At 39.5% G+C, this 121993-nt stretch overlaps 13 protein-coding genes and 1 long non-coding RNA gene across 21 annotated transcripts; 8 read left to right on the plus strand and 6 right to left on the minus strand.

Annotated features, from left to right (window-relative positions):
- Positions 1-9588: 9588 nt before the first annotated feature.
- LOC108262906 (G-protein coupled receptor 151 protein) lies at positions 9589-10542 on the plus strand. The gene has a single exon (XM_017463258.2). The coding sequence runs from the start codon at positions 9589-9591 to the stop codon at positions 10540-10542; it is 954 nt and encodes a 317-aa protein (XP_017318747.2).
- A 4974-nt stretch (positions 10543-15516) lies between these two features.
- Positions 15517-18935, minus strand: LOC128632720 (uncharacterized). The gene is made up of 4 exons (XR_008396283.1): positions 18506-18935; positions 17126-18420; positions 16447-16690; positions 15517-16023 (listed from the first exon to the last, which is right to left on the minus strand). It is a non-coding gene; the product is annotated as an uncharacterized LOC128632720 (long non-coding RNA).
- mavs (mitochondrial antiviral signaling protein) lies at positions 18557-27009 on the plus strand. The gene is made up of 6 exons (XM_017463862.3): positions 18557-18676; positions 20795-20885; positions 20971-21100; positions 21246-21426; positions 21634-22550; positions 24134-27009. The coding sequence occupies exons 3-6, from the start codon at positions 20978-20980 to the stop codon at positions 25022-25024; spliced, it is 2112 nt and encodes a 703-aa protein (XP_017319351.1). The 5' UTR covers positions 18557-18676; positions 20795-20885; positions 20971-20977; the 3' UTR covers positions 25025-27009.
- Positions 27010-27826: 817 nt separating this feature from the next.
- On the plus strand, positions 27827-33108 carry pank2 (pantothenate kinase 2). The gene is made up of 7 exons (XM_017463864.3): positions 27827-28210; positions 28690-29042; positions 29658-29911; positions 30088-30264; positions 30461-30584; positions 30830-30955; positions 31057-33108. Exons 1-7 carry the CDS (start codon positions 27994-27996, stop codon positions 31105-31107), a joined length of 1302 nt encoding a protein of 433 aa, XP_017319353.1. The 5' UTR covers positions 27827-27993; the 3' UTR covers positions 31108-33108.
- A 40-nt stretch (positions 33109-33148) lies between these two features.
- On the plus strand, positions 33149-52575 carry loxl3b (lysyl oxidase-like 3b). 5 transcript variants are annotated; one of them, XM_017463861.3, is made up of 17 exons: positions 33286-33589; positions 36410-36736; positions 36859-37022; positions 37449-37660; positions 39804-39860; positions 42469-42543; positions 42867-43074; positions 43161-43341; positions 43482-43636; positions 45448-45618; positions 45888-46043; positions 46735-46894; positions 47389-47632; positions 47795-47910; positions 48351-48487; positions 49265-49376; positions 50719-52575. In XM_017463861.3, the coding sequence occupies exons 2-17, from the start codon at positions 36418-36420 to the stop codon at positions 50790-50792; spliced, it is 2541 nt and encodes an 846-aa protein (XP_017319350.1). In that variant the 5' UTR covers positions 33286-33589; positions 36410-36417; the 3' UTR covers positions 50793-52575. The 5 variants fall into 5 exon arrangements, with proteins under 5 accessions (XP_053535615.1, XP_017319350.1, XP_053535614.1 ...); XM_053679640.1 differs by lacking the exons at positions 33286-33589; positions 45888-46043 and adding an exon at positions 33149-33228; XM_053679639.1 differs by lacking the exon at positions 45888-46043 and having other exon boundaries at positions 33294-33589.
- LOC108263241 (serine protease HTRA2, mitochondrial) lies at positions 51474-57674 on the minus strand. The gene is made up of 8 exons (XM_017463863.3): positions 57014-57674; positions 54165-54369; positions 53827-54021; positions 53680-53712; positions 53459-53567; positions 53310-53379; positions 53105-53200; positions 51474-52951 (listed from the first exon to the last, which is right to left on the minus strand). The coding sequence occupies exons 1-8, from the start codon at positions 57466-57468 to the stop codon at positions 52786-52788; spliced, it is 1329 nt and encodes a 442-aa protein (XP_017319352.1). The 5' UTR covers positions 57469-57674; the 3' UTR covers positions 51474-52785.
- A 2332-nt stretch (positions 57675-60006) lies between these two features.
- mrps26 (mitochondrial ribosomal protein S26) lies at positions 60007-62555 on the minus strand. The gene is made up of 4 exons (XM_017464029.2): positions 62162-62555; positions 60574-60720; positions 60358-60481; positions 60007-60277 (listed from the first exon to the last, which is right to left on the minus strand). The coding sequence occupies exons 1-4, from the start codon at positions 62380-62382 to the stop codon at positions 60146-60148; spliced, it is 624 nt and encodes a 207-aa protein (XP_017319518.1). The 5' UTR covers positions 62383-62555; the 3' UTR covers positions 60007-60145.
- Positions 62556-64054: 1499 nt separating this feature from the next.
- si:dkey-33c12.3 (uncharacterized protein LOC335380 homolog) lies at positions 64055-67192 on the minus strand. Its single transcript, XM_017464028.3, has 3 exons — positions 66104-67192; positions 65472-65596; positions 64055-65220 (listed from the first exon to the last, which is right to left on the minus strand). Exons 1-3 carry the CDS (start codon positions 67058-67060, stop codon positions 65160-65162), a joined length of 1143 nt encoding a protein of 380 aa, XP_017319517.1. The 5' UTR covers positions 67061-67192; the 3' UTR covers positions 64055-65159.
- Positions 67193-69779: 2587 nt separating this feature from the next.
- Positions 69780-78252, minus strand: si:dkey-33c12.4 (uncharacterized protein LOC560112 homolog). The gene is made up of 18 exons (XM_017464026.3): positions 78069-78252; positions 77522-77565; positions 77266-77347; positions 75880-76061; positions 75714-75797; positions 75538-75606; positions 75172-75366; positions 74915-75067; positions 73722-73791; positions 73523-73613; positions 73274-73415; positions 73045-73149; positions 72116-72206; positions 71845-71977; positions 71647-71721; positions 71281-71383; positions 70572-70675; positions 69780-70355 (listed from the first exon to the last, which is right to left on the minus strand). Exons 1-18 carry the CDS (start codon positions 78094-78096, stop codon positions 70244-70246), a joined length of 1863 nt encoding a protein of 620 aa, XP_017319515.1. The 5' UTR covers positions 78097-78252; the 3' UTR covers positions 69780-70243.
- Positions 78253-79960: 1708 nt separating this feature from the next.
- On the plus strand, positions 79961-97769 carry alms1 (ALMS1 centrosome and basal body associated protein). 2 transcript variants are annotated; one of them, XM_017464025.3, is made up of 18 exons: positions 79961-80096; positions 83506-83689; positions 83826-83940; positions 84024-86061; positions 86179-86338; positions 86754-87749; positions 87854-87972; positions 88234-89122; positions 89220-89339; positions 90400-90525; positions 90657-91585; positions 91820-91937; positions 93700-93921; positions 94012-94259; positions 94919-95078; positions 95183-95252; positions 95607-95706; positions 97418-97769. In XM_017464025.3, exons 1-18 carry the CDS (start codon positions 80094-80096, stop codon positions 97460-97462), a joined length of 6642 nt encoding a protein of 2213 aa, XP_017319514.1. In that variant the 5' UTR covers positions 79961-80093; the 3' UTR covers positions 97463-97769. The 2 variants fall into 2 exon arrangements, with proteins under 2 accessions (XP_017319514.1, XP_017319513.1); XM_017464024.3 differs by lacking the exon at positions 79961-80096 and adding an exon at positions 80185-80292.
- A 2380-nt stretch (positions 97770-100149) lies between these two features.
- On the plus strand, positions 100150-102135 carry zgc:123321 (YIPF7 protein). The gene is given in 6 exon segments (NM_001200943.1): positions 100150-100226; positions 100347-100466; positions 100577-100716; positions 101132-101277; positions 101433-101614; positions 101897-102135. Coding segments are annotated over 5 exon segments (750 nt in total). The 5' UTR covers positions 100150-100226; position 100347; the 3' UTR covers positions 102060-102135.
- Positions 102136-102923: 788 nt separating this feature from the next.
- grxcr1b (glutaredoxin and cysteine rich domain containing 1 b) lies at positions 102924-106241 on the minus strand. 2 transcript variants are annotated; one of them, XM_017464635.3, is made up of 3 exons: positions 105410-106241; positions 104529-104586; positions 102924-103904 (listed from the first exon to the last, which is right to left on the minus strand). In XM_017464635.3, the coding sequence occupies exons 1-2, from the start codon at positions 105812-105814 to the stop codon at positions 104530-104532; spliced, it is 462 nt and encodes a 153-aa protein (XP_017320124.1). In that variant the 5' UTR covers positions 105815-106241; the 3' UTR covers positions 102924-103904; position 104529. The 2 variants fall into 2 exon arrangements, with proteins under 2 accessions (XP_017320124.1, XP_017320125.1); XM_017464636.3 differs by lacking the exon at positions 104529-104586.
- Positions 106242-106347: 106 nt separating this feature from the next.
- pomk (protein O-mannose kinase) lies at positions 106348-109511 on the plus strand. 2 transcript variants are annotated; one of them, XM_017464633.3, is made up of 3 exons: positions 106348-106490; positions 108150-108430; positions 108562-109511. In XM_017464633.3, the coding sequence occupies exons 2-3, from the start codon at positions 108164-108166 to the stop codon at positions 109327-109329; spliced, it is 1035 nt and encodes a 344-aa protein (XP_017320122.1). In that variant the 5' UTR covers positions 106348-106490; positions 108150-108163; the 3' UTR covers positions 109330-109511. The 2 variants fall into 2 exon arrangements, with proteins under 2 accessions (XP_017320122.1, XP_053535620.1); XM_053679645.1 differs by having other exon boundaries at positions 106355-106490; positions 108130-108430.
- Positions 109512-110030: 519 nt separating this feature from the next.
- On the plus strand, positions 110031-120108 carry wdr32 (WD repeat domain 32). Its single transcript, XM_017464632.3, has 7 exons — positions 110031-111131; positions 111212-111325; positions 115426-115623; positions 115702-115904; positions 116665-116739; positions 117206-117351; positions 119533-120108. The coding sequence occupies exons 1-7, from the start codon at positions 110710-110712 to the stop codon at positions 119902-119904; spliced, it is 1530 nt and encodes a 509-aa protein (XP_017320121.1). The 5' UTR covers positions 110031-110709; the 3' UTR covers positions 119905-120108.
- The last annotated feature ends 1885 nt before the right edge of the window (positions 120109-121993 follow it).

The raw sequence follows: 121993 nt of genomic DNA on the forward strand, positions 1-121993 counted from the left end.
GATTTGTGTTCAAACACGTACATCGCCGTGACCCAGAGTGCTCTTTGCATGTCAAACGTGTCATTAACTCCAGTGCTGTTTCCATCTTAACAGCGCGTAATCCGCAGACTATATGGGAAAAGATGGAAACAGTTCAGGAATAACAGTGTCTACCACAAATGGCACCCTTTATGATACACTTACTGAGCATTTTACTAGGAACACTGTACTAATACTGGGTAGCACCTCTCATTGCTCTCAAAACAGCCTCAATTCTTCATGGCATGGATTCCACAAGATGTTGGAAACAATCCTTTGAGATTCTGGTCCATGTTGACATGATCTCATAACACAATTCCTGCAGATATTACAGGTGCGCATTCATGCTGTGTGTTTCCCGTTCTACCACATCCCAAATGTGTTCTACTGGAGCCATTGACTGGGAAGGCCACTGAAGAAAATGAACTCATTGTCATGTTCATGAACTCAGTTTGGATTAACTTTTGTTTTGTGTCATGGTGCATGATCATGCTGGAAGTAGCCATTAGAAGATGGATAAATTGTGGCCATGTGGCCGTGCACATGGTCAGCAACAACATTCAAATAGGCTGTGACATGCAAATGATGATTGATTGGTATTAACGGGCCCAAAGTGTATCAACAAAACATTCCTCACACCATTACACCACTTTCACGATTTGTGTGCCTCAACAGAAATTAAGATTCATCAGAGCAGGCCATGTTGTTCCAGTCTTCAACTGTCCCGATTTGGTGAGGGTGTACCCACTGCAGCCTCAGCTTTCTGTTCTTGGCTGACAGAAGTGGAACTCGACTTGGTGTTCTGCTGTTGTAGCTCATCCACCTCAAGTTTTGATGTATATTCTGATATGCTTTCCTGCTCACCACAATTGTACAGAGTGGTTATCTGAGTTACTGTAGCCTTTCTTTCAGCTCGAACCAGTTTGACTATTCTCTATTCATCTCTCTCATCAACAAGGCGTTTCCTTACGCAGAACTGCCATTAACTACATGTTTTTTTTCTTTATTGTACCACTCTGAGTAAACTTTAAAGGACCGTTGTGTGTAAAAAATCCCAGGAGATCAGCAGTTATAGAAACACTAAAACCAGCTGGTTTGGCACCAACATCATGCCACAGTTAAAATCACTGAGATTACATTTTCCCCCATTCTGATGGTTGATGTGAACATTACCCGAAGCTGCTGTCCCGTATCTGCATGATTTTATGCATTGCACTGCTGCCACATAATTGGGTGATTAGATAATTACATGATTGAATACGTGTACACGTGTTCCTAATAAAGTGCTCGGCGAGTGTATTTTACAGTTAGGTGGCATCAGAGGCGTTTCTAGTGAGAAGTCATGCAGTTGCTTGGGACCCCGCATACTGTGAGGGCCCCTGAGGGCTGGTCATTTAAATGATCAGAAATTTTCATCTTAAAATAATTTGCAGCATCATAGCAGCAACCCCCTTAAAACAGGGCTCCTTTGTGGGACGCTATTTCGTTTGAGCACTTGTTTATGATCCTGGTCCATCCCTCCACACTCGAGCTTTAATTCCTGAAAATGAATCTGAAAATGAACCTATCTGGCAGCCAGAAGCATAAGGAAAAACAGGAGGAGGAGGAAAAGAGGAAACAGCAGTTGTAAGTAATGGAGAGAATGACGAATGAATAATTAAAGACAAAGAAACCCACATCTAGTTGTCCAATTTTAGTTTTATTTTACCTTATTATAACATGAATTCCTAACAATAGTTAGCTAGGGTTAGCATGTTTTGAGTAGTGTTAGCAGTTCTTAATGTGGGCTGAAATTCAGTAGGTACTGGGAATGATGTGCACAATACCAGCAGTACCACTTGGCAAGTACCGGTACCATGTCTCTTGCTCCCATGACTCAAAACGTTACATTAGTTAATATGTTAGCTTCTCCCAGGGATGTAACCTGGCCTGGGCATTCAGGGCTGTAGCCCCAAATATTTTTTTTTCCAGTCCCGAATAATTCTCCACTTGCAGTGGTTTGTCACTAAATAACTGAACGTCAGTAAAGGAAGATGGCAGTATTGTAATTTATTATCTTCAGTGAATGGAGGTGAGACCAGTCAGACAGAGTTTACAGGAAAATACGTGGAAATACTCATGTCTTATTGGCTAACAGCTCTCAATTCTACCAGAAGCTAGCTTACTGACAGTTAGTGTGAGGGAAAAATGGATATACGCTTTTTTGTTTTTTGTTTTTAACCAGTAAAGGGATTGTAAACGGTGTGATTGTAAAGGTATTTAAATGCCTATGTTAGTTCCAAGTTACGTGAACATGATAAGAACAGAGTATAAGAACAGATAATGTATTTTGCATGGCACTGTAGCAGCTAAACACATACAGTGATAGCTTAGTTGTGCCTCCTCTTGACTAGCGACACAAACTAGCTTAGTCTCATGTTATATAGCCAAAAAGGTTTTATATTTTATCGGTCTGGTCATCCTGCAAACAGTGAGAACACCTGAGGCAAGGTTTTATGATAAATCCAACCATTTGACCAGTTTTCACATTTTTGAAGCAATTAGGCAGCATTTTTAAGCAATTATGCAGTAGTTTCAGGTTCCTTCCTGTATTTACAGGCTCTTAAATGTTACCTACTTTTATTATTCCTGTAAAGCAAATTGATTTGCTGATAGCTAGCGTAGCCTATATAAAATGCTACCATCATTCCTGTGTGAAGTTAAAACCAGTGCATGAAATCTCTCACTACCCTTTAAAGTTGATAATAATAATAATAATAATAATAATAATAATAATAATAATAATAATAATAATAATAGAGTCCCACTGGGGCCATGTGTGTGCGGAGTTTGCATGTTCTCCCCGTGCTGCGGGGGTTTCCTCCGGGTACACCGGTTTCCTCCTCCAGTCCAAAGACATGCATGGTAGGCTGATTGCCATGTCTAAAGTGTCCATAGTGTATGAATGGGTGTGTGAGTGTGTATGTGATTGTGCCCTGTGATGGAGTGGCACCCTGTCCAGGGTGTACCCCGCCTTGTGCCCGATGCTCCCTGGGATTGGCTCCAGGTTCCTCGTGACCCTGAAAAGGGGTAAGCAGTAGAAGATGAATGGATGGATAATAATAATAATAATAATAATAATAATAATAATAATAATAATATGGAGCAACTAATGTTGCTCCACACATATCTACATTTGCTGCAGCTCAACATACCACTGAATTGGAATATTGGGGGGTTCAGAATTATTTTTAAGCCTAATGACATTTTGGTGAGCGCAAAAAAAAAAAAAAACCCTTTTAAGGGGCAATCCTTCCTCTCTGGGGTTGTAAGTGAGTCAGTTACAGTGTGCGTAGGTGGATGGACTATAGAGCCTTATCACCCATTCCCAATACTGGTCCTGGCTGCCTCCTGAGACACGTTAGCTATATCGATTTCAGTATAATTTAACATTCTGTTTTTTCCTCTTCGTGCTAAATGATATTCATTTAAGCTACAGGTTCCCAACCCTGGTAAAGCAGGTAAATCTCTTAAATGTACAGGACTGAGGCTACACCAGGGCAAGGTTTTATGATGAATCCAACCATTTGACCAATTTTCACATTTCTGAAGCATTTACGCAGTAGTTTCAGGTGCCTTCCTGTATTTACAGGCTCTTAAATGTTACCTACTGACAGGGACCTGTCATTTAGGCTATTGAAAGAACTAGGTCTAGAGCCTACACTGGTGTGTCTGTGATATCTTAAGCATCACTTCAAACTTTCCTAATGCACACCTCATTGTCATTATTCCCACACAAACGGCAGCAGAATCATAAACAAATGCGAATATGTTGGTGGTCCGAAGTCAGCATTCAAAATGGACAATGTTTGAGAACTTCCGGTTAACGCTGAAGGGCTGAAACCATAAGGAAATGGGATTTAAGCCTACATAGTGGAGCGTAGGGGGGGAAATGACATTTAACTTGTTAATATTTTCTATCGTCGGATCAACAATAAGTTGTCCATTATTTTCCCTTTAAAGAAAAAGATAAGAGCGGGGTTGGCCCAGGGGCTGCGCTCTGCTCCTATATGCAAAGTGACAACCAATTATAAACGCTGAGTGAGGGTAACGACGCCGTGCCTTTCAGCGCCTAGATTAGCGTAATGACTTTCCAGCGCATCCACTGATTGAAATGTAACTGCCTTGTCCGCGGGCATAGCGCAAGAAATGGAGCTAACAGCCTCAAAGACAATCAGTAGTTATAAGACAAAGCATATGCACCCACACCTTCTCATCCTAACCCATCACCTCTATTCTCGCTGTACATAGAACCTGTTACCTATGCAAGCCTTTATAAAGTGGAAAGATATGCATACACTGATGAAAAAATTATTAAATCAAGAACCGCTTCCAGCCAACATAAATTAGCATATTCAGGGTAAATATGCAGACCATTTACGATAATAAGGGGAGGATTATTCAATTCAATGAATGTTAAATAGATGGGGAAATTGTGTGTGCGTTATCTGCAATGACTTCTATTTATTTTCATCTCTCGCAAATTGGACTCTTCATATAGACTGTTTTGTAATTTTTTTCCTCCCTGCTTTCTTTTTGCGGTCTACCTGTGCAGTACTCCGCACGCGCTCAGGTGCCTTCAGTCTTATAGGTCTATAGTGGCGCTGCGCCCTGCGGGATAAACGCTTTTCATTATACACCACCCGAGATTACTTCCCAGATTAACGCGTCCAATATGCATAATAACAAAATAAGATAATACAGTTTAGATTAAATAAAGATGGCCTCTGCGTAAAAAAACAAAAAACAAAACGTTCTCTCCATATCCACATGCCCCTTCTTCCTGCGGTCTCACAGAAGTTTTTAATTTAACGGCTTCAAATTTGAAGACACAATTTGGTCTACTTCAGTTTTGATTAGAGATACTTTTCAATTTCAGGGGTTTTTTTTTTCAGTTTAAGTGGTTTTTAATCCAAACCTTCCAAAGACATATTCCTTTCTGCCGAACAATGAACCCTAACAGCACAAATAGCCTAATTGACCTTTTTCTCTGTGGTTTAGTCTACTTAGAATGTCTACAGAAAGCCCTAGGTTACGGGGAAGCATAGGATACTGAATACCAGAAATCTGTCACTGTTTTTTATTTAAAAGTCTTATATAATAACTACATTTCGCTCTACAAATATATACAAATCGCCTTTATATCGCGACACATATTATGCAATATAAATTAGGTCTTAGTTTTCGGCCTGTACAATAGGCTGTGCTGCCATCTGCTGGATATCTTATGCACTGCACATAAACTAAGGACATTCAAATCATATGTGAATAAACTGGCCTCTTTTGTGGTGGATTTCACATTTCCTCTTTCCTCCTCTGTGTGATTGCATATTTAGATGTTTTTTAAAAAATTTTATTACAGTAAATCCTGCTACACCATAAAATATTTTTTTGCAAGAATGACTACTATGGTGACAACTAACCACAACACCCCCCCCCCCCCCCCCCCACACACACACACACACACACACACACACACATACACCTTTTATTTATTTATTTATTTATTTTTTAATTCAGCAAATCACAGGCCGTCATATTATCCACTAATTTAACCATTCTCTGAACATCAGGGTGATGAAGTCGGCCTAAGAAGAAAAAAAAGCAGTCATAACCACTAGGTGGCAGATTGTGCACTGTGTGTGATAAAGAACCTGAATAAATGAATAAATAAATCCAGATGCTTCTAGACAGGTTACCTATGGTTTAAAATTAAGCAGTTGACATTATATCCTGCTCTATGGTATGTTTAAAATGTTGAGCAGACAAGTTAACAGCACACCGACTAGGAACAGTGATTCAAGTAACATCTGTATTTACATCCCTGGGAAAAACTTGGGTACATTTGAGTAAATTCAGTTGTGGCTGAATGCATGTTTTCAATGACTGTGAAGCTCATTATGTAAGGAAAACAGAAGAGCAACTGTTCTTCAGGTGATTGAGAATGACAGTGCAGGAAGTTAGCCAACTCACAGCAAGAACAAGACTTCAGTAACTACAGAGAAAGAGATAGTACTAGATTTGTAGTGCAGAAACTTCTGATTAAACATGCAAAACACCTTTGAGAGTTCAATGGTGCAAAATACACAAGCATTGGTCTACTGACATGTGGTAAAAAGTGATATGGTGAGATGAGTCTTCCTTCACCATGAGTGCATGTGCAAATCATATGTTATAACCTACACAGCTACCAGATCTCAACCAGTGGAAGATTTTGGACTCAAGTGTTTGATAGCACTCTCCACCACCATCATAAAAAAAACTTGCCCTACCAAAATAGCTTAGGATATAGCTCTTTCAGAAGAATTGTGCTCCATCCCTCCCCTACAGTTCCAATATTTGTAGAATCTATGCCAAGGGATCTTGAAGCTGACCTGGTAAGGTGGCAACACCCTTCAATTAGTTACCTATCTGTAGATTTTATTTCAGTCTTCATGCACATTTAGTGACAATTTTCTACACATATGTAATGCAGTTTGTAAAAACGATTTGCTACACTATTGCCTTATCTTCATGGTTTAATAAAGTAATACATTTTCAAATGGCAATTTTATTCCTTTAATCAGGCGCTAATAATGCCTGCCAGCCAGTGCCAATATCTTCATATTTGTTAAAAATTTTCAAGCCATTGACAGTTGGGAACTAAACAAGCCCAGCTGGGCCCCAGACTAAGTGCTGCCCTCACCACATGGACCAGCTTGTAGCGTTTTACACTTCTATAACTTTGTATTTCTTTCTCAAACTCTACTATGAGGGCAAGAAGTTGGGTCATGGACACGTTACTTCATTCGAAATAATCTCCGGGTATGAGGTTTTTATTGTCAACTGGAATTATGCTTGTGCTTTACTGCTGCCTTAAAAGCCTTCGAGGAAAATTTTTAGTGACACATGAAGCTCTTGAAAGATGTTATAGTTTAAATTAAGTGTGTCTGTTGGGAGCGGGTGGGCGGGGGGGGGGGGGGGGGGGGGGGGGGGCGGTGGGATCGGAGGAGTTACACCCTGAAGTAAAATTCAATTTCCTTTTACTAGTGACCTGAATTTCCCAAAAAGACCATTAATCTAATGGTTCAGCCAGTTCTGTGTAGAAAAAAATTAAGATGGTAGATAGTACTGTGTGCATTAAGAGACAACAGATTCAAAGCCTTGGGCATGGTGTAACAAAGAGAGAGATGGAGGCAGGCAAACACACAGACACCCACATTTATTTATAAATAAGGATTCGTTTTAATTGTATTGCTATATAGATAACATGTCCAGATTAGATATTGCCCAAATCTTGGTTTTTGAGTTCAATAGCCAATCCCTGTTTGAACAGTGAAAGTTTAAAAAAAAAAAAGAATAAGAAACCACAGAGAAAAACAAGACTAAAATGAAAAAGAGAAAAGACACTATATTAATCAGCATGCAATATAATAACAACAACAACAATAGACAAACATGAAACCATGATGGTCCAAGCGAGTTTATGCTGGTTAGTGCTGTCTGGTGTTGGTTAGCTTGCATTGTGGTGAGTAGTAAAACATTACTGCTAAATATAGCTTGCTGCAACCAGGGTGAGAGTAAGAAGCCGGAACAGGTGATAGGGTTCAAACCGAGTTTATTATCTAAATCATGATTCAGAGTCAAGGGCCAATTGCCAATTGCCAGTACAATGCAAGGTAAGTGAAACATAGGAAATCATAATTCAATGACAAAGTTCACTAAAAAAAATTAAACAGTAAAAAAAAAGACCATATGTAGCAGCAAGTTGCCAGGATTGTGGTGGATACAGAGCCAATTCTGGGAACACCTGGTACATGGTGGGAGAATTAATTCTGAATCGGACACAAGTTCATCACAGAACAACATGCATACACACACACACACACACACACACACACACACACACACACACACACACACAAACGCACACACACACAATCACCCCTAAGGGCAATGTGTAACTATCAGCTTGTGTTTTTAGTCGGTGGGAGGAAACCCAAAATACCTGGAGAAACCCACATGAACATGGGGAGAACATGCCTGTGAAGTGGAAACCCTTGATCACCCAGGATCTATGGTAATGCAAAAAGCAAAACAGCTGAGTATAATGAGACTAATGGCTACAAAACACATAAAATAAACTAATGAAACACATTATTATTAAGATAAATAAAACATATTAAGTAATCAAAGCATGTAAATGGAAAGAAATTAAATGGCAATACATGGCACAATAATATACTAATGGATGCTATGTAAGATGGTAACTGCAAATGTTCCGAGTATAAACATAAAAGCCTGCTTCATCACTTTCCTTCTTCACTCTTAAAATGCTCAGTAATCCAGCACCTTCATTCATTTGTTCATCTTCAGTAACCACTTTATCCTGGTTAGTGTCTTGGTGGCTTTCCTAGAGGTTCTCCGTTTTCATCCTACCTCCCAAAAACATTCTGGTAGGTGGACTGGGTACTTTCAATTGCCCCTAGGTGAATGAGTGAGTGCACAATTCCCTGGTCTGGCATCCCATCTAGGGTGCGTTCCATCAAATGCCCCAGACCAGCACTAAAAAATCTTACCCAAAGCCTCATAATAATTTACTCAAAAAATATCCATGAACATTTGAACAAATAATTAAAATAATAACAAAAAGACTTAGAAGAATAAACAATCCATACATCAAGATAACTATATCCACAATTAAATAAATACAAAAATGACAACAGAAGATGCTATTACAGTCTCTATCATGGTGCATAATACAAATAATGTACTGGTGTTACATTCACAAACACATACTGAGAATTTAATAACTGTAATGTAAACTGAGGGAGAGAGAATGATGTTCTTTAGAAATCATCTAGTTTCCAGAAACCTTTCCAAGACAATGTTCATACTTATTGCAGCCCCTAAATCTTTTCACCAACTAAATTTTAAATCTAAACCTAAATATTCCAGATAATTTAGTGTACCTATGTTGGTTCGCAGACATGACCTAGTTTTTGAACATGACTTAGCTCCAGATGTGGTATAGTTATGGACTGTACTATATATTATATGGTATACCTATTATATGGTAATATAATCCTAAGTGAGGTGGAAATATTTGATTTGTGGACACAAATCACAAACTCTGTAGTCCATTTTCAGCCTGCTTGAAGCAGTAGGCTGAAATGAACGGACAGAGAATTTGCCACTTTGTGTGATGATGCCCTGCAGCCACAGCGCGCACTTATGCGCATGCAAGATGTGCTATTGTCGGCAGTAACTGGCGCATCTTACTTATAATAACTCAAGCAAAACAGCAGCACAACAGTGTTCAGAAGCGCGGAGGTCTAAATAAATAGTAAATAAATAGTTAGACGCTGACTAATCCACGCGCTCATGGAGCCTGGAAGGGCGCTGAACGCGTGCTTTGTGGTGTTTGGTGGAGGGATTCAGCAGCTGAGAGGCGATTACAATGCAGTTATTTTACCTGCCGTTTTTGGATCGATCTGCGCGGTAGGAATAGTAGGAAATGTTTTGGTCCTTTTCGTACTGATACACAATATAATGGTTAAGAAAAGTGCTTATGGGATTGTCGTCATGCTGGCTAATCTCAGTGGAACAGACTTGTTGATCCTTGCAGTGTGCAGTTCTACCCGGGCGGTCACTTATCACAATCGGACATGGACACTTGGACGTTTCGTCTGCCGGACAGCAGAGTGGTTCCAGCACGGCTGTTTGGCAGCAAAATCTCTCACACTGGCAACCATGAGCCGAGCGCGATATCAGTTTGATTGTGATTCTCACCTCAAGCTAAAGAGAGTTCTCATTTCTGTTGGCTGTGTATGGGTTTTTGCGTTGGCGCTACCAGTCTTCGAGGTGGTTTTTTCTAAGTTGCAGGTGAAGGGCAACTTCAGTCTGTGCGTCACCGAGTTACCGAGTCACTCCTCTGACTTCATGCACGTGTACAGTAAAATATACGCTCTGGTGGTCTACGCCTTCCCGATCATGTTTTCCGCCGTGTGCCATGTGCGTGCCATCTTTCGAATCACACGTGGGCACGGGGCGCGCGCGGCGGGCAGGACTGAAAGCCGCCTGGCGCTGCTGAGTGTCACTGCAGTTAACGCGATTCTGCTGCTGCCCGAGTGGACAATATGGCTCTTCGTGCGCCACCGTCCCCGCGAGACCTGCGAGCCCCCACCCGCACTGCTCATCCTCGCTCAGGCGTGCACGTACCTGACCAGCGCATCGTCTCCTGCCATCCTCCTCACCATGCTTGTGCCTCTCAGAGACAGCCTGAGCTGGCTGATGTGTCGGGGAGCATCATGGGAAGGGAAAACGGAGCGGAGCGCAATGGCTGTCGGTGCGCTGGACGATGGCATGATGATACACACTGACGCGCTCGGCAGACCTCTGCCTGATGTCGAGCATTTTTGGACCAGTCGGCGGAACACTGTAGTTCCAGACAACACCAACCCGTTTCCCTGGGAAGGACTGGAGCACTGCCATGCTGAGCTCTGACAAGCATCAATGTAATAAAAAATATATGTATATTAATGATAAGACTGGTATTACATGTACAATATTGATAAGACTGGTATTACATGTACAATACATATGTATATTAATGATAAGACTGGTATTACATGTAAAGCATAAGCCCAGTAGCCTAATAGAATAAATGAGAATTATAATAAAATACATAAAAGAAGAATAAATGCATACGTGTAAACTATTTGATATTCTGTCTGTTAGTATACTTAACACGTTTAATTAAAACTATGTAAATAACATTGAAGTATAATGGTGATTAAGTTCCACTGGTGTTTGTTACTGTGTCTAATCTGATAGGGTGTATCTGTAATGTAATGTTTAAAATCTTTGCGACTGTCAGATAGTGACTTGAAAAATGGCATATTTGAAACACAATATGAAAATGTTCATAGATCTTGTTTATGCTTACTGTCTTCTGTACATGTGGTGTAGTAATGAGTAATTTTTGTTTGGTAAATTTGCCTTCTAGAATATGTAATTACATATTATCAGGTGTTGTTATTATTATTATTATTATTATTATTATTATTATTATTATTATTATTATTCAAGAATTATATGTTATTTTATAAATAAATCAACATTTTAGTAAAAAAAAAAATGTAATAACTATTTTCTACAATTTTAGAATATTCCTCATGACATTTTGAACACTTTTGGCATCTTCACCACCAGATTCTTGAGGGGAAAAGTAAACTGGTATCAGACATTTGACCGCCCCAAAGGTTGAAGAGGGAGACAAACCTGATAATATTTAGAGATGCCCATTTCCAGCTCTAAGAAATATTTTACTATAGTTTATAGCTTAATAATACATACAAGAATAATAAACATTAACTGCATTAAAATGTAGATATATTAATCAAAGTAGATACATTTAGGAACAACTCTCACACGACATACATGAATTTAACATCACAAGCCATGCCAGTGTTGAGTATTAACTGTTTATAACCTATTTAAGATACACAACATAAACGTCATTTTCAAATCAACAATACTGGTGGGGGGGGGGGGGGGCAATGAAAAACTGAGGTCTAGGTAAAAACAAGTATCTGCTTTTAGATCATGAATGAGTGATGATCTCCACTGTTCACTTTTTCTTTTCTATAACCTTCTTCAGGAGGTTCAGTGACATGGCTATGGTATAAAGGCAAGCAAGTAAACACCAGCCCAAGCAGCATGATTAAACCAATGGCCAGCAAGAAACAAATAGAAGTTAGAGTTAATGATTTAGGTCCTGAAAGTGGGTGAACACATCCTGGAGGCACTGCCACAGTGCAGAAACCTTTATGCATTTCATGAATTTTCTTCAATGAAGCCAATGTGCATTTACAGTTCCATCATTTAGCAGACAACCTTATCCAGAGGAACTTATAGAAGGGCTTTGCAGTCTTTATCAAAAAAACCTCTCCTCATGTTAATTCACAAGGGCACAGAAGTATATCATCAAGCTAAAAATCCTTTTGGGGGATATGCAGTATAAATAGAAGACAAGAGTTGTTTTGTGTTGTTGATGTTTACTTAGATTAACTAAGTGCTAATTCAAGTGATTTTGTGGATTTTTAATCTTCGTTTGAAGCCAGCCTTTGCTTGTCCTAAGATGTCTTTGTTTGATTCAGCTGTCCAACTGGCCATGGTAGGTTCGTTCCATCACCTGGTTGCCAGGACAGAGACATGTCTTCAGTGTACCTTGAGGGATGGTGGTGCTAGCTGAGGTGTGCAAGAGGTTGAAGGGAGCATGGTGCAAAGTGGGGTGTGATAAATGATTTAAGATCAAGGAGGCTGAGGGCTGATAACATTTGGCTGATCTAAATGCATGAAGCATCTCAGTATTAGCCATGAATTTCTATGGATGCACACAGAAACACACACACATACACACACACACAGAGAGAGAGAGAGAGAGAGAGAGAGAGAGAGAGAGAGAGAGAGAGAGAGAGAGAGAGAGAGAGAGAGAGAGAGAGAGAGAGAGAGAGAGAGAGAGAGAGAGAGAGAGAGAGAGAGAGTCTTGTTTTTGCTATACACTGAGGACATTTGGGTTCGAGATCAAAAGATGAATATGAGACAATAAATCAGAATTTCAGTTTTTCATTTCCGGCAACATTTTGAGAGCTGTCAATAAAACCCCAAAAAAACAACAGTTAGTGACATCACCAATAACCTCCACAGGCGTTATCACGATCTGCTCATGATCCAAAACATACAAGCTTATCAGTCAAGCCTGGTGGAGGTAGTGTAATGGCTTGGGCTTGCATGGCTGCTTCTGGAACAGGTTCACTAATCTTTATTGATGATATATCTCATGATGGTAGCAGGAGAATCAATTCAGAACTTTACAGAAACATTCTGTCTGCCAGTTTACAGAGAAATGCATTCAATTTAATTTGGAGGAACTTCATCATGCAGCAAGACAATGTTCCAAAACACACTGCCAACAACAACAAAGGACTTCATCAGGGGGAAAAAGTGGTTTCAGACTGGTCAAGTCAAACACCAGACTTTAACCCAGTTGAGCATGCATTACACATTCATTTTCATGAAGAGTGACACTAATTCTGCAACTGACTGTAAATCTCAAAATAAAAGAGGAGACTGAAGGGAGAAAGTCCCCAAAACAAACAACAGCAGAAAGACAACTGTGTCATCCACACACAGGATGTTTTTTGTAATTCACACCATTCTGTATAAGCCTTGGAGACTACTGTGTATGAAATTCTCAGTAGATCCGCAGTTTCTGATATACCAGTCATTCTGGTGTTAATATGCATGTCATGATTAAAGCAGAAAAGCATCTCAGAATGCACAACACATCAAACATTGAGGTGGATGAGCTACAACAGCAGAGGACCACATCAGACTCCACTCCTGTCAGCCAAGAACTGGATTCTGATGCTATCATGGGCACAGACTCACTGAAACTGGACAGCTAAAGACTCGAAAAAGAGATCATAATAATGAGGTGACCTCATTTTATCCAGTCTCATACCAGTCATCACTAATATTTAATTTAAAACTCTTGTGCATGTTTATTTTTTAATAAATTCTGAATGAACTAATACTATGATTCTATCGCCCCCTAGTGGACATGACCAAGTTTGACAGTTTTTTGTGTTTGACAGTTTAGTGTTACCCTAGTGCAGGGTGTCCAAATTTGTTTCAAAAAGGGTCAGATTAGACCTCATCAAAATACGCAAGGGCCGGTCATATAGGTATAACATAGTATATTGGAGTTTAAATTAAATAATCAATATGAAAAGTGCAGACTTTCATCTTTAATTTGCTGGTATTTTCAAATCAGTTTAGGAATTACAACATTTTGTATAAACATTTTAGGGACCAAAAGTAACTGGACAATCTAATATAATCATAAATTAAATAGGAATTTTTAATAATTTGTGGTAAACTCGCTTTAGTTAACGAAAGAGTTCAAGAACTGTTGAAAAGTTTCCCATGCTTAGTAATTCCCAGCTCTTTTGTAACTGCCCCTTCTCACGGTTAACTTTATGATTTTTGTCTGTAGCCATGACTAAATATCATTCTGTAAATTAATTTGGCTCTTGTATTTTAAGGTTGTTAACACAATCTGCTGCCACAATCAGGTGAAAGGAAAACTTGCAAAGTGTTGAGCAGTGGGCCATGCATCATACGTTGTAAGGGAGAAGCTGTGGACCAGTTATCATCTTTCCATGAGCCACATTTGGCCCTGGGGCTGGACTTTGGACACCTCTTCCCTAGTGGATATCTGACTGACCTATTCATTCAGATGGACATCATCATGTTGCTCAAACAGATCATCAGTATTGTGTTTGAGTTTCCAGGCCAATAAGTCAGAATTTTAAACTCTTAATCTATATATTTTTTTAAATGTGTCTTTCTGCAGGGAAAGGGTACCAGTGAATTGTCTATATTCTAAAATATGTGAATTCATATTTATGCATTTTGCATTTACACACTTTATTTATGCCTGTATATTACATCTTTAAAATCATTAGACATGTGCTGATATTCATTTGTAATTATATTTGTACCTGACTCACTGAGCAAACATTTAAACAAAAGTGAAACCAAAATGGAAACAAACAGTATTCAGGTTTTGGTGTTATCCTACACCGTAATATTTAGCACACTGCAATGTGACAATAATTTATTTACAATCACTACATAGCTTAAATCACAGATTTTAACCAATAGGTTTAGCTCCTGTATTAAAGAAAACTAAATCAGCAACAAGAAAAACAAAAAACATGCAGTCCCTTTCAGCTAGCAAACAATAACTAAAGTAAATAACTAAATAAATAAAGCCGTAACATGTTTACAACTCTGGGAAATAAGTAAACACAAATAAGTAAATAAATATTAGCTAAAATCATTTTTAGCATTTGCTCCAAACTTTCATTGCTCAGCAAAGACAAATAAAAACAACAACATTTCTTTGATGCTTCATTCAAATTACGCTGAAACAAAATATTCAACAGAACAATCCTATTTTAAACACTTTCCCCCTCTTTTCTTACATCTTACCTCTTTTGTCTTTTCTTACATCTGTCACTCCATCAATCACAATGTACCTGTCTAGAGGCACACAATTTCCTGGACAAGTTCAAGACGCTACCTGAGTCACCACTAAGGCAAAACCAGAAGCAAAACTAAAGGTTTGTTACTCTGGTTAATAAATATGAAATCTAAAGGCAATGAACTTTACATTTATCCTTTTTTTAACAAAAGACTTGCCACTCCACTGTGCTATACACTTGTGTCTTTTCTTACTTCTTTTTCTGTCTCCATTATGGGGTACCTGAAATGAGGCAAACAGGTTTTGCTCATCTACGCTAAACAGATCATGATTGACTGAAGCCCCTGCTTTAGTTTCAATCATGATATACCTGTGGTGTGGATAAAAATGGCATGAAATAAACACGAGGGAGACTAAGTATGATTAACATGTAAGTTTATTGAGGTTCACAAAATAAGTATGAACACCATGTAATTTTATTGAAAATTCACAGGACTGGTGGGGGTATAATCCTGAGGGGAGCGGTAGGGAGAAAACGGGTGATAAAAGGGGGTGCGTCCTGGGGACATGGGATAACAACATGGGACAGCAAGGGTGAAATAAGGAGAATACTGAGAGTACGGCGGACTGACCGGTGAGAAGAGGGAAGAATGGTCAGAGCCCAGATCAGAGAAGGCGATATCATCCTCAGACTGAAAGCTGGAGGGAAGGTCAGGCAGAGGGTCTGTCTGTGTAGAGGCGTCAATACACACATTCACGGGGCGGATTCTGTATCTGAGAGGTGGGGGGAACCCCGCATTTCCATTTCCAGAGGGAGTGTGAAGAACGTCAAGTAACACAGCGATGTCAGCTGTGAGACGCGCAATCTGATAGAGTGTTCAGATCCAAATCCAGCCCCTCCAATAAAGGAAAGAAGGAAAAATGACGGGCACCTAGACACACAGAAGCGGTATTAGGCGGATATTGATGAATTGGATTCACATTTTAAGATTAACACACTATGGTTTATTAGTCACAGAGAAAGAGAGTTAAGGAAACGCACACACATAGCTAACACACACACACTCTCTCTGTCTCTCCCTCTCTCTCACACACACACACCCAAAGGCCCCAACGCACACACATAACATTATAACTTTATAAGAATAATAAAAAGGAGTATTAAGATATTATAAGGATAATATAAGGAGTAGTAGGATATGTAGGATATTAGAAGGATAATATAATGATATTATGAAGTAGGGAGTACAGTAAACCACTTGCAAGCAGTATAACCATATATAAAATAGAGATATAGAGCAAATATGAAAGTAAATTATAAACCAGAAATACAGAAAAATGTAAATGAAACTTACTCATAATTCAGATGGTGAAGATTCTTGTCTCCCAAGGAAGGGTCAGGCGTGGTGTAGACGAGGGCCTTAATTTTAAGAGAGAACCATGAAGAGCCAATTATAAGGGTAGCTGAGTCAAGTTGCCCTAACCGCGAGATAATAGTGTTGTGGATAAAAAATGTCATAAAATAAACATAAGGGAGGTCCAGATCCAGATCCAGGTCCAGTAACGGAGAGAGAAGGGACTGACGACGGGCACCGGCACCTAGACATACAGAAGCGGTTTTAGTCAGAAGTGGATAAATTGGTAAAACACTTTAAAGATCTTTATGGGTTATTAGTCGAAATAGTCGAAAGAAGTGTATGAGCTGAGGAGTGCTAAAACACACACACACACACACACACACACACGCTCGTACAGTCAAGGGCGGGCAAGTAGACACAACATACGCACACACTCTCTCTTTCTCATACACACACATGAATAACTTTAATAATATCTTATAGTAATAGAGAAACTCTATAAAAAACAGAATAGTAGGATATGCAGGACAGTAAAACTGTAATGATATTAAGAAGTTGGAAGTACAGTAAACCGCTTTTCAAGTAGTATAAATATATATAAGATAAGAAATATAGTGCAAATATGAAAATAAATTATAAACGAGAAATACAGGAAAAAAAGGAAAATATAACTTACTCATGATTCAGATGGTGAAGATTCTCGTCTCGCAAGGAAAGCCTTAATTTTTAGAGAACCATGAAGAGAGCCAGTTATAAGGGTGGCTGGGTCAAACTGCCCCCCCTCGAGATAACGATAAGACCAAGGTCCCTCCCGGTTGTTTAGTCGTCTTGTCTACGTCATTTTTTTTACCTAGGGAATTGAGAATCCTGGTTTCTGACTACCTAGGTAAATGAAAGTCCTGGTTTTTGACCCCCTAGGTAAATGAGAATCCTGGTTTTTGACAACCTAGGTAACTAGAAACTCTGGGTTTTTGTTTCCTGGGTTTTTGGAAATGCCTGGGTTCTGATTTTATGTGTAAATTAAAACCCCTGGTTTCAATTCTATGGGTAAGTGAAATAGGCCTTTTCTGGAAACCTATGGGTTATCTAGTGTGTAAATACAGTATAAATACTGGAGCTTAAGCTCAGGGTATTGGGATCACTTCTGAGAATTCTCATCGGTGTGGATCTCGTGTGGTGGAATGGAACAATAAAGCTGGACCCTTGCTTCTTCTCACTCACGGCTGGTGTATTTTTTCTATCTCAGAGGTAGATGTGAGTATTGGCTTCTAAGTTGAATTTTAAATGTTTTTGGGTAATAGGCTAAATTCGAGCCAACAATAGTGAGACCAAGGTCTCTCTAAATTGTTTTCTCTCTCTCCCACTTTCAATCCTAATGGTAGTCAGAAAGTCCTCTTTCAAAACATCATGGTAAATTTGATAAGCCTTTTTTTAAACATCATGGTAATGTAGATGAGCTCTTTTTAACCCTATTGGTATTGATATCATAGTCTTTCCCAAATATATTGGTTATTTACTGTGTAAATACAGTATAAATACTGGAGCTTGAGCTCCAGGTGTCAGATCACTTCTGAGAATTCTCATCGGTGTGGGTCTCGTGTGGTGGAACAGAACCAATAAATCTGGAACCTTGCTTCTTCTCACTCACGGCTGGTGTCTTATTTTTCTATCTCCAACTGGGTTTGCAGATGTGAGTATTTGCTTCTATGTTTAAGTGTCTTCAGGTAATAGGCTAAATTTGAGCCAGCACCTGTCTGGAGGCATACAAACTCTTGTAAGGTAAGGAGTCTACTTCAGTCATCAATACTACAGAAAAACTAAACTTTAGTCAATCGGGTAAATAAAAAGGAAATGCATGTGAACTTCTTTTTATTGTTGTTTTTTTTTTTTATTGAAAAAACAGAAGTCATGCTGCTCCAGTATACTTAACTGTTGTGCCTTATCTCTTTTGTGAGCTCCATTATGAGGTACCTGTGTTGATATAAACAAGTTATTTTACAAATTAATGACTTAAAGATGATGGCAATAGTCTCAAGGCCATAGTATTTTGGCCTACCCAGTACTGTTCCTAATAAAGTGTCCAGTGAGCGTGTATCAGTGAGCTCCAATGAGAACGCGGTAGCGCTGTAGGTGGGGTTTTAACTTCCAGTTGCGGAAGACAAGAAAAGTCACGAATTGAAAGTCAAGTCCGATTTGGACAGAAGTTCCTGCACGTCTCGATTGGAAGGTATGTTAAAGCTTATCTTCCTTTACACTAGCGACATTCCTTCTTTGCCTCCTATTAATAGTAACAGGGTGTATGTACGTCTCAGTTCTAAAGCCACGGGCACTGCCTCGAATGAAGACATTTGCTTTACAGGAATAATTATCTACAGCAAGACAAAACACACCTGACGTCTCGTGTGGAGACTTTTATATAAACGTGGCCCAAATAACATGACGTTTAGCTCGTGTTTGGATTGCCTCCATGTTCAGCCTCCATGTTCTTCCTGCTCTGTGATCTGTGACATGCGCGGTGTTTGGCAATACAATCATGCAGCTGTGCTCCACACTACACTCAGGATAAAGCCTGTACGCGACGACGACATACTATTGATTTTGTCCTTTCGACTTCGCTCGGCTTTTAAAGTACACTCTAAAGAAGATAAGTGGTGACCTAGGTGTTTAGAGGGCGCGTCTTACAGGTCGTTGGCCATATTTGCCCTTGACGTTTCCTCCAAGTCTGAACAACATGCCTCTCTGTCATGTTTCTCCGTAATACATTAATGAACGTGTGTGTGGATGGTCTGCATTTGAAGCCAGCTAATAAGAGAGGTGTAGGGTAGTGGACAAGGCTTGTTGTATATTCCAAACTGCCTACACTCATAGTAAACAATGTCAAAATAGACTGCAACTTCCTGTTGTTAGTACATGTACATGGGCTGAATTTGAGATGACAATCTTTTGGAAATACAATGCCTTATATATGTTCAGGAAAACGTTGTCATATTCGATGTAGTGCACTTATATAGAGAAAAGAGAATCTTTTGGGATTCAATCAGTGTTATTAAAGAGATTGCTGTTTGGTGTCTAACGTCAGACTTACTGTAATATGCAGAATGCTTGTGAGAGTGTGAATGATAGTCAAAACAGAATATGAATGTTTGGAGCGTGAAGGGCGGCACGGAGACCTTCATCAGGCAGTCCTGAACTGTCTCGAGGGGGAATCTGTTTCATCTGACAGACTGTTACAACAGATTATACTAGGTTAACTGTGTAAATATGTACCCATAAATAGGTGAGAATCTCCAAACTCTTGAAGAAAACATACATGTGTAATTGTGTTTGGAAATGTTGATGGTGACAGAGTATAATAATCCACAATTAATCCCATTAATTACAGTGTAATCAATGGTTGCTTTTGTATGTTGATATAAATCTATAACACAAGAGTGTTTAAAAACTTGTCAGTGTTTACAGTAGGTCTTTGCTGGAGTCTGGAGATCATTAATTGGTCACCTGCTGGATGATGTCCAGGTCCTTATAGCTCCAATCATGTGTAGAAAAACTGAGACATGTTTAAATGCCAAAGATCATTGCTCCCTTTCAAGGTCATTATATTTCGCTGCCTTTTTACATTTTTGTTGGTACAGTTTGTAACAGGATCAGTATTGTTTGGCCACAGTCCTTGGCTATGCACTCCAATTAACTGAATGCTTAACGTGTAAATAATACAATTTTAAAACAAACTTTTAAATGTGGTGCACAGTTGCTACATTGTGTAGGTGCAGTGTTTGTAGGGGTTAATCAAATATGGTCTAAGTATCAAAAGTAGGGCAGCTTAAACCGAGAGGGTAATATCTATGGACTGTAAGATATAACTGTGTCATATCCTAAGTTGAGTAAAGTGAAACATGTATTAAGTCACTTATTTACAGTTCCTTCCAAAGAGTTCATACATTTTTAAAGACACCTTGAAGCATGGGGATTTTTCTGGGGATTCCTGGTGACCTAGATAGTTATGTTGAGACGTTCCCTCATTGAAGAAAGTTTCCTTCTTTGGAAACATTTTTTTTTTATTTACTTGCACATTAAGTGGTTTTTATGAATACTGCTTAGCGGTTACATTTCATGTTACTTTCATAAGAAATCTGACCAGAAAATCTTGGTTTTCCCAAAGACTTACATATGTAGCATCTCCATTTTCACTTTCACTTTCTAGCACATTTCCTGTGTGTGAACAGTATTGACTACAGTGCATCATACCAGCAAACCAATCTAGTTAGATTATTATAGTATTGTTGTAGAGCAAGAGCTGGATATTTATGGAAAATTTCTCACATGAACATTCTGCTTTTCTTTCCAGTGCTGTGTTTTGATTTTTGGACCTAGGTTCGAGGAGAGTTCAAGTAAAAGGCATTTACTTTCACCTTAAAAAATCTGACAAACTGAAGCAGGTACTACATTTACTGGAAATGTGTAGACTTAATAATTTCCATCAGCATTAGCTCACCAAGTACACATTTCCTCCTTTTCTGACAGTGTGAAGATGGCATATGCAGGTGACCGACTGTATAAAGAGGTTATCAGGAAAATGATGGGTGATTTGGCCACAAAAGTCAGAGTGAGAGAAATCATAGCTTACTTGCCCTGCCTCACACTTTCTGATCGGGTAATATATGCATAACACATATTATACATACACATTGAACAAAAATCGCTTTCAAACTTTATGTTCTAAATTGTTGTTTAAAGATTTTATAATAAAATTATTATTATTATTATTATTTTTACAATTATCCTGATTGGTGATGCAGGAGGAGATAGAAGCTAAAAGAGAAACCCACGGAAACTACAATGCTATGATGGTACTGCTTGATAACCTACAGAGACGAGAGAACTGGCCTGATCAGTTTATCTCAGCACTTCGGACATGCGAACAGTCGGCTCTGGCTAATAAGATCAGTGAAGAATATGACAAAATAAGGGGAATCCACAGTAAGTTAATTTTTATAATTAATGCACAACAAAGGATATTCAACCCTCTTCTAACCAACAAAACTGAAGATTTGAAGATAACCAACAAAAAGATTTATTAAATTTTTTATTTGCTACAATTGTTTTCATTGTGTTTTATGTAGATAACATGTTCCATCATTTCTTCTATAAACTTGTGTTATTAATTTCTCTGTTTTCTGTCTTCAGCCCAGAGAAGAGCCGCTGCTGCTGCTTCGGCTCCTGTCCTTCCTGCTGTTGCATCCGTCAGTCCTGCAGCACCTCCTGCTCCTGCGCCTGCCCCAGCTGCGGCTGTACCCAGTCCAGCCCTAGCTCCAGCAGAAGCTTCAGCAACAGTGACCACAGCGACAATCCACAGTGTCCCGCGCTCCACCCCACCCTTGCTCACAACTTCAGTGGAAGCCTCAGCTCAGCCAGCTACTCCACTTATAAATTCTCGCCCAGAGCCCTATTCCACCATAGCTGCTCCAGCCTCGACTGAAGCCCCTGCTTTAGTTTCAGCCCCAGATGCCCTAGTACGTGCTCCTCCTGAATCAGCCCAACCTGCTGAACCCCCATTGTCGGTCTTGGCTTCAGATGCAAGGCCCCCTTCTCCAGTCTCTGCTCCTACGTTGACCGCCTCTATTGGGCAAAGTGAAGTCCCAGGTACTTCTGCCCCTATAAATTCTTCCCCAGAGTCCTGTTCTAACATTGCTTCTCCAGCCATGACTGAAGCCCCTGCCTTAGTTTCAGCCCTAGAGAATTCAGTACAGCCTCATCGTAAACCAGCCCACCCCGCAGAACCCCCACTGTTAGTGTTAGTGCCACATGCAATTCCCCCTTCTCCAGTCTCTGCTCCTGAGGTAACCCCCTCTGTTGGGCAACGTGAAGTCCCAGTCGACGCTAGAAAAACACCCACACTGGATATCTCAGGTGGCCTCACTAATACTGCCCTTTCTGGACCATCTTCAATTACTGCATGTACCCTTTCAACTTCACCTCAAAAGAGCAATGTTCCAGTGGCAGTCGTAGAGAGCTCCAGTTATGTGAAACACCCCATCCAAGACACAAGTCCTCATGGGACTGTCTTAGGACAGGACTCACAGAACAACCCAACAATCACTCAGGTAATATATAGAAGAGGTCTTGATGTATTGTTAGGGGTGTAACGATGCATCGTGACCCAATGCATCACAATGCAAAAATGTGACAATGTGCAGAATGAAAATATGTGATTCACATTGTGGAAATCAGCATTCTATTAAATGCATGTAATGCAGTTGCACTGTAAAAACACTAAGGGTCCCAATCTGCACAACCCATAGAGATCAGCTGGTCACCTGACCATGTTCTTTCGTGAAGAGCCTGCGAGATCTGCACTTGTGAAGTCTAATAGTCAGTATGGTTACATGACCACATTATAACACCAAATTACAGACTTTGGTGCGTTGTTTCTGCTATGGAACTCATACCGAACAAAATGTATGAGAGAATTTATGAATGTATTTATTTCTTTTTAAGATAGGCTCAGTGGTTAACACGTTTGCCTCGCACCTCCAGGGTTGGAGGTTCAATTCCCGCCGCCACCCTGTGTATGCACTAGTTTGCATGCTCTCCCTGTGCTTCAGGGGTTTCCTCCGGATTCTCCGGTTTCCTCCCCCAGTACAAAGACATGAGTTGTAGGCTGATTGGCATGTCCAAATTGTTTGTAGAGTGTGAATGGGTGTGTGAATGCATGTGTGATTATGCCATGTGATAGGTTGACCCTGAGTCCTCTGGGATAGGCTCCAGGTTCCACCACTTCCCTGTGTAGGATAAGCGGTACAGAAAATGGATGGATATTTTTAAGATATGGTGAACTTATGATACATTTTTGTTTACAATATTAAACCTCTCTACAATTTTTTAAATGCACATTGTTTTGGATTCAGAAATAACAATTGAATCTTTTCAGTCATAATTTTGCTTCATTGATATTTTGCTCAAAATATTGTGAGAATCTAATTAAACTGATATCATGAATCGAATTATGACCAGAGTGTATCGTTACATCCCTGTGTATTATTTATTTTTTATTATGGCATAGGGTGTAGTTTAGACTAATGCCAACAACAAATAATTTCTTGTAGCCACATGCTACAGTTGGTCTATAGAAAATTTATTTACACTAATCCTGTACAAGGACTTTTCTAGAAGCTATTTACTACTGAGTGAAGTTCCTATTTATTAGAGCAGAAGTAAAAAAATTTTTACCATGTGCAATGCACTGTAGACCCATTAAACCCATAGTATAAAATGTTCCACCCAAGCTTCTTCCTGTCATGTTTCCCTTGCTACTACATTTGAACTGTCACTCAGGGCCAAGTAGTTACCTTCTAGTGCCTTCATGTGTGATGTAGGATTTCCAAATATACAGTGTTCAATACTTTTTTTCTGTGTCATTCCACTTTATTACACATAACTTTATTTATTGACTTTAATGTTGTGAATTCTTTATATTTCCGGATTTCTTGAGTTAATACTGATGTCTGGTGAAAATTTCATGTGAATAACTTAATTGGAAATATATTTACTGAAAAAAAATGTTGACGTGTCCAATACTTATTTCCCCCCTGTATACATGTAGAAACCTGTGGCTTGTACCTAAGGTGTTTATGTCCTGCATTCTATGGTGTATTGCATATTAACACATTTTTCATTTTCCCTGCAGGTTGTACACACTGCAGTGTCGCCAAACTGCCAGACTCAGGAAACATCCCAGAGAACAGCACAGGCCACACCTTCAGCATCTACAGATGCCGTTGCTGGTGGCTTGTCCAACTTAGCAGCAGAAAATGAAGAGAATTTTAGCAAGCCTGATGTCCTAAGAGGAGAGGAACCCTTCTCAGTCAGTTCTGACCGTCTGCAGATCAGCCATATGACCATGGAACGCTCACCATTCCAACCTCAAGCCATGCCAAACACCTACAGGGCTGAAGAACCTGTTGATGAGTCTGTGTCAGTCACTACTGATGATCTGATGTTCAGCTCTTCTACCACAGCTGTTCTGTCACAGCATGTTTCTGATCCTGTAGTCCCTGTTCAAAACTCTGCTCCTAGGCCACTGGAAAATGGCTTTCAAGAAGTTCCCTGTCCCAATCAGCCAGTGGAGGACCACTATGAGTCCATCTGTCAAAGTTTGCAGACAAGAGTGCACATTGTTAAGGTTTCTGAAGGGCGATCAGTCCAAAATCTCAGTGGTCAGCCTCCAAGCATGGTTAGACCAACTACAGCAAGATTAAACGACAATGGTGAAACTAAGAGTATTGTTCAGTCTATTTCTAAAGATCAACCTAGCTGTCACATCCAGGACACCTCACAGTGCATACAGGAAAATAATGCCAGTGAGCAGGCTAGTCCTTCTGCAGGTTTAACAACCTATGCATACACGGGTACCGTACAAAAGTCAGAATTAAAAGCTTCAGGCCAGATTAATGTCCCTCACTCAGAGCAGAGAGAAGAGTCCCAAGGAGTGCTTCAGCGATTTCAGTCTAACTCGCACCTTATTGTAGCTGCAGCTGTTTGCATGGCTGCTGTTTTTGTGGCCTGGAGGCTCAAGTAATAATATCGGAGCTGCTATGTGCCACCACTGGTGCCTTAAAACATGACCAAGTTGTCTTAGCATACCGCAGGATTGCTCTGGCCATGTTTTTTATTTATTACATTTACACTATATTATGTCCTGTAACTGACCAGGATTCACTGACCAAGGAACTAACCAGCCCTGTGCTTGTGATGATCATGTGGAGATTTAAATCAGTGATTAAACAAGTAAACCTATTATTTACCACTTTGATTTCAAACTTACTAACTGCTAGTTAACTCAGCTGCATGTGAATCATGTAATCAATTAAAGCTAGTACTTGTGTGATCTATGCAATTACACATTTTATTTAATTCAAGCCATTTCAGTCAGCCAGTCTGTGTTAATATTAAGTATACTGCCTCACAAAACATTCATTTCCTGTGGCTCCTTCTGCAATATACTGCATTCTAATGTTGACTGTCTTACAGACATCATCTAGAATACAAGTATGTGTATAGTAGAAATCATTGAATGTGTTGTCATTGCATCTAGTGCAAGGTTACTTATGCTACAAGCTCAATAAACTTAACAAACCTTCCCAGTAGAATCCTATACTGTCCTTACAGGGGACCCATTGAAAACCTCTGAAGGTTATTTTGGGAAATAATCAGACATTATCACCTCCAAACTGATCCTTATACAAAAAGCATAAATTTTCTTGTAGTATAACTATATTTTAATGTGGGGATTTGCTCTGTGCACTAAAGCTTAAAAACTGAGTACAATCTTAACTAAATTTGACTGTGAATGCAGGGCTTTTTTTCAAAGCCCTATGGTTATACAAGTGAATAACGAAAGTTGAGTTATTTAACTTATATTGCCACATCATATACAGGGTGGCCAAATTTGTACAGCTATATCAGCTATGCTATTTCAAATCAACATCAAGTATGATTCCATATCCTAATTCACCTTAATATAGTTTATGTGTAGACTCATGCTCAATTACAAAAGGTCATTATAAATTTGCAGCCTTGTTCGGTATTTTAAAGTTTTCACCAAAAAACACTGTGTAGAGGTACATATGATATATTTATAGCATCTAGACCATTGCACATGCATTTGCCAACCATGTAAAATTAATGCCTGTCTCTCTATGTAATGTGATGCTGATAAGTATCACCTTAGTTTGCAAATTCACTAGGATATATAAGCCTTTCCTGGTTGCACTCTATTAATGAAATTGAGATTGTATACACTGAGTTTTCATTTTATTTATGTACACCTTGAATTTTGTGGCTACTTTTTAGGAATAAAATTAAAAGCTGTTCATATGCACTGTTCATATGCACTGTCAGCTACCCTCTGACCTGTCCAGGAATGGACAGAGCACCACTGAGCAGACATTAAGTGGGTGATGGGGCAAATTCAGCATGTAATTTTAGGGTTTGAGACATTACTGGAATTATTAAACACCTGAGGGATTAAGAATAGACCACTAACACAAAGATCTAGCCAGTAGCAGCCCTGTGTTCAGAATCCGAACTGATGAAGGGCAAGAGGACAATCAACACAGTGAATGGAAAAAAGACCTAATCTCTAGCTGTAGACATAGTAGGACTTTCTAGAAGCCAGTAAGTGTACACTGTGTTTCTCACATTTAATGTTGCACCACACAAATAATATCTGCTCATTGGTGGTTCTGTAATGGTCTGTTTTTATTAATGGATGGGTTAGAGGTTAACTGACAAACTGCCTAGCAACAGACGGGCTACAGTCAGTAATTTTATACCTACAAAGTGCATATGCTGCATGGGCATGAATAAACAGCCAGTAATTGTAGTTACAAAGCAGGTATACCAATAAAGTAACAATTTGATAGGTGTAGCTATAAAGTAGCAACTTAGTTTATGTTCTTTATGTGTTTTTTGTTTGTTTGTTTGTTTTGCTCTAAATTCAGATATAAATAAACATGTTTGTGGGAATTAATGGGAATTAAATAAAATGGTACCTGCGGAAAACATTGACTGTGACTGCTCGATCAACAAGAACACAATACAACAGATTGTTTTGTTAGGCTACATTATATGCACCCTGTACTTGAGTATACTTTCCGCAGTGCACAAGAGGAAACTGTGAACTTGATATCTTGAGTTACCAGCTAGCACACTGTAGCAGCTTTGAGCACAGAAGCAATTTGTTGATTATTTCACTGAATCCAGACTGTAGAATGAGTAAAAGAGGAGGTTGACAAGGTCTACGCTCTTGCCTGAGGTTGAACTGGAATGTTTAACTTTAACTGTTAGCCCCTGAACCACCTTCTTAGGTGTTTAAAAAAAAAAAAAAAAAAAAAAAAAAAAAAAAAAAAGGGGGGGGGGGGGGGGGGGGGTATTCAGACCCATTTTATCAAGAGGTCCCAGAGTAATCAGTTCCACCATTCCCCCATATGACAGTCCTGCTAACTGGTCACCAGTACTTTTTGTTTACTATTGAGGTAGATGTTACAGTCTGATGCCAGTCAATTAAATTAAGCTGCCAAATCTTACTACCTTTTCAAAAACGCACCCATAAACTGATTTTTGAGTGTAGACTTTGAGTGAACGCTGGTTAGTAGGTTATGACTCAAGAATCAAGTCCTACCGGTGTTGTTGTTTGTTTTAATCTTAATTATTAAAGCTATCAGTTTTTACATCGATGCAGCCCGCCAATTAAGACCGTGATTACTGTTGGATCAAATAAAGAAGATCCCCTTTCTTTCTTAACCTCAATTCTGGATCTCTCTGGAGATGATTGGTCCGTCGCAGTTTCATTTGGCATGACGCACCCTTCTTGTGACCAATCACATGGCTAATGCTTGTGTTCTAAACACAGAGATGAGAATTCGGCTGGAGAATTCGCGAATAATAATGTTTAGATTAGTTACGGGAGGATGTGTCCGATTTTAACGCTCTGGTTGTAACTTTAAAAGCTTTCCAAGAAAAAGAAAAGGTGGGCGCACCTCTGTCATGGAGCTGAATGGTTACCACTGTGACAGTGAGCTCAAAGATGAGGACACGATGGAGACACAGCTTCTCCGCTCTAGGGCCGAAGCGCCTTGTGGCTTCGTCGGTACAGCGGAACTGGAGCGCAGTCCTGCCGGGGGAGGCGCCCACCCAGAGCGGCTGGTGTCGAACTCGAGCTCGGGGAGACAGAGGATCGACTCGCTGAAGAAAAACAGGCCGCGTATGTGGCGCTAACGTTAGCTAGCTACACAGCTTAAGCGATGTTAATTCCCACAATAAACACAAAGCTGAAGGAACCGGCTTATTATAAAATGGCGACAGCTTGAGAAAACAATAAATTATTTTGTGAAAACCTTTTTAAAAATATGTATACATGAAATAGCGTTTTCCGGAGTGTAATAGCGTCACGCCCACAATGTACGCTAATGTTTAACGGTGAAATACTGCTGATAACGAGTTAGTTACAGGTAGTTTATAACGAGCACTAAATGAATACAGGTGTGTTATTGTAAATAATCTACACTGGAAAGTAATTTTCGTCGAATTGTATATCACTATCAAAATATTTTTGCTTCATTGTATTATCCTTAAACCTATAGGGCGCATAGGTTAAACACTGGAAGTGTTTTTTTTTTCTTTTCTTCAGTTTTGTCTACCATACGTAGTTGTGTAATATTTTGTTTGTTATTGGTCTCACAGCTTTCCCATGGTTTGGCATGGATATAGGTGGTACTTTGGTCAAGCTGGTTTACTTTGAGCCCAAAGACATCACCGCAGAAGAAGAGCAGGAGGAGGTGGAAAGTCTGAAAAGTATCCGCCATTACCTCACTTCACACACAGCCTATGGTAAAACGGGCATCCGAGACGTGCACCTGGAGCTGACTGACCTGACTCTGTGGGGGCGCAGGGGCAGCCTACACTTCATCCGCTTTCCCACACAAGAGCTCCCAGCTTTTCTGCAGATGGGCCGAGACAAGCATTTCTCCAGCCTGCATACCACTCTCTGTGCCACTGGTGGTGGTGCGTACAAGTTTGAGGCTGATTTCCGCACGGTGTGTACCTGCCTGATTCATTTAAAGTGCAATGATTATGGTTTTTCAAACATTACCTTTCATGTAGTTTGTTATATCTTGTTTGTGAATGTAAAAAGTTTTTAAAAATCAAAGTGCACAACAAACTGAGTTATTGACTCCCAAAAGAAGGAACAGATTCTGAACAGCTTAAATGAGTCGTTAGTAATTCCAGACTTACTTCCTGCATAAACCTAAGTTGGTTTGGGACAAAAAGCCCCGCTTCTGGTCTCTGTTGGCTGCTCGCTGACCATGGTTGACCAATCACAACAGACTGGGACATCTGACCAATCAGAGCAGAGTACGCTCTCTGAAATAAGGCGTTTAGAATGGATCTTTTAGAACGGATCATTTAACGAGTCGTTTTTGACACTGGGGGGAAAAAAGGTAATGCTGCAATTTAAATTATGAGCATATGAAAGTGTTTTTGACCTTGGATACATGTAAATCTATTGTATAAGACCTCTAAAACAAAATTAGGCATGTTTCAAAACCTTCATAGGTATGCTTCAACTCAAATGCCTACACACTTAGATTGTAGTGTTGAGATTTGTGTGACAGTGTAGTATTTTTCATTAAATGGTTCTTCTTTCTAAGACGGCAGACCTGCAGCTTCTGAAGCTGGACGAGTTAGACTGTCTGATTAAGGGTGTCCTTTACATCGACTCGGTGGTCTCAAATGGTCCCCCTGAGTGTTACTACTATGAGAACCCCACAGACCCGGAGCACTGCGAACAGAAAGCCTACAATCTGGAGAACCCTTACCCTCTGCTCCTGGTCAACATCGGATCCGGTGTCAGCATACTGGCCGTCTACTCCAAAGACAACTACAAACGAGTAACTGGTACCAGGTCAGTCAGGGCTTAAAAAAGAAGCACAGTTCATTAAATATCTAATAAGACATCATTGTTATTTAATTAGTACGTATCATAAAGTCAGTCGATGTGATAAGTAGAATGAGTTTGTAAGGTACCTGGGAGACACTGGAGTAGAATCAGTTTGCTAATTTATTTGTCTCTTTTCATAGTTTGGGTGGTGGTACTTTCCTCGGGCTGTGTTGCTTGCTCACTGGCTGCTCTACCTTTGAAGAGGCGCTGGAAATGGCTTCGATGGGAGAAAGCACTCGTGTGGATAAACTGGTCAGAGACATTTACGGGGGTGACTATGAGAGATTTGGCTTGCCAGGATGGGCTGTTGCTTCTAGGTGTGTACGAACTACAGCTCGTCCCAAGCACAAAGCCATAACTCCAAATTAGAAGTTTGGTAGTTGTATAAACTGAAATAACTCATGATGAAATATGGCATTTCACTTGTGTTCGAGTCATGATGTTCTATAAATGGTAAATATGCAATATATGAATGGTTGTTGTAGGTGTATAATTTTATGTGTATATTTTTAGTTTTGGGAGCATGATTTGCAAAGAAAAGCGAGATTCCGTCTCAAAAGAGGATTTGGCTAGAGCCACACTTGTCACCATCACAAACAACATTGGTTCAATCACACGCATGTGTGCACTAAATGAGGTATGACCTACACACTGCCACATGCTAATATGTTTTTCTGCTTTGTGTCTTTAGTCCAGTTTGTCTTTGCCCTTGTCTCTCAGCCTCTTTACGGTGCTGCCTTGTGGAATCTGGATCAAGCAGCATTGTACAGGGCTATGAGTGGCCAGGGTCCATGCAGCACATGTTGTTGTCCATGTTCTTTCATTGTGGGATTGTGAGGAAGTCTGTTCAGAGGATGTGTTTGATAAACGTGTCTTATTTAGAGCATCGAGAGAGTGGTGTTTGTTGGGAACTTCTTGCGGGTGAACACATTATCCATGAAGTTACTGGCATATGCTATGGACTACTGGAGTAAAGGACAACTCAAAGCTCTGTTCCTCAGACATGAGGTGTGTGTGGGTGTGTTGTGGGACAAAACATAAAGAAACACTAAAAGAAGAAATTGCTTCTAAGGATGAGTGACCTTTCTTTATGTGCGTTATTTCCAAAGGGCTACTTTGGTGCTGTTGGAGCGCTGTTGGAACTGATGAACTCCTCTTGATCACTGCTGTCTCCTCAAAATTCTCAGTAACTCTGGAGGTTCACCACAGATGCCTTCAATGTCTGGCTGTTATCCCATGAGAAAAAGTAATGATACATGTATTATTAATGGACATTAGTAGTTGTGTATAATGTCATCCCTTAGCTGTACTATAGTTCTGGTGCCTAGGTATTGACTCAGGTAAACCTTTTAGCTTTTGGCCAATTCTTTTGGATCTGTACAGCCAACTGTCCCCATTGTCTTCTTGGTCATGAACTCTTGCTAAGAAGATCTCCATGGTAATCTTTTAGCCAAGGACAGTTTTTACTGCCAGTTACACTATTGCATTATTTTGGTATAGTGCTAAAGGCATAAGCCATGATATATAAGGCACTTCAATTAAATGTGAATAGGAGAAATGCACTTTCCATATTTCACAAGTCAGGCCAGTCAGTACTTTCCTTTTGAATTAAGGATCATAAGTGAGGCATCGTTTTTATCGGTTCAGAAGACATTCATTATTAAAACGTTTATTATCTTGAAATCATTCACTTTTTTTTTTAAACAATGATGTACATACATTTCAAGAGTTGTTAAATATATAGTTAGAGAGTTAAAGACACATTTGAATGCACCAATGATAAAACGATCAGAGTCACATTGTGCTTCAATTCCAGAATTTGAATTTAGAAGTTCAAAACCTTCTTATGTCATAATAGTTGAGAACAGAGAAAATCTTGATATGTTCACTAGACCCATTCATAGTCTTTATGAAGACACCAAAAGTTATCAGCCATTATTGTTTACGTTGTGTTAATTGAAGCATGAAAAAATGCTTGCGTAGACTCTGATCTTTCTTTCGTGTATTCACAGTAATACAGTGATGAACTTATACTAATTTATTCAACTGAGCATCATGAACATCACTTAAATACTGAAAATTCACAGAATATACATTATACACCAATCTTAACTTGAATATTATCCACAATTCTGTCATTTACAGGGAGTTCTTTTTCTGCCTTACTTCCATGTATCTGTCTCTTCTTTGGTTTATCAGTCTGTTGAGGATACTCATCCTTGTTGTTTGATCTAGTACTGAAGTTTGCTGAGAGCAATTACTAATGAGATATGTTGAAGAAATTTGACAGTAAGTTAACGGTGAAATTCACTCAGCTGGGTGTCCGCCATTACTCAAAGCCTATTGGCTGATTTCAGTCATGTGACTGGACTGTGAACATTTCCTCACAGTAGGCTATGGACTCTGATCATTTTTCCATAGCATGGCTTTATTTTAAATTGAAAATTCTGTGACCCTGATCTTTCTATCAGCCAAGTACATTCATGAGATCATTCTTCAATGCTCAATCAACAGCCGTGGATGCACAACTCCAAAAATACAGTTTTGTGACTTTGATCGTTTTTTCATTGTGGTCTTCATTTATTGTTGCTGTAAATTTTTTAATATGGCATACGCAGAATGACCATTTGAATTGTCCGAATTGTATTGTATATTAATGTTATTTTACAAAAGAAACGTCTGCAGTGTTGGGCCTGCAGACAGTAAAAATGTTATGGGGAAAACATGGGCCATCAGCTTTCAATTACCTTGCCCGCAAATGTAGATAGATGTACCTTGCCTCCTGGCGAGCATATTTTCATGCATTTCTTTTAGTGTCTGTATGAATTTCATAATAGCTCTATGGAAGTCTGGACCTTCAGCTATACTAGGGACTAACCAAAGACATGGAAGTTACAGGGATTGTGGTCCAACAGTTCTGCTTTTACCTCACAGTAAAATTGTAACTTTCTTCCCTAAGCTTTTTGGTACATTTAAGTTTTAAATAATGAATACATATTAAGCAGTTACAGCCTAGTGTGCTGTATGACATGAGAAGTGCCTAAATAAAAGACAATCATGTGACGAAGCTGCTTCAAATGACAGGTGAAATGTGGCTTACAAGGAATGTATTGAGACCCAGCTTTGTACTTTTTGTTTTATAATAAAAAATATTTAAATTATGTTCTTCACTCCGTAGTATTTACTCAGTACTTAGAACATGGACACGTGACTAGCTCGAACGCCATTGTTTTATGCTGCATGCAGAGACGCACGAGTCTGTAAAGACACGTTACTTCTTGGTGAGTTAAGCAGACGAAAACATGGAAAAATGCTCCTTAATGGTGAAAGGGCCAGTGTGTGTTTTCTGAGAAACTCTTGCCCGCAGTCTCAACTCCTCCTCCTCTCTCTCTCTCTCTCTCTTTCTTTCTTTTCCATCTGGCACGTTTTTTTTTCAGGTCGCACTCATTATCTGGTTATTAGGAGTAGCAGTGCTGTTAATAAACAGGATAAACGTCGCTCTTTACAGCAGCCATGTCAAGTCTTCAGCGGTCTGAGGCATTTTCATAACTTTTTGCCACTAAAATAAATAAATAAAAAAGTCTTCAGGGAATCGAGCAAAACTGAAAAGGATCGATAAGCTTTTAAAAAAAAAAAAAAAAGGTAGGAGCCGCTGTTGTTTTCTTTCATTTGCTCGTTCTTTTGCTGCTCTGGTCAAAATGTGTTGTTGAATAACGGTTTCGGTATTGGGAGTAGACTGTGATAAGAAGATCAGGGCTGGTCGACACGTAGACTTCTACATGAACGCCTCATTCCACCTATTCAGTGCCCTCAATTTTTTTCTTCAGTGGCTTTTTTATTTTATTTCATAAAATATATATATATATTTTTTTAATTTTTTTTTAAACATCGTTTGATTTCATTCGCAATGTTTTATTTAGGCCCACCTTTCCTGGATCGAGCACACTAAAGATAATAATGAGTAAATAAATCAACACTAAGCATGTTAATCGACCCCAACAGCCAGTCTGTAAGGTATTAGTTTAACAATAGTAAATTGATTATGCTGTGATCATTCCTTCTCATTTCATTCCTGGAATTTAATCTTCAGTTATATTTCATCAATATTAGTTCCATATCATTAACCACTGTCTTCAACATCCTTCATCATGCAAATGCAGTTTATTTGGAATAACAGACAATAAGCTAAATATAAGCATTCAGTTTTGTGTTTGCTGTGCTGGATTTCAGTTTTGCTGATTTCTCATATGCTACTATTGGCTGTCTTAAGGACAGCTTCCAAATGAGCTGTTGTGCCAAACATCCCATAAATCCCACTTCATCAAATGTATGCAAACATGAGTAGACCTAGTACCAGCCCATCATGTTAGCCTTATGACCCCTGTAATGCTTGTTTGCTGGAGTAACATGCACTATAGTTCTGTCCTCATGAACGGCTATAATTATCTGGTGTCAAGTGGGTGAGTGCAAAGAAATTACAGAAATGTACAGTGCACAGGATTTGAAATCCACTCATATAAAACATAGCTGTGTTAATATTGTGACAACCCATCCCAAAGCCGTATAACTGGTGGTATCCGCAGACTCTTGTTTTGACTTTAGTAATTGCACCGCTAGGCCCATGGTGCCCCTCCAGTCAGTCAATCTTATAACCTACTGCCTGTCAGAGAAGATCCACACTGGCAAACCACATTTCTGTCAAATATTCTCATGAAATGCAAACCTCTGTGCCTGCTTCTGTTGAGATGTAGCAATTTTGAGAGAGAGAAAAAAGCACGACCGTACTGAGACAGAGGATATTTATGATTTTGATGTATGATAGACAGATAAAAGGTCTGTAGCATGAGTCTTTCAATCAGAGCTATTTTATATGCTTTTATACTAATAGGGCTCCATGTAACATTGTTAAAGATACCATATGCATTTTTGTGTACATTCAGATGTATGCAGAATTTGTATTAAAGTGGTCTGTGGATCAGTGATGTGTGTTAGATATGGTCATTTGAATTGAGACCTTTTATCCACAATCTACCTTATGTTAGCTAGCAGTTTTGTAGAAGTAACTGTGGTCATATGTAATACAAAGCTCAGAGAAGCACTTGCAGTTTATTTGGAATAGTAGTATCATAAGCTGGAGATTAAGTTTGCATAGTACCTATTGAAGACAATTATAGCCTCAATTATAGCCAAAGCACCAGAAAGGAAGGCAGTCAATATGTTATGATGTCCACTGGCCACAGCCGTCAGAGCTTCAGAACCACTAAGTATTGGTTTGTCCCTACTAGTGGTGCACTAAAACAGGAGGCAATGTTTCCTATATAAGTCACTCAGTATAGTGACATAATATTCTCAAAGCGAACATTATATACTTTGTCATTGTTTCTTTTCAAATCCAGAGCCACAGTACAGAGCCAAAAAATGTGCTATTATACTAGTTATTTACAGGCTGCAATTTATACTGTGATGCAGTCTAATCTTTTTCTATGAAATTTCCTGCTGGAGTTCACTATGAATTTCTATGGACTTTTTTTTTTATCCAACACACACCAAAGTGAAGATCCAGTAATAAGTTATACAGTAAATAGTAACAATTTAGATCGCAGTGTCTAACTACTGTCAAAAATATTTATAATTGTTATAATCATTATTTAATTATCACTGAAGTGATCACCTGAATAGCATGGGTTCAATCTAAAGTTCAGTAACTGTAATGTATGTAAAGCAACTTGATGTTAACTGCTACTTTCATACTAGAAAACATGCTGTTAACATAAAATATTCCAAATGTACATTTTAATCCAATGGTCTGAGTTCTGTAGGAAGGTTCAGAAATACAGGATTCTAATGGTGTCAGTATACTGTATATGATGGTGTATCTTTGCCTGTTGTTGGATTATATTTGTTAAGTAAATAATTTTTAGTGTATAAACTTGGGGTTTTACAATAAAGGGGAACCCTGACTGCTAGCTTTGGTAGCTTTGGAGTGTTGACACAGTTATCTCTCTTTTTTTCTTTTTTTTTTTTAAGGAATGGTTATTATAATTCATCACTTTGTGTGTATGTCTGATTTATGTGCAAATATGCATGGGGTGTCCTGTGTGGGTATTCTCACAACATTGCTGGACTAGTTGTTTCAGGCTCAGACTAGTGAACTCAAGATCAAAGGGTAGAGATTATTTCCAAATGGACGTGGAAAATGAGGTCTTCGTGAGATGCTGAATCTGACTAATTTACTCAAACAAATGGTCATGAAGACACACATACAGTATACACAGTATGTGTATGTTAGTTACACAGTGCTAGTGGCTCATCCCTTTGGCCACCCTGTTTGCTTTTCTAAACTCTAGACAGCTGGTTCACATCATTCCTTCATGCAGACTCACAGACAGGCATGCTCAGTATCCATGCTTCTGTTCAGTATTCAATCAAAGAGTTCTTCTCTTTCACGTTCCCTCTCTACAGATCTAGCTATGGAGCACTCTCAGTGGTGGAGACACGTAGTCTTCCTCTTTTTTGGCATTTGGGTTCCATCATGCTTCGCTCAGATGGCATCCACTGTGCACCCAAGTCCCACCCCAACAGCCAAGTCACCTGAGTATCTGAAGTTTCGACTAGCTGGTCATCCGCGAAAGCACAATGAGGGCCGAATCGAGGTTTTCTATAAGGGCGAATGGGGAACCATCTGTGACGATGACTTCTCACTGGCCAATGCTCATGTGCTCTGTCGCCAGCTCGGGTTTGTCTCTGCTACAGGCTGGGCCCACAGCGCCAAATACGGAAAGGGCACAGGTAACAATAATAACACACGGCAAGCTAATTTTACCTTTTAAAGATCACACTCAGAGCACATGTTTTTCAACTGCGTCTACTGAATGCATTCTGGATGGGTTGTGTGTATGTGTGTGTTTCAGGTAAGATCTGGTTAGATAACGTGCAGTGCAGTGGCAGTGAGAGGAGTATATCAGTGTGTAAGTCACGGGGATGGGGCAGCAGTGACTGTACTCATGATGAAGATGCTGGGGTGATCTGTAAGGATGAGAGGCTGCCAGGATTTGTTGACTCCAACATCATAGAGGTACAGTCTATACCAAACTGCCTCATCTACTGTACCTACACAAGCCACTTCTCAATAACACATCTATATTTGTATGTATGTATGAATGAATGAGTGAAACCTAAAACTTAAAAACTTGGTTAATGACATTTTTTCTGTAAAAAGATATACATATTACAATCCTTGAATTTATTCACTTTACAAATGGATATCATATCCACAACCTGCACCAGGTTTTTCTGATTATCTGATGTCTGCTACTGACTTTTTCCATTTACCCCTCATTGACTGACATTTGACAATTAACTTAATTAAATTGACCTTGCTCTGAATGACTCTTCACACTCTCTGTCTCTTTCTGATATTTTACCGCCTTCCGTTTGTCTTGCTAAGATTTTGTCTCACTGGCCTTCCTTCATATTTGGTTGCTTTGTGTCTGTCTCTTAGGTGCAGATGGATGAAAGGCATGTGGAGGAGGTGCGTCTCCGGCCTGTGGTATCCAGCAAAAGGCTGCCAGTGATAGAGGGAGTGGTGGAAGTAAAGTATAAAGACAGATGGGCCCAAATCTGTGATAACGGCTGGACACCTAAAAATTCAAGGGTTGTCTGTGGCATGATGGGTTTCCCCCATGAGAGGAAGGTCAACAAGAACTTCTACAAGTGAGTGTCCATGGAAATAAATAGTTTTATGTGATCACTTTGGAGGCAGTGTTTTTTTTTGTTTTGTTTTGTTTTCTTTTAGGTAAATTTAGCTTCCCAAATAACAAACTCTGCCCACACATACACATGCTGAGAAATGGAAATAATGAGTCATATTCTCCTGTGTGTTAGCTGGCCAAGACAGGCCTGTGTTTGATACACACATACATACTGTACATACTTACATACACACAGACAAGTAAACATAATGTACAGACAGCATATATAGCTAAATAGAATGCTTTACATTCCTATACCATACATAGACAGTACTGGAACTTGTAGACGTGTAATTCTGCTTGGTGCTTGCCCTGAAACACAGAGAGCAGTATGTTAGTGCACCAGTTTAACACTGAAATGACTGTTGTATCAATAGTCCACTATGTTGTTTGTGGGGAAAAAATCTCTGGAAAAGAGTATACATTAACACAACCTACCATAATCATCGTGCTTGTGTCTTTGGAAGTGAGTGAGATTAGATTCTGCCTTATTAAGAGGATGCTTTGTGGAAAGTATTATTTGCATTATCCTTGAATTTATATAAGATTGGGAAAAGAATGTTTCTGCTTGTGTGGCAAAGAGTCAGCAGACAGTATACAGGATGGGGTGCCTGCTTAAAACAGAATGTTAGAGGAATGTCACACTTTCAGGAATGGCTGCTTCACCAAAGTTCATTCTGTCAATCACCAAGCAACCCCCCTTTCCCCACACACACTCGCAAACAAATACACCATCCAACAAAAAATACACCACCACCACCGCCAATACTTTACAGGGATACACACACACACACAGGCAAACAAGTTTATTTGCATGAGTTTACATGAAGCAGTTTATTAAGGGAAACCTGTGAATTGAGTGTAACCTTAAAAAAACCTCCACAGTTTTCCAATAATCCACCACGTCTTTAAAACTGCATGTGCAAATTTCACATTCCACAGCTCTAGAAATGTTGTTCATGAAAAACATTTTTGCGGTTAGTTAATTAAAGCCTACACTGAAAATATTGACTGAAAACTAGAAATTCTTGAACCTTGAACAAAATGTAACTGGATCATGTTTCTATTTAAATTTTAAGTTCAGCCGCATGTGTAGGAACCCTTAATTAGTCATCCATGAGTTCCTGTTTCACTGGGGTAGACATATGAGGTAACACAGAGGCCACATTCCTTCAGTCATTCATCAACATGGGGAGGAATAGAGGATAGTACAAATGATGTGCTGTTCTTCGCAGAACACCACAAAAACAATTTCCATAAACTTTTTTAAAAACCCATCTTTACCAAGTGGGCCAATCATTCTGGAGCTGGTTGTATGTGAAGTGTACATATGTAATATTAATGGTAGTGGTGGATTGAGGTTAAAAATCAACTCATGGTTTTCCCTTAATGAACTTCATCGTGCAAATAGACTTGAAATGCTGAACATTTTTAACCAAGGGGGTCAATAATTATGGAACCTACTGTACACTAAACCCTCTTGTGTGGCATCTGATAGGATTTCCACTTCCCCGCAGAAGCTTTTACAGTTCCTAGGATGGTTTTGGAAACTGTAAATGGAACTCTGTTAGGACTGTGGAATGTCTGATTTTGGAGAAATGTGCAAAGCACGCTGGTCTGGCACCTAAAACACACTGCTTCATTCTTGGCATTAAAAGCAAATCAGATCCGTTTCTTTCAGACACAGTAGTTTGCAACTATCACTCTCTTGGAAAATGTGAAGATTTTAATAGTAATGATTAACGAATTAAGATATTATGATATTAAAATGTCTTAAACCATATTATAATTAATAATTTAAACTGGTCATTTTAATAACCAGTTTATATTTAATATTAATTTAATATTAACAACATTTAATATTAATACATTTATAATAAGTCTAACTCTTATAACTTTCCTTACATTCATTGTATCAGAAGAAGTGGGATACAGAGTTATTCCTATTTCAGACCACTGCATAAGTGAGGTATTACACATCCCTGTCCCTCTACAGAATTAGTGTCAGTGTCTGTATATGTCTTTGTGTCTTTCTGTGTGTGTCTGTGTACATGTGCCAATCCCTGCATAAAAGAGATTCTTATTTCATTCCTTATCTCCTGCAGGCATCTCAGAAAGAGATCCACTGTGCCAAAAGTCAAAATTAGAGTAAAAGCAGACAGGTATCATCTAAGGGGGAGAACCTGGTAGTGCTCTTCCCCTAGAGAACTATGGTGCATTGTGTCTTGTAGAGACTCATCTTTAGTGGTGGTAGTCACTTTCTAACTAACAACTAACTTTGCTTCGGGGTAAACATTGTTTTCAGTGAATTGCTTAATTATCTGATGAATAATTGAGGCTAATTCATGTGCTTTTGTTTTGTTGTTGTTTTAAAGAGAAAATATTTGTCCATTGTTAAGCATGCCTGATTGCCTTTTACAGCCTCATACAGCATTAACACAGTTGTCTCTAGAGTCACATTTTGTGGTATAATCACCCTTTCACGGTTCATCGTAAAAGTGAAGAACTACAACCACTTTGATGGTGGTTGTTTCTGGCACTTGTTTAAGGTCACTTTTAGTTGAGTTTAATTGATTTGTCTTAAAGATTAGCAGGAAAGGTGACAATAATAGTAGGTGTTATCAAATAAACAGAGACGAGCACTTAAATTCCCGTTTATAGCAGGATACATTGCAAAATTATATACCTACATAGACCTATCTATGGATAACAAATAAGCTATTAAGCCGGTGACCTTATAGTTCCTCAGGAAGAGACACTATGAGGTTCTTGACACTATGAGGACAAGGAGCTTATTTTGCACCCATTTTGTAAGGAACATAGATGGAATAATAGTTTTATTTAGAATTTTCTGTGGTGGTAATCCCAGTAATTCTGATATCAGATCTCTCTTATAGCATTATCGAGTGCTGGCTGAAGTATGAACATCATAGGCTTTGACAACTATTTGTTTTATGTCTTTAATTTTCTCCTCTTTATACATAAAGGGTCATGGGTAATACTGGGTATGCCACAGCCAAGAGGCATTATAAAAATAAATTGGTATCTTTTGATTAAGAAAAAAAAAATTCAATCAGGGTGGGAATTCCCTGGGATTTTATGACTTATTTGCCTAATGTATTTTGAGGGGAAAAATGCTACATAACATACATATAAAATAAATATTAAACAGTAGTTTTATGCTGGAATGATCATTTTAATGACATTCTTCAGGTTTTAAAATGAGGTTATAAAGTATTAAGGTTTAAATGTGTACCTCGCCTTTCTGTTATTCCTCACACTTTTGGCTTTTAAGAATATACCCAAATGAAAATGCAAAAAATGCAACAAATAATTTTTGATTTCTGCTACATAACTGGCAAAATAACATGAAACAATAAGTTGTGAACAGTATTGTGTAATGTGTAGCTCAATATGTTTAATATAGTCTAGAGATTAAAGACCGTATGAACGCATTCAACCATTTGTAATACCAATATATAAAGTATAGTCATTTGTAGTAAAATTAGAATTATATAAGTAACAAACTAAAATATCAAAATGAGAAAAAAATATATATTATATTTCGTTTTTGTCATTTTGTTCTTTTTTATTTTTGCTCATTTTGCTTTTGTCCAAAGTGACTTACAACAGAGGCAGGATACAACTGAGGTTTAAGACTGGATCGAAGGGATAAAGAGAAAAACTCATACTGTGCACACTTTATAAAGGAAAACAGAAAAAGTCATTTGGGCCAGGAAGGGCGGGGGGAGAGAAATAGAGGAGAATGACAGAGTAGGAATGGAGAGAATGACACAGGGATCATGACCCATGTGGAACTCTTTCACATCTGTTTGTTCTATTAACCTAATTCAAAACTATACCTCTGTCTGAGTAAAAAAACTAATGGACACTGAGAGAGATGCAGAAAGAGGTCATTCTGCGTTACTCATGACATCATCATAAAGCAATTCACTTATTATTACTACTAACTAACAATTCTAATAACACTTTCTACTAATAATAGTATATACCACCGTTACTCACAATCCATGGATCTATGAATCCATGAAGTGTCTTTAACTGTTTTTTTTTTTTCCTAACATAAGAATATGAGCAGTGGGAAAGGTGGATAAGCAAAAAGATCATTATGTACTAAGTATTTATCTGTAAGATATTACATACTATGATGGTACATTTAACTGATACTAGCATGCATACTATCCCATGTTCACCTAATAATACACTATATGACCAAAAGTATGTGGACACCTGACCATCACACCCATGTGTTTGCCTCCCGCAAACTGTTTCCGCAAAGTTTGAAGCACACAGAGACGAGAACTTAAAGTGTCCTGCACTCGAGTGTCCTGCACCTCAACCCCACTGATCACTTTTGGGGTGAACTGGAACTCTGACTCCGGCCAGGACCTCCTCATCCGACATCAACATCAGACCTCACTAATGCTCTTGTTGCTGAATGGATGCATCTCCGCAGCCACGCTCCAAATTCTAATGGAAATCCTTCCTGAAGAGTTAAGAGAGGTTATTAGAACAGCAAAGTAGCGACTAAATCTGGAACAGGATGTTTAATAAGCACATACAGGTATGATTGGGCACGTGTCCACATACTTTTGGCCATGTAGTGTAAGATCACCATAGATGCAGAACTTTTTCATTTTTTAATCACCTTTCCCATGTACCCATAATATATATGTATTTGTGAATGCATGCAAGATTTATAGTGGAAAGGTGAATGTTTTTCAGACTTAATGGATGTTTGCATTGCAGGCAAGAAGCCAAAGCTAAAGCTATCACTAAAGCTAGTTCTAAGTCTAAACCTGGCAACTCGGCCACAGCCAAAAGGTAACCTTGCTAAAGGTGGGGCTAATTGACCATGATTAGCCTTGTGCAGCTGCTGAGCATGTGTACAGATGTTTGAATTTTGGTTTCTACCAAATGTTTAAGTTGTTTATTTCAAGTGTTTTGCGTCTATGTCTGTTAGACTAGAGTTAGATCCGATTAGGCTGAATAAAATGACAGAAAAGAGAAAAAAAATCACTCAATACGACAGAGGATGTTCTCTTTGACAGTAGAGCACTATTCTATTTATAGGCCTTGTGTTTTCAGACACAAGTAGAAGCCCGTATATACCAATACCTGTCCTTCCTTATCTATCGCTGTCTTAGACTGTATGCAGACCGGCAGAAGAATTACTTCCTGGTTCACTCTGTGGCCTGTTTAGGCACGGAGATTCACCTAGCTGCCTGTCCTCTGGAGTTTAACCACGTTAATGCCACTGAAAGCTGCCCAGGTGGCATGCCTGCCGTCGTCAGCTGTGTGCCTGGACCAGAGTATGCTCAAAACCGTGCCATGAAGAAAAAACTCAAATCCTCGGTAATATGTTGTGTGTGAATAACCCAGGTTTTTACCTGTATTTTATCCTGCTGGACTATTCTTATGGATTGTTCTCTCTCGTGCAGAGCACAGTACGTCTGAAAGGTGGAGCGAAGCCAGGAGAGGGCCGTGTGGAGGTGCTGAAAGGCAATGAATGGGGGACAGTGTGTGATGATCGCTGGAACATGCAGTCTGCCAGTGTGGTGTGCAGAGAATTGGGCTATGGCTCTGCTAAGGAGGCTCTTACTGGAGCTCGCATGGGACAAGGTGTGATGGAGGAACAGAGATAGAAGCCAAGCACATTCATGAAAATATATTTGCATAATGTTTATGTGACTCTATGTATGTGTGTGTGTGTGTGTGTGTGTGTGTGTGTGTGTGTGTGTGTGTGTGTGTGTGTGTTGCAGGCATTGGTCCAATCTACATGAACGAGGTCCAGTGCACAGGTCATGAGCGTTCTCTATGGAACTGCCGCTATAAGAACATTACTGCTGAAGACTGCAAGCACACAGAGGATGCTGCAGTCCGATGTAACGTGCCATACATGGGCTTTGAGAAAACGGTCAGAGCCACCTTTCTCACCTTTCATACACACAAACACTACGGGTGTAACGATACATGATTCGATTCACAATACATGATACTGGCTTCGTGATTCATTTGAACTGGAAATGGCGCTTCAAAATCAGCTAAAATGCCTGACCTTCCGCAGCTTCTTTCTCGGCTATATATATATTTCGACTCTATAGGTTGCGCAGAGGGGGGCACGGTGGCTTAGTGGTTAACAAGGGGTTGGGGGTTTGATTCCCACCTCAGCCCTTTGTGCACAGAGTTAGCATATTCACCCTGTGATTCGGGGGTTTCCTTCCCCAGTCCATAAACATGCATTGTAGGCTGATTGGCATTTCCAGATTGTTCATAGTGTGTGAATGGGTGTGTATGTGTGATTGTACCCAGCGATGGGTTGGAACCCCGTCCAGGGTGTCCCCCATTTCGTGCCCCAAGTCCCATGGGATAGGCTCCAGACTCCCCGCAACCCTGTGTAGGATAAGTGGTACAGAAAATGGATGGATGGATGGATGGGTTGCACAGATTGGGACCTCTGGTGTACAAACAGTGCAATTGCATTAGATGTATTATTAATAGAATGCTCATATACACTATATGAATTGCCTATTTCTACAATCGTATCACAGTGTATCATTACACCCCTAATAAACACTACTAATAAGTGATGATGTTGTGTTTAGATTTATGTTTGTGTTATGCTATGTAGTTTAGTTGTAACAGATTATTTTTGAAGAATTATTGTCTCTTTTTCTGTCCGTTGTATTGTTGCTTTATTGTTACTTCTGTTTTTGAGGATGTCATTAATAGATGCATAGAATGAAATCAATGTCTTTGGCATTGATGCAGTGATACTGTAATATAGACAATAGTTTTTTCTCTCACCAGAAAGGAACTTCCTGGTGCTTACAACAGTAAAACCTATCTTCACTAAATATCAGCTTACATCATTTAAATTCGGCTTATTGTGTGGCCTGATTAATGTTTTGATACACTAATTATTATTATTATTATTAGTAGTAGTAGTCGTAGTAGTAGTAAGATTGAAATTTGCAACTGAAGCATTGCAGAATGGCAGTGTATTTCATGCAAATTGGGTTTACATAATTAAGCTCTATCCTGCTGCAATAAGTTCTAATAATATATCTGATAAGCTACAGTATGCTCTTAATGGGTAATGTACTGCTAAATACATATAACCATTATAAATAACTTGTTCAGTGTAACACTCCACACCATAATATTGGCCAATAATGTAAAATGTTTGAAAACATTGCTTGCTGTAATATACCAGGGCTTGAAATGAACTTTGTGGTTACTTGTGAACAAGCAACATTTTAACTGATTGATAAAACCATGCCTCTCATGACTTGTCCATCACTTTTTGTTGATTTTATTGGTAAATGCACTGGGTTTTTTTGGTGATTGTTTGGTAAAAACACTTTTTTGGTGATTTTATTTTGTGGAAAATGCACTTTTTATTCTCCGGTGCTTGCTGTTCTGACATTTTTGGCCCTGCCCTGCTTTTGTGGTGGCAAGGGTTGATAAACTGTACAGAAATCAGAATTTAGCCATCTGGCTTTGAGATAGATTAAAATTGAAGAATAATTTCAAGCCTGGTTATTTTCAAGCCCTGCCAAAAAAATAAATGCATATTAAGTTATATTCAGCCTCCTAGCAGACATTACCCACAGTGCATCTGCATTTCCAAACTCTTTCCTAACCCTCCTTCCTTTATGACCCTGCTGCTATAGAGGAAGTTGACCCCTTCCTGCTTCTTTTCTCCTTGGGCTGTTTCCTGATCAGGTGCGTATCACAGGTGGTCGAACACGCTATGAAGGCCGTGTGGAAGTGTTGCGCACCAGCACTAACGGAACACAACACTGGGGTCTGATCTGTGGAGAAGGCTGGGGTACCAGTGAGGCCATGGTGGTGTGCAGACAGCTGGGCCTTGGATACTCCAACCATGGCATGCAAGTAGGACACTACCACTAACAGTGGCACCGGTTGCCTACTGTCTGCTTTGCATAAACCCTTTCCTGAGATCCATCACTGATTTCACGGATGCTTAATATATTACAAATCACTGCTTTACACTGACATTACACTAACAGTAACACATAGAGAACAGACTGGCAGCTTGAAGGTAGTGCAGGAACAGACAGGAAAGGTTGTGTGACTGCGTGATGTAAAAAAAGAAGAAGGTGTGAGCGTATGTAATGACGTGCTGTAGGCTGTGTGTACAGGTACGGCTGGTGGGTGGGCGGTCAGAGTATGAGGGGAGAGTGGAGGTTTGGGTGGGTCGGCGCTGGGGCAGTGTGTGCAGTGAGGGCTGGACCACCAAAGAGGCCATGGTGGCTTGCAGACAGCTAGGGCTGGGGTTCAGCATGCATGCTATTACTGTGAGTATACACACACACACACACACACACACACACACACACTCTCAGTAATATCGGAGTACTCATGAAATGCAGTGATCCACATAGTACATAGTTACAAGTCTGCAGTATATTACAGTGGTTCTAGTCTAGATTTTAAATATCCCGCAGGTCTTTTGGTAGTGGACAGTCTGTCCCACTCCCCCCAGACTCTAAACTTTTTGGTGGCAGTGGTAGCTCAGTGGTTAAGGCATTGGACTTCTGCTCAGAAGGTCATGAGTTCATTCCCAGAACAACCAAGCTGCCACTGTTGGGCCCTTGAGCAAGGCCCTTAAGCAAAGTGTATAACTGAGATATAAGTCACTCTGGATAAGGGTGTCTGTCAAATGCCGTAAATAAATACACCAGGTTTTGATCTAATCTCTGTCCATTGCTTCTGTTGAACACACAAATGCGTAGTGCACACAGCCATAAGTACATTATGAGTATTATGATCCCTTGTTCTGTGATCTGCTTTATTGCTGAAATCTACTACTGAAGTCAGCAGCATTCACTAGTATCAGACAGGACGTGCACATATACAGTGTATGTTCTTAGGCTAAAAGTAACTCTGTTCAGCATTTTCTGTCTCTCTCACCTTCACACACACATTTTCATTCAGTCCTCAAGAAATCAGAAGTACAGTGTTTGTGTTTGTGTGGTGGCTTTTAAGGAAACGTGGTACTGGGACGGCAGTAATGTGACTAACATGGTGATGAGCGGTGTGAAGTGCACGGGAGACGAACTGGCCCTCAGCCAGTGCCAGCAACACAAAACCGTCACCTGCCAGAAAACAGCTGCACGGTTCGCTGCAGGTGTTATCTGCTCAGAGAGTGAGTGAGGGGGTTTTAGTGTGACGGTTCATTTGTGTTGTAACAATTCATTTGCACAACAAAATGAGGATGTCAACTTTTCTTCTGCTTTGTTTTTTTGTTCCTGCTCATGTGTGCTTTCTTAACAATGCAGCCAGGACATTAAAAGGTGAGATGAGAAATGCTGGCTGCACAGTTATAAAAATAAAACTATGAGGATACTTTATGTAGCAGGTTTACGGTAATAAGCTGTTGACTTGCAAAACCTGGCATCTGATCTAAAACTGAGCAGAAAATACTTCAATATAACAGTAAATCAAATGATTGGATCAAAGAAATCACACAATGTACATAGTACACTACATATAGAGTACAGCCCAAGTACCAGTCTCATTGTCATGTCATTAGGCCTACATGTTCCTAATTTATATGAGCACACACCAAGAGTTTGCACTTATTTGAATTTCTCAGTATGATGACTATCTACGTGATGTTGTGTATGTGTGTTTCGTCAGCTGCGTCTGATCTGGTTTTGAACGCATCTCTGGTGCAGCAGACGGCATATATTGAGGACCGTCCGCTGCACATGCTGTACTGCGCTGCAGAGGAGGACTGTCTGTCTAAAAGTGCCGCGAAAGTCAACTGGCCCTACGGCCACCGTCGCCTGCTCCGCTTCTCCTCACAGATCCACAACATTGGTCGCGCTGACTTCAGGCCTAAAGCTGGACGCCACTCCTGGGTCTGGCACGCATGCCATGGGTAACTATGCTGTGTGATGTTTTGGCATTATGGGGCTGGTGGGAGGCGATCATTTAAACACACACTTGTAATAAAGCATGCAGTTAGTATTCTAAGATCATTCATATGCACATGCATTATAGAAGAAAAAGGCATAATGTGGGTTACTGCGTGGTTCTGTAGGCATTATCACAGTATGGATATCTTCACACACTATGACTTGCTGAGTGTCAATGGCACCAAGGTGGCAGAGGGACACAAAGCTAGCTTCTGTCTAGAAGACAGCGACTGTCAGGAGGGTAAGACAAGCAAATACACACACAAATAAATATATATATATATATATATATATATATATATATATATATATATATATATATATATATATATATAGAGAGAGAGAGAGAGAGAGAGAGAGAGAGAGAGAGAGAGAGAGAGAGAGAGAGAGAGATAGATAGATAGATAGATAGATAGATAGATATCTATATATATATATATATATATATATATATATATATATATATATATAGATATATATATATATATATATATATATATAGATATATATATATATATATATATATATATATATATATATATATATAGATATCTATATATATATATATATATATATATATATATATATATATATATATATATATATAGATAGATAGATAGATAGATAGATAGATACTTGCTGCTTCTCTAAATGACACATTGGTTTGTGTTAATATTGCAGGTGTTTCCAAGCGTTATGAATGTGCTAATTTTGGAGAGCAGGGCATCACAGTAGGATGCTGGGATCTGTACCGGCATGATATCGACTGCCAGTGGATCGACATCACTGATGTCAAACCAGGAAATTACATCATGCAGGTCAGTCATGCCTAGGAGTGTATAATAGAGGGTGTCCCAAAAGTCTCAATACACTGAGGAAATGAACACTATTAGCATAGCAAAATGTAGCTTTATTTACAAAACATTCTCCACATGATTGACAGTTTTTTGGTAAACACATGTGGAGTCATCTCTCCCACTCATGATTAACACGTCTGGTGATATGAATGTAATTCCAGCCATGAGAATAATTTCAATAAGGCTATATGGAAAAAAAAAAGTATCTAATATGATCTAAGTATGAAATTTTTTTATTAAAATGTCTTAATTTCCCCGGTGTATGGAGACATTTTGGGACCCAAATACGTCTTTTGCTATTGCAAATAACTATATGTACCATTGTGTGCTATGTGCATCCTGACCAATCTTAGATTTTTCCACATATTTAAATGTGTGTGGTTTTTGAAGATCACATAAGCCAAAATAAATAAATAAATGTCAGAATATTGTAAGGCTCACCAATCTTTACTCATATCTCTGTGAGATCTGTGAAATTTTTACTTGATTATTATTTATATTTTCAACATTAATATTAGAATTTTTTTATGTTTGCTTTTGTATATTGTAATATAGTTTTGCCCCAAAAGTAGTTAAATATTAATTATATGAAAGTATTTTTCCTTTCACAAGCAGCCAAATCTTGTGGCAAAATTATACAATGAGAAACATCGTTTTTTCCCCTAAACTAATATCTGGGCAGAATTTCTGACATGAATGCATTTGTGATGTCTGTGTTCTGTATTATTGGTGTTTCAGGTTGTGATAAATCCTAATTTTGAGGTGTCTGAGAGCGACTACACAAATAATGCCATGAAATGCAACTGCAAATATGATGGCCACAGGATCTGGTTTCACAACTGTCATACCGGTGAGAGTTCTTTACTCGCAGCTTTGTACACAACCACACAGTGCTTCAGACATTCATGATGTAAATCCAGAACAACTGAAAACAAAGTGATCTTAAGCCAGCGATACACAGTATAATTTTAAGTTAAGTTATGGGCTGCTGCAATATGAACTAGCTGAAGCTAATTTAAAGATACAGCAAGCAGCCAGCAACACTTTTCAGTAGTCCAGTATAAAAGTAATGGAAGCATGCACTAGCTTGTTAGCATTATTTTGTGTTAGCATTGATTATATTTTCTGTGTCTTGTTTTTAGAGATGTTACTTACATGTCAATCTAGGAATCATATTTAGTGTAATACCAAGGCCTAAGCTTGATATTGATATTGATAATGATATTTCTGGTCTTTCAGGCTTTTATGTCTTTTACATTCTAACATTTTACATAGTTATGCAACCGAATCTGGTCAGACTGATAAGTGTAGTTACACTGTGTGGCCATATGGCTGTGAGGATTTGGCCAATTCAGCCCTAAGAACATTAGTGAGGTCAAGCACAGACGTTGAGCGAGGACACCTTGGGTGCAGTCAGGAAGAATTGGCATGAAGTGGATAAATTGGAACTCCAACCTCATGGAGCTCGCTGTGTACACAGGGACATTGTCATATTGGAACAGGTTTGGGCCTCTTAGTTCCACTTAAGGCATATTGTAATACTACAGTATACAAAGACAATTGTGTGCTTCCAACTTTGTGGCAACAGTTTAGGGTAGTAGGCCCACATATGGGTGTGATGGTCAGGCATCCACATACTTTTGCCATATAGTGTATGTATCATCAGCATAGGAATAAAAGCCAGCATTATGTTTGCAGCAGACATCTCCAAGAGGCTGGACATAGAGAGAGATAATAACTTGTCTGGCTAAACTGAGTGTGTTTCCAGGCCTGTCCATTAAAACATGGTCAATAATGTCAAATGCTGCGTTTTAGTCCAGCACTACTGAAACAGAACATGTCCACAATCCAAGAAACTGATACTGATACTGATTATGTACTATGATTCTTCTGGAAACCAGACCGAGATACATGATACATGCTTATTATACCTACTGAGAAAAGAACAAAGCTTTCTCAAGAGATGGCTTAACAGCCATTAGATTTGGGTACAGGTCAAAAATAGACAGAAACACTACCTAGATGTCCTCACATTTGTGTCATTAACTATAAGGTCAGTGTGAGCACACACACTGTGGTGTTTCAAGCAGACTTTATTCCGATTGATCTACTCTTATCTACTGGCTTATATTTGTACAGTGTATGCATGAAAAGAATATGGACAGTTGTCTACATTCTCTGTTTCCTGACAGGTGATGCTTTCAGTGAGGAGGCAGAGAGGAAGTTTGAGAAATACCCAGGACAGCTCAATAATGAGATCTCCTAATCCATAAATCAGCACACCGTCTCAGACATTTGACCTTCTCATTTGGACTGGATCATATACAATATATTACCCAGGTTACAGAGTAAGGATCTCTCTTACTCTTTTCATGTTCACACTCAAGGAACAGGCAAGGTCTGTCAGAGGGAATGCCAGCAATCACAATCATGGTGTTAGCACCTAAGACCTTGCCATTCTGAGGGTCAAGTTTTCGAATCTTGAGCTTGTTAAGTAGTGTTCTATTTAAAAAACAAAAAACAAAACATAACCTCATTTTTAGGTAACAATATGGGCATTAGTCTTTAGGTTTTAATAATCATCAGAAAATAACCAGTGTGTGCCACGCATTTATTCACTCCACAGGCATAGTTTATGTTTATGGTGCTATGTGTTGACTGCCAAAAAAGTTTAAGGACAGCATTTTATTGTATTGCACAAAAATGTGCAAATGTGACAGTTGTCATCTACTTGAATAATGTGTCTTCATCACATAGGAATAATTCAGCTGAAACATTTTCATTTCATATGAACACAAGTTTCCTATTCATCAAAACATCACATAAACAAACAGTATCTTAAAAATATTTCCCATAATGTCATTCTTACTGAGGGTCTTGTTGAGACAAACCCTACCAAAGTAATGAATGTTGTTTTTTGACTGAGTTTATGAATGTTTTTAGGCCAATTTCTGGGTTTAAAAGCATTATGTACTTTTCTGTGGCTTTTGTAAAATTATGTTACATATTCATGCTGTATTTTTTAATACAAAAACTTATTTATACTTCTAACTACATGAACCATACAAGATAGTGAATGAACAAAGTTTTTTTTTTTTTTTTTTTTTTTTTTTTTTTTACTTTTAATTATACATACCCAAGTAAACTGCTTTTTAATTAATGAAATCTTGCTGACTGGCTCCTGACATTTCACTTTACTCGCTTTTGTATAGCAAATATTCTTCTGAGTTCTTTAACATTAGAAGTTTATTTGTATTTTTTGTTTCAAACAGAATTGCAGTCAAAGTTATGTTCATTTTATAACACAATGTATGCCAAAGTGTGCACTAGAAACCTGATGTACAGGTGCATTAGGACCACTCGTGGCCTTCAGAAAACTTATGAGAATAATTTCTCCAACACTGTTTCAAACGTAATCATTTACTGCTACTTTAAGCGGGGGAAAACCCATGTCTAAATGTATGTCAAAGACAGAACACAGAATTAAAAACCCCTCCTTCACATGTACAGGGATAAACAAAATCAGTGGTAAGAAATTGGGCCAGCTTTGACTTCATGCTGAACTTTCTAGCTGTAAATGGGCCATTTTTATAAACAGAAAATATTTGGAACAGCTGCAAGCTTAAAAGCAATATTACGCAACAAAGTATGGATTGGTGTGTTGTCATGGTTTTCTCATACAAGTGTAAAACATTATAAAAAAAAAAAAAACACACACACCATATTTTTGTTTCCAGGTCTAAGGCTCAAATGTGCTCACAGCATCATTTCAATGGCTTTGAGTCATATACACACGGATGCCTGTTCAAAAATACTAGCCTTCGTTCGCAATGTGTTTAATGTCTCACATTTTTCTCTCTCATTCCAATATATTGTCTAAAACCTGTATGTGTGCACATCTGCCCCATAACATCACTTTCAACAAGCCACATTAACTGAGGAAAAATTTGTCCCAAGAATCCTTGTGACATTTTCAACTTAGAATTTAATATAAACTCATTGCTAACATACACCCAAGCATGGGTGTAACAACGCAATCTTTAGAGGGGGGTGGGGGGTTGTGTCAATGTTAAGGAAACACCAAACCCCCCCATGTACAGTACAAATTATTTTCTGTATGTCCCCATTTAATGAACCCTGCCAACGGATCTGTCTCCCTTCAGAACATTTGACATCCTAATCTTTTTTTTTAATCTTCCTTTTTGTATATTTCTCTTCTGCAACTTTTCCATAAGGCAAAATACTGAGTCTGGTTTATGTTATTCTGTGAACTCAGTTGTCATGTGCAGCATCAGGAGGTCTTGACCTCTGCGCAGTACCATGTTGATGCTGTCACTTGTCCGTACTGCATTATAGATTTCTTCTGATGTGTTCACCTTCACGCCATTGACCTCCACCACAATGTCACCTGGTTTCATACCCGCTCTGACACATACACAGACACACACACAACAAAGTGAGGCCACATTTACTCAGATTAGATACTCAATGTTGTGTTTACAAACAGTAATGAATTTGACACTGTATGTCAAATCTGTAAGAAGTATGTAGTCAATGTCAGCATTTTAATCTGCTAACCTGCTGGCTGGAGAGCCAGTGATGACACGATGGATGAGGATTCCATGTGCTACATCAGGGAAGGAGGGATCACGCATCTTCAACTCAGCGATTATACTAAACGGTAATAAGACATCAAGAATGAATGCAGCTCTGATAAGTTGCATCTGTGTATTTTTCAGTTCGTGTGTGTGTATATCTCCATGGGCACTGATGGGTCAGGTACCTGGGTGTGAGAGTTAACATCGTCACTCCTATGTAGCGCCGTTTGTTTTCAGACCCACTAAACCAGGAACCTGTAAACAACATGTTAGCAATGAGCAATCCAGAGTATCATGAATGATGGAAAAGAATAAGGACAATGATCCATAGTACTCTTTTTGTCAGCTGCACGCTCAAGGAAAAGACGAAGCCTGTCAGAGGGAATGGCAAAGGAAATCCCAGCCGTCACTTTCATGGTATTAATACCAATGACCTCACCATCCTGAGAGTAAAAAAAAAGTTTGAATACTGAGCATGTGATACAGTGCTTTAATTCCTATTACAAATTTACGACTCTGTTTATGTATTGTTTATGGTAGGTTTATGGAACTCACCAAATTAATAAGTGGACCACCTGAATTCCCAAACTGTAAAGGTACGAGGCAGTAGATAAATCAGAAGATTTCACCACTTTGTTTTTACACCTCTAGAGTTTGATACAAACACGTAATCTATAAGTGGACAATTTGGTGCATGCTCACATCTATGGCAGCATCGGTCTGTATGTAGTCCATGTTGCCATTAGACAGCCCCAGCTCTTTGCTGCCTCTTTGAGCCGAACTAACTATTCCAGATGTGATGGTGTTCCTCAGAGCGAAAGGGCTCCCCATGGCAACCACAAACTCCCCCTGACGTACATCTAACGACTTTCCAAGACGCAATGTGGGCAAGGGATGCTGAAAACAATCCCAGAAGAACCAAAGATCAGTGACAAAGCCAATGAAGATGATAAATATAGAAAAGCATGAGCTGTAACTAAGCACACATGATCTCTATTCTTGTGTATCATCAGTAACACTCACAGTATTATCAGTGTTACCTTGGCATTGATTTTAATTGTTGCAATGTCTGCAGCCTGGTCCACATCTTGTACAGTGGCATTGTATGTCTCTCCGTTGGCAAGTTTGACACGAACCCCACGCTTGTTGGCTACTACATGAGCGTTGGTCACTATGAGGCCATCAGCCTTGATGATGAAGCCAGATCCATTAGAGATAGGGATCTCACGGCCAGAGAATGGATGCCTGTTAAGAAATGATGCCCAGAATGGCTTAGTCTACATAATTATGCAAAGTACAGTTGTTTATTCAAACTAATATTTCAGATACAATAATTATATTGTATAACGACCACAATGTTTAATAAACAAAGTGCGGCCACATCGCTGAGGCAACCACTATGTGCTCAGGCCTCTGTGTGATCTCAGACAACAAGGCTGATTTAATCTTATTGAATGCAAATCTATAAATTCTCACTGACGTAAACTTGGCTTTTTCAACTCTTATAATTCAATGAAATTATTCAGTTGAGTGCAAATATGTGCATACGTCTAGGACAATATGATAAGACAAAGAATTGTAATGAATACCAAAAGGGCATTTTGTATATACAAAGGTCTCAATGTTGCAATTTTACCATATGCCTATGGCTGGTGTTGTGCACTATTGTGTTATTAATACTCTAAAACTAGGTTCTCTTAAGTTTAAGGAACTTTTATAAATCTATTACTATATACAATATTCAATTCAATTCAATTCAATTTGTATAGCACTTTTAACAATGGACATTGTCCCAAAGCAATTTTACAGAAATATATAAATTCAGGATATAGATTTTAAATGTATGAGTTTATCTCTAATGAGCAAGCCAGAGGTGACAGTGGCAGGGAAAAACTCCCTGAGATGATATGGCCAATATATGGCCAAAAGTTTGTGGAGTGTGTCGAACCATCACAGTCACTTGTACTGGTTGAACATCCTTTTCCAGATTTAGTCCCCTGTTGCTGTTATAACAACCTCCACTCTTCTGGGAAGGACTTCCACTAAATTTTGGAATGTGGCTGTGTGTCTTTGTGCCCATTCAGCCACAAGTACATTCTGGTACTGATGTAGCAGCGTTCAAGTTCATCCCAAAGTTGTTCAGTGATGTTGAGTTCTTCCGCACCAATGTTGGCAAATCATGTCTTCTTCAACCTCGGTTTGTACACAGGCTTACTGTCATACTGGAACAGGGTTGGGCCTCTTCGTTCCAGTGAAGGGAAATCTTAAATCAACAGTGTACAAGGACATCTTATACAATTGTGTGCTTCTGGCTTTGTGGCAACAGTTTGGGCAAGACAGTCAGTTGTCCACAAACTGTTGGCCATATAGTGTAGATAATCTAATGATTTAGTAAACATTAAATACCTTAGCTTAATTTACATTACGTCCACATGACAATAACTTAGTGATGACAATATAGTACACACAAATGATAATAATAATTAAAAACTATTTTATAGTACACCTTTAAATGTACACAAAATAAGCAGTACACAGAAAAAAAGAAAATAATGATATATAAGATTGTCACCCTGTCCAGGGTGTGCCCCAACCCCCCCCCTTGTGCCCCATGCTTCCTGGGATAGGCTCCAGGTTTCCTCGTGACCCTGAAAAGGATAAGCAGTATTGAAGATGGATGGGGGGGATGGATGATATATAAATAAAAATAATAATAAAAAAAATTAATAAAAGTAGACATCAGCAAGCAAATGCTAGTTTAAAAAAGTATGTCTTGAGTTGAGCTTTAAATATGTTAAAGGTCTCAGCTTCCCTAAGTTCAAGAGGAAGAGAGTTCTAAAGGGTAGGACCAGAGACAGAAAAATCCTTGTGACCCATAGATCTTAAAGCGCACCTATTTTGGTTTTGAAACGTACCTAATTTTATTTTAAAGGTCTCATACAATAGATTTACATGCATCCAAGGTCAAAAACACTTTAATGTGCTCATGATTTCAATTGCAGCATTACCTTTTTCCCCCCAGTGTCACAAATGACTCGTTCTAAAGGATTAATTCTAAACTCCTCCCTTCAGAGAGCATACTCTGCTCTGATTGGTGAGATGCCCCAGTCTGTTGTGATTAGTCTACTGCTGTCAGTGTGTTTCAAAAAGGAAACGCCCACTACCATAACGAGTTTCAGCTCCTTCTGTTAGCGAGCAGCAGATGAAGACCAGAGGTGGGGATTTTTGTTAAAAACCTACGTAGGTTAGTACAGGAAGTAAAATCTGGAATTATTAACGACTCGTTTCAGATGTTCAGACTCGGTTCCTTCTTTTGAGAGTCAATAACTCAGTTTGTCCTGTGCTTTGATTTCTGAAACTTTGCAGACTTTTTACATTCACAGACCGCTCTATAATACACTACATGAAACGTCATATTTGAAAAACCATAATAGGTGCACCTTAAGCGGGTTTGTGGAACAGTCAACAAATTAGACTGTGAGGAGTGCAGACTAGGATTTGGGATGTAAGGGATTAACAAAGCAGATAAATAATGAGGAGCCAAGCCATGTAATGCTTAGCATGTCAGCATCATAATTTTAAACTCGACACAGAACCTGAATGAAACAGGAGTACAGTTTTGTAGGCTACATATTGGAGCTTATTGAGTGTGGATTCAGAAACTCCATCTGAAACGGCGTTACAGTAACCTATCCGAGTGACAACGAATGAGTTTATCAGCTTTTCAGCTACAGACAAATTTAGCTTGTTATATTTCTGAGGTGAAAAAAAAAATCATATGTTCTGTGTAGTGAGTTTGCTCTACCTGCTACACCCACATTGTGGAGTACTGGAGTAACTACAAACTATGTATAAAGGAGTCATTAATGTTGTTTGGATTTAAACTCACCGCCCTAATATCTCAATGTAGACTACAGCTGGCGCTGACTTCTCCACTACATCCGCAATAAAGTTGTATTTATACCGCGGAGTGTCGTCTTTGTATGGGGCAGCACAGTAAGCTTGGGGTATGAGGAAGTGGTTTACAGTGTTTGTGAGAGTTCGTGTCCCCTGAGAGACATCTTTATCCCGCTCACTGTGTAAAGCAGCTCCACTCAGCCCCAGTCCTAACGCCGCGGCTCCAAGGAGATATGTCCGAGCTGAACCACCACCACCACCACCGCCGCCTTCACGTCCTCCTCCAGACACTGGGGCTCTAAAGATCGGCATTTTCTCTTTAGTTTGCTCCCCGGAACATGTGTTAGATACAGTTCGAACAAGTCCCAGTGGCGACAACTTTACATGACGTCCACTCTCCCGGAGGCATATGATGGTCCTTATGAGAGTGCGAGGTATTGTTGCCATATTGCATCAGATATTAAATAACTTCTCAGGAAACTCTGCACGCGTCTGACAACCAGTATTCTTGATACAGTCCTTTTTACGAAACTTTCTCCGAGAGAATTCCACCACCGATCCTCATCAAATTAAACTCCGGGTTGAAGCTTTACACTAATTCAGTACTACCTCCACACAGCTCGTGCTCCGGAAGTCTGTTAACTGCGCATGCGTGGATATGTCCCGTCATAAACAAGAAACGTTAGATGCAGTTCAAATGGGACTCGTGTGTCAGTCTGAAGCAATATCTGCTTTTCACAGGCAGATTTACAGGCAGACTTGGTTTGATTTTTAAAAAAATGTTCTGTTAGTCAGTCAGTTAATTAATTCTCAAGGGATATTGTTCTAATACAAGGAATTTTCTAGATCTTTTTCAATCTCCCATCTCCCCCAAAATAATTTTCTATAGTCATTGGTCCTATTCTATCAGGTGTTGCTTTATTGAAGAAGAAGAAGATGAAGAGGAAGAAGAGGGGGGGCTCATTCCTTGTTACCAGATCTCACTTTATCCGATTGACACTCCTGTTGGCAGACTGTTTTGCTTCACCCGGCAAAACGTAATAAATTAGTCAGCTCTTTATTTCAACAGGACATTGTTACTGTACCCTCTGTGACTGCTTATTGGAATGATGCAGTAGGTAGCTTTTGCTGGAAGAAACACACCTTTTTCCCCCCTTAACAAGCAAAGTAAACGATTTCATTCAAAATAACTCACAACTATTACCCTGCAAACCAGTATATGAAAAAGTTTCAAAATGATATAGGATTGAAATATATCAATCTAAAAAACGTAACTTGCCAAGTTCCACATTTACAGATCCAAATATTCAAACTCTAGCCCTCTCTTTTTGTTTTTCTAAAAGAATTTCAGCAATATCTTACACTGCTTAAATTGTCTAAGAACAAAAAAAAGCTTTAAATGCGACTTTTAGTGACTTCTAATCCCTCGTTCTTTTTTCCTTCTCTGTTTTGTTTCTCATTATGTTATTGTCTGTGTATTGTTTTGAGCATTAATTTTTTAAAGTGTCAATCTGAAATGGAAGACAGTGTGTTACTGCTGTCTATTGATGAGCTCAGAAGATTAAGATACATCATAGCTATTTTAAATATATCTTCATTATTTGGTTACAGACGGGAAATGTAGAATCGTATGAAGCCCAAGGCAATACCATGAATATTAATTAATGCATCGAACTGAACTGTGATAGGCTGAGACAATAATAATATATTTTAAATGTAATAATACTCTTGTGTTCTTGTGAAGCAAGTATTGTCCAGGTGATGGCAGTGTGGTGCTATAGGCTCTTACCTATAAAAGACGAAGGACCTGAGACAGAGGGACTGTATGCTGACACTGTTGGCTTGTCTTCCTTGACTAGGTATTAAAAGCTCTTAAACTACAAGCGACTCCTCATGCTTACCAGGACTAAAACATTTACAAAATTATACAAATACTTTATATTTTCTAAATTAATACTACAGCAATCCTATTATCCATCATAGGACTGTTATGGAATATTAGTAAAATCTAATATGAAGGTAACTATCTTATTGTAATATGCAAAAATATATTAAACTAAATCTGATTTAAATTGGTTAGCAATCATTTTTCCAGGTAAGATTTATTGGTCAGGGTTTGATTGGTGGAGGTGAAAAACATCCCCACGTCGCTGTCTTGTTACAGCCAATGACAATGGCCCTGTGTAATACTAATACGTCATCACATTGCTACCGAGATAGCTAAGACAGGCTAATAGCTGACAATTAGCGGTCATCTTGAAGTTTAATAAAGGAATGTTTGCCTTGGTAAGCTAGCTCCAAATAAACTTGCAGCCAAAAAAAATCTTACACTTAACAAAATAAGACATAACATATTGAATAGCCAGTGCGTATAAATTAATGGTAAGTCAAAACGACCAAACACACTGCATTTTTAGTTGTTGTCCCTCCCCAACTTAGCAGCAGTAGTTAATGCATACTACTGTTTAAGTACTTCACACCCACTGTTGGAGTCTTGGTTCTGAGTAACATCCTGAATTGTCCGCTATTTTCATTGCAGTGAAATAGACCATGCTTCTACAGTGTGTGGTACTTTGTATAATGACATAGGACTACCACTTCAGGGCCTTAGGCTCATTTCTACTGGAACACTCATGAAATGGCTGAGCAACCAAAATCCTTTAGAAACAGTAGCCTAGCACTAAGCCTCAGAGAGTTACCACAAAAAAATGACCATTAGTTCTCTAAACGTAACAATTTTTTGGTTCAGGAGGAAGCTGGATTATTTCTAAATGTACATTTTACAGAACTGGTTAGAGGTAGTTAAAATTGTTGTCACATCAGTTGAAAACCTAGTTAAATAGAGTTTAACTGTGTAGCCAAGACTTGAGAGACTGAAAAAGGACCCTGTGCTGCAACAGTGTTCCCCACCTCCTTAGGGACATTTCAAAAACTGAGCTCTTAATCACAATCATTCCCACATTAGACACATGACGTAAATGTATATAACTGAAACACAAATTAACTTTTACTTAGGAAAACAAAGTAACATCCTTACAGCTGACAATTAAAGTCACATAGGTTTGATAGCGCAAGTAAATAGACACGCATAATTTTTCAGTCCTGATGTTTAGATCAATATTTCTTATTGCAGTGCAGTTCGTTTGACCACTCGTCCCTCTTTATCTATAGCAAAGTTGTAGTTTTTGGGGTTGTCCAACACCTCCTCAATCCGCTGATCCAAATTTTCCAGTGTAATAAAGTTCTTTGCCTCTTCCTGAAAGAGAGAGGTAATGTAAAGGTAAGTGTGTTTTCACATTTTCACATTTGTTCTTCTTATTTGTGTACCGTTCCCACCTGTAGCTGCAGGATTTCTCTCTCTTTTTCTTTTATGTAATTCTCAAGCTCTTGCTGACGCAAAATTGCTGCCTCTTTCCTCCTCTGTTCCGCAGTCTCTGTCTCTGTCTGCACACGCAGCTCACTAGCACGCACAAGAACATACACATTCATTCGGTGTTGAAAAATAAGTCAGTGCGTGTTCTGATAGTGTTTAGTTGCATTTTTCTGTCTCACCGGATTTTTCGCAATCTGAGGTTTTCTGCATCATTCCAGGCCATTAATGATCTGTGTTCCTCAGCCTCCTGCTTGGCTCTCTCTTCCGCTAAAGAGCCGGTTTCTTCCTCATAGCGCTTCCTCAGCATCTCCTCTTTAAACTGTAACCTTCACACATGCGGACACGCACAGTAATGAAAAAACTGGAAAATAGCACTGCTATTGATTTAGCCTTGTACTCAAGTACATGGAGTCTTAAATCAATTAATATAAAGTGCAGAATTTCATCTTTAACTTCAATCTATCTCGATCTAGATTAAGAGACCGATACACATGGTCCACCAATTTTTTTCAAAGACCATAAATAATTGGACACATTAACATAAATTTGCTGACTTCAGCATTTATTAAATTGAACTGACCCAATAGATGAAATAAATGCATAGTCATTAAAACACTGTGATTATGATTCAAATGTAGTGAATTAACAGGTGAAGACATAATAATCATATAATAAGTCTTCTTTTAAAAAAAGGTTACTTTCTCTGTATAAATACTGTCTCCATTTGTCAGTGACCTGATCTACTCATTCAGATTGGTGCACTTTATTTATGACAAAGGATGTAATGATACAAGTCTGCTGTAGGAATATGTTTAAATAATTGTTTAGGGATGCTGTTTTAAAACTGCTTCAATTAAGAAATTATTAATGTTATGTTACATTATAAATATTACAATATATTTGGCAGTGGCAGTCCCTTTCAAGCAGAGCACAGGGTTTAGGAGAAGCAGGGTTTTTTTGTTGTTGTTGCTTTGTTGCAACCCTGAATATAATCATAAAAACTGACAAGTTTAGTATTTGGTTGAATAACTTTCGAATATCCCCTGTCTGAAATCAGTTTCAGGGTGCTGAGTACCTTCTCTGCTGATGCCCTGCCATTTTAAATGTTTCTTTTGGATTCAAATGTACTGTAGTACAGAGCTAAAATGAAAGGCAACACAATTTAGTCTAGGGCCCTTAACCTGCAACCGCTCTTGATAAGGGCGTCTGTAATGTAAATGTACAAACGTATGAGTGCACAGAAGAGGGTGATAAGGATGCCAATGATCTGGGAGGATCATTGGAATACAACTTCTCATGATGAAGGACATTTACCACACACTAGCTCAGTCAGCCAGCACATCTACTGTACCATTCTCCAATAAGGAAAAAGCTACAGAACTATCAGCACTCAGATGTGTGTGTGTGTGTGTGTGTGTGTAAAAAACATACTTCTTTCATAGCATGCTATATTTAAAAAAAATAAATAAATAAAGTAATGTCATGGTACGAATGCTGAAAGTACAACATGCAAGTTAATTAATAATAATTTGATTGTACATTTTATGCACATGACAGTACAAAGCTTCAAACCGAATGTCTCTAGACAAACAGCCTTGTCTAAGACAACTATAGAGTTGTCTATAAGTCATCTATAGACAACTCTTTTGCTTAAAAGAGTGGAATGATAGCAATTCTCCAGCTAGTAGGGCAGATTTGTGTGCCTCAGTGAGTAAAGCTGATGTTGAGCAGCATGTTGCTGTGACAGTGAGGTGTAGAAATCTTTACCTAAGCGCCCTCATGATGAGGTTATACTCAGTGAAGCGCTCCTTCAGCACCACCATCTCCACAGGGTCCACCGGGGGCGGGGTCTTGATTCGGCCCGCTTTAGACTTGGCTTTCGGGTCAGTGCGAGACTTCCTGCCCCGCACACTCTCAACTACAACACCGAACCGAGGGGACAGCATAAGAGAGACCGGAGTCCGGCTCCGAACTACAACCGAAAACATTTTAAACTCTTATGTCTGTCGGATTAACACCCGTTAATGTGGCGCAGGTGATGAAAAGCACAGCGGAATATAAACAGAGCCACTACATACAGCGCGGCTGTGTAACATTGAGCCTCTCACAAGAGCTCGCCATGTTTAAGACCTTTCACCGAGGAAGTGCTTCCTCTACTGTTACTGACCATGTGCGTGTGTAAAAGGAAATAAGAGCACTGTAGTGCCGTCTAATGGTCAAAAGTAAACCTGCAAGACGTTTCCTTCCATTCGGAAAATGCTGCATAGAAGCGTTTATACGTCTGTTTCCTCTAAACTGATTTGTAATCTAGTGGAAATCTGAGGATAGTTTGGCGGGGGGGGGCTCTACATGTAAATTAGCTCTACATCATCATTCGTGCTTTTTATTGATGAAGAGGAAATATAATTGACAAACAATCTGGCATATTAGTGCCGTCACAAGAAGTTTCACAAACCAGATACAGTACAAAATTACCAAATGCTAAGGAATTCAAAATTATAATGAAATTATTAAAACACAAACCATAAGGTCACCTTCAGCCATTTTGTTTTGTTTTGTTTTGTTTGTAATGATTGAAAGTTAACTCTGCATACACTACATAGTTTTGGTAAAACTTGATCACAAGTCTGTCCTGATCTAGGACCTTAAGAGTTCCCTGCTGAGAAAAAACAAACAAACAAACAAAAAAAAAACAATAGAAATCCTCATAGAATTTGTAATGGTTTTATTGGGAATTTTATAATGGTTCCTGTGGGTCTGTATTGGTAATTCATTGCCATCTATTGGTGGCATGTTATATCTAGTGAATACCATTAAGGGCCAGTAATGGTAATAGTTTTAATGGTTAGCTGATGTTTTGTACTGGTAGTTGTAGTGGAAAGCATTAGAATTTCTGTGATGGTTTATTTGTTTAATTCTCAGCAGCATTAGAGTGTACTGGCTGTAGTTTTGAAATGACTTTATTTTCTTTCACATTCAGTAATTCATATTCCTGTTCAGAGTCATGTAATAGAGCCTAGTCTGAGCCTCTGCTGGAAGTACTGGGAGCAAGTGTGAAGATCACACACCCGCTTACTTCTAAGGGCAGTAAAGTAACTGTGTAGGTCCTATAGCTACCGCTGGAAATACCCATGCAGACACATGGAGAACATGCAGACAGTAAACTGGAGCTCAGGATCAATCCCCAAACCATGGAACTGTGAAACACCAGCAAACCATGGAAGTGTGAAACACCAGCAATTCATGCATCCAAATGATTGTCTGGTAATAGCATGCTACAGATGGATAGATATTGTTTTCTGTTGTTGTTTAAAAAAAAAAAAAAAAAAAAGACAAGCTAATCATAGACAAATATGCAGACAAACTGACTTGCTGAATCCCCAAGGGGAAATTCTGCTTCTGATTTCTCAAAAACAAATATGCCATGTCTAAAATCCTCCAAATATGTTAGGAATGTGTGTGTGTGTGTGTGTGTGTGTGTGTGTGTGTTTGTGGGATGACATGCCCAATACTAGGCTAGACTAGAATCTAGAACAGATATTTTGCAGTAAAACCCTTTATCAGTAAACATAGGATATTAAATACTTATTCTTTGACCCAGACACTGCTTAGATTTCATAGGTGTAGTCTATAGTTTATGAACAGAGATTCAACACATAGTAAGTTTTGTATTAGTTTTATTCAGTAGGTATTGTTTTTAGGAGCAGAGGTTACTTCTCTGCTTGTTGTTCAACCCACTAGCAATTGACTTAGTTTCACATTGATGGGCAGATGTAACAGAAGCAGATGAGAGCACAAAGATTCACTACTGTAGTGTTTTTATAGGGATAAACACAATTTTTTTAGCTAATGTTTCTTCAGTAGCAATGTTTGACCTTTTTAGCCAACATATATCTAGTATGTAAAATACTTTACAATTTAATGAAACAACCAATCCTCACACTATTAGGATGCAGACTAAAAGTTATCTAGGAATATGAACGACAAGCAAATGTTTTGCTACAGCTCTGAATGGTCTCTGAAGACATTCAGTTAGTTCACTTACTACGCTTACAGGGCCAGTGTGCAGAGTAACATCCTGTTGGTGGATATTGGGTCAAAATTCAGGACAATAAAGTCACTACCTCAGTAAATTTCTAGTGCCTAATAAAAGACTGGTTTTTGAAAAGAAGCCACCTTCACAAACGACTGGCTGATAGTTTGAACAGAAGGGGCTTGATCACCAACCATGACTGGCACTTAGAGAAGAACAGAGGAGTGAGAATTCACCAACAAGAGGATATTAAACTCTGACTGGGCAAGTGCTGAACTTAGTGTTCTCTCCATGGTGGCCTTGTTTTCTTTAGAGTGTGAAGAAGAAGGGGGAAGATCCTGGTTTACCTCTTGTGTAACACAAGGGCTCATTTCTCTTTAAATCAGTGATGCTGGTAATGGGAATATATGGTTAGGTATCATAATGTGGGTTTAGATCCTAGGCTTGAGGGTTAAAGCAACATAGTTTGGGGTTTGGAGAATTAGGATTAGAATTAAAGCCATTGTGGCTGCAGACTTTCATTCCAGCCAAACAGGAGGTACAGCACAGCTAAACAGTCAAATGTAGCTCCAGCTTGGTTGATATGAAAACCTGCAGCCACACCAGCTCTTTGTGGACAAGATTGAAGACTTGGTCAAGGTTCAAGAGTTAAGTGGTTTGGTGAGCATGAAGGTTCAGCATCAATGGGACAAGGTTGATGGAAATTTTGAAAGGGGATTTGTAGGTTAGGGTTTATGCCAAAAGAGGCAAGGAGCAGAACGTCAGCCGAATCTCCTCCCCCTCAAGCAGCTGCCTGTTGAAACAAATATGAACAAAAGCTCAGAAAATAAATCAGAGCGAGCGCAGCATGGAAGACTAAAAGGAGAATTCTGTAAGAGTAATTCAGTATTGATGTTAGATGTTTTTTTTAAAACAGTATCAGTACAGTATTACTACTCAAACATTAACTGATGCAAGCAAGTACGAAACACTCCAATTAAATTATATGCTGTGACTGATTGATTAGTGATATTAATATGAGAGGCTGTGGGAGTATTATATTACTTGTATGCTGCGATTTCAATGTCCAGGGCCATCTTTACGTTCAACAGATCATGATATTCCTTCAAGTAGCGTGACATCTCCTCTTTAGCCTCAGAAATATCCCTCTCCAGATGACTTATCCTCCCCTACAGAGCAAAGAGCAATTACAAAATACTGATGAAAATGCTATAGAGGAAAGATCAATTAAATCCGCAACATAGATATGTCTGGATACAAACATGCAACAAAATGCTCATATTCTGATGCTTCATACAATTGATTACTACATCTACACTCTGTAGACACTCTGAGTAAAGCTATTCAGGCATCCATCAGCAGTAAGAGTGAGTCAGCATTCTGCCTCAGGAGCTGTGCCCAGTAGAAAAGCTTAGTTTTTTATTTATTTATAATATTGTTAGTATTGTGCTGAGCTGCAGGATCTCAAATTAAAGATTTGTGTTAACAAGTGCTGTAATTGAGTGAAGTAGCCATATTGCTCCCCTTCACATATTTTCTGTGATTTATGTCCTATTCCATTAAGCCACTTTTGTATGAATCACCAGGATACGATATTTGTCATACAGAAGAACTATAGTAACAGTATAATGTGTTAGTCACTATAGAATGCCATCTGCAAGTGATTCGTATAATACCTGATACTTGGCAACCTCCTCACTCTGTGTCTCCTCTAGTTCTCTGAGCTGTGCATTTAATGAGTTGATGACACTCCTCAGAGTTTCAACCTCGGTGGAGCAGGCAAGCAGCAGCTGACGGTGCTTGGCCGTTTCCTCACGCACCAAGCGCACAGCCTCCTGCTGCTTATTGGCTACTTGCGCCACGTTGGCCACCTTTCCCTGGTACCAGGTTTCGGCTGTTTGCATGTTGCGCCTGGCCAGGCTCTCGTACTGTGCACGGATCTCCCTCAGGGCGGCTGAGAGGTCTGGTCTGCTCACATCTGGCTCCGAGCTCAGACTGGTCACCTGCAGTTGCACCTTCAGGCCCTCCCGCTCTTCTGCAAACACCTGCTTCAGAAAGGCTAACTCCTGCGCCAAAGAAATCACTCTCACCTCAGCGTCACCACTCATCAGTGCTGTCCTGTCTGCCTCATCCCTTGCACGCTGCAGCTCATCTTCGGCCCGCTCACGCCGCTGCACCTCCTCCTGCCAGCGCTTTTCCAGCTCTTCCTGCTCTACCCGCAGCTTGTCTGTCTGCACCTCCATATGTTCCTTGTCCTGAGTCTCATGGTGCAGCTGCTGTCGGAGATCCTGCGCCTCTCGCCTGTACAGCTGCTGCAGCCGAGATGGCTGAGCCTGTATGCCCTGCAGAGCTTCCAGCTGCACCGTGAGCATCCGATTCTGCTGTTCCAAACGACGCACCTTCTCGATGTAGGAGGCAAAGCGGTCATTCAGCCCCACTAACTCTTCCCTTTCCTGAGCTCTCACACCCACCAGCTCTGCACATACCACGCTCAGCTCATTTGTCTCCCAGTAGTGCAGTGGCACTGACTTCGGCAGTCTCCGCGAGGAAGTGAAGGACATCTGGGAGAAGTGGTAGGGGCTGGAATGGTTGTCCCTGCGCCGGATCAGCGAGGAGGAGGAAATTAAACTCATGATGATGAATTTTTAAGTTGTGTTTTTTTTTAAATTAAAAGGAGATTTTTTGACAAAGTTTTTCTTCTAGGTCCCCCTTGTTCTGCACACCATCTGTGGAGATGAACCGGCACTGCACCAGTTCAGAAATACTGCTGTGCAGCAGGCTTTATAGGGGACACACAAGCAGGCACTCACATTCACTCACACACTCACACATGCACACACAGCATCTTCTCAGCCACAGCCAATAAGGTGCTTAGCAGTGGTGGAGGTTGGTCTTATGTTTCACTCACACAAGCAGGAAGAGAGAGGACAGGATTCTCATTATCATCTCTCACACCAAAGTAGAGGACACAGAAAAGGAAAGCACACTGTATATATATATATATATATATATATATATATATATATATATATATATATAAGGATACTGTATGTAAGGGCAGCCTGAAAGATGGGGAATTCAAGCAAAAACAAGAACCTATGTATACAAATAAATGCAATGGTATGCAAATAAATATTCTATACAAATTCGATTGATTTAAGTATTATATCGTGAAAATTAGCACCAACCAAACTCAGCACTGCTTCAACGTTAATTAAATAGTGGTACCTTCTTAATGCAGTCCATGGAGGATTTCGCAGTTTCATTTGCGATTGTTGCGACCAAAAATGCTTGAATTTTCTGTGGCTTTTACAAACATTTGTGATGCTACTTGCAGAGTTTTTTGTGCCTTTTTAGTGGAAAACTACTTTCCACCAAATAGTTTTGCACAATCTTTTGCAGTGATGTTTGTTGGTAAATGAGACCTTTTAGCTGTCCTCATGTGCAATGCATGTGAATAGAAGTGGGCTTTGGCTGAATGTGCGTTGTGATGACGTCGCATGACCCGTCTTGACCCAAATCTGCAGAAAATCTGTGGTAATTCTGAAAGATTGCAAGCCCTTCCAAATATCACAGATTGCATGATTTTGCGTTAATTTCTGCCATCGCAAAATCGCTATTACTGACTATTAATGGAATTTCTTCATTGGATTTAATTAGAAAAAAACTTCTTTGTAAATTGTAGAAATGTACCCGCAGTGTTGTTTACGTACACTGATGACATGGTGGCGCAGTGTAGCAGCGGGTAACATTGCCACCTTGCAGCTCCAGAGTTTCTGGTTGAATACTGAGCTTGGGTTTCTGTGCAGGTTCTCCCCGTTGTCCTTCCCCGTGACCCTGACCAAGATAATGTGTTTACTGAAGAGAATGAGTAAATAAGATTTCAGGCCCCCAAGTCTACTTTTAGGGAAGTGGTGGATCAATGGTTAACAGTTTGGACTTTGAGCTATTGATCGGAAGGTCAACACTTCAAATCCCAGTACTGCCAATCAGCAATGGTTGGGTCCCTGACTGCTCAACTGCTAAATTCTTTTCTCTCATTAGTAAATCACTTTGAATAAAAGCATCAGGCAAATGATGTATTTGGCATTGCTACATGCTCACTGAAAGACTGCCAGCAGTTAATTTCTTACTTCATCACATTTTAGCCAGCACTGGAGAATGCACCAAGTACTCACGGGCAACCTTGACCTGAACCCCTGAAGACCAATTTCAGCCACACCATAAAATGATTAAATTTCAATGTGGTGCTATTAGAGCCATGTCATGTGTGTTTATATATCAGAGAGAAATTCGAGGTGTTGTGTCTTTATTTATTAGAGAGACAGTGTGCATAACATAAGGGCTACCTATCTTGTAGGTTCAAGCTCTGCTAACTTGCCTGGTGAACATTTTATATATATATATATATATATATATATATATATATATATATATATATATATATATATATATATATATATATATATATATATATATATATATATATATATATAAAAATACATACATACATACACACACGCACACAGTATGAAGTAAGCTTTCGGAATTTGCGTTGTTTTTAACTATTTTCGGTGTATATACAGTTAACTGATGTTAACTATATGTTTGTCTAATGTTAGCCAAGTCATTCTAGAGGTTGTTTCACATTTATGAACTTGAAACATTCTCCATTTACCTTGAAAGAAAGCTAGGGCACCACAGGAAACGAGACTAATGTGAGACAGGGGAAGGGGGCAGGGCTTCCAGGTTGTCCCTTAATATCAGAATGTCAATTACTCCAGATTAAGATAGCAATTTGCTTATCTGCTGTTTTGCTGGCCAGCAGCAGCCCTATGGTGGTCCTTTTCCCACTGATGGCACATATGTGCTACATCTGTTATTGCATACCAACAAAATGCACATATAAAGTTGCTGTACCTCATATGTTTAAAAAATAATATATGGATTAGTTTTGGGTAATTTGGTTATGTTGCAACACAACAATGATTATGATGTAGCACTTGTGTAAAGTCTGTAAGAATTTATTAGTGATAACTTTTCAGGACAGCTTTTCGTGGGATTAAGTCTAGTAGGGCTATAGAAAACATGAAAATGCTTTAAAATAATACAAACAGCAATTCTAACTGAACAAATTAAGCAATTAAAAACCCCAGTCGAAGCAAAGTTTCCAATTTAAGAGAGAATTTTTCATTGAGGAGAGAAGAACATAACTGAGGGGTGAAGCTGGGAAAAATTGGGGAACAAAAATGATAAAAAAAAATAATAATTATATTACAACCCTGTAATTGCAAAGAATGTAATGCAAGCAAAGACAAAGACAAGGTATACGAAAGAGGAGATACAGCAAACTATTTTCTAATGTTTATTACACATTATTGAAAAAAAAAAAGCAAAAAAAAAAAAGCTATTGTTCATAAGAGTACTTCTGCAAGGTCTAATAATCAAATAAATTAAATACTTTTAGATGTGCATTGAAAACAGCCAATATTTTCTACTTTGGTACCAACCAAGTCCCAATACTTTCTGGTTTAAAAATTAAAATAAAATTAACTTTTAGTAGAAATTATGGTGGTAATAGCTATCATTCAAAGCAATGACACAAAATGAACCTTTCTAGAGAAGTGAAATTTTAACTACAAGTAGCATAACTTGATTTCAGCCAGTTAATCATCAGTTACAGTGATTATAACTTTGTGTATACTGCCACTTATTTGGTTATTTGTTTAGCTAACAATAGTAATTAATAAATGCGATATGAGAAACATTTGGATTCATGTCAATCTCCCTGTTAGCAATTCCATGTCCTCCTGTTACTAAACCTTCGGACGATCAATGCCCTTGTGTTCAGGTACGTGTCTGTAGGAGCACCGATTATTCTTGATACAGCCTGTGGTCCTCCAGAAATAACACTCATCAGGAAACTTGCTGAGGAAGTGAGAAAGAAAACATGAGAACAAAAGTATTTTACACAATTCCTTGCAAAGACATCAAAAGAAAATGAAATCATGTACAGTACACATTACTAAGGAATACATTTAAATATATACCTCAATTCTAAATAGGCTCCGACATATAATAATAATAAATCATTTTCTAAAAATACAGAATGGGAAAATGAAAACATTATTTGTGTTTACTTACTTTAATTTTCCTGCATCTGTTGTTGCAGATTTGGATACACCGAGATGTGTATGGATTCTGTCAGGGTAACGAACTACAAGATAAGTCCCAGCTACACAAAAACCCTAAAAATACACATACAATTAAACAAATGAGGCACAAATATTCTCTCATCACCAGTCAAGATCTGCAGCATGCTGAGAGAACATGTTTCAGGTAGTTGGCAGCTTTAAGCTTTTCACTCATTAACTGCACCAAGATTTATAGCTCCAGTACAAAACTAGTTTTTGTCCTCTTGTCAGTAGTTCACAAAAACCTGTCCATTCCACCACCAGTATAACTGACCCTGTTCTTATATATACAAAATTGGTCACTGTGGGCGGTTAGTGCTCTTCTCCATTATGTCACATTTTGGGTTGGGAATTGCATTAGAGTAACCTAGTTACAACCCTGCAGAAGAGACTTCATGATCTGATACTTCTGGCAATGACAATCCCTGGGTCCCATTCTACTCAGAATATTTCTTTTGAATTACTAGCTCAACTCTTTACACTGCAGAATTTACCTAATTTAAGAAGCACTGCGGTACTACAATTTTCATTATGGAATAGTAATACTCTGTGACCTTTCAAGCTATTCTGTAACCTTGTGGCCTGTGTGCTGTAAATGCAACTCCCTGCGTATTGCCAATTGTTTTGCAACATAAGATGATAGAAATAAAAACACTTACATGCATTTGTTTGATGGCTTGCTCACAGTCCTCTTTTTTGGTGTAGTTGACAAAAGCACAGCGTCTTGCTGGCAATAATTTTACACTATGGACTGGCCCAAATCTATACAAAAATAACAAACAAGAAACAAACAGCAAATTAATGTTTCCATTGTGTAGACGTTGAATTCAGCATAATTTTGATGCACAATTTTACCACCAACAAATTTGTCTCGATCATCTTTTTTTTTTTTTCTTCCCTGAAAATAATTACTCTGCTTTAAAAGAATCACAGAGCCAAAATGCAGATTTCAGGGCTTTATATCCAAGTAGCAAGTATAAAGTAGAAAAAGAAGGCCAGTGGCTAGAGATGATGACACAACTTACCTGCTGAAGAGCTCATGGAGTCTTAATTCTGATATAGCAGGCACTAGATCCCCAACCCAGACTGGAAACAGCTCTCTGTCAGCCAAAACACACACACACACACACACACACACACACACACACACACACACTCCTCAGTACCCTTATAAATAAAGGTAGATCACTTACAAGCATGAACCTAAAAGAGTAGACTCTTACAGGGTAGCCGGTACAGATGTGGTGACTTTAAGTTGGTTCTGGGGGACTGGTCTCAATGGGACTTTCATTGGTTGAAGATTTCTCTCAGGAGAAACGCTTACTTCAACATGCATATGTGCAGCTGCCATATTACCTTTACTCGAAGAAAAATGGGACAGGAAAAAAAAAGAGAAGATAACAGGATTTTAGTTAAAAAATAAACCCAAACAACAGCATTGTTGTAAAACATTATTCTGGGAAGAGCACTGAGTTTAAACAGATGTGGTATTACCATGTAAACCAGAGAGAGCTTCTAAAGCTTTTTCTACTGTTCCATGTATGATCAGAGCATTTGAACTTTGCTCTCTAGTGTATCCCATATCCTGTAGATAATATCAGGCAAAAGACATGTTATCAAAACAGTACTGGCATACATGTAACAGGCAAGGACAAAAGAGGTGTATTAATAGGTGTATCCCTATTTTGGATAAGGTAGGTAGTCTTTAAGGCCATGTAAAAAAGATCTATTCTTACGTTTATGGTAGTTTCATATTTAAATAAATCAGTAAACAGTTTTGAATCAAAATCTTAATTGTTACTTTGAGTCAGATTTCTTTCTGCTGCTTTGAGGAATGATGCAAACACGAACTGGTGGACTCCAACCATCCTGTCTGGCTGATCAGGTAGCCAAATGCAATGTTTAGGTAGTTGACCAACCGAAGTGGTTATGTTGTCAAGGGTGACAGTGCCTTCCTGGGATAATATGCTGACTAACAAGCTGAGCAGCCTCTTAATTGAAAAATTTTTCTTTTCTTTTTTTTTTAAATGAACTTAGTGTGCAAAAAAAAAAAAAAAAAAAAAAAAAAAAAAAAAAAAAAAAAAAAAAAAAAAAAAAAAATATATATATATATATATATATATATATATATATATATATATATATATATATATATATATATATATATATATATATATATATATATATATATTTATTTATTTATTTTAAAAATAAAATCAGGGGCCATCCTCTTTGTGTTGGAATTCATTTTTCAAAAACTACTATATTTGAGCCTACTAATCTCATCTGTCACTGATGGGAACGTCAGCCTTCAGACATTCATGTGGACAAACAAATGAACTATATATTTTATCAAAACCAGCAAGGTTAACAAGTCACACTGCACCACCATTAAATAAAGACCCACACACATTGTTACTTACCATTAACTGCATTATTTGTACCCTCATGAGCTCCTGAGCAGCATCAGTACAGGAGCTATCAAGCTTTAAAACTTCCTTATAGGTCAAACTAGCCTCATAGTATCTCTACAAACAAGAGAAGCAAACAAGAGGCATTGATGATAACATGAGAAGGGCGGGGGGGATAAACAACGATATTTTTTTTGTGCGTGTTTCTGTGCAAAGTCCCAGAGTACAAGGTGTAATTTACCTTAAGTCCAACTAATGCTTTCCCTTTTCTGTAGAGTCCTTTAATCCATGTGGGGTTCAGTGACAGAGCAATATCAGCATCTATTAAAGCCTTCTCATATTGTTGCATTTTCTCATAACAGAAGGCACGATTTCCAAACAACCTAGAGTAATGATTTTTAAAAAATTTGTATTTCAGCCGGTTTCTGGAAAATGACACTGAACATCTGTGCTATGCAATTAGACGTATATGTGTAATATTACAACTTACTTAACTTCTTGAGGATTGTGCTTTATAGCATCAGTAAAATACTTCACAGCCATATCCAAATTTCCTGTTTGAGCATATTTATTACCAATCACTGAAAATAAACAGGAAGACAAAAAATGAGGTCACTGGATGCATAAAAAAACCTGACAAAAAATCATTGGACATCTGAACCAAAATATTTTCAGGAAGATACCCTCACCTGCCAGCTCCATGCTCTTTGTAATGTTGTCCTTCACTGGTTCCTCTGATGCCTCCTTTTCATTAACATTCTGTGGATAGATGTGGTTTAAAAATTGCGTTGTTTTTACTGAACATCATCTTAATCTCTTAACCAAGTTGTCTAGTGTATACATGTTTGAGAGAACTGACTAATTGCATTACAAAGCTGTTAAGGGAATGAACTTAAAAAATATATTTAAAAAAAATAATAATAAAAAATAAAAATAAAAAAACTACCGTAATTTCCGGACTATAAGCCGCTACTTTTGTCACACGCTTTGAACACTGCGGCTTAAACAATGACGCGGCTAATTTATGATTTTTACGGGCTAACGAGCTTCATGCCGCCAAAACATTTAGCCTCGTCACATCGGACCAATGAAATTACCGAACAGGTCACAGTGGACCAATGAAACTGTTCGAATTAAATCAAACGCACTCAGTCATTTTGCGCTTCATGCACACACCCTCATCATGGAAAACACACGAAGAATTGCATATGATGCAGCTTTCAAGTTAAAGGCAATCGATCTGGCTGTCGAAGAAGGAAATAGCATGCGAAGAGCAACTTTTGCTCAGGTTTGCCAGTGGATCCTAACAGCGTGGAGCAGTGTCAAAAAATCTACTATCACCAACGGGTTTCGAAAGGCTGGACTGCTGCGTGATGAAGAGGACAGCACAAGCTCAAGACTGAATTTGCCTTGAGATGTAAGTGACATTGAGAGCAACAATGAAAGAGAGACTGAGGAAGTGTGTGACGAAGTGCCGGTAATTCTGAGGCTGTTCAATTCCGACACTGAAGAAGACGACTTTAGTGGTTTTAGTGCGCAGGAGGAAGATGAAGATAGCGATCAATGACTTTTCCTGGTAGGCAACTGTATTTTTATTTATTTTTTAACCAGCCTTGTTACAGGCACTGTTCGGAAAAAAAAACATTTACGGTACGTATTTAATTAAAAGTTAAAAATAAATCTTTGTGTAACATCTTTCTGTGTAAATATCTCATGTTACAACGTTACATGTTACAAACCTGCGGCTTATAGACAAGTGCGGCCTATATATGTACAAAAAAAAAATTCTTTTTAAAGTTAGTCTGTGCGGCTTATATTCAGGTGCGCTCAATAGTCCGAAAATTACGGTAAGTCGAATTTCCTGAAAAGTTCTTTTGCAAACCTTAATTTGTGGCTCTTCTGTACTTTTTTGTGCAGTCCCAAGCTTCTTGAAGTTTTCAGTTTTTTTGTCTTTCCAGTCAGACTTAGGTTTCTGCTCAAGTTTGCGTTTTGCAATGGCTGCTGCATTGGTCACAAAGCAGCTGCTCATATCAAGCTATTGAAACATACATTGCAGATTATGATTGTTAGATCCACATGCAGGTGCGAAGTAGACTCTTGCTGCAAACTGTATAGATGAGACGCAGAAAACAAGCCAACCTCCAGTTCATCACCTACGCTCTCTTTCTCATCATCAGCATCATCATCATCATCTTCATCACAACTGTCACTGCTCTCTGTGGCGACAGAGTTGTGCTGAGGGCCCGGGTCAGGAGGTACACTGTTATTTGTTTTTTTCTTATTTTGACACTCTCTCTCTGTAGGCTTAGATTTAACTGGAACAGCAGCGTCATCCTACAGGGAGAAAAAGAGACATGCATATGAAAATTACATGTGTTTCAACATTGTGTAGTACTAATAATATTGATATGCACATGACTATGAATTACAGTAATACAACAAAATAGATGAGAAATATTGGCTAAGTAGTAAGCCCTTATAAAATAGTTATAAACATTTACATACCTGTTTGGCACCATCTTTATTCCCATTTTCCTTTTCTAATTTTTCTAGCCGACGTCTCTCTCGCTGCCTCTATAGTACACCAGAAATAGTTGTAACCCAAGTAAACCTTTAAATCCCCCATTAAGTTTATGGTGAATGTTAGCATAAATGGCGCAAGTGTGTAATGTTTACATTACCATTTTCTTCTGTTTTTTCCTTTCCGATTTTTTTTTACGTTTATCCTCTTCATCTACAAGTTCTTTAGCGTTTTTTGCAGCCTCCTAAAAGGGTGTAACACATGACACATGTACCTCGCTCGGTAGAGAATGCATATACCAATCAAAATACATAAACAGCACTTACCTCGGGTGTGAGATACTTGATTGTTTTATAATGTGTTATTGCAGGCAGCTGTTTGGAAACTCCTTTATCTAGAAAGCGTTGAGTAAAGCCACAATATCTATTGTGTTGCCGGTCATATTCATCATCGTCCTCATCGTCAGTCAACTCCTCATAATCGTCCAAATGATCAGGGTAATCGAGACCTGAAAGACAAACATTAGAAGTATAAATAGATCAAAATTAAATAAAATTCCTTCATTTCCTTAATGCCACATCCATCTCTTGATTGAGTGCACCCTACGATTCTTTTCATGGGGTTACAGATATGGGAGATGATGTTAATTCTGTTAAATGTTATGATAATGTGCTCAACTTATCTATGGAGCTGCCTTAAAGATAGACATAATGAGGTAGGAGACTAGACTATGTGACCTTGAGGCCCTGAACCAAGATGATAGTGTAGCGAGATGATAAATTTACACTTGAAAAATAACATGTTTGTGCAATATTTATGATCCTTTCAGCTAAGCCTATGGATGCTTGCATGAACCTTCTAAGTGATGTTCAAACACCCACCACTATTAGTTTTATAATTCACTGTTAGGCAAATTTACATTAAAATTAAGCATCTTAAAGCTTAATATCATGTGCAGTATTAAAAACAGTAATCACAGACTTTTCTGATTATTCTACAGCAATAAACAACCACCTCTCAACTACAGACTGTGGTGGAAAATCTCCTCAGCCATAGGTTTAAAAAAAGGTCAAAGTCAAGGGGTCTTAGATGCCAAAAATCAGACTTCATAGAAAAAAAAAACCCAACAAGGCCAAGATGTCTGTAGATCATCTGACAAACATGACCGTGGCTTGTGCGTTTATATTATTCTAAAACAATTCTCTAATTAGTCTGTGTTTTCCCTTTTTTCTTTTAGTCACACCCTACAAGCCACAATTATCTTATCATCATCTCTACTTTCTCTTTAACTGTGGCGTAATACTTTATTACAGCATAATCACATGCTTAAATGCTGATTTAACATTAGAAGTTTGCTCTATTTTTGATCATAACTTCCTCTGAGATTACACACTCGCATGGCACTAATAAGAAATGACAGAAAAATTAGCAAACTAGGAAGAAAAAGATACAAACTACGAGTGAGAAATGTGTGCTCAGTGATTTCTCACATCAGTTTGTCCTAGTTTCTTTGACTAACATGCATGCACACACACTCATATTTTATACATTGGTTCTAAATGACTGGATTACACTGTGATTGGTTCAAATTCTCCACACAGCTAAGTGAACATTATCAAGTCAGAATATAGCAATCAGTACAACGGCCATAGTTTTGGGCCAACATATAAACACCAATAAAGCATGACTTATGAAAAATGATTAAAGCTTACCGAGTCCACAACCATATCCCAGGGCATTAAGTACAAAATCACACTGTGTAGATCTTCCACCGATGACGTCGACCATAGCCTCCTATGGAGGTTTGTCGGGTATTAATTAGTCAAGAAACAGAAACAAAGGACAATGTAAGATTTTAACCAACAAAGACCTTAAAGTAAAACACTAGAGAGTCAACATTCTTTTGTCGGGGAAACCATATTAAAACAGGCAACTAACCGGGTGAGACATTAATAAAGAAATACTTACATGGGCCTGCATCAGTCGTGCGTTCTCAAGCATACGGAAGTAACCTGAGAACACAGATGACTGGAAATCAGCAGTATAAACACACACACATTAACACCAGTGCGTTTTTCACAACAGGCTACAATAACGTAATTAACCGGTCCAACCTGTTAGCCAGTACCGCGTAAAACACTGTTGTGTAGCTAACAAGCTAATCTCGACAAATGTGTTAGCTTGATTTAAAAAACAACAACAAAAACTAGCGAGCTAGAATGTTCTTAATTATATACAGAAACCATCCACATATATATATATATATATATATATATATATATATATATATATATATATATATACACACACACACATACATACATATACACACCAACGTAACAAAACACAACTAAAATGATTTCATAGTTAATTCTGTAATTTTTCACAACTTATACAGTATGGAATCTCACCTAGCCTACGCACTTTACGCTAATGTTAGTAAGCTAGCTAGCTAAAGTTTGGGGAAAACTCGTAGTCTGTCTCACGTACCGAAGGCAAACTACCTTATACTTACCAGGTCCGAATCCATTACGTTTAGACATGATATATTGTATATATGTACAGATTTGTACTAAATATATTATTTAAGTGTTCATAAACCAAGTCTTTTTTATTATTATTCTAGCATTATAAGCACGCTAACCACACTTCTTCCGGCCAACTCACACCTTAACCGAAAACCTCTGCCGTGCGCATGCGCATTACCTCACTGCGCCTAGCACCAGTCCTCGCTTTCAGCCCACAAGACTTACCTACATGTTCAACTTTGTCCCTTTTTACTGACAAAGTCAAAGGGTTTGTTAAATCGTATACAATTAAACCCTTTAAAATGATAAAATAGTATCCTCTTTCAGCTTGTTACACTTTTAGCTGGAACAAACAGGTCAATACAAATGACTAGGATGTTATATTTTATGTAATCAAAGTATGATCCAATCATATATAACCAGTAAATAAGATATAAAAGAGTAATATAATAACTAAGACAATCTGACGTGACCCTAATTTCACTGAACACACATTCCTCACTCATAAATTGTATCTTTTTTCTTCCAGGCTCGCTCTGTCATTTCTCAGCGAGAGTTCACCTTCTGTTCCTGTCAAGGAACATGATTGAGTCTGTTCTCTGTCTCTTTTAAGCTGGGGTGGATTTAGTGATTTGGGGGCCCTAGGCAAAATATAGGAATGGGGCCCTCATTTCAGTGTTTTAACATCGATATTTAAGTTTTCCGCATACATTATTCAGCATTAATAGCAATAATCAGGGGTGGACTGGGACCAAAAAGTGGCCATGGACTTTCTGGCCCTGAGCGGACCACCACACCCGGCCCACAACAAGCCCCATCGTAACACACCAGCTCATTGATGGTTAGACCAATTTTTAACACCACTGACTAGAATAAAAATATACCAGAAACATAAATGCTATTTAAACATATTTATTTGAAGTAGCACTGAACAGATATCAAGTCATATTTGTAAAATTGGCAAACAGAAACATAAGAACAGTGTGACAAAGAATATAAAACTATCAAGACAACATGTTAGCTAGTCAGGGGGCATCATCTGGGTACAGTGCAGGAGAGCTACACCACTCAGCTGTCCAACTCCTTAATCAGGACTGTAACTGAAATCAGGACTGAAACTTTATATTTTAGTGCCACTATGAATCCACATTCCCACTATCCACATTTAATTTAATAATTTTACCCCCCACCCCCCCATTAATAGGGCATTACTACTACTACTACAATAATAAAATATAATAATGTATTTTATTTTCTAATATTAATATTATGAAATTAATCTTGATATTAGGCCTATATTAATAAATAAATATATTAATAAATACAACAACTAACCAAGTGCAAACAATAAGTTGCTGTATAGTACAGTAGGAAGCAGCTTATTAAAATATTCTTCTTTTTTCTAAATTGTGGTCATATTTAAACATATTTATTTGAAGAAGCACTGAACATGAATCAACATCTGATTGGTATACTCTCATCATGTGACATTAAACTCCCCTACCTACTCACCTACTGGGAGCAGGACAGCAGAGCTTTAGTAGGGAATGAGAAGGAGGAGAATAGGGGTATATACATATATGAGAGTGTGTGTGTAGATGAGGAAATTTATATTTGAAAGAGCATGCTATGACAATACGTACTAATCATATGTGTGTATTATGACTACAATCCCGGACATACTACATCCGCCATGTTAGCACTGTCATGTGACCTTCGACGTCATCATAAACACAAAAATCTTAAACAAGTTAACAATTTATTCGGATTTTGTAAACAAGTCCTTTTTAACCAATGTTTAATACTTAAAACGAACCGACGCTGTCATCCGCGTTTTTTTTCTGAGCTCGTCCGCACCAGTCCCGTTGCATCATGGGATTGTTTGATTCGCATAGTGTGCATCGGTTGCATACATCAAAATCTCACCATAAGCAGTACATCATCCGAGTATTTCTCACCAACCGAGAATTCGGACATACTACTCCTCTGGCGTACTGCTTTTCACCTACTAAATGGTATGTAAGTATGCGGTTTCGGACGCAGAATATGTTTTCAAAATGGTTCAGAGGCGTATGTGCGCGCGTGCGCCCGCCTTCCTTTCATGTGCGCAGGCGCGAAAAATGTCAGTTATTCGCATAGAAACAACTCACAGCTCCTCAAACAACAATGGAGACGTTAGGAGAAGGTGAAGATGCAGCAAATGTTAACAGAGTGAGTTTGTTTGCGTGCCATCGCCTTAATTAAAAAAGCGATTTAAATAATAATAATAATAATAATAATAATACCTTCGAGTAGTTGTCGTTTACAAATCGTTTCCCGCCAGTTGTATAACTAGTCAAAAATGTTAGTAAAACTGGTTTAGTCACAGTAGCAACAAGTGCATAGCTAAGCTCAGCCGACTTCACCCAGGTTTATTTGGTAAAAAAAACCCAGAAAGCTCTGTAGGCTAACTCTTTAACCAGCACAATTTCGTGGCTTGTGGAATAGTATCCATTGTTTAGAAAACAAAGATGAACCAATGAAGAATAGCAGTGATGTGGAAACAGTTGAGATTTTGTGCTGTGTGCTTTGTCTATTTATGTCACATCTGACCGATCTGAAGATAAAGTACAAGACAATATTTACTACGTATAATTGTGTGTGATTTTCCTATCATGTTTTCACAACTGGAATAAATGTGGTTTGACGTTCGATATTCGTGGACATGCGGAAATTAAGGGACCGTCTCTAAAGTTGCACACATTGTTAAACACGATTCTAACTTCAATAGCATTTGAAGGGAATGACTTACAGTCATATAACCAACTGTAAAGGGTTCATCTAAATGTCAGGTATGATGCACACATTTTAGATTTTTGATATTTATTAAAGTAAGCTATTACATCATGTGTAAATTAGATATGAATTTCACTATAGAATGGGCCTTTCAAATTCCCTTCAAATGCTATTAAGCTTTAAATTATGGTATATTTTGTGTATGACCCTATTCTTTAGTGAAATTCATATCTAATTTACATATGATTTAATAGCTTACTTTGTTAAATATCAAAAATCTAAAGGTGTTTTAACACACAGTTAGATGTGTGACTGTATGTCATTCCCTTCAAATGCTATTGAGCTTTAAATAATGGCATATTTTGTGTATGGGCCCATTCGGTAGTGAAATTCATGTCTAATTTACATATGATTTAATAGCTCATTTTAATAAATATCAAGAATCTAAAAGGTGTGCATCATACCTGACACCTAGATGAACACTTTACGGTTGGTTATATGACTGTAAGTCATTCCCTTCAAATGCTATTGAAGTTAGAAACGTGTTTAACAATGTCATATGTAACTTTAGAGACGGTCCCTTAATTTCCGCATATCCGCGAATATCGAACGTCCAACGTCAAACCAACTTTATTCCAGTGTTTTAACACATTGTGTGCATATGTAGTCCTGTATTTGCTTTCATCCTATTGTAGACAGGTGTGCATTCAGCTTTAGGGTTGGTGCTGTACACAGCGCCACCGTTTGGCAGGTGTGTGTGTGTGTGTGTGTGTGTGTGTGTGTGTGTGTGTGTGTGTGTGTGTGTACACTGTTTGTTTATTACTGAGCCTGGAGCTCTGTGTGCCATCATCCTGTACTGCAGGGATCTGTAGTACTGAATTTTCAGGGCATCAGCATGTTTCTTCACAGTACCACTAACAGCATCTACATACATGTACATTGTATGGCCAAAAGTTTGTGGACACCTGGCAAACACACCAGTATGTGTGTTTTGAACATCCTGTTCTAAACTTAGTCCCTCTTTACTGTTATAATAACCTCCAGTCCTCTGGGAAGGCTTCCCCTTAGATATTGGAGCGTGGTGGTGGGGATTTGTGCTCATTTAGTCCACTAAGAGCATTACTGAGGTCAGGCACTGATGTTTGGCGAGGAGGTCTGGGGTGCAATCACTTATTCAGTTCTTCATCCCAAAAACTGTTCAGGGTTGAGGTCAGGAGTCTGTGCAGTAATCTCAAGTTTTTTCACTCCAACTTTAGCAAATCAGGTCTTCATGGAGCTCGTTTTGTGCACAGGAGTATTTCCATACTGGAGAACAGGTTTTATTTCCAGTGAAGGGAAATTGTAATGCTATAGCACACATCCTATAGAATTGTGTGCATCCTATGTTGTGGCTACAGTTTGGGGAAGAACCGAAATGTCAAACCACATATGGGTTTGATGGTCACGTGTCCAGGCGCATGGTGGTTTAGTGGTTAGCACGTTCACCTCAAACCTCCATGGTTGGGGGTTCAATTCCCGCTGCTTGTGTGTGGATTTTGTATGGTTCAGTTTCCTCCAGGTTCTTCGGTTTTTCCCCCCGTCCAAAGACATGCATGGCAGGCTGATGGTGCCAAAGTATCCGTAGTATATTAATGGGTGTGTGACTGTGTATGTGATTGTGCCCCGCAATGGATTGGCACCCTGTCCAGGGTGTACCTTTGTGCACGATGCTCCCTAGGATTGGCTCCAGGTTCCCCATGACCCAGTAAGGATAAGCGGTATAGAAAATGGATGGATGGATGGGCGGGCAAGTGTCCACAAACCTTTGGCCATATAGTGTTACATTTTTAACTGGAATTCTGGTCTAAGAGTCTAAGATGAATTTAACCACTAACTGCCCTGTGCCACTCACTGTATTAATTCATATTAACATTGACTGACTAAATTAAAAAATAAATAAATAAAAAACTCCTGTTAGGTTCACATTCACTCAGCACAAACAAAAGAATTTGTACTTCATCATTGACATCAAACTGGTAATATATAATATAAACTTATTTTTTTTTGATGATATTAACTCATTAACATTAACTGGATATGAAACACACTACTCTACAAATATATTTTTCTGTGCAATATATGCTTTTTTGTCAACTCTTCATTTAAATCTTTCAACAGTGTACTGATCCTTTAATTCAGCGCGAATAGCGGGGCAAAAAAATAAAATTAGATTCGATGCTGAAACTCCCACTTCACTGTTGCGCATCTGGTGTAAAATTTTAGCAGTGCAGAGATTACAAACTGCATTTATGTCCTCATTCCACACAAGAGACATCTTCTTTACATACAGCATGAAATCGCTGTTTTCCCGCCCTCTTTTGATTAACAGGATATAACCTGACCTGATCATCTGATGTTTCTAAACTATCGGCCGATAGCCGTTAACGTGAAATATAGAATTTATCGGCTGATACCGATTATTGGCCGATACATCTGTGCATCTCTAACAATAATAATAATAATAATAATAATTAATGTGATGTAAAAAAAATCCATACAACTTGTATATCAGTTAATTGGTACTGATAATAACCAGTGCCTTGTTGCAGAATTTGCTAAATAGTGTATGAAATATAATTGTTAACTGTTTTAAGATCTTTTTTTTTGTAGGAGGTGGAGTCATGGCACCAACTCCCTGTTGAAGACGATCCTAGTCAGTTTATGGGACAAACATCGGGCTTGCTGAATGCTGATGGTCTAAAAGGGCTCACGCTTAACTCTGAAGGACAAATGGCCATCATGGGAGACTTAAGCATGCTGCCAGCAGCTGACAGATTTGAATCTTTACAGCTAGGTAAACAGAACACAAGTATAATCATTTCCACCACTAGTAATGAGAAATAATTACATAAAGTCAGATGTGATTCTGCTTTATACAGTTTTACACATCATGTACACCTGCTGAAATTATTTTCTTTTCACCTGAGCAGAACTGCAGGATAGCTGTTTATCTCCTGCACTGACTCTAATTCCTCAGGGGAAGGCCTTCCTACATTCAGAGTCTACTCTCCTTCATCAGACAGATTTAGAGTTTGTCCCCCTGAGGTATGGTGTTCAAAAAATTAACAAAGATAAATGTATACTTTTAGTTCTGCAGGCGTGCTAAACATTTTGTGTTGTGTGTTAAGGGGGTCTCCTGATATGTCCATTGCTTCTGAGAGGTGCCCCCAGATGTCACGCTTAGATGTGGATGGAGAATCCAACCTCCCAAACAGATCCCATGAACAGGCGTCACTATCACAGCATCATTTGGGGGTGATGTCTGCAATTTTAGAGGATGCTAGTAGTTGCTGCTCACTATCACAGCACAGCCTGTCACCTAGTAGCAATTACCAGGCAACACAGCTTCATGATGAGGAACACAGTAGTGGCCTGGAGAACAATGATGAACAGCAAGTGGGAGAGAAACAATTTGATGCTGATTTGGACAGAAGAGGGACTGCGTGTGGTTTAAGCAGCGGCGTTCCTGTTCGTTCCTTTCAGAAGGTTCTGGAAACAGATCTTGGTGTAGGCAGTAGCGGTGTAGTTTGCTCTTCCTCTGAGACTGTTCTCAGTCAGACAGATGCTGTCCTAAGCTCAATAAACACCCCCGGGAACCAGATTAATCACTCTGGTTTTGCCAAGAAGCAGGATCCTGCATGTACCAATACAAAGGAACCTCAGTTCAGACCATCTGAGAGTAGAGAGCAGCCACAAGGTGGCTCTTCTTCCTTGTTATCGCAAAGAAGGACTATGGGGGGAGGTGGTGTGTCACTTTCCTCTCGTTTATCTGCTATCTCAAATATTACAATTCGCTCCACGAGCAAGCAAACAGATGGCACCACTGACTGTCCCTTCAAGCAGCTTCAGCTCCACAGTGATTCCTCATTATCTGCACCAGGAGGTAGAAATCAAACTGAGGTCAAAAACGCTCCCATTGGACAGAATATCACTCCGGCCAGTGAAGGTGGTGTATATATGGCAGGGCTACAGAAAGTACTCTGGAGCTCAGGCAGCCATCAAGCAGCAGATGGTTCCTTTTTGACCTCTCAGCCTGTGTTTCAGTCCACACCTGCAGTGCTCCTTGGTAGAGGAACACTAGTCCCAGCCAAACTCTCTCCTGTATATTCCCATCAAGGGACCCTGGCCGCATCAACCCAAAACAGCAGCCCTAAACCAGACGACATACCAGTATTAACCCTGAGTACTAGAAGCCATCAAAGCATTGCTGGAGTTACCCTTGCCACTTCTTTGGACCCAGGTGAAGCTCGTACAGAGTCACACCTTCAACTTGAGACAACTCCTTGCGAAGTAGCCCCTACCACAAGATTAGATGTGCCTGTCGTTGCCTCCGAGGACACACCCCTTGAGCAACCTACCTTAGCCCCACTCCTGCCCACATCTAACGAACAGCTCAAAGATCAGGAGCCTAGGCTGTCTGCCGGAAGAGTGCATTCTCTACCCAGCTTCAATTATGTGCAGAAAGTTGATGCTTGGAAGGCCAATCAAAATTCCAATAGGTCATTTTATGACAATTTGTCTCTGCATGGATTACATGGTGTACCTCCTACGAGGAAACAACAGGACTTTGAGATGTCTGAGGCAACAAAACAACAAAGTCAACAACAACCTATCAAGACGTCTTTAGTATTAAGTGCCAATAACAGCACACCACCCACTAAGACAGGCAGTGGTGTGGATGTGGAAGAGACCAGAGGAGCTGTAGGATCCACCTCACCATCACCATTTACTCACTCCCATTCCCACTCGTCTCTCGGAACAGTCATCACCCCCATCCAGCAAGATGAACTGCAACAAAATCAAAATCAGCTTCCACTTGTGTGCGCTGATGCCATCTCTCCAGACTTCAAGTCCACTGCAGCTGAATCATCACAGTCCTCAAGTGGAACAAATGACCAGAGGTCAACTGATGACTCGGGACCCAGTCCTTTAAAGACCCCTGCTGTGCTTATTGAGGATCAGTACAGTGGAGTGAACTTAAATACCAACGTGAGCAACACCGTTTCCAGTTTTAAAGGTGGTTACCATGTTGACCAGAGTTTTCAGGCGTCATTTGGTGCCTCCTCTGTTGTAAGTCTTGAAGTGGACAATTATGCACCTTATTGGACGTCCATACCTGGATCCCCTCCACGTCCCCCTGAGTTTAACATCGAAGACAGAATTCCTGTAAGTAAAAACAAACTTTGATCCATAGAGCTCTCATTAATAGAGATTTTATTAATCAATTAGATGCTTTAGAAAACAACTTTTATTAGTGTATTTAACAAACGGTTAACTCCGCAGCTCTACCTTCACAATTTGGGGATTGATCAGTCACCTTCAACAATCTTAAATCCCTTTACACACCGTGGACCCACCAGAGAGCCTGAATTTTCACCTACTGATTTGTGTACCATTAAAGGCTCAGTAGGAACACCCACCAAGAGCATACAACCATCTGATGGTAAACGTTTTTATTTTTATTTAATTTTATATATATATATATATATATATATATATATATATATATATATATATATATATATATATATATATATATATATATATATATATATATATATATATATAAAGGCAATTTTCTTTGTATATACATTTCTTATTAGCATAATGTCATAAAGTTTTGGCTAGTTTAGACCATGTGTCTTAGTTACCTGCGATGATTATTATTACCATGATATATTACTTCAAATTCTATCTGGGGGGGGGAATAAAACATAAGAAGCCTAAATGAATGGCAAATGGCTGTTTGTACTAAATCATTGAAAGTGTTCACCATCTGGCAAACTCTTGAAGCATTTCTGTCTCCTCAGGGTTGTTTCTATAATTGTTTTTGACCTGTGTGTTATTATTATATACAGGGGACAGTCTTCAGAAGGAGACCTTCTCAAGTTCCAGTGTGCTCTCTGCAGATTCCAGTGCCTCTTTAACACAGTTATTTATTCAAAAGTCCTTTCAGCAGCCAGCTAGACAAGCTAGTTTAGGCAGTATAAGAATGGCACACTTCCAGACAGACCCTTCACCTGAGCCCCATTCTTTGTCACACAGTGCTCCTCAAGGAGCTGACACTTCTCATCGAGAGGGCAGTTACGGCCTGCCAGCTCAGGTGAACCTGCAGTCTGCACCTGCCCCTGGGACCTGGGAGGGTGTTAAAGAAGGGGACTCCTCTCTGGTGGGTTCTGGAACCCTGCAGGAGATCAGGCGTTTGCTTGGTCATGCAGAAAGTCTTGTTTCTGGTCATTTCTCTATGGCCTCCTCCCCTGGCTCTCACTGTTACTCTGAGAACAATGCATCCTTTTTGGCACTCAGGCAGAACAAACAAGCATATCATGATGACTCCTTTTTGTCAGTTGATGGAAAGATTTCTTTGGTACTAGCTCGCTCTTCCTCAGACTCTGCCTTGAAGGAGAGCTCCTCATCCTCATCTGGGCTTCTAGAGCTGTCCACAAAGTCTGATCACATGAGCAAAGCGTCTTCTGCACCCTCGCAGGGCAGGGAGGAAAATCCAAAGTCGCGTGACTTTCGTGTGGCTCCAAGGAGAGCAGAGCCTGAGGGATGCAGTGCAGCAGACCCAGACAGGGTAGGCCCTGTGAGCTTGTCGATCATACAGGGAAACTCTTCCTCAACATCAGATGGCCAGCTGCAAAGCCAGGACCATACAGAGAATGCTGGCATCAGTTCATCTGAGATAAGTCCTGCCCACAGTCAAAGAGAGGCAGAAATGGATGTTTTAAGTGATGCCAGCAGTGAGCATTCGCTGGCTTCTAGGGTTGCTAAGCTTCTGCAGAGCGAGTCATCTGTCTCTGTGGTTACCAGCCGGTCAAGTACTGCTGATCCCGACGAGAGCCGGGCTAGAGGTAAACAAATTACTTTGGATTATTAGGAAGGGTCCATTTAAAGTTTCAATATGATATTGCAAAAAAATATAATTTTTTTTTGTCTTGAATTGTCACATAACCAGAGTGGATCATGATGAAGGTGTCTGGTGGCAAGTGTGAAGCCTTAGAACTTAATGCCGAGGACAGAAGGAGAATCGAGGAGATAAAAAGAGAACTGCTGCTACGCACTAAACACACCAAGGTAAGACAACCCACTGGGAGGAGAGAAACTAATATCTCCTTTTTTTAGTAAAGTCATGTCAAATGGGGTGTTTGTTTTTGTGATGCTGGCAGACTACTCAGTTTAAAACAGTGTGTCTGATTGTGTGCATCAGGCAGAGTAATGCATTTTGTACAGAAGAACATAAATCTGCCGCGTTTAGCATCCTTCTGTCTCTGCTAGCCTTTACCTATACATCACTCTTGTTCTGATGGTCTGATCTCTATCTCCCTCATGTCTCAGTTGAGCTCCGATTCAGAAAGCAGTTCCCAGTCCAGTGTTGGCACTGTCCCCCAGCCTGCTGTAAGCTTTGCAGCAGTGCGCAGTGCAGAAGACCGTCTCTCTGAGCAGCTGCAGAGAGTCAGTCGGATTCCACTCGAGTCCAGTGTTGCACTGCACACACCACTGGAGGATGAAGTAAGTCAGATTGCCATCAAGGAGGAGCGTAACCCTCAGCACACACCCTCCCCTCAGTCAGCGAGTCAGTGCCTGCATGCAGACAATGACATTGCTCTACGAAGCAACTTGAACACAACCCTAAGGTCATCTGAGGAATGGAAATTACAGGCTCAAGTGACAAATAGAGCAACAAAGAATGAAGGGGAGAAGGGGACCGTGGGAAAGGAAAAAGAGCTTCGAGGTGAAAATGAACACCCAGAAAGTGAGCAAAATGATCCATTACCAATCCCAGAGGCAACTCACACTGTCATCAGAGGAAAACGAGAGTTCCCTCCAGGCTTGGAGTCGGGTTCAGCCCTTGGTCATAAACCTCACTTGTCCAACAGCCACCTCACACCTTCAGTGAAATTACAGCAAAATGCCACCCAGAGACCTCACACTCCTGCCAGCGATTCCTGCAGTTACCCAGAGCTGCGGACTACATCACACACACATCACTCAGACAGTCCGAACACCTTGAGAGAAGTCCGCCTCCCAGTCTACAGAACCAGTGAAGAACAGCGAGTCTCCGTATCCAATGAGACCAGCTTAAGTAAAAACAGAAATACAGACCAGGCTCAGAACACAGGAACGGCTAGTGGATATGCACAGATGACCTCCAGATTCACTCAAGCCTTTACTCCTTACCAAAGACTGGCTAGTCCAAGTAGACCTTTATTAGTTAATACAGCTGGTAAGTGGAAAGATTTTGAAATATGGTTTTTATTGTTCCTTTTAGTATGTGACACACATTATTACAGTATAACTCATATTTTGTGTGCTTCCTGCAGCTATTCCAACTTTATTGCCGTATAAACCTCACGGCAGCTCCGAGCTCTTCTATATGCCACAGACTGTTCCTGAGCTCTCCCCTAATCACTCCGATACCACAGTGGAGAGCTCCCATCCAGGTACAGAAAAGAACCACAGCTGCATGACACACAAGTACATAATTCTATAGAGCTAAACTGTTTAGACACTTGGGTGAGAATTAAAGGCCAATATAAGGGCAGTTTTTAAAGTACTTTCATTATGTTTAAAACTGTGCTGAAAGTCAAAAATTATTGTGTTTGTGATTTTATAGACCATTTACAGGATTTATTAGGCTATTTGAATACCTGTGTAGCAACCTACATATACTATACTACATTATTAAATGGTGCACCTGGCCAGTGAGTGTTTTCTGGCCCCAACCTATCATTTAATATAATTTATCACCTTTTAAAAAAAGGGTAAAATATGAATAATGAATATCTACATATAGGCAATAGCTGCTTGCTCCTGTGCTCAATGCTGCGTAGGGTGTACAAGGCAACTGTTATACCATTAGGTAGAGCACATGACATGCAGGTGATTTTAATGTAATCTAATAGTTTTTTTCCAGTGAATGTTAGTACCTATTCTAAATGCATTATTATTTTAAACAATTGTAAGGTGTGATATAGAGCAGTGTGCGACTGGATAAGAGTGTCCAAGAGATAGGGCTAAGTTTAGGTGAGGGAGTGTTTGTGATTAAGTCTGGGAGATGTTGAGATGTTCATGCTCTGGGACTTGGAAAGATCCTTAATAATTCAACATGACATAACATAACAATGTAATACACTGTTAACAAACAACTAATTTGGTACCAATTTAACACTACAGTACTAAAGCCATTGCATCACAGTAGCATTTACTACTACGGGGAGGAAGTACCACAATATATTGTTTGTACCATCTTGTCCTTTGTTCTCATTCTGCCTCAAGCGCTCATTGTTACACGGTCTAAAGCACCTCCCACCTTGCACGGCTGCATTATTCATAGTGTCCTTTGTCTGAGAGAAAGTCGAACCCCGTAATGCTGAGCTTCATCACATGCAGAAGTGAAGCTTTTTGTGGGCCGGCTCTAACTAATTCAACTAACTGTACAAATTTATCACAGACTCTTCTTGTTTAAACTCTCTCTCCTGCTCTTCCTTATATAAATTATAGGATCTGATGACGCTGTGCCTCCTAAATTTACGCCTGAGGTTTTGGGATCCAGAGAGCTTGTGGACAGCAAGGTTACACCAAAACATGAGGAGGGCATTTACAGCAAGAGGGCCAAAATGAAAAGAGGTGGGTTGTGACATACATAGGAGGTAATTTAAGATGTTGTGTACCAGCATTAACACAGGAATGAAAGGATTAATTAATTCATTCATTCATTCATTCATTTATTTTATTTTTTCATATTCTTTCTTTGACAGAATCCACTCTGTCTCGAAAAAGCTTTCATGACCAAAGAGGCAAAACTGGTCCTCGCTATCAGCTTACTGGTTTGAGTAAGTCTGTTGTCCCTGAGAATGAGCAGGTGGCTGAGCAAGTTGAGGAGGGGGAAGCATTTATCCCACTGCACATGGTGGTTGACAACAGCACAACTGAACTACATCCTATCCACAGTGTACAAAAGCATAACTTGGGAAGAGTTACTCTGCCTTTACTTACTAAGGCCATTAGGGAGAAGGAGCAGGACATGAAGGCTCAAGACCTTGGTGCAGAGATTGGCAGCTCTCTGGACCAATTGTGGCGTCGTTTCAATGAGCGATGCAGCCTTCAGGAAACTCGAACCCCTAACGACATAGAAATGTCACTGCTGGAGAGACTGGAACGTCTGTCCCGCCTCCTACACAGCTCCTCCCCACCACACACACCTAAACCGGCACACAGTAGAGAGGAGAAAGGTAAGAGTAGGAAGAGAGAACACGAGGCAAGGAGAACGCAGGGAACAGACACAACCAAAAAGGGAAAAGAGAAAGAGAGAAGTGAAGTGAGGGGTGTTCCAAAAACAGCATGGGAAAAGGAGTCCTTAAGTACCGAGCAGACATTAGCACAGCAGAAGCAGCAAGAAAAAGATTATCGCTGTCCTGCAGAAAGAGACGAGTCTGCCAGCATTTCTGTGGAGACGAGCAGCAGCCAGTCTACCATTGACACACAGCGCTTGATCAGAGCTTTTGGACCACATAGAGTTAGCAGTGGGAGAGAAGGAGCAGCCGGAAGTCAGACGCTAAAGCCCAATGATGGCCTTCTGAAACTTTATAACACCATTAAGAAGCAGAAAAGAGGACATTGCAAAGGTAGCACTGAAAACCACCTTGTTTCTGTCGCCACGGAGATAAGCAACACAGATGAGTCCACGGTAAGATTTTAATACTAAGAATGTTAGTTTAAAAAGTATTCTTGAATGATGTATCCTTCTTTATATTTCCTTTATGGCTTGTTTTTGTTTAGGGTGCTGGTTGTTATTGTGTCAGAATAGAGAGCCGTGAAAAATGTAATGTGATAAAGACAAATTGCGCTGCCTGAATGTGTTTGATTCAGACATCAGTAACCATTTTAATCCGATTGTGTATGTGCTTTGCATTTCCCTTAGGAATCAGAAACATTATCATCCTCAAGCACTTATACACTATCCTCCCAAAGAGGCACTGGATGCGCCACTAGTTTTAAGAGGGCAAAGGTCAAACTAGTCAGCAGAAGCATACAAGCAGGTAGGTCCTCCTAACAATTGCCTGGTTTCACCAAATGTAAATCGTGAAAAAGGAATAAGTGTAGGTATAATTTATGCAGGGAATGCTGGCTGTCATCTCCAAGGACATGGGCTTTGTATATTTGCAGATTTGTATATTTGTAGATATAACAATATTTGTCATAGCTCGTGTCAGAAGAAAGTGTTTGGTCATTCCTGTGCAGTAATGTCATGTAGAAATGGAATATTTTTACTGTAATTGTAAGTTTTACACTTCGGGAGGTCGCAGGAATGACTTGAAACAAGGTGTCCGCGGGTCCTTAAGTCTTAAAAGGCCTTAAATTCCTTAATATAAAAATAAGACCTTTTAATTAGCATTAAAATGTCTTAAATTCACATTTCAAAGCGACCGGGGGAAAAATGCACCCGAACCGGCACCGTAAAGTAGATTTCGATTTTATTTTCACTCGTTCTGTTTGAAATGGTAAACCCGTGTGACTGTGTTGCACTCAGAGTGTGGGCAGAGGATTACAGCATTTCACCTGATTGGTAACAAGAAATGAAGTTGCCAACTAAAAGGAGGACTTCCTGTGGTTTTCCGCCGAAATAAAAGCCACATGGTCTAACACATAAAATTGAATTTAGATAGAAATATACTATTATTGTTATATTACTATTTGTACCCAAAATAAAAATGTATTAAGTGTTATAATAATATTATATTATAATATTCTAACACAGTGCAATAGTAATATTACAAAATCGCAATTTTTTAAAATATAATTTATGTTTATATATTTATATTTAAATTTTCTGTAGATTTATAACACTACTTGCTACATTACCCTGGCATTAAATTACAAAAACACTAGTAAACACTGCTGCGAGGGGGTTTCTAATACAGCTGCTGAGGGAGTGATGGTCAATTTGACATCTTTTTCTGTTCTGATTGCCGTAATCTATCTCTCTCTCTTTTTTTTCCTCTCTTGGAAAGTCATGGGAAGGAAATACTGGTAATGAGCAAGTGGTAATTCAAAAAGGATATTTACTATGGTCTCCCATATACCTTTTATAGAAGTTTACCCTGTAGTTCAGTTGGATGTATGTGCATGTATATGCATGAACACAATCCATTATAGCTGATGTATAGTGTAGCATGATTGAAGTGATGTGCAGGTCTTAAATTTTTTTTTGGAAATGTCTTGAATATGGTATTAAAAATTATTCAATTTGATGTGCTGATACCTGCAGATACCTTGAGAAAGGGGTTGAGTTTAAACTGTTAACAATTCAAGGAAGCATCAGTTCAACAAATGAATATAGACGGTTTAGCACTTCACAGTTAAAAACCAAAATACATGTATTAGTCCTAGAATCCTTCAGTTGACAGAGCAAGGTTTTTAGTTTGCTTTACTGATTATGTGATAATTGTTATATGGCAGGTCCAATAATGTGTGGTTGTTAACATAAGTTTGGGGAGGTTGTTTGCTTATTCCAGCATTTAAGCTATTCTTAAATACTTGGTGTTGCAGAAACTGTTTACACTGCAAATACACCAATGACCTGTGTCCTGTTTGGCAGTTCTGTTGTAAATTGTCATGTAAGCTACAGTGTTGGTTACAGTGTACAGTTTTCATTTTTCCTTTTCCTGCCCTCCTCCATGCCCCCACCACTTTTCAAAACAAATTTGTTACCCATGCAAAGGTTAACACTGACTTGATTTGGCTAAGAGAATCCATTGAGCTTGTTTAAGAAATTATAGAAATGTCCACCTTATTCATCAGGTGATTTGGAGATTGTGGTAAACGGCACCCGCCGAGACACACGGGATGTCGGCACTACCTTCCCTTCTCCAGGTAGTGCCAGAGTCAGCAGGGCATCTTCAGCAGCCCGCAGTGAGGTAAAGTCCAGTACGTCCGCCCTCACGACTTCCAGTGCTGCTCCTGTTCAATCCCAGCCGGTGCTCAGGAGACAGGTCCTCAACAAACAAACCTGCTACCCAAATGGTAAGTTTGTGAAGCAGGAGATGGCAAGTTAAGTTGTTTACTCTCACATGGGCCCTCACTGTCTTTGTTTTTTTCTTTCTCTTCTGTAAGGTTTGTCATGGTTTGTTTCTGCTGATGAACTGAAGTGGGATGCATGGAAGGAGAATAAGCCCCACACAGATGCAGGGCAGTCTGAAGGCCAAGCCTGGTTCGAGCCCTACACCAGGACGCAGCCATGGAGAGAGCCGTTTAGAGAACGACACATTCAAGTGGAAAGAGAGAAGCCCTCTGAACAAAAAACGCATTTGGAGAATGATTGCGGTAGCAAACCCTCTGCCCTGGTCCGTCTCTCACTGCAGGTGTGTTGGTATATAAGTGGACTTAGCTACAATGAAGATATTTTGTAGTCTGCTTTGTGTCTCATATTCGTTAGACATTGCATTTTATTTAAATTGTATGGTTTTTCAAATATTATCTTTCATGTAGTGTGTTTATAGAGCTGTTTATGAATGTAAAAACGTCTACAAAGTTTCAAAAATCAAAGCGCACAACAAACTGAATTATTGACTCCCAAAAGAAGGAACTGATTCTGAACAGTTGAAACGAGTCGTTAGTAATTCCAGACTTACTTCCTGTACTAACCTACGTAGGTTTGTAACAAAACCCCCCGGATCTGGTCTTCATCCGCTGCTCGCTAACAGAGGGAGCTGAAACTCATTATGGTAGTTGCGTTTCCAACAGACTGGGACATCTGACCAATCAGCAGAGTATGCTCTCTGAAAGGACCATTGAATGAGTCGTTTTGTCACTGGGGAAAAAAAGGCAATGCTGCAGTTTAAGTTATGAGCACATTAAAGTTTTTTTTTTTATCTTGGATGCATGTGAATGTATTGTATGAAACCTCTAAACCAACATTAGGCACGTTTAAAAACCCTAATAGGTGCACTTTAATGTAATTTCCTTTTGTTTTCTTGCCGTGTCGTTAAAAGTACTCTTTGTGTGAATGCTTATGTTGCAGGAGGCGCTAGAGTTACATCGACCAGAGTTTGTTTCCCGTTCCCGGGAGCGGATGAAAAGACTGTGCCTGCTGGTTGAGGAGAGAAAGATACAAGCCGTTTTCAACAAAGAAAGAGAGGAGCTTTTCAATCGTCGTTCAGCCGAGCAGCAGCCAAAAGCAGGTTGGTGTCATTTGCTTGTCCAAGCAGCAAAACCTTAAACAACACTCTATTATAGGCTGATTGTCTTATACATATTTTAACCTAATTACTCACCTTTCTGCCAGCTCCAGCTCCTCCATCTCTTCCCTCTAAGCGAGTTATTCCCAGAAGTGAGAGGATCCAGAGATCCAAGCGGTACGCTCTTAGTAATATGCACAAACTTGGTTTAAAACACTGTCTGAGTTAGTTATTGATGCAGTGTTTCTGTGCTGTTCTCCACACTGTCAGTGTCAGAGAATAGGCAGGACAGAAAGATTCAGCAGGTAGGATTGTGTGTGGGACTGAGCGAGCCAGATAGAGAAATGATCATCATGTTTTGGGGGAAAAAATGGTTGTTTTTTTGGGGGGTTTTTTGTGGTTAGCCAGGTCCACTCAATTGTGGAATAAAATGGAGGATGTCAAACATATACAAAATTATTACATTTTAAACCAAGAACCTTTTTCAGAAAACGTGAAAACATGATCTCATCTTTGTATGTAACCCATTAGGATCTATGCTCAGCTACCAGAGGTTCAGAAGAGGAAGGAGGAAGAAAGGAGGAAAGCAGAGTACCACACTTACCGCCTTAATGCTCAGCTATTTAATAAGGTGTTTACTCGCTAATGTTTTAAACTTGTTTTTTCTTTTAAGCACGCCCAATGCAGTTACAGTGAGGGAAAAAAGTATTTGATCCCCTGCTGATTTTGTACGTTTGCCCACTGACAAAGAAATGATCATTCTATAATTTTAATGGTAGATTTATTTGAACAGTGAGAGACAGAATAACAACAAAAAAATCCAGAAAAACGCACGTCAAAAATGTTATAAATTGATTTGCATTTTAATGATGGAAATAAGTATTTGACCCCTCTGCAAAACATGACTTAGTACTTGGTTTAAAAACCCTTGTTGGCAATCACAGAGGTCAGACGTTTCTTGTAGTTGTCCACCAGGTTTGCACACATCTCAGGAGGGATTTTGTCCCACTCCTCTTTGCAGATCTTCTCCAAATCATTAAGGTTTCAAGGCTGACGTTTGGCAACTCGAACCTTCAGCTCTCTCCACAGATTTTCTATGGGATTTAGGTCTGGAGACTGCCTAGGTCACTCCAGGACCTTAATGTGCTTCTTCTTGAGCCACTCCTTTGTTGCCTTGGCCGTGTGTTTTGGGTCATTGTCATGCTGGAATATCCATCCACGACCCATTTTCAATGCCGTGTCTGAGGGAAGGAGGTTTTCACCCAAGATTTGACGGTACATGGCCCCGTCCATCGTCCCTTTGATGCGGTGAAGTTGTCCTGTCCCCTTAGCAGAAAAAAACCCCAAAGCATAATGTTTCCACCTCCATGTTTGACGGTGGGGATGGTGTTCCAGGGGTCATAGGCAGCATTCCTCCTCCTCCAAACACGGCGAGTTGAGTTGATGCCAAAGAGCTCCATTTTGGTCTCATCTGACCTCAACACTTTCACCCAGTTGTCCTCTGAATCATTCAGATGTTCATTGGCAAACTTCAGACGGGCATGTATATGTGCTTTCTTGAGCAGGGGGACCTTGCGCGCGCTGCAGGATTTCAGTCCTTCACGGCGTAGTGTGTTACCAATTGTTTTCTTGGTGACTATGGTCCCAGCTGCCTTGAGATCATTGACAAGATCCTCCCGTGTAGTTCTGGGCTAATTCCTCACTGTTCTCATGATCAATGCAACTCCACGAGGTAAGATCTTGCATGGAGCCCCAGGCCGAGGGAGATTGACAGTTCTTTTGTGCTTCTTCCATTTGTGAATAATCGCACCAACTGTTGTCACCTTCTCACCAAGCTGCTTGGCAATGGTCTTGTAGCCCATTCCAGACTTGTGTAGGTCTACAATCTTGTCCCTGACATCCCTGGAGAGCTCTTTGGTCTTGGCCATGGTGGAGAGTTTGGAATTTGATTGATTGCTTCTGTGGACAGGTGTCTTTTATACAGGTAACAAACTGATATTAGGAGCACTCCCTTTAAGAGTGTGCTCCTAATCTCAGCTCGTTACCTGTATAAAAGACACCTGGGAGCCAGAAATCTTTCTGATTGAGAGGGGGTCAAATACTTATTTCCCTCATTAAAATGCAAATTAATTTATAAAATTTTTGACGTGCGTTTTTCTGGATTTTTTTGTTGTTATTCTGTCGCTCACTGTTCAAATAAATCTACCATTAAAATTATAGACTGATCATTTCTTTGTCAGTGGGCAAACGTACAAAATCAGCAGGGGATCAAATACTTTTTTCCCTCACTGTACAAGTTCAGACATGTTTCTGTTAAAGCTAATGTGAATAATCTCTTACAGAAAATCACCAACCACGTGCTGGGAAGAAGAACGCCTTGGCAGTAGTTTAAAGAAATATCGACCCAAACCGTTATACTACAGAGGTGATTTCAAGCTGAAATTCTTTCTGTGTGTTGATTTGAGTGTAGAAGACAGGTGGTGGTTGTGTCGAGTGTGTGATCAAATCAATAGAGCAGCTCTTTCCAGATGTGATGTAGTAACCAAATTATTTATCTTGATATTTAATTTCTCTTAATATTTTAATAATGTTTTATAAATATTTTTATATTAACTATGAATGGTGTCCAGTGCCATAATTAAAAAAAAATGTTTTTATCAGTGTTTTCTTTCAAATAAAGAAGACTTTTTCATATATGGTCTATGATTTTTACTATGTAGAATGTCCTTTGTCTTAAAGATGTATTTGTTCCAAATAGTGTGATGATTGTTGTATATAGTATCCATATAAACTGTATCTATGAATGTATCTTCAGCAAGGGGGGGGGGGTAGGAAGTGAGCTCCCAGAGAAACCTGCGTCGCTGAGAGCACTTCTGTTTAGCGATAAAGTGATGTGTAGAGGTGTGTGAAATTTGCTTGCTCCTGTTCATCCGGCCCAACATTCTCCTTGCCAGTGAGATTGGATTATGATGTTGATTTGATGTTGAGATTTTGGGTGCATGGAAGTGTCTTAAAAGAATGGCATGATTGGCCCCACAGCCTGAAAACACCTCATTCATTGACTGGTTGTTGCACACAACGTTTATTTGAAAAGTATGAAACATGGTGTATTCTGTAACTAGCTCGCTGTTTAGGAGACTGCAGGAACGAGGCCTTCCAGGGAGTGTAAGTAGGCTACAATCATAGTACAGTGCAAAAACTTTCTAGATAAGACTATATGGCCACAATGTTGAAAGCACACAATTGTATAAGATGTCTTTGTACTATTTGCTTTAAGAGTTCCCTTCAGTGGAACTAAGTGGCCCAAACATGTTCCTGTGCACAAAGCGTGGTCTATTAAAACATGGTTTGCTAAGGTTGGAGTGTAAAAACTCGACTGGCCTGCACCCCACTGAACACCTCTGGAATGAACTGCAACACCGACTCTTCTCGCCAGACCTCACTACGGCTCACGTGGTTGAATTGGCAGAAATTCCCATGGCTGCATTCCAAAATCTGGTGCAAAGCCTTTCCAGAAGTGTGGAGGTTAGTATAGAAGCAACAGGGGGACCAAATTTTGAATTGAATGTTCAACAAGCAGATATGATGGTCAGGTGTCCACATACTTTTGGCCATATAGTGTATCTCATATCATTTATTCCACCTCAGTGCAAACAGGTTTTCTTTTGAAAAGTTATGGATGGAACTCCTTCGTAATCCACTAGCTTCTAGTTGGCTTTTCCTCGTTAGCCTTGCTAGTCCTATTGACTTGCTGTAACTACAAGTGTTTTTTTTTTTTCAGAAGTGGATTATCAGCTGGATTCCATAAGCCACAAATTATGTTGTATTTGGCTTTGTCACCTTCAAAGGCATATGACCCATGGGTTAATTTGCAGTTTCATGGCTCAATTTATTATTCAGATAAGTGCTGCTGTTTTACCTCAATCTTGGAAAAACAAAGGTTTTAATGAATGATTGTAATTGTTGCTTAAAAAGTGGACCATTTCAAATACAGAATAGCCCATGAAAAGTGACGGCCAGTTTAAAATAGTTGTAATAAGCACAGAATAATTCTTTCCAAAAAAATCAAGCTGCATCATTGCAGCGTGTCCAATAGTAAATCACCATTACTAGTGGGTAATATTATGAGTGAGTATTTTTAAATGCATGCTCTAATATGATCAGTAATTAGTTCTTAAAATGCTAACTGAAAGTAATACTTTGTCTTAGGAAACCAAATAAGTCTTCAGCCCATACTGCTTTCCCCAAATGGTTTCTATGGTGGTGGAACTACTGTATTTAAAAATGCATGTACTGTACCATATTCAAGTAATATCACTCAAGCAAAAATGTGCTTTTTGTGAATATCGGCACAGCTGTGATTCGGCTGTAGGTACAAGTGCTGCACAAGATCACAGCTATGCTGATATTCAGAATACCTGCACTCTTCCTCATGTGATATTGCTTAAATATGATACATACCATACATTTTTCATACTCATGAAAGAGATATCATTTGCCATGTCGGCTGATGATGTCGCTAACACAATTGTAGTAACAGTTTCAGTGGGACTGTTGCTTGAATTGCCATTGTAAGTGGCGAATATAGACGAGCAGAGTGAAACGTCCCAGTGCGGTTATATCTGATATAAGCGTTCTTTGAACGCCGCTCATCCAATCAAATTAGTCGACCGTAACTAACTGTGTATAAATTATCCATATAGAGTATTAATGGGTAGGAATTCTTTATAAATGGTGTTAGCAATCTGTCATCATCTCATTTCTCAAGAGGTTTGAAGGGATTTTGGTTTCTGAAGAGTCCTTTTTTAAAATCTTATTAAAATACATCATTATCCAAAGTGTCCTATCATAACAGTGTACTGTAGAATACAGTAGATCCATCTTGCCAATTCTGCTTATACAGTTTGAAAAGATTTATCGTACAAGACACTAAAACTATACAATATATATATACTATATATAATTCCTAGCATTGTCACTTGTCTTTGGACTGTTCGTGTTCTTAGAGCAGTCTGTGTCCTCTGTGCAAATATAGTTGTCTATAAATAACCCTTCAAATACATGTTGCACACAGATAACAGCTGTGTATGCAGAAGGCAGACCCTTGCCACGATACGCCATTCGGGACAGGCCTGTTCTGAACCTTTAAAGGTAAACATGTCAGTATGTATGTTTATAGTTACATATTGTAGTTGCAGGTACTTTGTTGTAGTTTGGTTCTAGTTGTCAGATTGTCACCACAACCTTCTTTTGTGCTGTATTGCTGTGTAGAATGGGGGAGTTGAGGCAGTTTGATCAAGACTTCTACCAGTCTGAATATTACATAGATGACCAGACCCAAGAGCCATGTGGCTATGACACAGCACACACCAGTCCACATTACCAAGATGTGTAAGAGTATCCCTGGTGTTGACTATGCTGAAAATTCATGACTGTGAATATCTATTTGTAGAAATTCATGTAGTTTTTTTTAAATCAGTTGTTTATCTTGTAATCGGCAGAGTTTATGCATCTCCTACATCAGACCCCTATGCCCAATCAGCGGAGCCACTTTACACTGGACAGATGTTTCAACCTGCAGCTTCTCCTGGGGCTGCTGAGCACACTGACGCCTTTGAGGAAGAACCTCCACTGTTAGAGGGTAATCCACTCAGATGTTCAAATGTAATGTTTTTGAATATATCCTGTTTTAGAATTAAATGGGGGGCACAGTAATTTAGTGGTTAGCATGTTTGACTTGCACTTGTATGGGTTGGGGGTTTGAATCCCGCCTCAGCCCTGTGTGTGCAGAGTTTGCACGGTTTCCTCCCCAGTCCAAGACATGCATTGTAGGCTCATTGGCATTTCCAAATTGTCCGTAGTGTGTGAATGGGTGTGTGAACGTGTGTGTGATGGGTGTCCGCCAACTTGTGCCCTGAGTTCCCTGGGATCCCCATGACTCTGTGTAAGATAAGCAGTATGGATGAATGGAATTACATTACTTGATATTTAAGGGAGAGTAAGCTGAGATCCTGAATCGATAAACAAGAGAAATTACTGTGCATGTGTCTCATCAGAATTGGGCATTAACTTTGATCACATCTGGCAGAAGACTCTGACTGTTCTGAACCCGATGAAGCCAGCGGATGGTAGCATCATGAATGAGACAGATTTAACTGGTCCTGTTATTTTCTGCATCGCTTTGGGAGCGACTCTTTTGATGGTACAAATGATATATTATGCATTTCATATCATTTGATCGCTAATAAAACGTAGACTCATGACAGGAATAGTTATGCCATTATGAGTATAATTTTTACAGTGTGTTAATTGTTATATCAATCCTTGGTTTTTGTAGGCATTTGCTTTTCTTTGCAGGCAGGAAAAGTACACTTTGGCTACGTATATGGTATCAGTGCCCTGGGCTGTGCGGGAATGTACATTCTGCTGAATTTAATGAGTGTATACACAATATCCTATGGCTGCGTAGCTAGTGTATTAGGATACTGCCTGCTCCCCATGGTGGCTCTCTCTGCCTTCGCTGTCTTTTATTCGCTACAGTGAGTATCTACAAGCCAATGAAAACCAATCTTTTTTTTCCCCCATATATATTAATGTTCATGAATATAACTGTGTGCACTGTGTGTAATAGTGCCTATATCAAAATATTATTTGCAATATTCAGAAGGAGAGTTTCTCGCTATGCAGCCTGTAGTTCTATATTTTCTGAATCGATCATGAAACGTTTTAATGCAAACATCAGAAAGAAATCACATTGAGTAGATTCATTTATTAAAAATCTTGATTAGGATATAACAAAGATGATTTGTTTGTTTTTCCAGAGGGGTTTTGGGCACACTGCTGGCCTTTTTTGTGATTGGCTGGTGCAGTCTATCAGCATCTAAGATCTTTACTTCTACACTGGATATGGGTGGACAGCAGCTGCTGGTGGCGTACCCATGCACTCTGCTCTATGGAGTCTTCGCCCTTCTCACCATCTTTTGATTATCTAAATATAAAGCTTAGCTGAAACCCAGTTTAAGATGACGAGCTAAATTACTTGAACTGATGCTTTACACAATTTGAAGAAAAAAAACAAAACAACAACAATTCAGGTATTCACCATACTCCACTCCTGAATAAATACTATTCCGAAATTCAGTTAAAAAGAAAGATGTTATGCACATGACAGGTTTCAATTCATCCAACATCCTGAGGCCTTGACTGTATTAATATTACTGCTAAGCAACACTTTATATAAACCAGACCTGATCACCATAAGCATGTGATTAAAATGTATTATAGTGTATTATGTCTTCTTTTGTAACAAGATTTTAATATTCATGTTCAAGTATATTATTACTGGATTTACAAGCACCTTCCTAAAAAGTTGTTTTGAAATTAATAGTTTCCATGTCTTGTGTTGGATCGCTCCCATCTGGAATTTTTTATTTATTTATTTATGTTTTACTTCACTTACATACTTACATACCATTAACACAGTTTATGCTTACCTTCCCCTAAGCACATGATCTTTAACTGTACTTTTTTTTTTGTACCTTTCTTCAGGACCATCTCTTAATCCTAAACTGCATCATATGAGATAATCTCCATATAAGTCTGTCTGTCTGACTCTCTCTCTGTGATAAATAATTGAGGGGCAAATGAGCTGTATGACCTTCTGATCTTGTGCATAATTTAACTTGTACATGTGGAGGAGGTGCAGAAGGTGTGTCACCTTGCACAGTTCCTCAAGGATGTGTAGTAAACACTAACTTTTTTTTTTACACACAAATAGAATAAGTATGATAAGGAAACCAGTACCAATGTCCTATTTTGTTTATCAGTTTTTAATGAAACAGACATTTTGAATCTACAGTGTCAGAAACTGTTCTGCTGATTCAATTTTTTTTTTAATTACAGAAGAAAATGTATTTAAACAAAATGGAAAGTGAAAAAAATCATGACATTCATAGTTACAATTCATTTTAGAATGAATTAACATACAAAACTAAAACTGACTGGCTCTGAACCAGTGTCATTCCCATCATCTCTGTTGCTAAATAATAAAAATCCACAAAGTTAATATTTATATAAAGTGCATATTTACATTGTTGTTATTATTCAAACTAATATTGAGTAAATTAATAATTCAGGATCAAATGCAATAATCAATGATCATCATACAAGTAATGGCTCTTTAACCATTTAATGTTCAGCTGAAGCAATTTATTTTAGAGATGAAACATCCCCTACAGCAGTTTAATTCCAGTTTCAAGGAACATTTGATAATGTTCACCTTGTATGTTTGCTTATCCCACAAGCTTGCCAATTCTGTATGTATGCAAAAGAAAATACGCACTTGGTTCACCTCAAAAGAATTATCCTTCTGTTGAAGTCAAAACAATAAATGTGCCATGTGTGATCACATGCTGTACATCAGAGCAGGTCGTAATGCCTTGCTGTCTGGGTGTTCCAATAGAAGCACAAACAAGACGCTGTTAGTCCAGAGTCTTTACTAGAACCAAAAATTCTGACTATATTATCCCAGACCTCAGAATTTCCTTTGTGTAATTTCCTATAAAAACATCCAGTGGACTCTTCTGTAAATTCCTTTTTTTTTTTTTTTCAAGGAGTACAGAACTGCACCTGGAAATGTCAGTTCCTAAATAAAGTTTCCTAAAACGAGTGTTAATGGAAAGTGATTAAAGCAGTCTCTCCCTGGTCAATGTTCAGAACAGATTACTGAGGCTCCTCATGCAACCCCCTGTACAGATGTGCTGCTGTGTTCTGCTCTGCACTTCTTTAAACTCCTGCAGGCAGCTTCTTTGCAGACATGGTCTCTTTGGCCTATTAAGGGGAGAGAAATAATATAGGAAAATATAGACATAATGCAGAATGCACCTTAGTGAAGTTAGCCGTCTAGTGGATATATGAGCCCTCCATGATCCTGATCCAGTCTAAATCTTCATTTGAAAATAAATGAGCTTATTTGTTAGAGCAGCTAATACTCCGTGAGAAACTGACTACAAAATGGGACCCCTCAAAAGTAAAAAAAAAAGTATTGTGTAGCTAACATTCTGACATGGGTCAGAATGTTAGCTACACAAACATGACCAGGATGTTTGTTAGGGCAATATTATTCAACTTGAACCCAGGTAAACTGCACCATGGGGGGATGCTGAATTTGAACCTATGATGAATGAATGAAAGCATGTACGAATGAATGAATGAATATTCATCGTAGATATGAACCAGCATAATGTAGCTATACTTTCTGTTCTGCCATAGTTATCTGTACTTCCTTTAGTTCTGTCAAAATGACATCTAATTCTTTTTCATTAAAAAAATCATTCAAATACATAAATACACTTTCTCTCAACACACACACACAAGCATATATTAAACCATGTAATTTACAGTTATTAATCATAATGATAGCTCAATCAGATTGAAAAGCCTTCATGTACACACCTCAATCTGAATGAATTTTCGATTGGATTGTAAGGAGTGGTGTAGATCTGAAATAATCCTGTAAATAGGAATAAAAAAAATTAGCCACGTAAACTATTTTCTCAATCGGATTCAAAAATACCTTGAGCATATGCGCAGTGCATTGGCGTATATGTTTATTTATGTCTTGCGCAGAAGGTTTGTTCGGAAGATATGTAATGCACATGTGAACGAATATTTGAATCGGATTGCAAGGTTTACACGGCACATATAAACACTACTTTCAGAATTTGCAATCAGAATGAATTCATTCGGATTGACGAAAATGACACCTGTAAACATACCTTCAGTGGACACTATACCTTCGGTTGATAGTTTAATCCTCCGTGCCAAAAAGTTGGCCATTATTTACTTCAGTGGTTCTTTACAGCACCATAACTTCTGCAAAGAACCTTATTCCTGTCAAGAACCACTGTGCGTTTTACAGGGTTCTTGAGTTGAGCTGTATGGTTCTTTGGAGTTTAAATACGTTCTTTATGTTTCATTATAGGTTCTTCGGAGCAGTGTGTTGGTTATTCAAGGTATCATCCCTTAACAGGTTAAAGTGAACCCTAACGTGAAGCCGAAGACTGGAAAAGGTTCTCCTGGCATCACTCTTAAGACTCCTGAGAACTTATGAGAACACGGTTCCTTGTGGCACTGCTGATATTACCATTTCTGGGTTCTTTAAAGCACCAGGAAATAGATGGTTCTCTAAAGAACCTGAGAGTAAAAGTTTCTTTGTGAAACTTAAAATGATTCTCCTTTGACATCAGGCTGAAACACCTTTTTTTGGTTCTAACCGGAAGCTTTGTTTTTAAGAGTGATTAGTCCTAATCATGGACCCTGGCTTCGGTACTCACCCCGTAGAGTTTAGAGAGATTATTGAAGAGCACTTGGCCAGCGCTCACTTTGTCCCTCACGCCACGGACCGTACCGTTCTTGCTGAAGATGTTCACGCGCTTTCGACTGAAGCGCTGCTCGTGCGCTGTGCTCGCGTACACCAGCAGGTCGTCCGGATCGCTGCCGCTGTCCCCCTGCTGCTCCACCGCCAGGCCGATCAGATGCCCGTTCGCCTCACTGATAGCAGGAGAGACGTCGCGCTCAGCCTCCGAACCGGCGGCGGTGTCTGAATCCGCCGAGTCTTCTGTCCCTTCCTCGTCTTCCCTGAACACTTCCCGCAGCACCCTGCCGCTGCGCGCCGACGCCACCCGGAAGCGCACCCGCCGCTCCGCTCCGTTCTCCTCCACACGCCTCAGTGTCTCCATCCTTAAAATCTACCCTCCATGATCCGCCTGTTTGCGCCGTATCGAAATATAACACGCGTTCCTATTAATCGCCAGTGCTGTCGCGTTAAAGGTCCTGCCCTGATGTTCAAATAAATAACAGTGTCAGGGTGTCAAATTGACGCCGAATGTGTTAATATTAAATGAAGCTGATCCATGGAGACGTGGAAAACATTGCACAGCTCAGCAAATTAATAAACAATGATCTGAATAATAATAATAATAATAAAAAAGAAATGATAAAAAAAACAGAGGTAAGGTTATACCCTTTAAAATGTGTAGTTCACATTTAAAAAAAATTCCACCTTAGATACAGACGAAATAAATGCCTGCGATTCTACTCAAACCTGTTCATGTCTTATCAGGATCAGAAAAGGAATCAAGTTGCATGACTCCATAATAATAAACCTGACTCGGTCTATGAGAGAGCAGTACATCTAAGTGCCCCTAGGTGGCAGTAATGAATGAAGTGAAGTCTGTTTAAATCTGCATTTCAGTTTCATCGAATAAGTCAAACCGAAATAAGCACACGAGAGTAGGCCCAGGATTAGGTTTAGCAGTTACAGCACTGTCGTGTTGTAGCTGTCTTAGCATCACGTATACGGTATATTTATGTTGAACTTGGATTTGGAAACGCATACGATTTAGCAAAGTGGAGGTAAGCGTGAGAGCTTAATATACTACTATTATAAGATGTTTTGACATGAAATCAATGATGTTGCATGCTAAAATGTATATTTAACATGAACGTTTCTCCACAATAGATGTGATAGTCATTGACATGTAATCAAGTAACTTGCTAGTTCACATAGTTCAGGTTTAATCTGTTAAATGATCACTTAGCGACGACCAAAAACAAATTATCCTTCCTTTAGTGTTGCTATGTGATGTACGTTCACATGAGAGGAAGAAACAGACAGACAGACACACGAGCAGACAGACAGACAGACACACAAGCACGCAGACAGACAGACAGACACACAAGCACGCAGACAGACAGACAGACACACAAGCACGCAGACAGACAGACAGACACACAAGCACGCAGACAGACAGACACACAAGCACACAGACAGACACACAAGCACACAGACAGACAGACAGACACACAAGCACGCAGACAGACAGACAGACACACAAGCACGCAGACAGACAGACAGACACACAAGCACGCAGACAGACAGACAGACACACAAGCACGCAGACAGACAGACAGACACACAAGCACGCAGACAGACAGACACAAGCACACAGACAGACTCCCACACAAGCACGCAGACAGACAAACAGACACACATGCACGCAGACAGACACACACGCACGCAAACAGGCAGACACATGCACGAAGACAGACACACACATACAGGCAGACAGACACAGACAGATGCGCAGAGCTTGTACCCACTGCAGCCGCAGCTTTCTGTTCTTGGCTGACAAATTTGAACCCGACGTGGTCTTCTGGTGTTGTAGCTCATCCAACTCAAGGTTTAACGTGTTGTGCATTCTGAGATGCTTTTCTGCTCACCATGATTGTACAGAGTGGTTATCTGAGTTACTGTAGCCTTTCTGTCAGCTCCAACCAGTCTAGTCTGGCCATTCTCTGTTGATCTCTCTCATCAACAAGGCATTCAGATCATTTGGACATTTTTTTCTTTATTGCACTATAAACTGTAGAGACAGTTGTGTGTGTTTGTGTGAAAATCCTAGAAAATTAGCAGTTATAGAAATACTCAAACGAGCACATCTTTCACCAACAATCATGCTATGGTCAAAATCACTGAGATTGCATTTTCTTCCATTCTGATGGTCGCTGTGAAATTTACCCAAAAGTGCTGGCCCGTATCTGCATGATTTTATGCAGTGCACTACTGCCACACAATTGGCTGATTTAGATCATTGTGTGAGTTGGCACAGAGGAGTTGCTAAAAAAAGTTCCCAGAGAGTGCATGTCTATTTAATACTCTAGATGTACAAAAAGTGTACAGGAGAGTATATGAACGATGCTGTTTGTGTAGCTTCTTCACAGTCACACACATCAGTGTGACTGTGTCACATATCACAAGTATCAGTATAGAGCTCTATGAACACAGTCGTATTTGCTGTTTCATTATGCAAAGAGTGAAACCTTAATTTTGATAATGTAGAACTTCTCTAAAGCAAAAATTTCACTTCATAATTTAGGCAGCGTTTTGCCTACTTTTGCATGTGTCCTCAAAAAATTTCTTTGATGTGTAGAATTTTACTTTGGTCATTTTCTGGATGCTGTTAGTCCTTGTACATGTAGGAAAATGTTGTAGATTTCTTTTCTGACACACAGGTTAAGATGCCACCATGGCTCAGAGGGTTGGAAGTGGTCAGAGGTGTGGGGTGCCTGCAGTAGTTTTATGTCTGGTAGCGCTGCTCTGTGCCAACCTGCTTCTTTATGTCTACCTGGATGCTCTATATGAGGGCACTTCCCCACCTTCAGCACATATGCACTGCTCACCAGGCTATTTTAAGGTGGGCACTATGAAAAACTGCACCCCGTGGTTGCAGTGTCCTGAAATCCATGCCAATGTTCGTCGGCTCAGACTGATTGGACAGGGAGCTGTTAAGCAGGTATATATACATGTGTATATATATTTTTTCTGTTCTGTATATATTTAGGTGACATGATGCAATTTTTCTAGTCTACTTTCTATACTGTTACGTGTAAGAATTAACAAGTTGTGTTTCATGGTGTGTTTCAGGTATACCTCTCAGAGTGGCAGGGGCAAAAAGTAGCCCTGTGTGTCTTGACATCAGAGCAGTATAAAGCTGATTTCCTACATGGGGTGTCCATGCTACGTTCCTTGCAGAGTGTGCGTGTGGTATCATTAGTGGGGGTGTGTGAAGAAGATGGAGTGTTTGTTACTGAATACCACCCGTTGGGATCAGCACTGACACTTGATTCTACTCTTGCTCAGGATCGTTACCGCAGTCAGGACTCGTGGCACGTGCGCCTACGACTGGCACTAGACTATGTTGTCTTTCTGGTGTTTTTACACAACAGCCCAGTGGGTAAACGTGTCATGTGCGACTCTAATGACTTGCAAAAAACACTCAGTCAATTCTTGTTGACCTCTGACCTGCGGCTTTTGGCAAACGATCTGGATGCCCTGCCATTGGTAGAGCATGGGGGTCAGGGTATCAAGTGTGGTCATCGGCAGCTGATGGGTGAGTTTGTTGCTCCAGAGCAGCAGTGGCCTTATGGTGAGGCGGTGCCTTTCTCAGATGACCTCATGCCAGGCTACGATGAAAAATCAGACATCTGGAAGATTCCAGATGTGACCCGTTTTCTGCTAGGTCATGTCTCAGGGAGCGATGTTATCCAATTGCACCTCTTTCAGATCCACGCAGAGTGTAAGAGGCGAAATCCTAAGCTACGGCCATCAGCGCATGAGGTCCTCAGAGTTTATCGCTCTGTTTATGACGGCATGAAGGAAAGTCACACAGAAAGCGTCAGAGACATGCTGTGAGTTTCATATAATTCGGGTGGTGTGTTGGGAGCAAGTTTTAAAAAAGCAGTCCAGCATCAGGGAAAGTAGAAGTGCTGAGCAAGGTAGCAGTATTCAGGACAATAGGCAATAAAGGATGTTAATGTCTTTATGTACTGTTTGGTAAATACTGGACACGTTTAATAAAGTTACAACCACATGAATTTGGATAGTGACATCTCACTTTCTTTGTCTTTCGTATAACTTCCAATTATAAAAATATTTTTCTGTCTTCTTATTTCAAAATTAATAACATATTAAATTGTATAAAACATTATTCATTTAGATTTTTTTTTTTTTAATCTAACCTTTGTACCAGTTAACAGTACATGTGAAACTATGATTAGGCTGATCATTGTTCTGATCATCCATCTGATCAAGTGGAACTGATTCATGAGAACATGGATAGAAAGTGGACAATTTTTTTTTGTGATGACACTAATAAGTATTTAATTATGTTTACTGGTAATAATGCAGTGTATTGAGGGAGATTTTTACGGTGTCTTTTAGGGGGTATTGGCCACACCTCAGTTTTGATGTGTTGAGCCATAATGGTGAAGTTGGCTGAAAGACTATTGCTTAGCTAGAGTGCTCAAAGTCTTGGTTTCTCCAAACTTCCCAGTCATTGTTTTATAGCATAATGCCTAAAAAACAACAACAACAAACCCATCCATGTAGTGCTCTGTGTATTATATTTACATTTTCAGCATTTAGCAGACACCCTTATCCAGAGCGACTTACAGAAGTGCTTTGTAATCTCTATCAAAACATATACTTATGGTATTTAATAAGAACACCATCAAGTTAAATCCCTGTTAGGAGAGGTTAGTGTTGGAATAAAAGAAAATACACCTCAATTTTTAAATAACAAAGTAAAGGTGCTTGGTGAATTGGTAAATGTATACTACTGTTTTCACTAATTCACGTCAGAAGCAGTACACTACTGAACGTTTCTAATTGTGTATTTTCTTTTTAAATTGTGTAAGTCCAATTGCCTGCCCTTCAGAGGCTGTAGTGTGTGAGTTGAAAAACAGTCAAATTTAACAACAAAAAACAAACAATGCCTTCATAAATCTCTAAACTTGAGGTTACAAGTACTGCAGTTATTTTCAACTACGTACAAACGGCGCTCCATCTAAGAAAGGAACCGGAAATACGTCATTTGTTGTGTACGCTTACTCGCGTCGGTTCGGTTGTTTGCATTAATGGAGGCTTTTTGGTGTTTGTAGTTTTAGCCTTGGTGCTTGCCTGTCTGGTGCTAACTAATAGCAAGCGGTCGGGCAGTAAAGCAGAGGCCGTGAGTCGGCCGGTTTGTCCGTTTGTTTTGTTCAAGACGGAGCCGCCGAGCGCGACGCTGCCATTATGATCTCGGACCAACCGAGCGACAGCAGCGACCCAGAGGAAGCTCGGCTCATCCGCGACCCCGAACAGCTGTTCCGAAAGGACGAGAGCGAGGAAGAGGAGGAGGGAAAGGATGTCCGCTCGAGACCGTCGTCTCCCGAGAGTAGGCACGACAATTCCCAAACTCAGGGTAGCTCGCGGCCTGAATCCGCGGCGGACGGCGGAGCTCCGAGCGCCGGCTTCAGGACCTCAAGTGTGCGCGAGTCGCTCTTCTCATGGCTGCGGAACCGGAGTGTGCGCAGAGGGCCGTTCGTGGATCCGGTCCGGGATAACTTTAGGACTATGACGCGCCTTTATTCATCCATGAGCCCCACTACGGACTCGATGAACCTCAGCACGCAAACTCACGGTGCTGTGTTTAATCTGGAGTACTCGCCGGACGGGTAAGAAAGCTTCCGTTCTTCTCAAAAACTCGCTGCAGGACAGATTTCTAAACCTGCAGCTGCACTGTGTCTGTGTTTAGGTCGGTGCTGACTGTGGCCTGTGAGCAGACAGAAGTGCTGCTGTTCGACCCCGTTTCATCCAGACACATCAAAACGCTGGTGGAGGCTCATGAGGACTGCGTGAACAACATCAGGTACATCAGCTACTGCTCATTCATGTGTCTCAAGTGTCCGGATTATATAAAGAAATTGATTTCAATCTCTTCACTGAAAATACCATAGCAGGTTTGAGATGCATTTTAGCCACATATTGCATTTCTCCATGCACATCTGACCATCAAAACCCCTCCAGAAAGTTAATGTAGCCATATCTTGCACTGAACAGTTAGAAAAGAGCTATACTGGGATTAGCGTGAAGACATGAAATGGCATTAGGATGCACAGAATATACAAGGTGCATGTACTGACCATGTGGGAAACAGAGTTTGATTTCCTGTTAAGAGTGTTTAGCTGTAATAATAAGTGTGTACACAAGGATGCATAAACTGGGTATTAGTCATAACATTAAAGCCACCTGCCTAATATTGTGTAGATCCCCTTTGCGCCACCAAAACAGCTCTGTTCTGTTCAGGCATGGACTCCACAAGACCTGCTGTGGTATCTGGCACCAAGACGTTAGCAGTAGATTCTTTAAGTCCTGTAAATTATGAGGTAGGGCCTTGTTTGTCCAGCTTGTTTGGATTGAGATCTGGGAAAGGCCAAGTCAACACCTTGAACTCTGTCATGTTCCTCAAACCAAACACTTTCTGCTGAAAGCAGAAACTGCCATTACATTTACATTTAGGGCATTTGGCAGATGCCCTTATCCACAGCGACTTACATTTATCTTATTTTATACAACTGAGCAGTTGAGGGTTAAGGGCCTTGCCCAAGGGTGGTAGCTTGACAGTGCTGGGGCTTGAACTCCTGACCTTCTGATCAGTAACCCAGAGTCTTTAACCACTGAGCCACCACTGCTCATTAGGGAATACTGTTGCTATGAAGGGGTGTACAACAATGTTTAGATAGGTGGTACATGTCAAAGTAACATCAGCATGAAAGGCAGAACCCAAGGATTCCCAGCAGAACATTGCCCAGAGCATCACACTTCCTCCACCGGCTTGCCTCATTTCTCTGGTGCATCCTGGTGCCATGTCTTCCCCAGGGAAGTGACACACACACACACCTGGCCGTCGACATGATGTAAAAGAAAATGTGATTCATCAGACCAGACCACCTTCTTCCATTGCTCCATGGTTCAGTTCTGATGCAGATTATTGGTGCTTTCATTGGTGGACTGGGGTCAGCATGGGCACGCTGACCAGTCTTTGGCTATGCAGCAAGCTGCAATGCACTGTGTGTTCTTTGACCTTCCTGTCATAGCCAGCATTAACCTTTTCAGCAATTTGTTCTCCAGTAGCGCTTCTGTGTGATCGGACCAGACGGGCTAGCCTTTGCTCCCCACACGCATTAATGAGCTTTGGTCACCCATGACCCTGTCACTGATTCACTGGTTGTCCTTTCTTGGACTAACCACCCCTTGATAGGTGCTATTGTAAGGGGACAATCAATGTTATTCACTTCACCTGTCAGTGGATTTAATGTTATGGCTGATCAGTGTGTTTTATAACTTAGGGGTGCACCACTGATACACTCAGGTACTATGTCAACATAAGACACAACATTTCTTGTGTAGACATTATGAACATTGACAAAATTGTTCTTCTCTTTCTGTGATGCACTTACTCAAAACATGACGGGATATACTTTTATAGAAAAATAATCAATAATGTGGTGGTTTGTTGCAGACTGATGCAAAGAGGAGGGCTGTTTCAACACCACAGTTGATAATTTTCTAATACTAGCACATCTTAAAGTATTTTATTCCTCTTATACCACAGTACTTCTAGCTTATAGTTGTGTTTAATGTTGTGGAACATACGCAAATCAAGTTGGTTCCTGATATAAAGTTGAGTTGTAACAGTGCCAAACAGTGTTCCTCTACAAATTTCTAAAACGCAGTTTGTGATGTTGGCAAGAAGTCACAAAGTTCTTTGTCCTAAAGACACGGCTATACAGTAACAATTTTTTTAGGAGCACTTGTGCTCGTAATTACAAAGATTTAGGAGCACAGTCAAAAATTTAGGAGCACGGTTGAAGTTTAGTTTTTTTTTTTAATTTTTTAACGTGCCACAATATAATGCACAAGAAGGCATGAGAAAACTTGAGCTTGTCAATTATGACAGAATTTAGGAACGTAGTGTGAGCCATGAGAAATTAATTTACCTTCTGATAAACTAAATGTAGTAATTTCAGTTAATTTTACAGACTGTATGCAAAAAACAACCACCATTAACCTGTTCCACCTTGTAAACAAATATAATAAACCTCAATGTTCAGCTACTCTTCTTAAATATATTTAATGCTATATTATCATCATTTTCCAAATTCTTCAAAGCCAGTTCTCAAATCGCTCTGTGTATATTGTGTATATATCTGAATAATCTCATATAGGATGTGATTGGGTGAATTCATTTACCTGCCAGATGCAAAGCGTTTTAGTTTAATGGTGTTCATTAGAGATGCTCCGATCAGGATTTTTACAACCGATACCGATTTCTTGTCATCTTGATCAACTGATACCGATTCAGATACCAATCTTTATTTTTGTTTAAGCCTTAAACAGGAGGTCTGTCATAAACAGTTAAATGTAAGCTCTCTGCTCATGGTCACTGTTAATTGAATTAAAATAATAGCAATGAGAAATACTATTGGTTAATTGATAAATAAATGAGCATAAAATATTTATTTTTAAATATCTTAAACAATAAAGAGTCCTAATTAAAAGTAGACTAATATAAAAATGATCCATATTAGGAAAAAGAAGGTTAATAGCCTTCTAAGAAATAGCCTACAAGATATTCAAATTGATATTAAATGCAACCCATAGTAATTAAACATTATTTCATTTCTCATTTTAAGAATTTATTATAGTATCTATTTTTTATATTAAATTATTTATTAATAACTAAGAGAATTTTGTCTTTACATTTTATAAGTTTTTTAGTTTATTAGTTGTTCCTTTTAGATCGTTTCCCTCAATACAGTGTTGCCATGTCTACTGATAATATTGTGTTTTTTGTGGGTTAAATCAAAACATGAAAACTGGAGTTGACTTTTCTAGTGATATCTGGCAACCATGAGTTTAAATGAAGTGAATGCATCGTCTATTAGAGTTGGTGAAGGGAGAGAGGCAGCGTACTGCGTGTTTACAGACTGAACAGTTGCTACTCTTGATTACAATTATTCTTCATTATATTTAATGAAGAACTTTGAATTACACCCTTATAGCGTTAGCATTATTATTAATTTACTGGCGCCCGACGCCGCTGTGGCTACACGAGTAGGTCACAGTCGCAGGTTCAGGTCATTTTGCCTGATCAATAAAAGATGGCGGTTTGTGAGATCGATAAGTTGTGAAAAGCAGATGAAGTAGGTCTGCAGTGTTATTCTTGTCCTCATAATGGCTTCTTTGCAATTTGCAATTGTTCGGTTGACTGAGGTGACGAAAAGCTGTGCAAAAGTAACTGTTGCGCATTTTGGACTTCCTGTAGTTTTTATTCTGATTGTATTATACAACTTCGAACAGGTCACTCGCACCGGTGCGAGTCGCTCAAAGTATTTTTCAGTCACAAATGCGAGTGAAATGGTCACACTGTAGAGCCCTGAAAGACGTTCCTGTGTTGGCAAGTTATCGTTGTTACAGATTTTCCTCTGACTGTTACAAAGACCCTGGTTCTTCCAAAAAAAAAAATTAAACAAAATTCTCACAGAAAATGTCTCCATATCATCAATTACCCATCTTTAAATCTGTATATGTGAAGCATCTGCCATACAATTCCATGTATAAATTGTTCCTATAAAAATGATAATGTGTTAGATCAAACACATTAATATGAACATGTGACTTGCCTTGTAGCTGAATTACTGAGTCATGCTATTATAGAAAATTAATCAACACCTTCTGACCAATCAGAATTGAGAATTTAACAGAGATGTGGTAAACGTTATGACGGATGCTTATGTATTAAACCTTTTTGCGCTATAATGAAGAGGATCATCTGTGCTTGAAAATGTCATTTTAAGTGAAACTCTAGTCTGTGTTCACAGGTAGAGCTTATATTATTAGTAATGCCACTGTATAACCTAGGTGTGTAAATTGTGGTTACAAACAGATTCTCTGATCATTCTGCAGGTTTTTGGATAACCGGTTGTTTGCCACCTGTTCTGATGACACCACCATTGCATTGTGGGACTTGAGAAAGCTGAACTCAAAGGTGTGTTCGTTGCACGGCCATGCTAGCTGGGTGAAGAATATCGAGTATGACACACACACTCGCTTGCTTGTTACGTCTGGCTTTGATGGAAATGTCATCACCTGGGACACCAACAGGTTTGTGCTTATAGAATCTCGTACCATCTTGTGTACAGCATGCGTTTAATGGGATCTAACTGGGGTGTATGCGTGCAGGTTCACAGAAGACGGCTGTCCCCATAAGAAGTTCTTTCACACGCGCTATCTGATGCGGATGCGTCTAACTCCAGATTGCAGTAAGATGCTCATCTCCACCTCCTCTGGTTACCTGCTTATCTTGCATGACCTTGACCTCACTCAGAGCCTAGAAGTCGGAAGCTATCGCATTCTACGGGCCCGACGCGCCCCACTCAGCACAGGTATGCATGTAAAGCGCTTTACACATCTTCTATTTGCAAAAGAAAGGTTTTCAATCAAAGCATTTGTAGAAGATTTGCACCGCACAGACACTGACATGAAGCAGCAGAATAAAAAAACGTGTAATTGTAAGAAGCAGGAGTTTAACTTTTCAATTAAAATCTGTTAACATTTTTAAAATCTTAAATGTTTTAAATAAAATTTTTTATCCAAGTTCAATCAAGGTCAGTGATTTTGATTGCAGAGTATGCATGTTTTTGAATCGTAACTTTACATGTTGGGTAAATATGGCCAAAAGTTTGTGGACACCGGACTGTCACATCTATATGTAGGTCTTCCTTAAACTCTTGTCACAAAGTTGGAAGCATATAATTGTATTGGATGTTCCAGTTCCCCTTCACTTGAACTAAGGTGCCCAAGCATGTTCCAGCGTGACAATCCCCCTATGCACAAAGAGAATGCAGACTGAGCTCCAGGCCTCCTCACCTGACCTCCGTGTCTGACCTCACTAATGCTTTTGTAGCTGAATGAGCAAATTCCCACAGCTGTGCTCCAAAATCTAGTGGAAAGCCTTCCAATAAGAGTGGAAATTATTATAACAGCAAATGGAGGACTACATCTGGAATGGGATGTTCAGAAAAAAACATGTGGGTGTCATGGTCAGGTGTCCACAAACCTTTAGTCATATAGTGTATTTGTGGCACAAAGAAATGCATTCTTTTGTTGATTGAGATTGTGAATTGTTGGTTTCCCCCCTTCCAGAAGGTTCTTCAACAGGCTCCAGGACGTCAGGCTCTCGCCATGGCAACGACAGCAAAGCCCATCCTCATAGAGAGGGTCAGTTGATTTTTTTTATTTTTTTACCCCATTTTCTCACAATTTTGAAATTTCATGCTCTCCCCATCATGATAGATACTGACCAGGGAGGGTGAAGGCTAGTATATGCTTTATCTAAGACACATGAAGCCAGCCGCCATATTGAATTGCTGCTCATGTTATGTCAATGGGCAGCTGAACTAACTACATGAGCTCACAGACACCCACAATTGGCTAGTGTCGCTCTTATTGACTGAGGATAGAGTATTGCCATCCCTCTGACCCAATTTGATTGTTTTGGCCACTGTGGCATCGTTGGGGTTTGGACTCTCCGTCTCCCAACTGTTTGCACCATTTGGGAACTTAACTTGAACGTTTTTGATCAAATATAGCATAGCTGTTTCAAAGAATTTAGAGCGAACCATTTTATAGTATTTTTTTTTTTCTGCTGTACTGAATGGTGTGTGGTGTTATTTTTTCCCCCCAGGTTTGTCTCCTAGGAACAGTCTGGAGGTTTTGACCCCAGAGATCCCGGGTGAGAGGGACCGGGGGAACTGCATCACTTCACTGCAGCTGCACCCCAAAGGCTGGGCCACACTCCTGCGCTGCTCCAGCAACATGGATGACCAGGAGGTCAGGAGCAAACTATAACAGTATTGTAGAGAGGGGGAAAAAACAAGTTATTGCTTTAAGTGATGTCAAGTATAATCATCTAATTTATATATAAATATATTGGACAGAATCTCATGGTCCCAGAGCTGTAGACAACGTCTTAAGTGAAGTGAAGGTAGGCTTACACTCGAATTAGCAGGTCGCTTAAATCACTATTCATTGGTCGCTCTCAGCCGTTCCTGTCTGGGGGTCTTTGCTGGCTGGGCATTGAGTGCCCAGCTAGTGCAGGGGTTGTAATTACATGCATAATCTTCCTTTCTGTGTGGATCAATTAGTTATAGGTCACTTACAGTAAAAAAGAAGAGTGTATTCAGAAGCTAAATAAAAACCAGGCTGTTTGTGTAATAGGCTATTTGCTGAAAAATATCTGCTGGGGATGTAAAGTTAACTACTTTACAATCTGTTACTGTCTGTTAAAGCACTAATTAAACTCATCCAGAGTTACTCCTGTAGTTTTAGACAAGTTTCTCTAAACAGTATTTTACATGCCTGTGCATTTGAAGCAGTACATTGATCAATTTCTCTTCCATGTCCTCTAGGAACGAATCTAGAAGGAATAAAAAATTTTAAAAAAAGAGGTGCAAAATAAAAAAACACTGCTGAACTTTGTGCCCCATTTCACACCTATAAACGGTAGCTTTGCTCCTGTTACTGTACATCACCTAGACAAGGGCTCCAGATGTGGACCAAAATATTTCAGCAGATTCAACCTGAATACTGTGAAAAATATTGTAGTCCATGATCTATTAGTGCTTCCGTGGTTTAATGTCTGTGAATCATGGCCCATTTTTTCCCCCCCATATGCTTTTTCATCTGTGCATTATTATTAATTTATTTATTAATTTCTTGTTTTCTCGTGATCACGACTTAATTTTCTTGTGATCTTGACATATCAAAACAGTCCATACAGAATTTTGTGGAGTAAGTTTGTTTGTTTATTTATTTATTTATTTGTGATTGTTGTGGCCAAAAATGTTTATATTTGCTGTGGCTTTTTTCAAATTTTGCGGCGTTTTGTCTGTTTTTGGGGTTTTTTTTTGCGGAAACCTACTTGAATTGGTGAAATTGCTTTCGCAGTGATGTTTGTTGATAATGAATAAATGAGACCTTTCAGCTGTACTCATGTTCGACACACGTGAATGAGCGTGTCTTGGCTCAAATCTACGGAAAATCTGCTGTAATTTTGAAAAATTGCAAGCTCCTGCAAATATTGCGGAGTTTTCTTGATTTTTCATTCACTTCTGCAATCGCAAAATCTTCGAGGGACTGACAAAATTTGTATAATCATGATCTGAACATAACAAAATAGTTGTTTTATCATGATATTGACATGACAAAAGTTTTCTCGTGATCACGTTTTTATTTTTTTTTTTTGTGTATTCGACATAACGTTTTTTAATGTTCTGTGGGTAGCAAAAGCTTAGCGCAATCCCACAGCATCATGGAAGAACTGATTTGTTTTTACTTTGATCAGGGACTCACTCAAGCTGAAATGGCTCCTCTGTCTGTCAGCGATCGACAACGTCCACCGTAGTCTCTGACAGTTGAGAAGGGGACACCTCTCTCTCTTAATAAATGTCCGTAATAAAGTCCATTTCTACAGTACGCAATTATTACCTTTTATGATTCATACGTGCATGCAACTCCAGTCCCATTCGGAAGATGCGAGATTTTCTCATGATAAAATTACGTTCTGAGAAAACAACTTGGAGATCACGAGATAATTAAAGTCGTAATCATGAAAGAAAAAAATAATAATGCACGGCCTCTTATGGCTTCCGTACTAAACAGAAACCAGATCTGTAACAGGTTCTTTGTTGCAGCTTATCAAATCGCATGCATTTATGTAGATGGTTAAACTGAAGGCAGCACATTGGACCTCAGACTAGCTTCCAGGTGAAAGACATTAAGTGAGAAAGGGGATGTGAGAAACCAGATGGGGATGTCAGGAGCCAGAATGTCTTCTTTCTAGTCGTACATGAATCATTAGTGGTTAACCATTCAAAGGTAACCGTCGTTACCATTCAGTCATGCCTTTTTATGCAAGGAATTCTATGTAACACCTGATCTAGAGCATAAGTGTGCAAAGCTGAACAAGACTGATTTACAAACTGTGCGATCACTCTGCTTCTCTCTCTGCAGTGGACGTGTGTGTACGAGTTTCAGGAGGGAGCTCCTCCTCGGCTGCCAGTCTCGCCTCGCGGCTCTCTGCGGCTCACGCACTACATCGAGGAGGCCAACGTGGGCCGCGGCTACATCAAGGAGCTGTGCTTCAGCCCGGACGGTCGCCTTATCTGCTCTCCGTACGGTTACGGCGTACGTCTGCTGGCCTTCGACGAGCATTGTGCGGAGCTAGAGGAGTGTGTGCCTGAGCGGACGGCGCTGCTGCGTGAAGTTCGCTCAATCTACTCTCACAGTGACGTGGTGCTCACCTCCAAGTTCTCGCCCACACACTGTCAGCTGGCCTCAGGCTGCCTCAGCGGACGTGTAGCACTCTACCAACCCCACTTTTAACACACTCAAACACACAGATTTCTGGCAGGTTGACCCTTCGAGGGGTTCATGTTCACAGTGTCACGGTGTGAGTGCAAGTTTGTGTAAATGATTTGAGTGTTTTTATCGCAGTTTGTTTTGTGTTCTTTAAACTGTGTAATGTCTCTCGTTTTTGAATGTACATGTGCAGTAATGAGACAAATAGCCATTAAATGGTCTTCAGAGTGCATGCCTCTGATTTGGGGGTGGTGGGGGGGGGGGGGGGGGGGGGTGCATGCAGAGTGCTGGATTGTGTTCATGGTGTGGTAGTAAGACTGCAGGGTTTCTTTTGCAGTCTTTTGTCCTTTGCATATGACCTCTCTGGTGTCAAAGCCTGACCTGCATGTCTAATGCTAACCTCCCTCTACAACAGTGTCTTTAACATGTAAAGTTGCACTGAATGTAAGCAGTACAAACTGTTTTTGTTGTAATGGATGGAGCTTTCAGCTTTTTGCCAAATGTTTTTATTTGTATTACCTTTTTTTTTTTTTAGCAGCAGTGTTCACGCAGCTCCGAAATGAGTGGTCATTCGTGTGATTGTGTCTTACATTTGAAAGGCAGCTTGCCTCCTGAGACACTAAATTAAGACAGTTTTTATGATATTGGGGGAGGGGGGGGTTTGATCTGTAGATAGTTGAAGCAGTACATTTGTGTGAGTGTGTTTCAAAGTATGTGCATCTGCTGGTAGATAATGTAAGAGCAGATGATGATTTTTGTGTGAGTGAGAATAGATAGTGAGTAGAGACTATTATACTAGAATTCCTCTCTCAGTCTTCTTACACACCAACACTCCCAGATGGAACAAGCTCCGTCAGCATTGCTGTCTATACCTCAAATTCGTGCTGTCTCAGAAGTACGCGCACACTCGCCGTTCGCGATTCCGAAGCTGAGCTATCATGTTCTAGGAATTGCAGACAGAGAGGACTATGGGAAATGACGCTATTACTGTGTCAAAGTCTTACACTTATGTTGGAACAGCATAACGTACACTGTCTTTATTTTAGCCTCCAAATTAAATGGAACTGAGGAGGATTTGGTTCTTCTGCAATGTTTGGATTCCATAACTAAAACATCTGGAATGGGGGAATGGAGGAAGAGGGTCACAGAGAGCGTGGCATTCCTGCACTTAGCTGTGCTCCGCTAAGCCACAGAATCATGATAGTGGTACAAAACAATAAAGTTTTTCTCACTCTTTACCTAGAGCATTTTGCCTGAATGTGGGGATAACATACTGTAATTCAGAATGATTAAATTCTATTTCTATATTAAATATGATTATTATGTGTTTGCCAAAATAAATGTTAGGGTTATCCACAAAATAACTGCATCCTGCTGGAACATCTTTGACTGGGAGGCAATTATAATAATTCTGTTTATTTTACTAAATCCTGTCATGATATTCCATGAAGACCCAACACCTGGTCTATCTTAACAGTTAATAAGAAACTCCTTTATAGGTTTTTGAGCAGGGACAACCGTATACTCAACCCCCCCCCCCCCCCCCCCCCATTTTGTTATATCCAGTGCCTTATTGGTTTATTAGTTCTTTGGGCAGCTGCAAACCAAATCATCTGCATCAGGACCTCAGTGTTGAACAACTCGTGCGTAACAGTTCAAGAATAAAAGCAATCCAACACAAATTCAGGAAATGCTGAGCATTACAGCTGACCCCTGGGAAGCGGCATGAGCTGGGGTTTGACCTGAAGAACGTTCCTCCCAGTCGGATTTTCTGGTGCTCTGATATGAACCCCAAATGGATATGAGAAAACATTTAATGTGAATAATCAGTACAGAAAGATACTGGTCTTGCTGTTTTATGTAACATTGCCACCTCACAGCTTCTGTGTCCCAAGTTTGATCCTCAACTCTGGTTCGGTATCTGTGCAGATTTTTGAATGTTCTCCCCATGTCTGTGTGGGTTTCCTCCAGGTTCTTCAGCTTCCTCCCATCTCCCAATAGCATGCAGATGAGTGTTTGATTGTGTGTGTGAATAGTAAATGGTCTGCACTTATATAGCGCTTTTATCCAAAGCGCTTTACACTGTGTCTCGTTCACCCATTCACACACACAC

The sequence above is a fragment of the Ictalurus punctatus genome, chromosome 3, assembly GCF_001660625.3.
Source record: "Ictalurus punctatus breed USDA103 chromosome 3, Coco_2.0, whole genome shotgun sequence".
NCBI classification, from domain to species: Eukaryota; Metazoa; Chordata; class Actinopteri; order Siluriformes; family Ictaluridae; genus Ictalurus; species Ictalurus punctatus.

What these genes read in the sequence shown, in the direction of transcription:
- loxl3b (XM_017463861.3), top strand. Translation starts at nt 36,418, where the DNA reads ATGGAGCACTCTCAGTGGTGGAGACACGTAGTCTTCCTCTTTTTTGGC. An exon ending in ACTCCAACCATGGCATGCAA is followed by an intron (nt 45,619 to 45,887) that starts GTAGGACACTAC and finishes CTGTGTGTACAG; the next exon opens with GTACGGCTGGTGGGTGGGCG. An exon ending in AGGTGTTATCTGCTCAGAGA is followed by an intron (nt 46,895 to 47,388) that starts GTGAGTGAGGGG and finishes GTGTTTCGTCAG; the next exon opens with CTGCGTCTGATCTGGTTTTG.
- wdr32 (XM_017464632.3), top strand. Translation starts at nt 110,710, where the DNA reads ATGATCTCGGACCAACCGAGCGACAGCAGCGACCCAGAGGAAGCTCGG. An exon ending in ACGCGCCCCACTCAGCACAG is followed by an intron (nt 115,905 to 116,664) that starts GTATGCATGTAA and finishes CCCCCCTTCCAG; the next exon opens with AAGGTTCTTCAACAGGCTCC. An exon ending in AGCCCATCCTCATAGAGAGG is followed by an intron (nt 116,740 to 117,205) that starts GTCAGTTGATTT and finishes TTTTCCCCCCAG; the next exon opens with GTTTGTCTCCTAGGAACAGT.
- mrps26 (XM_017464029.2), bottom strand. Translation starts at nt 62,382, where the DNA reads ATGTTTTCGGTTGTAGTTCGGAGCCGGACTCCGGTCTCTCTTATGCTG. An exon ending in CTCAGATTGCGAAAAATCCG is followed by an intron (nt 60,482 to 60,573) that starts GTGAGACAGAAA and finishes TGTGCGTGCTAG; the next exon opens with TGAGCTGCGTGTGCAGACAG. An exon ending in GAGAAATCCTGCAGCTACAG is followed by an intron (nt 60,278 to 60,357) that starts GTGGGAACGGTA and finishes TCTCTCTTTCAG; the next exon opens with GAAGAGGCAAAGAACTTTAT.
- pomk (XM_017464633.3), top strand. Translation starts at nt 108,164, where the DNA reads ATGGCTCAGAGGGTTGGAAGTGGTCAGAGGTGTGGGGTGCCTGCAGTA. An exon ending in GACAGGGAGCTGTTAAGCAG is followed by an intron (nt 108,431 to 108,561) that starts GTATATATACAT and finishes GGTGTGTTTCAG; the next exon opens with GTATACCTCTCAGAGTGGCA.
- alms1 (XM_017464024.3), top strand. Translation starts at nt 80,248, where the DNA reads ATGGAGACGTTAGGAGAAGGTGAAGATGCAGCAAATGTTAACAGA. An exon ending in ATTTGAATCTTTACAGCTAG is followed by an intron (nt 83,690 to 83,825) that starts GTAAACAGAACA and finishes TCACCTGAGCAG; the next exon opens with AACTGCAGGATAGCTGTTTA. An exon ending in CAGCAGAAGCATACAAGCAG is followed by an intron (nt 91,938 to 93,699) that starts GTAGGTCCTCCT and finishes CTTATTCATCAG; the next exon opens with GTGATTTGGAGATTGTGGTA.
- grxcr1b (XM_017464635.3), bottom strand. Translation starts at nt 105,814, where the DNA reads ATGGAGACACTGAGGCGTGTGGAGGAGAACGGAGCGGAGCGGCGGGTG. An exon ending in ATCTCTCTAAACTCTACGGG is followed by an intron (nt 104,587 to 105,409) that starts GTGAGTACCGAA and finishes TCCTATTTACAG; the next exon opens with GATTATTTCAGATCTACACC.
- LOC108263241 (XM_017463863.3), bottom strand. Translation starts at nt 57,468, where the DNA reads ATGGCAACAATACCTCGCACTCTCATAAGGACCATCATATGCCTCCGG. An exon ending in CAATTAAAATCAATGCCAAG is followed by an intron (nt 54,022 to 54,164) that starts GTAACACTGATA and finishes GATTGTTTTCAG; the next exon opens with CATCCCTTGCCCACATTGCG. An exon ending in ATGTTAACTCTCACACCCAG is followed by an intron (nt 53,201 to 53,309) that starts GTACCTGACCCA and finishes ATTACCGTTTAG; the next exon opens with TATAATCGCTGAGTTGAAGA.
- mavs (XM_017463862.3), top strand. Translation starts at nt 20,978, where the DNA reads ATGGCATATGCAGGTGACCGACTGTATAAAGAGGTTATCAGGAAAATG. An exon ending in GCCTCACACTTTCTGATCGG is followed by an intron (nt 21,101 to 21,245) that starts GTAATATATGCA and finishes TTGGTGATGCAG; the next exon opens with GAGGAGATAGAAGCTAAAAG. An exon ending in CAAAATAAGGGGAATCCACA is followed by an intron (nt 21,427 to 21,633) that starts GTAAGTTAATTT and finishes TTCTGTCTTCAG; the next exon opens with CCCAGAGAAGAGCCGCTGCT.
- si:dkey-33c12.3 (XM_017464028.3), bottom strand. Translation starts at nt 67,060, where the DNA reads ATGAGTTTAATTTCCTCCTCCTCGCTGATCCGGCGCAGGGACAACCAT. An exon ending in AGGAGGTTGCCAAGTATCAG is followed by an intron (nt 65,597 to 66,103) that starts GTATTATACGAA and finishes TTTGCTCTGTAG; the next exon opens with GGGAGGATAAGTCATCTGGA. An exon ending in ATTGAAATCGCAGCATACAA is followed by an intron (nt 65,221 to 65,471) that starts GTAATATAATAC and finishes TTGTTTCAACAG; the next exon opens with GCAGCTGCTTGAGGGGGAGG.
- si:dkey-33c12.4 (XM_017464026.3), bottom strand. Translation starts at nt 78,096, where the DNA reads ATGTCTAAACGTAATGGATTCGGACCTG. An exon ending in AAAGAGCATGGAGCTGGCAG is followed by an intron (nt 73,614 to 73,721) that starts GTGAGGGTATCT and finishes GTTTATTTTCAG; the next exon opens with TGATTGGTAATAAATATGCT. An exon ending in ACATCTGTACCGGCTACCCT is followed by an intron (nt 71,722 to 71,844) that starts GTAAGAGTCTAC and finishes TTTGGCTGACAG; the next exon opens with AGAGCTGTTTCCAGTCTGGG.
- LOC108262906 (XM_017463258.2), top strand. Translation starts at nt 9,589, where the DNA reads ATGGTTAAGAAAAGTGCTTATGGGATTGTCGTCATGCTGGCTAATCTC.
- pank2 (XM_017463864.3), top strand. Translation starts at nt 27,994, where the DNA reads ATGGAGCTGAATGGTTACCACTGTGACAGTGAGCTCAAAGATGAGGAC. An exon ending in AAACGAGTAACTGGTACCAG is followed by an intron (nt 29,912 to 30,087) that starts GTCAGTCAGGGC and finishes CTCTTTTCATAG; the next exon opens with TTTGGGTGGTGGTACTTTCC. An exon ending in GGATGGGCTGTTGCTTCTAG is followed by an intron (nt 30,265 to 30,460) that starts GTGTGTACGAAC and finishes GTATATTTTTAG; the next exon opens with TTTTGGGAGCATGATTTGCA.